The 136,470-nt window shown below is 54.2% G+C and overlaps 7 protein-coding genes and 1 long non-coding RNA gene across 15 annotated transcripts; 4 read left to right on the top strand and 4 right to left on the bottom strand.

Moving 5' to 3' along the window:
* Window positions 1–55,296: 55,296 nt before the first annotated feature.
* On the bottom strand, window positions 55,297–63,406 carry LOC130143879 (uncharacterized). Of its 2 annotated transcripts, XR_008819904.1 has the most exons (4): window positions 63,252–63,406; window positions 62,697–62,726; window positions 60,286–60,366; window positions 55,297–60,013 (listed from the first exon to the last, which is right to left on the bottom strand). It is a non-coding gene; the product is annotated as an uncharacterized LOC130143879 (long non-coding RNA). The 2 variants fall into 2 exon arrangements; XR_008819903.1 differs by having other exon boundaries at window positions 60,286–62,726.
* A 1,994-nt stretch (window positions 63,407–65,400) lies between these two features.
* Window positions 65,401–66,610, bottom strand: CRYBA4 (crystallin beta A4). Its single transcript, XM_056323698.1, has 5 exons — window positions 66,572–66,610; window positions 66,328–66,446; window positions 66,006–66,147; window positions 65,720–65,862; window positions 65,401–65,548 (listed from the first exon to the last, which is right to left on the bottom strand). The coding sequence occupies exons 1-5, from the start codon at window positions 66,608–66,610 to the stop codon at window positions 65,401–65,403; spliced, it is 591 nt and encodes a 196-aa protein (XP_056179673.1).
* A 5,046-nt stretch (window positions 66,611–71,656) lies between these two features.
* On the top strand, window positions 71,657–75,559 carry CRYBB1 (crystallin beta B1). The gene is made up of 5 exons (XM_056351052.1): window positions 71,657–71,810; window positions 72,726–72,844; window positions 74,578–74,717; window positions 74,793–74,985; window positions 75,267–75,559. Exons 1-5 carry the CDS (start codon window positions 71,670–71,672, stop codon window positions 75,445–75,447), a joined length of 774 nt encoding a protein of 257 aa, XP_056207027.1. The 5' UTR covers window positions 71,657–71,669; the 3' UTR covers window positions 75,448–75,559.
* Window positions 75,560–76,400: 841 nt separating this feature from the next.
* On the top strand, window positions 76,401–95,002 carry TPST2 (tyrosylprotein sulfotransferase 2). 3 transcript variants are annotated; one of them, XM_056345539.1, is made up of 7 exons: window positions 76,401–76,485; window positions 85,741–85,809; window positions 88,853–89,760; window positions 91,156–91,354; window positions 92,673–92,723; window positions 93,788–93,836; window positions 94,590–95,002. In XM_056345539.1, the coding sequence occupies exons 3-6, from the start codon at window positions 88,925–88,927 to the stop codon at window positions 93,815–93,817; spliced, it is 1,116 nt and encodes a 371-aa protein (XP_056201514.1). In that variant the 5' UTR covers window positions 76,401–76,485; window positions 85,741–85,809; window positions 88,853–88,924; the 3' UTR covers window positions 93,818–93,836; window positions 94,590–95,002. The 3 variants fall into 3 exon arrangements, with proteins under 3 accessions (XP_056201514.1, XP_056201700.1, XP_056201614.1); XM_056345725.1 differs by lacking the exon at window positions 76,401–76,485 and adding an exon at window positions 76,524–76,741; XM_056345639.1 differs by lacking the exon at window positions 76,401–76,485 and adding an exon at window positions 82,999–83,403.
* Window positions 95,003–95,077: 75 nt separating this feature from the next.
* On the top strand, window positions 95,078–103,971 carry TFIP11 (tuftelin interacting protein 11). The gene is made up of 12 exons (XM_056345180.1): window positions 95,078–95,559; window positions 95,928–96,081; window positions 96,751–96,907; window positions 97,412–97,539; window positions 98,041–98,193; window positions 98,992–99,501; window positions 100,119–100,225; window positions 100,469–100,637; window positions 100,838–101,081; window positions 101,743–101,885; window positions 102,159–102,324; window positions 103,524–103,971. The coding sequence occupies exons 1-12, from the start codon at window positions 95,231–95,233 to the stop codon at window positions 103,877–103,879; spliced, it is 2,616 nt and encodes an 871-aa protein (XP_056201155.1). The 5' UTR covers window positions 95,078–95,230; the 3' UTR covers window positions 103,880–103,971.
* Window positions 103,972–104,760: 789 nt separating this feature from the next.
* On the bottom strand, window positions 104,761–107,082 carry SRRD (SRR1 domain containing). Of its 3 annotated transcripts, XM_056346255.1 has the most exons (7): window positions 106,958–107,082; window positions 106,842–106,882; window positions 106,590–106,726; window positions 106,411–106,509; window positions 105,792–105,946; window positions 105,498–105,543; window positions 104,761–105,212 (listed from the first exon to the last, which is right to left on the bottom strand). In XM_056346255.1, exons 1-7 carry the CDS (start codon window positions 107,062–107,064, stop codon window positions 104,988–104,990), a joined length of 810 nt encoding a protein of 269 aa, XP_056202230.1. In that variant the 5' UTR covers window positions 107,065–107,082; the 3' UTR covers window positions 104,761–104,987. The 3 variants fall into 3 exon arrangements, with proteins under 3 accessions (XP_056202230.1, XP_056202048.1, XP_056202137.1); XM_056346073.1 differs by lacking the exon at window positions 106,411–106,509; XM_056346162.1 differs by lacking the exon at window positions 105,498–105,543 and having other exon boundaries at window positions 105,071–105,212.
* Window positions 107,083–107,110: 28 nt separating this feature from the next.
* On the top strand, window positions 107,111–122,490 carry HPS4 (HPS4 biogenesis of lysosomal organelles complex 3 subunit 2). Of its 2 annotated transcripts, XM_056345314.1 has the most exons (13): window positions 107,111–107,240; window positions 107,832–107,922; window positions 108,486–108,629; window positions 110,057–110,164; window positions 110,556–110,672; window positions 110,801–110,895; window positions 112,522–112,594; window positions 113,321–113,354; window positions 113,987–114,083; window positions 114,575–115,505; window positions 118,546–118,678; window positions 119,545–119,653; window positions 121,206–122,490. In XM_056345314.1, the coding sequence occupies exons 1-13, from the start codon at window positions 107,200–107,202 to the stop codon at window positions 121,375–121,377; spliced, it is 2,145 nt and encodes a 714-aa protein (XP_056201289.1). In that variant the 5' UTR covers window positions 107,111–107,199; the 3' UTR covers window positions 121,378–122,490. The 2 variants fall into 2 exon arrangements, with proteins under 2 accessions (XP_056201289.1, XP_056201376.1); XM_056345401.1 differs by lacking the exon at window positions 121,206–122,490 and having other exon boundaries at window positions 119,437–119,572.
* Window positions 122,491–125,889: 3,399 nt separating this feature from the next.
* Window positions 125,890–134,661, bottom strand: ASPHD2 (aspartate beta-hydroxylase domain containing 2). Of its 2 annotated transcripts, none has more exons than XM_056345951.1 (4): window positions 134,593–134,661; window positions 130,279–131,396; window positions 127,592–127,705; window positions 125,890–126,417 (listed from the first exon to the last, which is right to left on the bottom strand). In XM_056345951.1, the coding sequence occupies exons 2-4, from the start codon at window positions 131,162–131,164 to the stop codon at window positions 126,308–126,310; spliced, it is 1,110 nt and encodes a 369-aa protein (XP_056201926.1). In that variant the 5' UTR covers window positions 131,165–131,396; window positions 134,593–134,661; the 3' UTR covers window positions 125,890–126,307. The 2 variants fall into 2 exon arrangements, with proteins under 2 accessions (XP_056201926.1, XP_056201838.1); XM_056345863.1 differs by lacking the exon at window positions 134,593–134,661 and adding an exon at window positions 133,694–134,401.
* Window positions 134,662–136,470: the final 1,809 nt, after the last annotated feature.

Raw genomic sequence — 136,470 nt, 5'->3', positions numbered from 1 at the left:
GACTCAGTGAGTCCCCTCCTGTCCTGCCCTGGTTGCAGAAGGGTGACCCCAAAGCCCATGACACCCAGACCCACTCCTGGTAAAGCTCGAGCTGCTCCCTGACCCAGGCCAAGGTTGGGATGAGACACATCTTTAGGCTTAGGGGACTTATTTGAAGGCTTTTGATGAAATTGAAACATCTAGGGAGGGAAGGAGTCCAAGTTACCAGGACTGCATAGTGAAGTGTTGGCAAAGTGTAAGTACTACAGAATCCCTAAAGAATTACGAAGAATAGTACCAAGTATGAAGCATCAGGATAAGTAAAACTTTGAGTCCTTCTCCCTGGTCTGAGCACCCCTGAGTCACTGGGCATTGAATCACCATGGTAGGGAGAGCCTGTGCCCCCTACATGGTGGGGGTGCAACCGGCCAGCCCAAGGGTAGCACATGATGCACGTTTTTAAAATGGCCTCTAAATAAATGTGTGTCTTAAAAAAAATAACTCTAAAAACATATCTATCTGATAATCATTAAATTGGTTCCCAAGGAGCCGTTATGTTCTATGTAGTAGAAAATATGAATTTTAAAATAGATCCTAAATACTGCTTTTATACAATAGAGCGTTACAGCTCACAAAGAGCCGTCACAGTCTAGCGGGTGGATAATACACATCCTAAAAAATTGTCTCAATTCTTGCACACTTACAGAAGTGATAAATCTCGAAGCTCGGGAAGCCGCAGGCAGGCAGTCCCCTTTCCCAAGGCAGCAGCAGGGCAGGAGGCCAGCCCCGTCACCCCAAGCATCCTGCAGGATGGTGGCAATGTTCCCGCAGGGCTCCTGCGCCCAGTCCCATGGCCACAGAGGCAGCGCAGTGTGAGGGAGAGCAGCCAGAAACGCGTCCTGGTACCTGCAAATCCCTGCAGAGGTGTCACTGAGCTGCACAGTGACATGTATTCCTGCATGTACATATGCAAATTTTTGATTTACCTGGGTATTTTCCATATGAATTCGAATAACACCCTAAGAATTCATGGGCCAATATGGGAAGACTGTCCTTATGAGTTCGTCCTTACCCCAGCCTGTTGCCGCTTGTGTATGTGAACTTTCTGCCAAGGCAAACTTGCATGAGAGAAAAATGGCATTTTATTGAGCTCCACTTTTTTATTGTTTTGAGTACAGTAACAGTTCAGAACCGCCCAGAGAGGAGGAACCCCTATTACTGGGGCTGCCCCATGCATGAGCTCCCAGCACCCTGGGCCAAGTCCAGCTCTGCTAAGCACCGTTACCTTGTTCCATGCATTAAGAAGAAAACAAAACATGATGGGCAAAGTTTTTACTCAGCTTTTATTCAGCTCTGATCTCTGCATGACAAGGGAAGGGAGCTATTCTGTCGCTCCTGTTTAATATAACAGGAACCCAGAATAATTGTTCCTGGATTCTTCAGGCGGGATTCAGCTCCCATTAAAGTCAATAATTAGATTTTCATCATCAGTAATTGGAACGGCTGCCCAGCCAGCTGAGCTGCTCTCCTCTGTAAGCTGTGCACATGGCTGGGATGGTCTGGACTAGCTCAGCTGCTGCAGAAACAACAAGCACTGGGATTTTTTTTAAACATTCCCTGACTCTTACATGCAAAATTCCATAATAGTACAGAGGTGCTTTTCTTGCTAGCGTGGTGTGAGCGCATCAGAGGGCATCTCCACCAGCCCCAGAGGTGCCACCTCTTTCCCAAGCCAGCGGCAGGACACGGGACCATGCTGCACTGACCAGCTGTGGTCCATGGGATCAGTTTTAGATGGGATGGTGAGGGTCCTGCCAGTTGCCTGCTGCCCTGTGCATGCTCCCAGAGCAGCTCTCTGCACTCCCAGCTGCAGGCAGAGCTGTCATGAGGCCGGGGGGGGGGGCTGGGACAAGCTTGGTGGGTGCCACCTTCTGCAATGACCCGCCTTGGGCAGCGGTGGCCAAGGTCAGCCTTGGCAGTGTTGCGAGTCCTGTCTGGAAGGGTGGGAGGTGGCAGTGAGTCCTGCCGATGGCCCATCTGCGCAGGGAGGCGAGAAGGACTGGAGCTCATTTAGCCAGAAATTTCAATCAAATTAGTGACCTGGAGCTAGTTTTTGGTTTTACTAATGCAATTAGAGAATCTAATTGTATTAATCACAATCATATTATATTGCCAATCATTAAATTCCCTTTGACACAATTGTTTACACTTCCATTGCTTATTAATTAGTCTAACATCGTTAGTCACTTATGTAATGGTGAAATGACTCCTTGATAGCCCCTTGGTGTCGCTGGGCAGAAGCTGCTCGGGATGTGCAGCCCCTCCTGCAGCTGGCGGCCCCTGCTGCAGGGCAGGGTGGGGGTATAGGCAGGGGTACAGGCAGGGGCAGGGGATTTCGATGCTCCTGTCTTCAGCAGGTTTCACGGGAACCCAGAGCAGCAGAGCCAGCAGATGTGCCGTGCCCAGCCCTGCTCGTACAAGCACACCGGCCTGAGGGAGCCCCGGGGCTCAGGGCGCCTCTGGAGATCAGCTCCAGACCTGCCTGGCCCTTCCACTTGCCGCAATAACCAGGCGATAACAGGCAAAGCAGGACCAGGTACGGACACCTTTTCTGACAGAGGTTTGTCCTTCTTGTCCTCAGAAGCCTCACTGTCCTTAACACAAAGCCAAATCTTCCTTTCTTTCATGCAGGCTACTCACCTCCTCCCACAGGAGCCAGAAGGGTGACTTTCTTCTTCACTTGCCTTTTACCGGTCCAAAGCCCATCCTCTCCTCTCCCCTCAGACTTTCCTTTTGACCAAACAAAACCAGTTTCCTCTGGCCCTCCTTGCACCCCCCTCTAGCTCTTTAGGTTATTTCATGTGGCTCTGCTGAATTCCTCTGCACCAAACAATTTGTAAGCAAAGAAGACATAAATACAAATGGAGAGGAAACTCTTCTGAATGTGATGCTAATCAACAGAGGAATGGATTGGGAATGCGAAGGCAGCAGGCTGTCTGGGAATGGCCATGAAACAATAACATTTATAATTTCTTGAAGGAAAAAAGGAAGAAAAGCAAAGTGGAAAGAGTGCACTTTTAAGGAAGAGTAATTTCAGAGAATTAATAGGTATAGTATCCTTGGAAACAAAAATTACAGAAATACATAAAGAAGGCAGTTTCTGAAATACATTATTTTAACACACACAAACAATCCATCTCAAAATACAAGAATCACAAGATTCTTGGTGACTTCAAGTCCACAAAGAAAGCGTACAAAAAGCAAAGCTCAGACTGAACTGCTAGGGGTTAGGGGTAAAGACACAGCCCAGGTACACACGGCAAATGCCAAAAGGCTGAATCAGGGGATGGAGCTCATCTCCGGGAGCTGTGAGGGGTGAGCATCAGTCTGGGGAAAAACCAGAAAAGGGTTTATCCCCCTTTCAACAGAGATGGGAATCTGCAACAGGTGAAACTGCTCAGCTTGACTGCAATGCCTACAAAAACACTGTGGGGAAAAAAGTAACAGTGAGGAGATCAGAGGGAGATGGATGATGGTGGGGTGGGCAGGTAGGTCACTTTTTTTTTTTTTTTTCTTTTTCCCCTTTGTGTCCAAGATTGCCTTTGGATAGTAGTGCCAGACTGGCAATGTCACTTTATGATCAGCCAAGCTGCCCTCTCCTCCCAAGGCCTCCAGCTGATGAGTTCACTGTTTAAGGCAGGGGATTTGTCACTACTGATCCCTAAATGCAGGCTTTTGTGCTTTCTGCTCTTCAGTTTCATCCTGTCTCAGCTGCTCAGGTCAAAGACATCATCCAGGGATGACCCCACACCCCTTGCCTGCAGCAAGGGCAGCAGAGGGGTTGGTACAGGTAGCAGGCAGAGCCAGGCAGCTGCCTGCAAGGCAAGGGCCATCATGGGGCAAGTGCCAGCGGTCCAAGCACAGGGCACGGTCCTGGTGTGCATCAAGTGGCAGCAGGAGGAGGGGTGTGTGTCTCTCTTGGGAATTTGAGGAGGAGAGAGGCTTTTCCAGCACAAGTCCATCACTGGGTGAGGGGTGTTTAGCACAGTGGCTGCAGCACAGTTAATTGCTAATTGGATATAACGTTCCCTGTGATAAGCCCTGTCAAGTTGTATCACCACTGCTGAAGTGAATTCATCACTTCTGCGTTGCTCACAGAGTTGCTATTATTGTAATTATAATTACGTATTTCATATGCTCCTTCAGAATACCTCGCAGCTGCTAGCTAATTAGCCCCCGCATGCCCCTGCTCCTCCGCTTGGGCCACGCTCCCCTCAGCCTCCCCTGCCAGCCCTGTGCTTCCCAGTTTAGGGCGGGGGAAGCTCCCTGGGGTGCAGACATGATGGGAAGGGATAACTTGAAGCCCTCTGTTCCCATACTGGGACCCAGTCGCTCCACACAGCAGCAAAACAATTTAGGCGTTTGTCCCACGCTAAAGGCATGGGGCAGTGGGAGGTCAGCAAACGGCAAATAATTTCTCAGAAGAGTGAGTCCCTGCTTGCTCATCCCTGTGCACTAAACGCTGGGGGTCCCTGTTTGCAAAATGCTGTCGACAGCATGGTCTGGCGTGATCTGACCCTGCCCTGCGCTCCCCAGGTCTGCCCGACCCCGGCTCCTGCTCCGGCTGCCTTGGATCCCACTTGTGATTAGAAATTGCAATTCCAGACTGGGAACTTTTAATAACGGTGCACAGAGGAATGCCTGCGAGGCTAAATTGCTTAATTTGCATTGTCTTGGAATATTTTTGCATATCATAAAGATCCGTATTTTTGCTTTGCCCTTTTCCCCCCTTCCTCTCCTCCCCATCTTTTTCATTAGGAAATGGAAGTGCAAAGCCCCGCAGGTTAGAGTAATCACACACTGCACCTGAACGGAGGAAATTTGCCTAATCCTATGCCACTGCTGGATCTCTGGAGATGGCACAGGCCCTGTGAGTGGAGTCCATGACAGGTGACAGCTCGACTGCTGGGTGCTTCTGCAGCAGTCCCCCGCCTCGTCCCATGGGACCCCAGTGTCCTGCTGGTTCAGGACAGCAGGAGCTGGGTCCTGTTTGGGGAAACTGGGTGGCTTTTGCAGGATTTCCTGGCAGGTCAGCTCTGTTCAGAGAGATGTGCCTCCTTCGCTGTCAGCTAGCAAGGAGGAGCAGCCCCCTGCCCCAGCTGCTGGCACCATGCCTGGTCCCTTCCCACGCAGGGCTGCCATGACCCACACCTCCCTTCCCCGGGACCTGCTACAGTGCCAGGAGCGTGCACCCAAGGACACGCAGGGAATGCCACCACCCTCCCGCCCAGGCAACCTAGGGGAGGGTGGGAGGTGTGGGATGTCTCTGCAACATATCATTTTTCTAAGAACAGGTTCAGCTTTTTCAGACTAAAACAAATGTCTGTTAGTCTGCCTGTTGCTTAGCCTTCCTGTGCTCCCAGGCTGGAGTTACCAGCAGCAAAGGCGGCCAAACGCTGCTTACTATGCATCGGTAATGAGAGCGCAGGGTTGATGGATGCTTGCTGAGCCGTCCTTCCCCGAAACAGAGGCCACAGGGAAAACAGAGCAAAGTAGGAGGAAAATCTGCTGGAATCTAATTGTGGAGGCGGGGGAGATGCAAAGGGAGAGGCAAGGATTGATAGCTGTCTGGTCTGCTGCACCTTTGAGGAATCATTAACATCTGATTAATTAGTTAAGGTCGGCTTTGCAAATGTAAAGTGCTGTACAAGTGCAAAGTATAAATGGGATGATCCAAAGTAGCTGGCAATGGTACTCGAGGTAATGGGAGATACTTTAGAGGAGAGGCGGGGAAGAGGGAAGGAAGAAATGCCAGCTGAATGTGTAGCTGTGAACTAGACAAATGCTGCCGGAGCTCCGGGCTGGGCAGCACTGGGGGGGTCGGCAGGGACCTCGAAGGGGCTGTTACCAGCCACAGATACCGCGGAGTTCCATGGACCAAGGGCATAGCCCTGTGAGGGAGCCCAAGTGTGCTGGGCTGGCTTTCCCTGCTATGCCCTTAGTGCTGCTTTACTTAAAAGGCTGCTAATTATATCCTAGGGCAGTAATGATGCTGCCATTATTCCTGCAAAGTGATCTGATAAGCAGTTGGTGGTTGCAGCCTGTTTGGACTGAGGTTTGCATCCTCTGTGCGTCCTATGATCTCCCTCCTGCAGAACTAACCTGCAGCAGAGACTCCCTCCCCTGGGAGCTGGACCTCCAGTCTCGCTCAGCCCTCTTTAGTTCTGTCATCTGCTTTTTTAATTATCACTCCTGTATTAAAACAAGCTCTCTGAAGCCTCCATGCATCTGTCAGGAGTAAGCAGTGCCCACCCAACACCACTCATCGTCACTGCAGGTGCATGCAGGTTGTCAGCACCATTCCTCCAGCACAGTTCAGCTTCCTGCCCCTGCCTGTTCCCAGCACTGGGGGCTCGGGGACACCAGCAGGGGTGTGGGGGAGCACCCAGGTATCACTGCCTGTAGGTTTTCAGGGTGAGGTCAGCACCGATCGGGGTCCTGGCTGCTACAGGCGCAGTGTTTTCCAGGCAGGCAGCATCACTGCTGTGCTCACCCCGATCCTGCCCCCGTGGTTCTGCCAGCCTGCATTCGGGAAAGAGAGAATGACTGGAAAACCTTTTGCCAATTCCATAACCAACATCTATCCTATTAAATAGTTAATACACTTAGATGTATTTTAATAAACTCTATTTAATGGCCATACATTAATTGTCTGATTAATTCTAATAAATCTTTATTTGAGATGCTTAATTTAGAGTGTGACTGATTGTCCTGTCATGGATGGATTATATAATTGTTGTCTGGAATTAGATACTTTGGAAGATACTGGACAAAGGCAGAAATCTGGGAACTTCTCTGATAATTGAAAATCACACCAGCATGAAGAACGCTGCCTGCAGCGGGCAGGGCCAGGGTGCAAGGTGGCAGGAGGCAGCTGCTCTCCCTGCTGCCGCGGGGCAGGGGAGCTGGGAGGGATGAGTGTGTCCCATGGGATGCGGGGACTGGCCGGTCAGCCCCAGTCTCACTTCTGGGTCCTCGTGTCCTTTAGCAGAGGGACCCTCACCCAGCCTGGACCCTGGTCCTCATTAGCATCAGCTGTGTGGGGTCTGGGTAACAGAGCCCTGTGCAGCCATGCCTAGCATGGCAGCTGGGACCAAGGGGGGACACTGGCACCTGGGGTGCAAGGTGCTGTTTGTTTAAGTGTCTGCTGATAGCCCCAAGGACAGAGGTGCCTCCATCTGAAGGCCAGCAAAGGCTCCGGGCCAGATGGATTAGATACTAATTTACTTAAAACGGGAGGTGATATCATTTAGGAACCACTGGCTCTGTTATTGAATTTGCTGCTCATTCCCCAAGGAGCAGGGAGAGAAACAAAGGTCACCCGGTGTTTACACTTGGTGACATTTCTATGAATAGCTGTTAAAGACCAATTTTCTCTCTTGCTAGTGGTTGCAGAAATGCCAGCTGAGCTGTGTGAGGGAGATGCACCCAGCCCCTGGCTTCCTTGGGACTGACTGGGGTCAAGGAGGTCCCCAGGGACCCTAGACCCATGCCTAAGTGGGTCCCAGGCCACCACAGTGGCCAGTGCCAGATGCCACAGAGCACTGCGAGATTCACCACAGATACAGTGAGTGTGGGTGGTGGTAGTGGGGCTGTTGCCCAGAAAACCCCTCTGGCTAAACCTGCGGTAGCCGGGGGGGCTGCAGCAGTGCGGGACCCCGACCCCACTCCCTGCTGGGGCTGCAGCCGTGCCAGGCTCGGCACTGGGGGAAAGGGGCTTGAAACTGCAGCTGGTCCAAGACAGGACAGAGCTCAAAATCTCACTTCTCAGTACATATAAATCCCCAGTGCTCAGCTTGCCGATGTTTCACTTCAGCCATTTCAAAACATGTGGGTTCAGTGCTGACCTCTGTTTACATACTTTTGCTATAAATTAAGCAAATATCAATATGGACTATTTCAAGCAAAATCTGAAATGCTTTGTTTAATGTCAAAACACAAGTGCTTTGTGTTGATGTTTCACTGCTTGCAAGGCTCTTTTTGGGAAAAAAATTAAAAACTCGAAGCTAACTCCTTCCCGGGAGCATCGGAATCAAACTGTTTCTGAGAAGCTCAGTGAGAAACGACTGAATCTATTTGCTTTTGTGGCTGTTTTAGTTCTGGTGTCTTGCTCCCCAAACCCAGAGCCCAGCGCAGCCCCTGCCCTGTCCTGGTGGGACTGGCACCCTCTTTCGGGTTTGCCCAAAGCAAGGCACATGCAGGCTCATGACTAACGAAGCATTTTGCACCCTGGGGAGGCAGGAGGGGAACCCAATGCCCACCCTCTTCCTTTTTTTCCTTCTTCCTGCAAACTCTGAGTTTCCTTTTAGCATAAGCTCTGACTTTTCAGTTTATCACGGCCAAAGTGAATTTGTAATCATACAATTATCCTCCTGCTAAATTAATATATTAAAATGTTCAAACAATTGTTCCAGTAATTAAACAGACAGATATTAGAGAAAATGAAGGCATTTTAGTCCTGTTCTCTGGAATGTGCCGACCTTTCCCCTTTCTTAGCTGCTACTCAGACAGTGTAGAAATGATTGGATAATTGGATGGTTCATGTTCTTCTGAAATCATTGAAGCAAAAGAAAGACGGAATCACCCCAAAGTTTGTGCTGAGCTGTGCTGTGTGATTTTATTAATTAGATGCCACTTTTTTTGCCCTCCACCTATTGTTAAGATTTAGAAATTATCATCTACAAAAATTGTCAAGGTCACCCCTTAACCTTGGCAGTGCTCATGGGTGTGCGTCCCCTCTTAATTATAGCCTGTGCCATGCCAGGACGACCTGTGATGGTCGTCCTGGCATGACCGTATGTGAGCCAGGGGGGTGAGGGGGCAGTGGCACCACACACTGCCTTGCCACATCCATTCACCAGGCCACCTGCATGGCATCAGCATGGTGCCTGTGAGTGTGATGGCCATGGGAGCAAGTGGGGAACTCGGGCGGGGATGTTTGCAGCTGTGGGAGGGCACCGCTGCTTTCTTGCAGCATCACGCAGGCGTCCGTGGAGCTCCGGCCAAACAGCCTTGCTCTGAGCAACTGCAGATCTCTTAGCAAGACATCTGCTCTTGATTTGAGAACCTGAAGCGATGGGGAATCCAGCGCATTCCTAGCTGTGACATCTCTAGCTGGGCTAAACATCCCCTCGGTTTAAAACACATCTGCATCTCCCAGCTTCAGCTCCCACCAGTGCACATTGTGCCCTTTCCTATAGGGCAAAAGAGCCACCCGTGACAAGCCCAGCCCCATGGAGGGTCCCTGGCCAACAGAGTGCCCCCAGCCCCAGCAGCTGGGGTCTGGCAGTGCCACTGTCCCAGCCAGCTCGTCCCCACGCCCTGTGGCAGGGGCTGGCTGGGCTCGTGAGGCCAGCGGGATTTGGTGGCAGTGCTTCCAGGGGCAGGGCTGCCACAGACCATGCAGAGGTGCGAGAGGAGCCCTGCCGGGACCCCATGCCCCGCAGCTCCACAGGGATGCCCTCAGCCAGGTCAGGAAGCTGCTCTGAGGCATTCGGACAGAAGGAGGAAGGCACTGTTTCAAGGTGCAGGGCTGGAGGGAGGGTCCTGTGTCACTCCTTCCCCAGGGTGCCCACTCCAGTGACAGCACTGGGCTGGACCTCACCCTGTATGGGCATCACTGCCTGCCACGCTCCCTGCTCCCTGAGCCTGAAGCTAAACCAGCCTCAGGAGCCCACCAGGACCCTCGGCTGGATTGAGGGAGCAATGGTGGCAGGACAAGGATGTTGGGGGTGGCTGGGGGGCAGTGGGTGCTGCTCCATTCCACCCTGGCCTTACCCAGCGGGTCAGTGGGACCCCCGAGGAGGCCCTCACACCCAGCCTGGAGTGAAGGAGCCAGCCCAGAGGCTGCAGCCACACTCATGGGTGCTACAGAGCTGCAAGCGTGCGTAAAAGCCCAGCAGACTTATCAATATTCAGCAAATGGAGCTTGTGCTGGAAAAGCCAGTGCCTTCTGGAGGAGCTTGCACGTCAGGAGGGTCAAGTGGCTGCTTTGGTTTCCATTTATCAGTTTTCATTTTCAGGGCCTTACAGTTTGGACAAACTAGTATTAGCAGGGTTCATGGGGAAAGTATGCAATGCAGCATTCAGGAAATCATTCATCTCTCCCCACTGTCAGAGACCAGCTTACAGACAGGCATAAATAAAAGTTTTATTGTCTTGCACCATCGCAACACACCAAAGCTGAGGGGAAAAAATGCAACAGATAATTTATTCAGCAGATGTTATCCTTTCATTAGCTGCTCACAAGCCAGTGCTGACATTCGCCACTGATGGCACTCCCAAATAACACCCAATTCCTCCTCCAAACCGCCTCCAAGACAGGAACACGTTTGCTGCCCAGAGCCTGCACTGTGCTGGCCACTGCATCCCACGGAGAAGCGCAGAGTGCGGCCACACGCCTGCGGTGCTGGGCTCCGACAGCTGTGAGGAAGTGCTGCCTGCAAGCCACACCAGCCCCCTGCAGCTGCGGAGCCAGGGCCAGGGCTGGCCTGCCTTACTACTGCCTTAATTAACTGCAAACTCGTTCAAGCTTATTTCTGTTCTCTGACCAGACAACTTTTCTAACTCACAAACATAGCAAGAACTGTGAAATGCCGGTTGCAAACACGTGTTCCTGACTTTCCCATTGAATGTTGCCTCCAATGCATCTTCAGTAAATATTTGCCCTAATGTGAATTTTCCTTGTCTGTTTGCACCAGAGAAGCACAAGACGCTTCACTCTGCACACAGAGATGTGGCCGCTGGGTGCCTGCGGGGAGTGAGGGCGATCCCACGGGAAGGTGGCAGTGCTTGGTACTGGCACCCCAGCTGTGCAGCACAGCCCTGCTGGGTGTGTTGGCAGAGACACTGGCTCAGCCCTGCAGCCCCAGCCCCAGCATCCTCCCAGCCGTGGAGTCCTGAAAGGTTTTGAGCGGAGGCTGGTCACGGAGGCTGGTCACAGAGATGTCACTTGGCTCGGAGCTAGGGTGGGGATGGGGAGTCAGCACCAGCCCTGTGCCCTGGGCAGGGATGTCTCAGCTGTATGGGTAATCACCCTGTGAAGGTGGCAGCATCCCAGCCAAGATGTGCCGGCACATTCCAGTTAGGGGATGGAAGATCCTATTTCTGTGATGGAAAAACATCCTTCAGCCCAGCTGGACCAGAGCAACAGCTTGAGCCGGGCTGTGTATGAATCGTAACTGGGGACAAAACCATCACCCCTGAAGGATGGTCCTGTGGGTGGAGAAGGACATTGTTCCTGCATGCCCAGGCACAGGGCTCTGGAAAACATCTGCTGCCTTGAGAGACCCCCCTGCTCCCCTCGGCTCCTCCCACTCCCCCACCCTGAGCCCCTGCAAAGCCCCTGCAAACCCCCTTTGCAGAAGGGTCCCAGGCACGTCCCAGAAGTGCCCAGTGGAGGGGAAAAGGGACCTCAGAGCTGGCTTTGAACCGTCACAGGAATGCAGAAAAATAAATAAATAATTGTAAGCGCAATATTTCATTCGGGGGGGGCACTGAGCAGGTGGAAGAGAAAACAGACTATGGATGCCTTCTTATATGCCTTTTTAATGCACATGCACATGAACACACACACATACTCTGTCTATCTATTTATCTATCTATCTAATCATCCATCTGTCTACCTATCTACCTATATATCTATTTTTCCAGAATACTCTACTAATTTTTTATCACCTTTCTATTTTGTTCTGCTGTATTTTGACTGGCCCTATAAAGTTTAGAGAGGGAGTTGTGACCTTTTCCAATGTGCTGCAATTAATTTTTACTTCAGACTTATAATGAACTACTATTATCCATCACATGCAGATCACTGCCTTATACTAATAAATCATACCTCACTGTATCACCAGCTGCACTAAAGGTTAGACTACCCATCCCCTTCAGAGCATTCAGACACGCTTGCTATATTTTTTTAAGTGCAGGCAGCTTATTATCCATAACAGTGTGTGGAATTGGAGCAGAAAGGGTCCACTTGGAGCAGCTAGCCGGAGCACATCATGCTGTAAAGCTGTGCTTGGGAGTAATATACTTTTAGTGTATTTTTAATTGTGCCCCTTTTTTTCAAATGATAACTGCTAAGCTGAGACAAGTCGCTGTCCCAGGGACATCATAGTTACAACAAACAGAGCTGTGAAAGCTCCACAGGCAGTGTAGACCCTGCTGCCATGGGGCAGCACCCCCTGCCAGTTGGGGCTGGGGCTGGTGGTCCCAGGGCATTGCCCTCTGCTCACCTTCCCCTCCCTCCCTGTGGCAGCACCCATGGTAGATACCCACCCTGAGAGGGATGCTGCCCACCATGGAAGAAGCTGCCTGCCATGGTGCTCTGCAGGATCCTTCCCTCACCTGGGAGGATTTCTCCTGCCTCATGCAGTGTGGTGAACAGACTGAGACGCAAAGTCTCCAGTTCAAATGCAATGTGACACAACCTAATGGAGTAAATGCAGGTACAACAGGCACTTAAGGTGCTCATAAACTATGTATTGTTTCTTTTTGGATTGCACTGATGTTATTGCAGATACTGTATGAAGTCTGAAATAGGATCGCAGCAACTTCACTGCTCCCTTTCCCAGCTCCTTTTACTGAGGGGAAATTACTTGGCTGACATGCTGCATCCCCATCTTTTAAATGTATTTATTGTTCTATAACATTTCATACACTTCATATGCGTTCAGAAGAGCAATTCAATATACCTGCCAGAAATGAGAGACGCATCAAGCACGCAGAAGCAAGGGAAGGTAGTAGAAGCCCAGTGGAGCTGCAGTGCTCGGCGATACGGCAGCAGGGCTGAGCATGGACCAAGTTACAGCAGGACTGGGCACCCTGGCTTTGCAGGGACAAACCTTGCACCCTGACCAGATGGCTCGGTGCCCCACGCCCCGCCAGCTGCCCTCACCCCTTGCTGCTTCTGGCAGAGCTTCAGCAGAGCCTGCTCAGGGGTTGGGGGTCTCCTCTCCAGCACATCCCCTTGGCCCCATGTTCACAGCCTCATGCACAGAGCTTTGGGGGGTCACAGCAGCGCGACGAAGGGGATGCATGGTCCCCAGGCACAGCGGGATGGTGGGATGCAGGACCGCCTAAGCATGTTATTAATGACCTTAGTTACTAGTTAATAGTCCCTTTTTGCTCTGCAAGGTGCAGGGCCTAGCACTCAGCTCTGGTCTGCCCCCATTAAGATTCAGTGACAAGTACAGAAACAGCTTAAAGTATTGAAATAGAAATCGCTGGTCTAACAGGAGATTTAATGTTAAAATGTTTCAATAAAATAAACCCTTAAAAGCTCCCATTACTTCACAATTGCCCTGCAGATCCTTGTTAACTTTCTATATATAATACCAAGGAGCCTCACGGCCAGCAGCCGGAGTGCCAGGGACACTAATGAGAATATCAGGGATAAGAGGGAGCCGCGTGGCTGCACACATCGAGAGCTGCTGCTGCCAGCCAAAGCATGCAGCTCTTAGCAGCTCACTGGGCACGGTGGCACTGCTTTTCAGTCCCTGCGGGTGGGGATGGAGGGAACCAGCACAGCAAACCCTTCTCCCCACAACCCCATAGCTCTTTGCCAGCACCTCTCTCCAGAGCACTGAATCTCCCAGAGATGGAACAGTGGTAATGCTTTCAGGGCAGAGCCTGGGGTCTTCTTGTGGCTTAACCAGAGGAGAAAGATGCTCCAGCATGTCTGTGAGCAAAATCAGCCCCTCTCCAGCATCGGCATGGTAGTGGAGACACATGGCATTTGGGAAGGATCCCAAGGCTGCAGCCAGGCCAGGCAGAGTTGGTTCAGCAAGGCCTCCAGTTCTCCCTATTCGTTAGCATGCAAATGGGTTCGTTGTGTGCTGCCTCCTATTCCTGTCACCATCCTTGGCACCAGAGCCGAGAATGAGAGTTTTGGTTACTTATCTCATCTGCAAAGGCAGCAGTCAATGGCAAAACTCGGCATCACCACTCTGCTCCCATTGTCCTGTGGCCAGGCGGCTCCTCAGCACGAGACCCCCGCCAGAGGTGACAGGGGCTGCCAGCCCTGTGCTGTGCCAGATCCACATCCCAGCAAGGATGTGGCTTATCCCTCCTCTCCTGCAGCCACCATGCCCCAGGGAACCCAGGTAGCACTTGCCCATGGATTACTCGCACTGGGTCTGGGGCAGGAGCACCGTTGCAAAGAGCACATCACAAGGTTGCCCTGGCACAACCCCCGCGTGAGCATCACTAGGGCAGGACTGGCCAAGCTGGGCTGGGCTCTGCTGCCCTGCAAGCCCCAGGGAGCCCGGTCAGTGTCCAGGTGATGTGTGTGCATGTGTGCATGCGTGCGTGTGCGCATGTGTGCATTTTTTGGCACAAAGTACATGCCGTGCTCTTCTGTGAAGCTTAAAGTAGACATTGCCTTTAAACACTCTAAAGCGCACTGTTTAATTTGAATGAAATACACTAAATAGCATGGTGTCAGGTGTAATTACATGTTACCAGCAGTGTGCCAGAAGTAAGTTGCTAACACATTGGCATGGTTACTGTACACTTGGGTGAATTTCAAATACAGTTTTGTTAGTATTGGATCTAAGGGAAAGAAGCCAAGTCTGACTATTGAGGAAAACAAGTGGATGTGCTGTAGACTCATTATTCATCTCTGCTTCTGTAGCTCTTGGATCGAATAACACGCTCCTATTGCACTGTAACGGAGCCTGCTATCTCACCCGCTGCCTTCCCTTTCCAGCTCCCAGAGCCTCGCCAAAGGGCTGTGGGCATGGCCAGAGCAGCCAGCAGCAAACCGCCAGCGAGAAGTCCACGCTACCCTGGCTCAACAGCACTTTGCAATGAGCAGGGGGAAACCATCCCTGCGATGACCATCCCTGCCCTGACTTTGCTTCCTCCTGCCTACACCGCTGCTTTGGGTCTCCTCTCGTGCAGAAAACAAGCCGCAGGTGGGTATGGACCCATCACGCCAGGCACTGCAATCCTTAGGAGGGACCCAAGCACAACTCAAGGCTTGGGTGCAACCTCTTGGTGCTCAGATCCTGGGCCTCTGGCACTTTTTGCAAGGTCAAGTCATGAATCAGGAACTGGCAGAGACAGGACCACAGCCAGGAGCCCCCACCTTGCCATGAGCATCCTTCCATGACCATCCTGCCATGAGCATCCTCCCATGACCACCCTCTGCCAACTCTGCTACGCTGCGCCAGCCCTGAGGTTCCTGGTTCCCCTTCCCTAGGAAGCATCAGTGGGCAACAGCCCTTTGGAGCCGGGGGCTGTTGTTCAGCCGGCCATGCTGGGGCTGACATCTAGGGCTGCTATCGGGGACACTGAGGTGGAGGCAGTCTGCTTTGCCTGCCCATGGAACCCCTCTGGGCACAGGGCTGCAGCCAGCCCCAGCTCCAACAGGTGCCACGGTGCTGTCGGCTCCCGGCCGCTGCTCGCTGCGCAGACAAAGCTGCCATCTGGCTGGTTATGGGACTTACATTAAAATGGAGCTGTGGCTCCCTAAGTAAAATATTGATGAAGAAGGCCTGAAGCTAGGAATGAAGTAGCCTGACTGTATTTCCTTCCCATTTTTAATAGCTCACTGCTTCATGCCAAGAAGACTAAAGTGTGTTACTTGGCTCTGGATGAAAATGATTTCAATTGGGTAGCGAGCCTGTCATTTGCATCTTGAATAAATAGGTTCTAACAAGAAGAGATCTGTTTAATGGAGAGATTTGGGGAATTCAGACTGAATCCTCCCTGACTTAAGGTCCTGAGACAATAATTGGGACGAGCAGAATAAAGCCGAGAGCTCTTCATGGGACTAGACAGCATATGAGGGTTTAAGCAGAAATTGAACTGTACAACTCTGTCAGTGCATCTGGAATTGGAAATGGGATGGAAAAGACCTGGGAATTCGCGCTCCCTGCACAAATTGTATATTGTGTATAATAAGCTGGCCTGGCTTGTAATGAGTGTGGCTGGAAATTAAGAGACATCACTACACTTTGAGCAGCAAATTGCAGGCTTCCCCGTTACGGCAGAGGCACTGGCTTGGCTCCTGCTGCTGGGTTAGCTGTGCCCACAGCCATGCCACTCGTACCACTGGTAAGAGGCAGATCCAGGTGGGATCCTGACAGGAAGGCAGCACTTGCAGGGGGTCCATGTTGCCTTGGGAACACATGTCCCCCCACATGTCTGGGGATGGGGACCCTCCTGGGAGCAGCTCCAGCACTTCCCAGGGAGCATCCACTGTAGTAAGGCTGGCACCAGCAACCCCTGTGCCACCCCTGGACTTGTGGAGTCCCCAGATGATGGTGCTGATGAAGGGCAGGGGACAGGGTGCTGCTGCTGCTGCTGCTGCTCCTCCTCCTCCCTTGTTGTTGTGGACAAGATGCTCAAAGCAGAGTGAGAGCAAAAAGGAGAAACAGGCATAGCTGGAAATGGAGACCTTTGGCTCCGGGGTGACACTCAGGAGCCAGGCACATGCACTTCAGAAGAGCAGGAGCTCCCAGCACTGGTGCTTTGGTGTCCCAGAGCTGAGCAAGGCCGTGGCACGCAGACCTGTGCCAGCGGAGAGCCGGCTCTGCCGAGAGCCGAGCTGCATTACAGGACTACAGCTCCCACAAGGCACCATGTGAGCAAAGCCCTTTCGGAAGGCTTCCGTCTTTGGCTATAATGATTATAATGATAAGCCATCATCCCAAGCTATAATGGCTTGGGAGAACTGTACTTTTCAAATAATAGTGAAGACTTCTAAGAGCAAACTGATGCTATTTGCAAATAAAAAAGTAAAAAACTTCTGTTAGAAACCAGCAGGTACAGTAATTTTCAGTGGCTCTGAAACAAATGAAATATTTGCTCAGATTGTTGCAGGTTGATGAGGCAGGATGGGCATAAGTAGGACAAGGAGAGTCATGAGACTTTATTTTTTGAGCCTGTTTTAAAGCGGTGTGTATGGATGACGGACCTGTCGGAGCCAGAGCCTCCTGGCTGAGCACAGCTGGGTGCTACCATGGCTGTGCAGGGCTGGGTGCTGCTGCGGCTCCCAAGTGCTGCCATTCTCCACAGCTGACTGCGGCGGCGTGGAGAACAGCTCTGGAGATGTTACGCTCACCCTGTCAATGTGTACTTGGGGAGTCCTTAATCCACGGGTCGCTGACGTGATAAACAATAATGTCTCTTTTGGAGCTGTTACGACTTATCATGTTAATGGGCACTTAGGGAGTCTTTAATTGGTGATTTGTGCATGCACTGTCACAAAATTTTAAAACACATTTACCATCATTTCTGGGGTGTTTTAGAAGCACCAGTTCACTACGTTGAGAGATGAACAAGCAAACCCACCTAAAGTCACTCACCCCGCCTGCTCGCCTGCTGCTTCAGGCTCCATTTCACAGGGAAAGGGCTGTTGCTGCCTTTATAAAATAGATGAAGAATCAGGCCAGGAAGGTAGTGGCACCAAAAAGTTCTTCTTGGCAAGCCACTCCATACCTGCAATGCCCCGGCAGCAAGCCCCGTGAGTCCCTGGGGAAGGCTCACTTGCCGCGGGTTTGCCTGTCCGGCAGCAAGCTGGTTCTGCCAGGGATGCACCACCAGTCCCTCCGACGGGGTTTGTCTGCACGCCCCATGCACAGGCTGCAGGGACACCCACCAGTCAGTGCCCAGGGACCACAGGGTGCTCCTGAGCTCTTTGCTGGTGCGGTGAGCACGGGTGCTAGAAGCCGTAATTAACAGCACCTGCCCTTGCTGTCAAGTTCTTCTTCATTAGGAATAAAGCATGTGTCAATGCATAATTAAAATTCTGCATATTTTTAAAACAGTGCTTTCTAAATAGAGCTCCAGTCATCGGCAGCGATTAATCCAATCAGCCCAGTGCACTTGCTGTCTTCAGGTGAGTTCATCTCTCACTCTTCCCATCTCTATTTTTTCCCTAACTCTCCTCCCAGCCTTGCTGGTAACAGGAGTGGATTGAGCCAGAGGACTTTAACTGATGAAGTTACCATAGCAATGCTATTCGTCACTGCTTTGCCATTTCCAGCTCTGCCTACAGCAGATCATATTCTGCTTTCTGTTTATCCAAGGACCTGACTGTGAGCATTCCCAGCGCCGGGCCGCTGCCCAGACAGCCGCCAGCAGCCCATGAGCCCAGCAGAGCTGGGATGGGTGCTACCTCACTGGGGTACCAGCCACCGGCCCCCTAGGAGTGCCTTCCAGCACCCTCTAACCCTGCTCAGGAAAGCACAGGTTAACCCTGCAAGAAAAAGCAAAATCCAGAACAAAAGAATAATGCTAGATGCTGCTCAGTGCTTGCCACCAAACAGTGACAGCCCAAAGTTAATTACGATCCAGACTGGCTCTCCTTCGCAATGCTCTTCCCCTCATCACCCTTGGGGAGAGGTTGCAGTGGAAGATGCAGAAACCCAGCTCCCAGTGGTCAGAAGGAGGCCAGAAACTGTGCGACTGGCTACCACGTCCTCAGTAGATTCGGGAATGGGGCAGTGTGATCCTGCTCACCTGTAGAGTGTGCTCAAGGCAAGAGCCTGGCTGGGACCGCATCCCTGCCATCCCTGGCTGCCTGGTTCTTGGGCAGTGACCCTGCTGCAGTCCCTCTGGGAGCTGGCCCCGGAGACCTCCCTCTGTCCCCATTCCCTCCAGCAGGGTTGGGAGGGGGGGTCGGGAAAGCAGAGACCCCTCTCCAAGGTGTCCCTCACACATGTTGCTGCATTCGCCACGCAGAACAAGCGCCCAGCTGTATGAGATGAAAACAAACGTGGGGCTTCCAGGGGATGCTGAGCATTGGTTATTGTTCTGCCAGTGTAAGCTTGTTCGCATGAGCATCATCTGGCAGCTTGGGAGGGAAGGAGCATGATAGAGTCTGAAAAATTCATTGAAATGTTGGGTTCCAGCCAGGGAGAAAACATCGCTGAATGGCAACATAAAAGGAAATTGTCCCATAACATTCAGAGAGCACTTCAGTATTTGTCCTCTTTATTTTAAAGCATCGAGGATCTTTGGGAAACACTCTGGAATGGGACTTTTATAGATGGTCTAAATTAAACTTCACTTAATATTATAAGCAATAAATCCTCATTGTCAGGTTTTGTTTAGCGGGTATAAAAATGATTGGTAGGTGCTGTAGCTTTTTCCTGAGACTGGGAGATCAGTGTTTTTACTGTAGAGCTTTGTCCTCAGCGCGTGAGAAGGAGACATCTCCTCCCAGCCCCAGGTGCATACCAGTGCAACCCTGCAGGCAGCTGCCTGCTGCACAGGTCATCTCCCATGCTCCGCTCCTGTAAGAAGGCTCCCACATTTTGGGCACAGATGCCCGTTTTCAAGTGATTCCAGGAGCTGGAGCCTTGAGGAAGCCATCAGCTTCTCTGAGGAAGACCCCAGGCGAACTGCAGGCTTTGGAGGCTCTGAGGGGCCACAGGGCGCTTGTCGCTCGTATTAGAGGTGTTTAGCACATGGAGCAGCCCTGGCTGCTTCCTAGCCCAGGAGCTGGAAGTAGCAGGGAAATTACCTGGGCACCACAGACCAAGTGTACCCTGGTCTCTGTTTTTAGCTGGTGTGAGGCAAGTAAGGCAAATGAGAGCACTGAAATACAAAATACTTTTCCTTGCTTGAGCTTTCTGCAAACTGTGCTTTTACTGGAGTTAAGGAAATATATTAGGTCATTTTTTTTAATGTGTTTTTTAAAAAAAACTCTGACAGAATCTCTAGGTTTAGCCACCTGTCCCTTGAAGTCACCGGTCCAGAAAGCCTGACTCCTTTCGCACTAGGAGCGAGCTGGCTCCTGTGGCTGTGCGCGCTGGTGTGCGCTGCCGGGCTCTGCCAGGGGTGAGACCAAAGCGCAGGCAGCCCGTGCTGGGAAGTGCTGCCTGCCTGTGGCTGGCACCCAGGCGGGAGGAGGGATATGTTTTTTTTCTGGAGCCTGCACAGCAGCATCTGCCGGCAGCCCTTAAAATGATAAAAACCAATTTAGTGCCGTTTATGATGGAGAAATAAGAGAAATCATATAACAATTACTTACAGGAGATTTACCCCATTCTATATATTTAGGCTGAACATGGCATTTCCAGTGACGTCCCATCTGTGCTCCTGGGCCAAGCCACTGCATTGGGGATGCAATTTCAGAAGAGATCTTTAGGTGCAAATTGATTTTGCTATGAATATTTATGCAGCACACAAGGCTGCGTGTGTGCTAAAGGGGGGAAGAATGTGGGGCTTGGTGTGGGATGCCAGAGCAGCCGCCTACCCTCCTTTTGCCTGGAATAATAATTGGAATATTTATAATCTTCCCATGGATGAAACGCCTGCGGGGAGGGGGTATTCCTGGTGTGACTGGGCTGCCAGAGGCAGCCGGGGTGGGATGCCGGGCGGTGGCGGGGCTTGCCCTGCGGCTGATTTGGAATGCGCACAGCATCCCTGCACGGTGCAGTCCCCGGCAAGAAACCCAGGAAAGACAAGAAAAATGAAGGCAGGCGCAATCTCATTTTCTGAGGGCTGCAAGTCAGCCAGGAAATGGCTATTATTCCATCGACACTGTCGGTATTAAGTTATTTCCTTCACTAAATACGAGAATGTTCATGAATATCTATTGAGTTCCAGGTACTGGCATCTCCCAGCACTGCGGCTCACTGATTGTAGCTTTATATTCCTCCGACAACACACCTCAATCTCACATTGAAGTGAAAGACAATAGTATTTTAAATTGGTTAATAAATCTCTAGATTGATGCTCCTGGAAGGCCCAGGAACTTCATCTCTATTACACGAATAAAAGTGATAACATTTTAACCACTGAAGTGCTAGGAATTTGGGAAGCTCCTTCCCGATGCCCTTCAGGGCAGCCGCATCCCCGCTCCGGGAACACGTGTCAGGTGCAGCTGCCATGGGCTCTGCCTTTGCAGGGGAAAAGTGTTTGTTTTTTCAAGAAATTAATCCCATCCGGGCAGGACAAGGCGATGGTGCGGTCTTGGCTCCCTTTTCCTTGCTCCAGCCTCCACTTGGGCCCATATAAGGAGTGGAAAATTCCTTTTTAACACGTAAAATGGAAGCAGCTCAGCTCGCCCATGGCCCTGCTGGGAGCCTTATTTGGCTCTGGGGATCCCTCTGCACCCTGTCCCAGCCCCGCACCCTCCTTGCACCCTTCCCCAGCATGAGCAAGCAGGGTGCTGGAGGGAAAGATGCATTTACACTCAGCACCACCCCCAGCCTGGAGGGGGGTCCCCATCCAGCAGTGTCTCGCAGGTCCCATGCGTGCTGCCAGCTGCACGCGGCTGCAGTGCCCATGTATCTCAGGGGGGCCCTGGCTGGTTGCATCTCTGCCTGACCCCGCTGCTCCCCCACCCCAGCCCCACGCTCCCCCAGGGCTGCTTCATGCATCCCCCCGCCATGCCCCGGCCAGGGCTGAGCTGCGCCGGTGCTGCAGGTGAAATGTCAGTGGGCAATTTTCCGCTCCTCTCCTCCTTGAGATCTCCTTTTGTTTGTGTGTTGGGAAGTGGAGCATGATTCCTGCCTGCTCCTGGCACCAGCCTGCAGAGCTGGGGTGGGAAGTGCAGGATGTAGCCCCTCGCAGCGGTGCCAGTGCCAGGCTGTGCACAGCCCCGGTGAGCAGCATGACTGGCACTGCCCCGTACTCACAGTAGTGCCTGCGCTTGGCACCGCTGATGCCATTGCTAAATAGGATTTGGAAGAAATAGAGTCCTCTTACTTCTATGAATTCTTATAAATTATAGGGAGATGAGAATATTTTAATATAAACCAGAGTATTTCAAGTACAAAGAGCTGTTCTGAAAATGTATTGAATATTTTTTCACTGATGTTTAGTGTCTGTAAGATTCCTCGGGGAGTTTACAACAAGTGGAATACTTAAGGATATAGTGCCATAGGTTCTTTCAGTATTTTCTTTTCAAGGAAAGTAACCTCTGAATTATCTAGGAAGTACATGAACAACATGAAAGGAAGATTATGCACAGAAAGAAAAAAATATGCAGAGAATTCAATTATGCAAAAAAAGTGATGTGCTTTGCTTAATTCCCCAAACACATCCCCACACTGTAGCCAAGACAGCAGAACTCAATGCATGCAGACAAGGTTTCCAGGTCACCCTCCTTGGCTCTTTCTGATCATCTCTTGTTACCATTGCTTCTGTATTGTAGGGTGCTTTGCCAGCATTAGAATATCAGGGTTTGTTTATGTCTCTCTCCAGTTCTGTCCCAGGGTGGGGAACCCAGTGGGACCCAATTCTGGGGAGAATTGTGGTGCAAAATCCCACCATTTCTGGTGGGTCACAGCCCCCCAGATGGGAGGGGAGATGCTGGGGGTTCCCTGTCCAGTTACACCCTCCTTGTTTTCCACAGATACACACCTCCCATGGCCAGTTTTGCTTCTTAATGGCATTATTTACCATACAGACAAGTAACACTTGCTTTTCAGCCCTTAGTGCATCCATCCTCAGTTGTGTGCCCTCCCAGCACCCAAACAAGGGGCAATGCTGTGTGGTACAGCCGATCAGCCAGCTCCAGCTTTTGAACACCTGACTGAGCACTCTTCTTGGCCTTTGCATGAGGCACTGTGCATCCCTGGGGATGCTCAGACCTGTTATAGATGACGTTTAACTATTGCTGCTTTGCCTTCAGGTTTTCTTACCTCAGAAGTGCCCAAGAAGACTGTTGCAATGCTGCAGGCTGGGCGGGTTTGCATGGAGCATCACCTCCATGGGAGCCTGGACCCCCAAAGAGTTCTGGCAGCATACAGCTTGCCTGGCTCTGGGCATCCCAACCCCCATGGCCACATCCAGCCCTGTCAACCGCCTTCTTGCAACTGGGTCTGCTTGCAAAGGAAAAAAAAAATCAATATCTTTCTGCCCGAGCAACTTAGTGTGATTGCTGGCAGTGGTGATGGGGTGCTGGCTGGGAAGAGGGAGGCTCGGCTGAGGAGCATGGACAAGATGGGTGGGAAGCACTTGGGTGGGTGGAAAGCACCTAGGCTCTGGGAAGAGGTGATGGTTGACAGTTCTGTTCATTATTTCCACGTCCTTTGTCCTTTGTCCAGGCTTGCTGTGGGGTCCAGGGCCAGAGGCCAAAGGCAGGGGGAAGGCAAAGCTGAGCTTTACAAAAGCATCTGAGCACATTAAAAGCCCAATTCTTGTTGCTCTAAAGAAGAGAGAATGGGACAATTTAGGTGTCCAGCCCAAATGAACATTTCCTTTCAAATGAAAAGGAGCTTGCTCTGAACCTTTTCTATGCCTATCACATCACCCCTGCCTGCTCTCCCCATCCCCTCTTAACCCTTGGTGCCTGTGGGCACTGCATCCACCCATCAGCATGTTCACACCTCCATAAGGGCTTTCTCTGCCAGCTTCATCCTTCACATCTTCTGCCAGTGGAGGGACCCTGAGGAGCCTGGCGGGTCCCCACTGCCCCAGAGCAGGCTGAGCCCCTCTCTGACATTCCCTTCTCCCAGCCAGCATCCCTGTTTGTATATCTCCTGCTTGGCAGTGGCTTGGACTGCTTTTCTCTGGTTTTATTACTCTGCAGACACTGCCACTTGCAGCCCTGTTGTGGCACAGCCGCTGCTCTTCCAGCGCGGTGACCTGGCAGTGCTGCATGCTGCAGCTGGGGACATGCCGGCTGAGCATGGGGGTGCTGGGCAGCATCCCCCCTGGGCTGCAGGACTGTGGGGAGGCAGCTGCATTGCAGTTCTGCACTTGTTCCAGTGCTGGCTTAAAGAATTTTGCAACTGAAATGGCTTTCCAGCCCTGCCTCAGTTTTATTCTCATCCCCTTCTTTAGCAGAAGAAATAGCCTCAGGTCCGGAGCATCTTCAAGCCATGGGGTCCCTCCCCTGTGCTTCAGGCTCTCCTCTTGCACACACCGTGCAGCCAAATCAGGGTCCTTCGTCTTTTTCTTGTTGCCTGTGGCAATGTCATCAGGCAACCTGGCTGCTAATGAGCACGGGCGGTGTCACCCTCCAGGGCTGTGGCCTCACCGGTTGGGGGGTTCACAGGGAACAGGGCTGCATTTTGCCTCGTTTGCCCAAGCACCACGGTTTTGTCTCCACAGTGCCCTCCACAGCGGGGTAGCAGGGGGGAATGGAAAAGGAGGGTTCGCAGGTTCAGCATGCGCAGGGGAAGAGGCATTGGGAGCAGCACAGAGGAAGTTCAAAGGGGACATTTCAGTCCACTTTTAAATAAATCTCTTCTCTTTGTGCCTACAGCAGCAGCCTGCTGTGCCTGTGCAAGCGTAACTGCAATGTAACTGCCCCAAAGGAGGAGTGCTCCGGAAATGTGTGAATAAAAAATACTTGGAAAAGCAAAAGCGAAGCAAGAAAGCAGAGATTTGCTCGTGGTGGAGAGAGCCCTTTGCTCCACTGCCGCTCCGAAGGGCTGCACTGTGTCTCCCAGTGAGCGTCTGCTGTGCACTGCCCAGCCCTGCTGCTGCCTGCACAGGCAGCCCCCCTGGCAGGATCTCTGCCGTGGGCTTCCCGGCCTTCCTGAGGCTTCTCTGGGTCTGCGCATCGCACCCCCTGTGCCTTTTCCCTATCTCAGCATGCCCCATCTTTTTCTATTTAAAAAAGTGAAAAAAATAGTACTTCTCTACTGTTTCAGGGTAGCAAGAGAGAGCAATTTAATGATGCTGTGGCTCTTCAGAAAACTTCCCAGATGTCCTTGCACACGTTCAGATCAGTTTCTTGCAGGGTGGTTACCAGCTCTGCTGGGAGGCAGCACTGTGGGTGTCCCCTTTCTTGGGCAGAGCTGAACCCCCTCGCTGCTGCCCAGTGCTTGGCAAGCAAAGCTGTGTTTCCATCCCCAAAAAGCCGGGCAGGGCCGTGCCGGGCACAGGATGCAGGGTGCAAGGTGCAGGGTGCAGAGTGCGGGATGCGGGGTGCAGGGTGCAGGGTGCAGGGTGCAGGGCAGGCTCAGCCAGGAGGCTGCGAGACCGGTGAGATGCCAGGTAGCACAGCGGGATGCCAGGGGCACTGAGGGAGCTCACCACTCCTTTGCAAATTAACATTTGCCACTTCCATGGCAGAGTTGTGATAACACAGGGATGCTGTTTGTTTATTTATTTATTTATGGCCCCATTAGTTGATCCATTTGCATCGAGTCTTGGAAAAAAAAAAAAAAGTGTCTTCTCTGAATTGAATGACATGAATTATTTCGACCTAACTTACTAATTAAGACCTCATTAGCAGCCCAAATTTGTGATAGATCAGCAGTGGACTTGGCACAGTGGTTTAATTTAATGATTTCTTGCATTACTTTGTTAATCATCTTTAGTCTGATTTAATTTATGCCAATGTGACTATCCTAATTTCTAATTAAGGCATTGATGGCAGGGACACCACCACCGCCTAAGAATTTCAATCAAGGATGGTACAAAAGTGGCCCCTGCTTCTTATTTCTCGAGGGACGGTGGGTGGGCAGCTCCTCGCCTGCTCCCAGCCCGGCGCGTGCTGGTGCCTGCAGCCCCAGCTCGGATACCTCTGGCTCCGGCTGGGCTCTTTCCCGGTGTTCTCCAAGGCTGAGCGGATCCCAGAGGTCTGCAAAGCGCCAGTCCCTGCTGCACGGTGCTGCTGGGCCAGGATCGCTTGCTCAGGCGGGCGAGAAGCATTGGCACGGGATCGGCCATGGAAAATTAGAGAGTTTGGAGGAAAGAACATCTGCTAATGCAAAACATTTATGCTAGTCAATATAAATTTATTTAGTGCAATAAATGACATAATTGAATTTTTATTTCCTTAATATATTTTGCTAAAATAACTAATATTTTGAGTATCCCTAGCCTACAGATGTCTTTCATAGGAATGTATTTCCTGTAACATTACTCTTGTATAAAACTGACATTTAAACGGTTTAATAAATGAGCAGTTGTTTGACTTGTTTCAGTTTCAATACATTCTGGTATATTAATAAAATATATTTCAAAAGGAAGCTCGATAGACCATGCTATAAAAATTCGTGATTTATTAGAGATACATTCGCTATTAGTTGGGACAGATACTCAAAATGTCATTAAGGTTAAAATAATAATCAATCAAACTAATTAGACCCTATTTTTCATATGCAAATATAATTAAGCATACATTTCTCAATAACTTTAAAGAGAATTATTGAAGCTGCACAAAGTGTGCTGAGTCCTTACTTAAGCTAATGAAATGACAGCGTCTTCACTTGCATATGCAAACAAAATTGATCAGCCGCTCTGTGCTTTGCCTCATAACTCAGGGAGCGGCTAGTGGGGAGCGGGGGCTGGGGGGGTGGGGGCGGTGGGTGCAGGCTCTCAGGGACCTACGCAGCCCCTGGGACCCCCACCCCTCCCGCGGCCGGGGCCATCACCATCACCCAATTTGGGGTTTGGCCAGGGTTGGAGGATGCCTTTGCCCTGCCCCCGTGTCCCGGGCACCTTCCCAAGCACACCATCCAACCTGGTGCAGATACTGCACGCAGCTTTGCAGATAACACCACCATCTGCAGATACAGCTTACTGTTGTTTGCTGATGTTTTCCCTGGCAAATCATTCTGACTGTTTATTTCAAGGGAAAAATACCATTTTGCTATGAGAAGGGTTAATAAGAGATGTTTATTTATGAACTCAGCATATTACTGTTGCATAATTTGAATACAGTGCCTATGAGCTTTTTTTATTGCATGCTATAATTTCATTTTTAAAGCTTTCCCTATGCCATACTTTAAAAATGATATCGCAAACAAGAAATAAATTCTGTTTTGCAGCTGTGCTAACTATATTTACCCATGGGATACACTATTTTGTCCTTGACATAAATCCCTTGGGATTTCACTCAGAATTACTTTGGCACGCCACATTCACTACATCAGGGTATTGTACACCAAGTCTATCACGGGGACTCTGGCTGAGCCGCCGGATCGCTGCGAAGAGAAAGAGGCACTTGTTTAGCATATTACCATGAAAATCAGTCAACTCGCACATTAACGATTGTCAAGAAACCCAGGCGAGGGAAATAAGGGAAATAACTGTGGATTAAACCAGCGAGGATCCCCCAAGCAGAAGCAGGGGGGCACAGGGGGGCGATGCCCTCCCGCCCAGCGCAGTCCTTCTCCTGCTCATCTCATCACATGGCTGTTGTGCCCATCCCTGTGCACCCTCAAATGTCCCCGAGTCCCCTTCGCTCTGACAGGCAGGGGGGCTCGGTGTGGCTGTGCATGACATGCATTTGTTTCATTCTTTTTCTAGAATTTGCAACACCTCAAGGCTTTATCCGTATGCAAACAGGCAGGTAATGACCGTCTTGAAGACGTGCGAGTCCATCAGCAGCCCAGGTCCCTGCCCAGTGGGCAGATCTGCTCCCCCACAGCCCCAAGGTGGTTAAACCCTCTGGATAAGGATCTTGCTGTTAATTGGGGACCTCATTTTCTGCAGGTGTCAGGCTCCAGGACATCAGATTTAACGAAATTCAGTCTTCCCCACTCAACTGTACAGGCAGAAGCACTGGAGCTGCCATAAAACGGGGTTTGTGCCTTTTGCACATGGCGGGAACTGGTAGCAGATATGACACTGTCAGCATCTCTCGGGGGACGAGCATATTTTTGTCGATCATGTAGCATCAGGTTCTCATGTCACTGCATTACGGAGCTTGATGGCACTTAATACACCATGACAAGGTGTAACATCAGAAATGGAACACAAAATGAGATCAAACGGCATTGTGGTCCCCAGAGGGCCCGATCAAATCCAAGGTATGGAAATTTGAAGGAAAAAAAAAATGCAAACTCTCCCCCCACCACAGACACCTTTTGAATCCTATTATCCTGGGCAGCCCACAGCCAGGCTGGGCTCACGTGGGAAGGAGGACGTGGGGCCCCGTGAGGTGGCCATCTCACCCCATTCCGGCATGCCACAGGACCCACAGGCCTCCCTGGCCGCAGCCCTGCAGCAGGGAGCAGCTGCAGTGCCTGCCTGAGGGCACTGGGACAGGTTCCCCACAGAGCCAGGGCATCCTCAGCCCCATGCCCGCTCCCCTGGGCTTTCCTTGCCAGAGCAACGCCAGCACTTGCCACACAGTGAGAGCTGCTTGCCAGCCTCTCCGCTTCAATATCCAGGTGATTAAATCCCCCCACCCCATGCAGTAACATCACAGGGAGGGCAGAGCACCAGGGACCAAGGAGTATGGGGGCCAGGGGGAAGACAGGGTGTTGGGAGAGCACGTTGTGGGTTGAAGAGCTTCAGGGTGAGAGTCAGAAGAGACCCAGCAAATCCATGAAGCAGGAGGGGGGCAAGCAGAGGGTGGAGGGGACATATCCTGGAGCTGGGTGTCAAACCACTGCTGTGTCCCCTCCCAGGGCTGAGAAAGGTGACCCCCAGGACAAGGTCCCACCCTGGCTTTGCTGGGTGTCTGTAGGCAATGATTGACCTGAGTCAATCTGCACAGGGAAGGTGCTTCTTGGGAGGAGCCCCAATGGGCAGGTTCTGATCGTACCAGCAGGTTCCTTCAGGAGAATGGGTTAAGAAGCAAACGCTTTGGGGGGGCGGGAAACAAAGAACAACTTTTCACATATCTCAGCAATTTTGAAAAAAGGAAAGAAGCCATTTTTCAGCAAAGAAGAACTCTTTTCATTTGGAAAATGTTAACCAGATGTTCACAAAAAGTACGTCATGGAAAGAATGAATGAGATCCCTTGGTTGGGACTAACCCCACATCCCTGAGGAGCTGCTGGGCTGCTGGGCTGGGCTGCTTTTCACCAAAAACAAAGGCAGATGCATTTTGGAAGCCACAACTGGTGAAAGAGTTAACACCCAGCGCCCGATGGATGTGGTATGGACCACAGTGGGTGAAAAGTGTAATTGCAAACACGCTGCCAGTCCCAAAGAAAGGGTTTCCTTCATCCCGCCTGGCTCTCAGGCACCCGAGCCCATACTCAACCCTCTGCCGAGACTAATTTCATCAACGGTTTGTAGCACCAGATGCGTCTCCATAGAACCATAGAGCCAGAGAATCGTTTAGGTTGGAAAAGACCTTTGAGATCATCAAGTTCAACCATTAACCCCAGACTGCGAAGTCCACCACTAGACCATGTCCCTAAGTATTGCATCCACACATCTCTTAAACATTTCCAGGGATGGTGATTCCTTCCTGGGTTGAAAGCAGCCGCCTGCTGCTCTCAGTAGCTGCATCTCTCCCCTGTGCTCTAATTAAAGCTCCTGTCCAGCAGCTCCTGGTGACCCACTCCTGGCGCCCTGCACCTGGTGAGCACACCAGCTCACAAGCCATGCAGGCACCCTGGGATGCTTATGGGAGTGCCAGAGCTACTGAAATATCAGTAGCGATTCAGATGCAGAACCATTGAAGTTTGCAGAGTTTGAGGCAAACCAGTGATGCTATTTGCAGCCCAAAGCACCACATGCCTCATGGCACTGCCACAGCCACACTGTGTCCCCGTGTGATATGTGTCACTTTTCCCACTGGCCTAGGTGCCCCTCTCGCTGCTGCCACAGCCCCTGTTCCTGGCACAGGCACCGGCACATGGCTCCCACCTTGTCTGCTGCCACGCCAGAGCCAGCTGCCCTGTGCATGCCCAGTGCTGGCCTGTCCTGCACCCACCCAGGGGCAAGAGGGCTGCAGCCCATGTCCCCAAAGCCCTGGGGCTCATGGCTGTGTGCCCAGCTGGACTGCGGTGGGTGCTGGTGCTGGTCGATGTACCTAACCTGCTGCCCTTTTAACCCTTTTCCCTGCCCCTGAAGCTGGCGGGAGCTGCCAGACAAGGGTCCCAAGGTGGCAGCTCAGCAGGGGTCTTGCTGGAGCCCCACACCAGGGTGGAGACCCCGACTGCAGTTTGCCCAGCCAGCCCCAGGGCAGGGGCTAAGCTGACAGCCAAGGAGCTCTCATGGAAGATTAAGGGCAGGTGATGACTTTTTTTTCCTGCAAATGATAATTGCCACTGCAGACTGCTTGCATTAGGATGTACCCGCGCAGGTACGCACCCCCCAGAGCTGTGTGCCGCCCAGCAGCACCAGAGGCAGTTTGGGAGCGATGGCAGCAGTGCCAGAGTCGGGGCTGGGCTGGAGCTGGTTACTGTGAATTATGCAGCAAGCCCCAGAGCATCTGCGCTCTTACGCTCTTGTCTCTTGTATTATTTTTTTTAGTGGCAAAAACTAAATCCAATCAGAACAAAAGGCCAAGGCAGCATCTAAACAACAGCCAGCACTCTGCGAGGAGGGTTAATAACCATGTGCAGGGATCCTGACGCTGGTTAAATGAGGAGTTTGCAGCCTCTGGCTTCACCCAGGGCCATGAAGATCAGCAAATCACTAATAGGACTGAACCTCCACAAGCAGCTGAAGGGAGAAAACCTGCCAGAGGCTGCTCCTGTGCCGTGCCCCTGCCCGGCAGTGTCCTGGGTGATGGCCAGCCAGGTCCCCTAAACCCTGCTAGCCCCAAAGTGACAGCAGCACAGACCAGGAGGTGAAGTCGTGAATAAGTTGAGATACAAACCAGGCAGAGGGACTTTGCAACACCGCAAGGTTAATACTGCAACTAACAGACTTTGTCTATTCATTATGAATAATAATCATAGTTGGTTTTTCTTTGGATGCTTCAATCTGTTTGTCTCTCCACCTGTCCACGTTCACACTGTCTCTCTTCTGCTCCTTGGACTATCAGAGTTCATCACTCTTGCAGCAGAGCAGTGCCTTGCAGAGTGGTTCGTTAGCACAAATGGATTATGATGTTGCATCTGATGAATAGTATCTGTAGCAGCTGCCGAGGGTACAGCACAAACAGGAGCAATTAACACAGCTTCTGAATGAAATGATAACCTGGGACTGCCAAAGCGAAGCTGTCACCACGCCCCACAGTGAAGGTCCCTCCAGCCTGGCTCCTCCTCCAGGCTGCCAACCTGGTTGATGGAGCTCTCAGCCCAGTGCCCCCAGCCCCTGAGCCTGGGCACCTCCCAGCCACTTCTCCGCTGCCCCACGCTCTCCTTTCCCCTTTTCCCAAGGCCACCACTTGTCCGTGCATCCACGGAGGCTGAATTCAGGCTCTACAGCCTAGCAGCCCAACAGTCACCCTGGGGGTGCACGCAAGCAGGAGTGTGGCATCTGGGAGCATCTCACTCCTGGGACACACTGCAAGCCTGGTCAGGAATTAGCTGTCTTTAGGCAATCATCTGTTAACTACCAGACCAGGGGCACGGACACACCCCAGACAGAGAGGTACAGACCTCCCCATCCTCATGGCCAGCATCGCTGGTTCTGCTGCACTGCTGCTGGGCAGGGTCCGTTCCCAGCAGCCTCCGCCAACAACCCCAGAATCCTTCCAGGAGCATTTCTGGGGCGTGTTTGCAGAACCTTTAGTAGCAGCAAGCATCCTCCTATCTCCCCAGGGCAGGGGAGGACAGCAAGGTGGCCTGCGGACGTGCTAGACCTTTCAGCAGATGGCTGCAAGAGCTGTGATTCCTCCATACGAGGGTCTGGGAGAGATGCCTGTGAGATGAATGCCTGCTGGGGCGGGCTCTGACAATCATGTGTCTCCATTTCATCACTAATATACGTAATTAATAAACTTAATTACACGTAAAATTGCGGCAGCTGAAAAATGAGTGGAATTCTTTCTCCTTCAGCTTTGCACCAAGCCTTCGCTGAGGACAAGGGGTGCAAAGGCATTGCCGCTGCAGCTGGTCCCCCCTGCTCACCATCCAGTGACACCACCAGCAGCCCAGAGGCAAAGCCTGGCTGTACGAGAAGCCTGGCACCAGCTCCGCACCAGGAAGCGGTGGGAGCCATGCAGACAGCTGCACAGCAGAGCTTTTCCCTTCCTTTACACTATGTCCTGGGTTGGGAAACCCTCCCCAGAGCCTCCTTCGTCTTCAGTAAACCTCTCCCACAGGGCCCGTTTGCTTGGTCCTCAGCACTTGGGGCGGGCGTGGAGCTGCCTCGTGTCTCTGATTTAAACTGGGCAGGGACGTTTCTTTGTGTCTGTGATGTGCTGCTTGCTGCACAAAGTAATCAGTCTCTGTTTGCTGGAGGATTAAATGAGTCCACAATGCAGAACATCGCCCGGTGCAGATGGCACTGATCCCTGACACCCTGCGCTGATCCCTGGGGGCCTGGGAGAGGAGAGGGGTGTCTGTCCTGGGGAGGGATGGGTGCGCACAGGGACATCAGAGCTCACCCTTTGCAGGGCTGCAGTGCTGCTTAGCTTCCTCTGGGTGGGCTGTGGTGGAAAGGCGAGGGAGATGCATGGTTGTGTCCCTCGCACGGAGGTGAGCCGCCCCCACAGTGCAGCCGGGAGTGTTGGGATGCTGTCTGGAGGTCTTCATCAGCCACCATCTCCAGTTGCTTCATCCAGGGGAGAAAGGGTTAATGGCTCCCTCCATTGCCACAGTACTAAAGTTCATTACTTTTGCTAATTGCTTTGAAGTCAGTGATTCAGCAGCTAATGGAAAATGTATCTCTAGGTAATAGATTAATTGGCCACTGCTGACCAGTTTGCAACAGGGTGTCAGGTAAGGGGCCGCAGCCTCATGCCCAGCTGCCTGCACCGGGCCACCCAGCACCACCATCTGCAGCAAAACATGATTTTGCGGTGCCTGGCTGGTGCCACAGTGCCGCAGTAGGCTGGTCCCAACCGATGGGGCCGCAGGGAGCCACAGCGGATCCGGAGGCTGCACCCATGCGGGGGATGCTGCTGTGTGACTGCAGCCCGGAGCTCCTGTATCGGGCAGCTGGGCTTCATGAGACAGCAACATGGCCAGATGCTGCACTGGTGGCAGCTCAGGTAAAGGCTTTCACTCCTGCCTCATGGCAAATGCTTTCTTTTAATCTTCAAAGAATTAGCATGGGTGTGTGTAGAAATAATTTAAATGCAGGCCTATTAATGACACTGCCAGTGTCACCAGAGAAGCTTTACTTTCTCATGTGATGAATGTGGCCGTAAGTACTTTGCAACCATATGGTGATTATGTTTAATAAAGGACATTTTCTGTAATTAAACAATTTTATTAAGGCATTCTTAGCCCTTTAAGTTGAAAAATAGCTGAACAGAGGTGTGATAAGGTGCTCACATCTGTATTTGGTGAACAGATGGATGGGAAGCTCTCATCCTTGCGCCGAGCGGCCCGGTCGCAGAGCCAGGAGCTGCACGGTGCCTCAAGGTGCAGCCAGCAGCAGCAACATGGGCCATTTCATGTGCTGGATGCCAGGAAGCTCCAGCCACAGCAGGTTCTGCTCGCTGCCAGCACTGGGGCTCAGGACCTCACTGTACTCCCGGGGGGGGTGTGCTGCACTGCTCCCTTATTCTGGGGTGCGGTTACCAATGTGCGAGGGGACTGCCAGCAACCACCCTGTTTGCAGCCACAGCACCAGGGCTGTGCCACCAAGCACACCCAGGAACGCAGCTGTGGCAGGGCCACTGCCACACTGGCAGGCCCCTGCTCCCCTTCCCCAGTGCTGATTTGAATAATTCAGTGTGGCTGTATCTCGGGGGCACCGTTGTCTTCTGTGAAGGCAAATCAGCAGCCTGGACAGCCTGTTAAGAGGGTCCCAGCCTGCTGCCTTCTTCTGTAAATCAGGATTAATGAGACGGTGGAGGAAACTCAAAGCCCAGCACAGCTCTGCTGGCAGCTCGTGCCGCACCACATCCAGGTTCACAGGCAGTGGCTGCTTTCGTGTCCTTGGGCTGTGGTGGTGCCAGCAAGCAGTGTGACCATCACCAGCCCTCGCACTGTACCACCACTCCTTTCTGCTCCCCACCACAGCTGCAAGTTCTATGCTGCCATTAGCAGGGCTGTCCCACCATGCAGAGCCTGTGCCATCACGCCCTGGTGGTGCCGCACGGCCAGCAGTGCCCAGCACGTACCCCGGGGCTCAGCAGGGAGAACATGCTGTTGTGGTGCTGAGCAAGGCACCAGGGCTGGCCCGTGGCGGCAAGGCACCAGGGCTGGCCCGTGGCGGCGGAAAGCAGGGAGGAGCAGTGGTACGGGGTGAGGGCTGGTTACCGGCATGCTGCTGGCTGGACTGCCACAGCCCGAGGACATGAAGGCAGCTGCTGACATGGTGGCTGTGCACCATCGTCCCCGTGCAGTGGGCTTCAGCCCCACTGTTTTATGAGGAGGTTGTGCTGGGGCCCCTTAGCAATTACCCTGCCTTCACAAAGCCGTGCTCCTGCCAGGTCTGGCAGAGAGGTTCTCCTTTCTGCTGCACTTGCCCCCTGTCAGTGGCACTCAGCATCGCCTCAGCACCGAGACTGGCCCAGGAGCAGGACAGGGATGGAGAAAGGAGCCCTGCAGAGAACTGCCCTGTGCTGGCAAGCTGTGCCCTCGCACCGGAGGATGGTTTGACAAGTGGGGCTGGGAGGGATCCTGCAACTCAGGCATCACGTTTGGTGCATTTTTGCAGCTGTAGGCAGGCGCAGGGTTTGTGTTAGACCCCACCAGCTCTGGAGGAGTTGTGGGCACAGCCAGCTGCTTGTGCAAGCACTGACCAGAGGGGAGAGAGGCGTGACATTGCTGGTAATGTTTTTTTCTCCATCTGAATTTGTGCGGCCTGTCCTCTAATCATTTGTACGTTATCCATCATCCTCTGCCTCCCCATCCCCGCTGTCGCACAGCTCCAGGCAATCTATCTTACAGTTAAAAAATTGTCTCTCTTACACAGGGGCTTTCAAACAAGACAAATAGAAAGAATAAGATCTGGTATTGAGATGCTGTATACAGGGTGTGATACATAAAGCGGCGGGTAAAAGATCCCACCTGATTGTCAGGAGCAGATCTGCAGTGCTGTCAGCATGGCACAGCCCCTCTGAAGGGGGGTGAGCAGGATTTGGCCCCAGCTGAGCCTCAGCATCTCCTCTCCACCACAGCCCTGGGGGTCCAAGCAGCCTGGCCAGCCCCAGCACAGGCACTGCACAGCCAGACCAGCTGTTCCCGGTGGCTTTCCCAACACCTGAGGACAAAGTCTGGCAGCCTGGCTCAGCATCTGGTGCAGAGCTCTCCTGCACGATCTACCTGCGGTTCCCAGTCTGCTGGGACTGTCCCTATTGCTGTTGCTGCTGTTGTTATTCTGCCTGTGAAACCGTTCATATCTTGGGTATTTTGAACTTTGTTTTGGGTTGGTTGGTGCACACCATGTCGGGCAGGAGAGGCAGGGAGGGCAGGCAGCACTGCGAGCTGAGCCCACCGCAGCTGCTCCAGCAGTCGGATGGAAATGTGAACCCAGAGAACAGCTCCAACCTGCCAGTCAGGGTAAAAACTACATGTTTCTAGTACCAGCAGAGATATACCCCATCTGTGTTAAACTCTGTTCCTGCAGTGGCTAAGTGTTGCCTTGTTGGATTTCTCTTTTTTCTGTAATAAAGTTATTCTAATTCCTGTGCTTTTCCTCTTCACCAGGCAGAGCTATCCGGGGGTGGCTGATGCCATGGGGAGCAATGCCCTTGGTGAAGCAGTTGCACCAGTGCTCCCATGCGCAAAGCTGATGGCTGTCTGTGCAAAGGCCTGGCTGCGATTCGAGTAGTTATAGTGTTATTAAAAAGCTGATAAGACCATCATCACACCACAGAAGATAAGAGGGGTTCCTGCTGAGCACCCCGCCTCCCCCAAAGGTTTTCTGCTAAGACGCCTGCTTTTGAGACAGAATGGATAAATATATACTTAGAGCCTGTCAGTGCCTGCGCATGCTCAGAATAGCTGAAAAATCAGAACGAAACACTAAATGTTCCCCCTTCCAGCCTGGTTCCTGGGGGTGCGAGTGCCTGGGGAGCCTTGCTGGTGCCAGGCTGTGCAGGTGCTTCCCAAGCTGGCAGGGAGTGGGGGATGCTGCAGCTCTGCTGCGATGCAGAACCACTCTTTTTCCTTGCTCCTTAATGAGACAAAATAAATTTACGTGGTGCCAGATTCCATCCCCCCCCTTCCCTTCTCTTGCGCTAAAGCAAAGGCAGCTTTACGCTAGTTTAGACAACCTCCACTCCCGCCTGAGCCACGCAGCTCGCGAGCTGCCTGCATTTTTATGAGCTGACTTGTTATATGGGGTGGAAGTATGCAAAATATGTCAAGCCCAAGCAGAGATCTGAATTGAAATTACTCTAATTACTTGTAATAATTTTTGCATTCCAACATAAAACAATGTTAAAAAAAATCCATTACAATACTTAAAAGACAAATCATTTAGCGAGTCCCTTACTTTATTGCTTTATTAGACAATTTACTTTGCAACATTTTGAACATGCAATTGGGTGATCGCCCAGAGCTATTCCACTGTAAGCTGCATTACAGAGAGTTCATCCCTTGTCGTTAGTCAAAAAGTCCAACACCATCACTGTAGGACCAATGGCCTTGTCAAATTAGCCACCATCTCCGGTCCTTAGCCTGGCACCAAACTGGGAGAAAAGCTGGGTCCTCTCCTTCCTCTCTTTCCTTTCTTCATCTCTGAAATAAGCCTTCACCTCTAAAATAAGGCTCTCACCTTTGGAGAGAGTGGCTGGCAAGGAACACGGCCGCTGGAGCTGCCCAGCCCTTGGTGAGCTGCCAGTGCTGCACAGCGCCAGCGTGGGGAGCAGGGACGGACTCAGTTTATGGTAACTGGTGAGAATATCCCTGCGGGATTCATTGCAGCCCTCAGCTGGAAGCTGACGTGGGCACTGCCTGGAGCCCCAGCTGGGCAGCCGGCTGGAGAGCGGGCTGACGCTCACCAGTGGCCCAAAATTTTACTTTTTGTCAGTGGGAAACTTCTCTGAGCTGGTCATGCTGGCTATACAAGGAGCTTGCAAAATCTCCTAAGGATGTTAAAGCCGAAGGTGTCTCGTTATCCAGAATAGAGCAATGTTTTGGCAGCAAGAGAAACTACATAATGTCTCATTGCTGCAATGAAACTGTGTCCCCTCCAGTCATTAGTGTTTGGGAGTAACCCGGCCAGGGGGATGACTAATTTGGCTGCAAGCACCAGCTGATGGCCGTAGCTGGGTTTTAGTGCTTTTGGGTTAATGATGCCATAAGAACAAAGCACTGTCTGTTTTCTTTTTCTTCCTCCTTTTTTTTCTTTTTTTCTTCTCTTTTTAAATTTCTATGGCTGCACTGGGAAGGCTGTTAAGATTTCCAAAGCCCAGCTCTAATTCTCCTTCTCTCTCACAGTGCCCAAACTAGGCAGTTAAGTGCTCAGCTTTTCCGTGTTCCCGCAGGTACCAATGCTTACAAGTCCAGCACCCATCGCAGATCCAAGCCCTTACATTTGCATTTTTGAAAATATCTTCCATTTTGCACAGTACAATGTGTATCGCTGGGGCAAGGACACCCTCCTCCAGCCCAGGGCAATGCTGACAGTAGAAGCAGGAGGGAAGCAGCGGAGCAGTGACTCTTGGACCCATCTGACCAGAGCATGGGGAAAGGCTCGGACCTCCTCACGCTGCAAGGCAGAGCCATCCTTTGTCCAGCTGCCACTGCCTCTTCTGCACATGTGGGGTTTCACCTGCTTGGATGGGGCAGAAGGCGTTTAACCCAGACACACCTGGAAGCCCTTCCCCAGGTGAGTTCAGGCTCAGAGCAGCTCTAACTGCCCAAGCGCCCGGTGTGCAACAGACCCGCTGCAGGGACCGGCCCCTGAGGAGGGCAAAGCAGGGAGCAGTGGGGTTCAGTTTAAGGAGCCAGGCTTTGGAAACAGCCTCTCCTAAAATCTTATTAATTCTAAGTTTGCATTCTTGCTAAATATGAATTAATTAAAAATTCTAAATATTAACACAAAAGAAGATACAAATAAACACTAATCAGGAATGTCCATTCTCACTAGTATTTTGGAAAATTTAGCATAAACCATAAGTACAATGTGAAGAATTTACATAAACGTGAATTACATCATGCATCTCTTTACCCTCTATGTTCAGTTTCCTAATTTTTTGCAGTCACAACTTTTATCTTCTTGCTGTTCGATGCTGTTCTGATGGTTTCAGCATTTGGGTCCTCATTAATCTGCATTCTGCAGACAGGGCAATGCATGGCTGTGGCATGTGTGGCCTCCACACATCCCCCGGGGCTGGAGCTTCAGCAGCTCCATGGCTGCATCCTGGCCCCATCACATCTTGCTCCACATGCAATGATCTGCCTCAAGCTTGGCTGCTGTGGTTGTGAGACAGCACTGGATGGGACAGGACAGGACAAGATAAGGTGGGATGCCTTGCTGAACCTCACCTGGAGGCAGCCCAGCCAGCCTGGCTGATGAGTGGTTTCAGTAAGCCAAAATCAAGAAATGAGGCAATGTGGTGCAGGTGTGGAAGTGCCAGGGTTTGAATCTCTGCAGTAGGTCACCTATCAGCCTATTGCTCTTACAGAATCTGATCCTGGTAAGTCTGGGCTGCAGATATACTAACATTTTTTTGTAAAAGAACAATGAAAAAAGATAAGACGTTGCACAAACCGCATCAGCAAATTTATGGGAAATTCCACTTGAAGATGGGGTTTGGGATTCCTGGGGGGATTGGGAAACAAGAAGTGACTCAAAACAAGCCTCACTGGCAGGAAAAGCAAGACTGCTGCTGCTGTGGGGTGGCCTCAGCTCCCCACAGCACCATGGTCCTCAGACCACCACACGCACATCTCAAACCTCCTGGGAGCTCGAGCTGCTTCCCCCTTCCTGGGGGCAGATCAACAGTGTGATGCAGTCCCATGCACATGCTTTCACCCCATGCAAACAGAGAGGCCAGGAGATACAGACAGTACCCACAGAGCCTCAGGGCAGAATTAATCTCTATCCCAGCAAATCAACATGCATTTATGCCCATTTCTGTCTTATTCATGAAGCGTGCAGGATAGATGCTAATGACTGAATGGATGATTATGAACCATTCCTCTCATTTACACCGTGCGTGTCAGTTCAGAAAATCCAAGAGTGTTTGCTGGCTTTGCTGAGGAAGTCAGGCAGTAACCAAACCTGCCTACACTAGCCAAAGCAGGCAAGAACTTTCAAAAGGTCTCTTTGCTTTTGAGAAAAATCCTCCCTTGCAGTCACTCGGCCATGCAGTTTCTCCAGACAGAGCTTGCTGTGCTTTGGTATGCCTTTGCACAGAGCCTAGTGCATCAGGGAACCGGTCCCCTCCCAGGCCCTCAGCACTGGGATGGTAGAAACAGCCCACTGGGAACCTGCTTCCAGTCCCAGTGGTGGCTGGCAGCAGAGCGGTGTCACACCCAGCATAGTCAGGCAGCGATATAGCCTCCCGCACACCCCGGAGGAACCCAGGGTTTGCAGCTCCTGCATCCAGTCCTTGTTCCTCCACAGCCTCCCACTCTCCCCACCCCTGTGCTGCTGCTGGGAACCACTGACTAGGGACATGCTGGCCAGGGACCCCCAGGGATCCTCAGCCACAAGTAGGAGACCCCTGCTCCGTGCCCGCAGTGAGAACCATGGCTCAACACAGCTGCTTACACCACCGAGGAGCGTTCCAGCTTGCTGCCCATGTCTCAGCTCGTGTTTGTATAGCAAGGGAGCCGATGCATGCCAGCTGTCCCGCCAGTGACACGCTGTGGCTCTGCGCGTAGTGATGGAGCAGCTCGCTCCGGCTGCTGCTCTCAGCAAGCCACACCATGGCAAAAACCCCCTTGTGCCACGCCACTGGTGGGATTCACACCAAGAAAGGACTCATGTGTGAGGCAAACACCCACACTCACCATGGCACAGGGTCTGCGCCCAGAGCAGGCACTGGGCTGGCCCTTGGAGCTCACCTGCACCAGCAAGCCAAGCCCGGTCATCTCCCTGGCTCTGCTGGCTGGAGCAGCTGGTGCGGGTGGCAGGGAGGTGCAAGGTGTTTGCTGCTGGTGAGATCTGCCCCTGGACTTTGCATTCAAAGCCTTGGTGCAGGCAGCTGCCAAGCTGGAGATGCAGCCTCTGGATGCATGCAAAACTGCAGGCGAGGGTCTGTGTGCCAAAGCCAGGGCAGGACCACTGTGCACTGCAAGCCTGCCTGTACCCACATCCCTGGCGGCAGCATCCTCCCTGCGGGCTGGCACCCACCCTGCACCCCAGGAGCTGGTCCAGTGCAGGTGACCACAGCTGCCTCGCTGCAAGGTGCTGCGGTGGGGTGGCTGGGCAGGAAACCCTTACACCTTACACCCAGGGGGTGTTTGGCCCCATCACAGTGCGGTGCTGTGTAGACAGAGGCTGTCGTCAGGCCATGCTGCCGGTGATCACAAGGAAGGGAGCATTAAGCGCGTGTCAGCGGCAGCCAACCCGGCCCTTCATTTAGACAGATTAAGCAAGTTGCTTATTGCCTGTGACATAATTTAGATGAATGGTGTGGGTAATCCATCAGGCAGACCCCTGCGCAGGCCCTGCGAGCAGCCGGTGGGGATCCCATTACCTTACATGTGTTAACAGCCAAACTCCTTTGTATAAACAACAAAGTGGCTCTTCTGAAAAGGCCGATTTTCCCTCATTGTCTGGGAGAGGACCGGCGGGTCGGCAGTGATGGATGGCGGCTGGCAGGGCGGGATGCGGCCATGCCGCGGGTGAAGAGGGACACCGTGTGGGGATGCACTGATGCACCGCGCCGTGCCGTGCCGTACAGCCGCGCTGCCACACTGTGAAGCTGCATGGCTGCATGGCTGCATGGCTGCACACCGCATGCTGCACGCCTCACCCCGCACCATGGCACTGCCGGAGGCTGCAAGCTGCACCCCTATGCGCTGCACGGCTGCATCTCTGCACACCACATGTCACGTGCTGCGTGCAGCACACTGCAGCGCTGCGCTACCACATGCAGCACCTGGGGCCTCCCCATGGCCTGGCAGCTCTGCCATGCAGGAAGGGAATTATTTGCAAATATTGTGGCACATCTCTTCTACCCCTGACAGTCACCCCTAGATTTGCAGAGCAGAGAGCTGCTGCTCCCCCTGCTCACCAGGGAAGGGAGAGGCAACCTGGCTGGACCTTGTGGCCATTTGACAGGACCCCGGTGAGCCCCCGCTGACCACCCTGCACCCAGTGCCACAGCCTGCAGCAGCGGTGTTGCAGAAAACCAGGTGGTTTTCATAAGAAACAACTGTTGGTCCTGAGTGTCTCTGCTTGAGTCTGCCCCGCAGCAGAGGAAGCAGCGAGCACCAAGACCAAGGCAATAAGGCATGCAGGCACCATGGGAAAACACAAGCTGCAGTGTTGGGGGGATGCAACCGCAGGAGAAGCAGCAGCTTTCCCTCTCCCACCTCCTTGGGTGTTCGGTTTGGCAGCCCCATGGCTGGGGAGGCTCTGCGGGTTATGGCAGATTCTCCTCCTTCCTCTGGGCTATGCTCAGTGGCCCCACGGGTGCTGAGGTGTCCCCCGGGCTGCAGCCACCCTCCCACTGGGTGAGTTGGCTTAGCCCCCTGGCAACAATCAACACTAAAAATCTCATTAGGCTCTTATTAGAGGCACAGAAAAGAAGGAAAGCAGTTAGACCATCTTAAACATTGAGTATTAAGCAAAGCTTTCAATTAGTAAACCGTTTATTTCCTTTCCCCTTGGCAAGAGCCAAGGGAAGAGCTTTAAAACGGGAAAAAACAAAATCTTTCAGTCAGCACCGGAGATGGTGACACTGCACTTGGGGCATTAGCTGAGACTGGCTGGTGGTGCTGCTGCTGCTGTTGTTGGAGCTGACATCGCTTCCTTGGAGACAAAACAAGAAAAACACACACAAAGGGGATAAAAACAGCAAAAAGAGAAACTGCTGCTTTGGTGTGTGACACCCAGCCCTGCTTGCTGCCTCGGCGGGCACAGAGGGAGCAGCACAGGAGGCAGCGCCTGCAGGGAGAGGAACACAGGTACAAGGGAGGTGGCAGGGGACAAGTCACAGTCAGGGGAGCCTTTGAACTTGTCCCCAAGAGCCAGAGGTGCTGGTGGGGCATCCCTGGGCACCCTGCTCCCCAGCATCCTCCTGGACCAGCATCCCTGCTCAAACCACCCCACTTCCAGGAGCTGAGGTCTCTGTGGCGTCTTGGGGCAACATAATCACTGTGCCAGAGACCTGAAGAGGAGGATTCCCCGTACCGAGCCCTCATCCCCTGGCACAGCCAGCAGAAACAGAACAAAGTGCTGGAGCACAGCCGGCAGCCGAGCCACCAAAGGTCTCAATCAGGAGAGTGCCTGCCTTACCCCGGCCTTAAAACCAACCACCAAAGTCGTTCTTTGCTCATCGCTCCCCACCAGGAACATTATCCCTTAATTGCTGCATTTATTCAGACTTATTCTGTATATCTAACAATAATGAGTATATTAGATATGTAATTATTACTGTCATAAACGTAATAGTGACAAAACAATAATTGAAATAGTGTCTATGAGGATAATTCACCATTGCAATTAATACTGCCCTGCTTAGTTAATATGTCACAGTTTAAAATAAATGCTGTCATTACTCCATTACTAATACCGTGTTATAATAATTATTGCGGCAATAATTAAGTGTCTATAGTGATCATGGATTGCCATAGATCGGAATAAAAATCAGTGTAAATAACGCAGGAGAAATAGCCACCAGAGGAAGAGGTGAGTTTTATCAGAGAGCTTGATGTGGGGATGCTCTTTGTCTGCACCGGCACGATGAAATTCATGAGCAGCAGCTCTGCTCACTGACCCCTGCCCACCCTGGCATGTCAGCCACCTCACCGTGTTGCTCCGGCAAGCCGGGTGCAGCCTGGCGCCTGCCAGCATCATCCCAGGAAAGCATCAGCCATCCGAAGCTAACACCAAGCCTTGCTGACTCCCCCCAGTCTATGCAGGACAGGGGTCCCTCTCCTCAGAGGGCTGACCCACAGCGAGATCGCTACCTTCTCCCTGCTGTCGCCAAAGCATCTGGGATGAGCCCACCTCCCCAGGGAAATGCCACCCAAGCAGCAGCTCTTGTGCAGAGGAGGGTCCTGCACTGTGGTGGAGCGTGTGAGTAAGCCTCTTTGCAAAAGACAGGAGGATAAAAGACCACCAGCAACAGCAATAAAGGGCAGATAGCCTGAGCGCTGGCTAGCAGGAGCGTGGAGCAGATTTCCCTGAGCATTTCCCTGCTGCAGCACCGACACTTGTGCACCCAAGGTGCCCATGGGCAGCAACAAGCCTCTGCGGGGATGTCCTGTCCCTTGGGAAGAGCTGGGTGAGACTGGGTTAGCCGCCAGCTTGGCAGGTTGCTCCCAACACCTGCAAGGAGGCTTTAAAGCACCTGGTGCTACCAGAAGCATCAGTTGCTCCACTTTGACTTTTTCAGGAGGGAAACTTTCTCACTGCAAACTCTCCTGGCCGGTTTGCAGCAGGGCAGTGTTTCTGCAGCCCCACTTTCCCCCCGCGCCTTTGTCATGTGCATTTTCTACCCAATGCAGGTACTTCACGATAACTCAACTTTACTGGAGTTCAACTCAATTTTCTCAGATTAAATAAAATTTTGAAGTGTCACTCACTAGCAAACTATCAGTTGGAAGGTGGTTGATTTTTCTAACCCTATCTCTGGTCCAATTACAATTTTTAATCTATATGTAGATAATGGTGAGCAAAACCCCTGTAGAAATGTCAGGACTGAGGAGGTTATTAGCTTAGTTTTAATTACTGTCTATCATTCTTAGAAAACCACAGTAACCTGATAAATTAGGTGACAGCTCTGGTTGTAGGAGTTTAGGTGGGCTTTAAAGGCGGGTGATCTTTTTAACCAGAGGTATTTGGGGGTGGGCTGTGCTTCCAGGCTGGCAGCATTAACATTAACAGATTTTTCTGGGTCCTCCCCATCTGCAGAGCCAGCACCCGTCCTTCTGCAGCACCCTCCCCACTTGCAGCACCCAGCCCTAACGGCCAGGAAATCCACCACATCCTCCGCTTGGAAGAGGTTGGCAAGATGGCTTATTTGTTCAAACCATCCTTTAAGGGGAGTTTTGTTTCTAAATGAGCAGGGGACAGCACCCAGAGCTCCCCTCATTGACAAACAGTGTGTCCATCGCTTTTAAGGAGACAAGCTGCCATTTCGCTCCCCTGAAAAGCACATAATATGACAGGTGAAATGTCAGAAATGAGACTAAAGGCTTGGGGAAAACATTCTTCAGCTGGGAAGTATTCCCGCTAGGAATGTTAAACCGTAGATTAAAGGTAAATATCTCTAAAAGGCTGGAACGCAGCTCACTTCATCAGCCGCGGCCCCTGACGTGCACACACAGACACACATCGCCGCGCGTGTGCACACGGGGCCATTCGGAACTGGACTCAGCACCCACTCCTTGCAGCTCTGGAGCTGGGGAGACAGGCCCTGGCTGACGGCAGGGCAGCGGCTGGGGAAGGGGCATCAGCATCTGCCTCCCTGCTGAAGGCAGGGGCAGGTTTTGAGCAGGAGTGGGCTGATCTCCCACCCCGTGGCCAGCATCCCAGAGGGTTTCCCAAACCCTGATCTCCGAAGATGCTGCTGGGCACACCGCCCAGCTGGGAGAGGGGCTGGGGCCGGGCTGCTGGCGATGCTGCAGGAGGGTGGGGGGATGCTGCAGCCATGGTGATGGCTCCCGTCCCCGTGCAGGGGCTCTGTGGGCTCTCAGGTCTGCGGGGATCGCCCTGCGTGACAGGGCTGTATCCATCAGCCAATAAACAGTTCATTGCACTGAAAGAATTATCTTTGCTGGCATTAAGGTCGGCTGTAACACAGACATTATTACTAGCGGGAGGCATATAAGTAGAGCCTGTGGCAGATAGCAGCCTGTAACTCTTTATTATTTATACTGAAGCTCCTGGGAGGCGGAGGCGTGGGTCCCCAGAGCCCGCAGGAGTGGCTGCATTCGCACCGTGCTCCATGGGGACACCCGGGGATGGGGCACGGGGAGTGGAGAGCCACAGTGCCAGGTCTCTGTGGCGTGTACTCCTGGCAGTGGGGTCCTGACCAGGTCTGTGCGCTGCCCAGAGCGCGGCTTTAGCCCTTAATAGCGTGACAGCAAATAAAACCTGGAAGACATTTGGGGATGCGGTGAGTTTTTCCCCTCTGGCACAGTGTTTCGGCTGTGTGCTCCGTGTCGGTTCTGCTCGCCACGGCTTGCCGCTCACGGTGCTGCCAGTGCTGCTGTGCAGTGAAAAACATCAGTGGCAAAGCACCCTGCTGGCAGCTCGGGCAGCCGGCGCAGGCAGCTCGGCTTGTGCTCAGTGAGCCGAGAGCCCTTCAGGACTCCACTAGCTGCATCCTTCATGGCATCAAGCTCAATTTTTCTCTAAATAAAACTCCAAGGAACATGTGCACGCTTACCTGCAGCACGCTGCCCAGGCTTCGGCAGCTCCTGCCAAGCCCCAGGGCGATGTTAAATGCCCATGCAGGTCAGAAAACCACTGCCTTCCCAGCCACCTGACATTGTCACGGAAATCCTGACACCCTTCCACACTTTCCAAAATTAAAATGTGCCTCCACTATAAGTTGTTATCAAAAATAGAAGCATTTTATCTATCTTTAGTACAGAACACAGATTGCGCGGAGACATTCAATTTGGAGTCAATTTAAATTTCAATTGTCTGTGAAATCTAAATCAATAGGCTATAGTTCAATGGCGCTTTAATAAAACAGGACATAACAGAGAAATCATTAGGGATTACATATGATAAGAGATTGAAAACAGTGTCTGTGTAATGGTGGAGGAGCCATTAGAGAATTACCTCAAGCATTTGCAAGTAAACCAACAACCTCCTTCTCCTCCTGAGACTAACAAGAAGACTTAATTGTGCTGCAGCAGCTAAAAATACATCTCTGTCAGCCCTTGGATTGGTAGACAATTTACAGGGACATAAAACTATCAGGGTGCTCCGTGGCTCCTCGGCGCGCATCGGCCAGTCTGCTCCCCAGCCACCTCTGGTCCCCTGCTGCTGGCCGCACTCCGGGAGCTGCTCTGCATGGGGGTGCCGCAGATCTGCAGCTCCCCGTCAAGTCCTCAGCACTGTAATCACCATCCCAAATCAACAGGAGGGTAACAGAGGATCTGGGCAGCTCTGGACACACAGCCAGGGAAATACCCTAAATTTAGAGGTGGTAGCTACCTGCAGTGATATATTACTTCAGGCTAAACATCCCCCTGATTTATGTGGATGGTGCGACATGCAGCAGCTCCCAAACAGCATTATTTAACTTTTATTTGCATTTAATAATAATTCACTTTTCCTTAGCTTGTTGCAAATTATCACAATCAGACTGAAGATGAGATTGGATTTCATCAGCATTGGTTTCCCACTCCTAGATGAGAGACTCATCTGCATAGAAATGGTGTTCTTGGGGTGAGAGGGGAAGATGGTGATAACTCATCTGCTCTGTGAGCAGCGCTGGCCCTGACCCAGCTGTGCCAGGTCTCCTGGCAAGGTGCAGGAGCCAGGTACGGGGTGGGTGGGTGACCCTCAGGGGGACACTGGCTGAGGGGTGACACTCAGGGGAACATCGGCTGAGGGGTGACACTCAGGGGGACATCAGCCGAGGGGCTGGCAAGGGAGAAAGAGCTAATGCTAAGCTCAGAGGAAGGGGCATGCCACAGCTGTGCTGATCCCAGCTGCTGTACAGGAAGTGGAAAGGAAGAGAGGAGATTAGGTTAGGTTAGATTTAGATTAGATTAGATTAGATTAGATTAGATTAGATTAGATTAGATTAGATTGCACTGCATTGCATTGCACAGTGCTGCATGGCACTGCATTGCATGGCATTGCATAGCACAGCGCCACATTGCACAGCACAGCACCACACTGCATTGCACAGCGCTGCACTGCATTGCACAGTGCTGCATTGCACAGCATCGTGCAGCATCCCATGAAGTTGCACACACCGTGCAGGCAGCTGGAGGTGAGACTGGCCCCTCACCAGGCCAGAGAATCGTGTCCCTGCTGCTGGCAGCGGTGTGCTCCAGTGCTGGTCCCTGGGCCACTGCTCTGCTTGCTCGCTGGGGCCAAGCAATGACCCCATCAGCAATGAAACTAAAAGAAATTTTGATTGCTGCAAATCCCATTTGCACTGATCTAGGTGGGAATCAAGGCAACAGAAGGCACTGACATAATCGTGAGAGTTTTACAAGGTTGTCAGAAAAACTTCAACAACCAAACTCAAGGTGTCAGCGGCCACCTCAGGGCTTGACACAGCCAGGGCAGGGAGGCTTGTGCGTGCATGTGTGCATGGGCAGATGGACGGAGGTGTTCGCTAGACAGAAATGTAACACGAAAGTGCAAAGACTGAACTGAAACAGTGATCTCTGTCCCTCCTGGGTGGTGCAGAGCATCTGCATGGCCCCGATGCTGCATGGGGAGGCACCGAGCTGCTGCCCGAGCCACTGCTGGGAGGCAGAAAGCTCTGCAGGGCCAGGGAAGGGCTGGTTTTGCCTATTTTATACCAGCATGATAGGGGAAAATAATCTAAACCCAAGATTAATAATTTCAATAACAAACCAAGTGAAGTTAAGGGCATTTGAAAAATGTTTTTACAACCTTTGGTTAACCTGCAGTAACAGCTGTTTGAGTGCGTATAAATAAGACTATTCTGTGGAGGAGACAGGAAAAATTGGTTTTATTTTAAAGGACACTGTTTGGCTCCCGCGGTGCAGTGGCATCTGAGGAAATATTGTGTAGCAGCGACTGCGCGTCATGTTTAATACTCAGAAATGCAGCCATGGAGAGCAATACATTTGCTGGCTTCTGACAGCTGGAAAGCTGGGGTGTATTTTAAAAGCAGCTTCTCTCTCAGAAGGAAAATTTTGAGAGGGATGCAGATGAAAAAAGCCCTGCAAAATAGCCAGGATGCTTTCTAGCTGTGAGGCACCTGGCCAGGGAGCCAAGGGCCATGGTTTGGGGGCCTCCTGGGGCACGGAGGAGGCTTGGCGGGGGCTTCCTGGCTCTGCCTTACTGGCAGTGCTGCAGCCATGCGCCCAGTGCATCCCTCCCACCCGCGCCTTGGCTGGGGACCGAGGTGCCCTGGGTGCTGCCACCCACCCTCCAGACACTGCAAGGACAGGGGCTGCCACCCGCCACGGCCCTGGGAAATACATCCCCTGGAATAATGGCTGTAAAATACAAATAATCCCCATTGCCCCTTTTGTTAGAAAAAATCATGGCCTGGCTTGGAACCAGAGACATTCTTTTCTCCATCTGAAAATAAAAGTGTCATGCTGCTTGCCACTTCAAACCCTGCCAGAAAGGACTCAGGAGTCCACTAAAGACTGAGACTTTAAGCCTCGCCATTAAGAATTACAAGAGATCCGCTGGGCAGCGTGGAAATACAAGAAATACTACAATGCCAGTGCTAAAACCTAATGAGAAATGGAACAAGCTGAGACAGAAGCTTAACAAGAAATACTGGACAAGTCCCCCAAGAAAAACTACAGGCAGCAGTGGAGAGGAGCTGCCAGCCGGCTCTGCAGCCGTATTGATCAGGGCCAGAGAAATAAGAGGAGGTCTTTGGAAAGTAGATAAACAGGGAGATATACAGCGGGAGAGGTCCAGAACTGATGAAAACAGGAGAAAATGCAGTTTAAATCAAAGGGCAAATACACAGAAAGAGAAAAGGTAATAGGATTTGTGTTTATGGCTAAAGAGGAGAGTTGTGGGGAGGTGATCAGACACAGTGGTAATTGAAAAGAAATGGAAAATGGAGCTCAGTATAAATATTTTCTTGGGAGAAAGTGGGCTGAAAACTCGAAATAAGCCATTATCAATATCAGTTCTAGCCTGAATCTGGGAAGAATATGCAGGTAGGTGGGAGGGAGCAGGGGGGGTGGGCAAGGGATGGGGAGGGAAGTTAAGGGGTTAGGGTGCAGAACAGCTTCTGCCTGCCCCAGGCAGCCCATCTCCAAGCTGTGCTGGGGGTCAGGTGAGGAAGGCTGAGCATCTCCATTCCTCACCTGCTCAAAAGCTGGTGGCAATGTCCCCTAGCCCCTCCTGCCTGCCCTGCAGCGAAGCAGTGCTGCTGTGGCTCCGGGGCCTCCTCCACAGGGAGTGGGGCTGTGATGAGCTCCTGGGGCAGGGATGGCATGGGGCTGGGATGGTATGGGGCAGGCATGGTGTGGGGCAGAGCTGCAGGATCTTCTGCCCACACTGAGGCAGAAGACAGGCATGCAGCATGGTCCGCAACCCCTCTGTCTGTGCAGGGGGACACTGCTGGCTCTGGGAACAGCATGGCATTAACACCGAAGTCACGGGGGTCCAAGACTCAGGATCAAGTGGAGGGTCCCTGTCCCTCACAGCCTCAGAGCAAGGGGTCTGGGACGTGCAGTATGGCTGTGCGGGGCCGGGGGACCATAGGGCTGCTGGCTGCTGCCTGCTTCCACCTCCCAGACTCCAATGCCATAAAGCAGGGAACCGACACACAAATTCTCTGCCTCCTGCCTACTAAATCTCATCTGTCTCTGACTTGCTGCAAGGCGCACTCACCAGCATGCAGAAAATATGCATTTGGTGTGGGAATTTGCAGCCACCTTGCTCATTCCATTAGCACCAGGCAGGGGTGGGAGGCTCCCGTGCCAGGGGGCTGGGGGGCATGGGGCCAGGGGCTCAGACTCCCACATATACACCCTGCAGACCCGGGGCCTTTCCCAGGTGAGGGTGGGAGCAGCCAGCTCTGCCCGCTGTTCGGGGGGATGAGCCCCACTGCGTGGTGGGGAGCTGCAGCTGGATCTCTGCATCCCACCCAGCTGCAGTGGGGCTGGATGCATGCATGGGGCCCCAGGCCCCGGGTGGGCTGAGGATCAGAGGGGGTCCGGGTGATGTGGAGTCCATGGCATCCCACCGGGTGCAGCCCACCTACCCCTCTCACAGAGAGGGGGGGGTTGAGGGTGGCTTCGCAGCCCCAGCCAGAGGTCTGTTTACAGGGAGAGAAGCATCCCCCCAGGCCCCTCGCAGCTCTCCAGTCGCTCCCACGGTTGCCATGGCAACGAGGAGGAAGGTTCCCCTCCGCCTCCCGTGATGCTCGGCGCCAGCATCGCTCCGCATGGCCATGGCCGCGCTGCCGGGCCACCCCTGAAATATTAATCAGAGCTAATTGCCAGGAAGCCACCCCCATCCTCCATGCCAAGCCTGGCAGCTGCCAGCACAGCATCGTCCCCAGCCCCCAGTTTGCCCTCCATGGCACCGTGCTGTCCCTGGCGATGTAGGCAGTGCTGGTGTCCCCAAACCTGGGCCGGACCAGGGCCAACTGCCCCTGCAGCCGCACAGCATTATCAGGCTGGTCCCCTCGCTCCTCCTAAATGCTGCCAAACCTCCTCACACCACCCTGTTGGAAAGCCAATATATTTCCCACATCTAAAAGAAGCAATTAAATGGAAAGGTCGTTCTTATTTATTCTTTTGTTACTCAAGCCCTGAGCTTTCAAATAGTCAAATCAAGTCTTGGAAGAGTTTAATGAAGGATGGGGGCTGGAGGCAGGGGCTTGGCGGGGAGTGGCGCAGGGCTGCTCCAGGGCTGGGCAGATGCTATGGAGATGCTTCCCAGGGTGAGGGGAGGGTGGGAGCCAGCAGCCCAACAGCTTTCCCCAGCCAGGAGATTAGTGGCTGCTGCTGCCAAGAAAGAAACTCGTGTTTTATCAGGAGGCAGATTTGGGAAAAGCAAAGAGGAGGCAGCGGGTGGGCCCCCAGGAAAACAGCACATTAGTTCAAACAGCTGGTTCCGTTGCAAAGGCAACCTCAAAGAGCGCCGGGGCTGCCCCGGTGATGGCACTGCGGGGTGCAGCATTGGCACAGCAGCCCATGGGCACCAGCAGCCGCAATCCCGGGCAGGAATGGGGCAGCAGCGCCGCAGCTGCAGCCTGATGCATTACCCGTGCAAGAATGCAATATTCGCAGGGGAAGAATTTTTTTTAATAGGACCCCATGGAGACATCAGAGCAATTTTCAAGGAGGTTTGAAGCCACTGGGAAGCTTATTAGATCCGTTCTGCAGAGTTAATTTGATGTTGGTAATCAGTGAGCAAGTTAAGCAGTTAAGGAGGTGGTGGCTGCTGAATGGTTTGGATGTTTAGCCTGCTTGTAAGCAGTGGTTACTAATGAGCGGTTCATGAATATGAATGAGAGATGATTACAGTGTGGAAAGGGCAGTCAGCAAACCATAAACTTAATTTTAATCTTTTTATTATCAAAGTCACATTATTAATAATAGACTTTACCTTAAGACCAAGCTTCGTCAGCCAATTACTGTGCTCCCTTGCATTCCCCAGCAGCACTCAGCACCAGGCGCTGTGGGGGCCTGAGGATGGGACCCACCATGCTGTGACGTGCCCATCACTGGAGCATCTGGTCTCTTCCATCAGTGCAGGCCAGACCACATGTGACCCTCACCCACCTCCCTCCTCGGGGCTGATGCTTGTAGAACGGTACAAGGAGCCAAGCGCTGAGCCCACCCTGTCCCTCTCCTCCCTCAGGAGAACAGCAGCCCTGTCCCGCCAGCCACAAGCACCCTGGTCACTGTCACCCCAGGGGTGGCACATCGCATTTGAACACAGTCCCTCACTCCCTGTTAAAGGATGGTCCTATTGTCTCTGTGTCTAATTAATTATAATTATTTTCTTATGGCACTATCAATACGGGCTGCTCATGTAATGAGGCAGCAGTTCCTGTGTGAAATGCTGAAGCAAGGAATGTAGAACATGTTAAAAAATATTAATCTACAAATGAAAATGATTTTAATTGGATTCTGCCTTTGGGGTCGGGTCACTGTTACATTTTCAATCAGAGTTGTCCAGTCAGCAAAGCGGCTGCACAGCCTTTTCAAATGGAAACGGCGAGTGGCTTGCAGAGGTTAATAGGAATGCTGGAAAATAAATAGGTTATTGATTGATAATAACAATAAGCTGACTCCAGTCCTACCTTGGTGACCTTCCCTCACCCAACTTAGAGAAAACTCAGTTAGCATCTAATTATGGATCGCCTTACAATCCCATGTATTAATGAGAGCACGCAGCAGCGCAGGCTAGGAAGCTGCTCTCAGCAGAGGGGAGAGCCCGACCACGGCCGGCCGGAGCAGCCACCACCACCCCTGAAGGCACCATGCCCCGGGGAGCCAGTGCAGGGGACCCCACAGCATGGCAGACCAAGCCTGTACGCTAGAAATTGCCCTGAGCCCTTTTTCAGCCCTCCCCACTGCACCACAGGCACTGAGGCCACTGGGGCCACCTGTATCTGGTGGGAACTGGGTTTTTGTCTAGTGAGCTTCTCACTCAGGAGTAGCCGGGCTGTTCTATTACCAGCACTGATCACCCAGCTGGGTGACCAAGAGGCTTTGCCTTTATAAAGCATCCCCGTTTGCCAGGAAGGCAAGTCCCCACGAGGTGCAGCGGGGCAGCGCACTTTGCTCCAGGCAGGACTTAAATATCTGTCCTGGTGCCCAACCATGTTGCAGCCACTTCCTCGTTCTGCAAAGGTGGAAGAAGAAAGGATGGCGGCTTTGCACACACAGAAGTTTGTAACTTATATTTTAATTGCTTCAAGATGTGCCAGGATCTCCTGTCTTAAGCTTCGGCTTTACTCATTATTCCACACATGGCTTTTGACTCTGCTGCAAGGTATGAAATAGTCATAACCATCTGGGAAACAAGTGGATTCCAGCCTGTCGGCATGGCTTTCGTGGCTCTTCCTTGCCTGGAGGCGAGCGTCCACGCTGGCCGCCAAGGACAGCCAGGCACCTGCTTAAACCCTCCCCACAGGAGGATGCTGCTGCTGCCCGCACATCGCTGCCTGCACGGTGCTGCCTGCACAGTGGAGTGATGACTGCAGCTGGTAACAGTTTTCATGCACTGGCTCTTCCCTGCTTTCCCCTGGTTTCCAGGGGTATTTCAGTGCAGACCCTCCAGGACAGCAGGCAGGGTGATGCAGCAGTGCCAGGCACAGTCCTGGTGGTCCCCGGCTCCTGGCAGCCGTGGGTCTCTGCAGGGTTCGCTCCCAAACGGGGCCTGGCAATGCAGGAGGCTGAGCATTAGCTGATGCAGATGTGTTTCCCCAGCTGGCACCACCACAGCCCTGGGTGTAAATGCCATTAAAAGACACCCGAAAAGTTCCTGAAACATCTTTCAATCTGTACTACCCATCTTTTTATCATTTTCAGAATATTAACTCGGTGGAGCATTAGTTGTGGAAATGAGAAGTAGCCAGAAATAAATTAAACCAGGAAAGAAGCTCAGTTTGGGACTTCATGATTTTAATTAGTATTACTTCCACCTTCCTAATGAGGTTAGGTCAAGAGGCTGCATGTGCAGCCGCATTTCAACCCACACTGCAACACTCGGGCAGAGCAGAGTCCCCCTGCGGTGGCCCTGTGAAGGGCTGGGGACAGCAGAAGATGATGCTTCCCAGGATCGAGCTCCCGGACTTGGGGAGAACCCTCAGGGAGGGTCAGTGTGGTGGGTGTGCTGCAGGGTTACAGCCCTGGCATGGCCACTGCCTCCAGCGCCTGTGGGTGGGCACAGCTCCATTTGCCACCTGGGGCGAAGGAAGCAAAAGGAAAAACTGAAATATTTTTTTTCCAGGTTATTTTTGCAGATCTGGGAACAGAGACGCTAAACCTCCCCACGCAGTGCAGTGCAGGCAGGACTCAGGCAGAGCTGCCGGCCTGGGGATGTTTCACAGCTCCTGAGCAACACCCACCCGCAGTGAGCATCCTGGGACCCCCTGGGCTCTCTGTGCACCCACCCAGTGACTGGTGCCAGCGCAGCCAAAGCCAGGCAGCGTGAGAGCAAGGGCAAGGGGGAGAGCTGGGAGCAGGGACACCTGGCCAGGCGGCCCCTCTACCCCCCACCCCAGCAGCTTCCTGCACTCCCCAGGCTCCAGGCACGGCTGGGTGCTGCTGGTGCTGGTCACCAGGCTGGCATGCTGCCCACCTTCCCAGGCCCCTCGGCAGCTCCGTGGCCAGCTCTGGGGGCACTGGGGAAAGCCGGTGGTGCTCAGGGCTTTCACAGTCCCACCGGCAAAGCCCTGCCCGCAGGGACCCTCCCTGGCTCCCTGCCTGCGGTGGCAGAGGCACCCGCGCCGCTCGCAGCCACTCACACAAATGCCACATATCAATTTCACAGAATCGCTTCGCAATTTGATGCAAATGAACAACATTCCTCGTGCTCGTACACATTTTCTGTCAACATGTGTTTGAGAGACTTGCTGTGACATGTCAAAATGCTGCTTACAGGGAGGAAAATAAACACGGCGGTTTGGCTGCTGCCCTCCACTGCCGGGAATGGCCAGGCACAGGCCAGAGCTGAGCCCCCTCCCCACGGCAGCCGATGGGTCTCCAGCCTCCCTCCCAGGAGAGGGCCAGGCAAGCATCCCCGCTCTGTATGACCGTTGTGCCTTGAGCTGGAGCTGCCACCCCGTCCACAACACCTCCTCCAGAACTGCGGTGTCCCCGGGCTTTACTCCGGGCAGCGCAGGATGCGGCTGCCACTCTGCCAGCTCCTGCCTGCTTGGGGGAGGTCTGGGCTGACCCTGACCCTGCCGGGAACAAGGCAGGGACATGCACAGACCCTGGCACTGCTGCTCATGCTGCTGTTGCTGCAGACATGGGTTTGTACCCCCCAACCTCGCTCCCATGCCCCCCACCTTGCTGAGCTGTGCACAGATCTGCGGGAGCTGCTGGTGGCTGCGGGGAGGCTGGGGTGCTGGCCATTCACCCCTTCCCCGGGGGGCTTGGGGTGCTCTGCAGCACCCAGGCATCCATGGCACATCTCCGGCCGGGGCTGCCCTGGGGAGTGTGGGGCCAGACCGGTCCCTCTGCCCTCGCTTCTGCCACTGGCTTCCAGGGCAGGGTGCAGGCAGGGTGTGGGCAGGGTACAGGCAGAGCTGTGGGCAGGGTGCAGGCAGGGCTGCAGGCAGGGCTTTCCTGGAGCACGAGCTCCACCTGCCGCACCCTCCCGGGCCGGGCCAGGCCAGCATCGGCGGGTGCCTGGTGCCCCACGGGCCGGGCCGGCAGCACCCTGCACCACGGACCACCCCCCGCGCCCCCAAGATGTGTCCCCACACTGGGCACGAGCCCCGCCGCTCACCCCAGCCCCGCGCTGCCTGCGGCCGCCCTCCCCCACCCCCGCCGCATCCTCTGCTGCCTGCGCTGCCTGCACTGGGTGATGTCACTTCTCGGCTCCAGGACAGTGCCCGGAGGGTGGGGGTGTCACATCCCTCCTGCACCCTCCCGCGGTGCCCTGTCCTGCCCCTTCTTCCCACCGGGCACCCAGGGACCATGGCATTTCGGCCCCCTCCTGCCCTGACACCCCGTTGGGTGGCCCTGGCTGCCGTGCAGGGTGCTGACATGGCAGTGGTGAGAACTGCCTGGCCCCCACGTGCCCCACGCTGTGCCCCATGGCATGGGAGCTGGGTCACCCCCAGACCATCCTTGCCCGGCTCCCCCAGGCCCCCACACCCCACAAAGACACCAGACTGCGGGGTGGTTGCACACTTGCCATGTTCACAGCAGACATTACAGGCAGTAGGGACATCCTCAGGACTGTGGGGACCCACAGGACTTCCACTCACACCACAGAGGCAGCCCCAGGATCCCCTCCCCCAGAGCATCCTTGCCCCACACTGGTCCTCAGCCCCACCGCGGCCATGCCTGCTCCCACCGTGCTGGGCATGAGGCGGCAGCGGGGTCCTGCAGAGCAGGGGCAGCCCCGGCCACCTTGGGCTGGTGTGCCCTGGGCAGGATGGTGCCCCCAGAGCCAGGCATCACCCCCAGACCTCTACACCCCACATTGCTGCTGAGGTGGCCTGGCCTCACATCTGTCATCGCTGCAGCTGGTAAAGGGGGAGCTGCATATCATGCCCCGCTTGTGCTACTGCCTCCCCTCTTCAGACAGCCCTGGGGGCACCAGCAAAGGGGGACAGACAGACCGACAGACTGACTCCTCTCCCAGCCAAGGGAAATGGGGAGTAGGGGCAGGGAACCCCGAGGTGCTGGGGGAGAGCAAAGGAGCAACCTGGATGTTCCATGAAGCCTTTCTTGCCCCCCAGCCCCTCCCTGTTCAGAAGTGGTCATCTGCAGGGGGGCGCAGCCGCCCCGCAGGCACTGGTGGCCTGCCCCCACCGAGGAGGCTGTGGGCAGCACTTGCTACCTATGCGGCTCGCATTTGCCCAACGCATCCTCTGGGCCATCTGGGTGACTAGTGGTCCCATTGTTCCCCTCGGTCACTTGCCTGGGGAGGTCCCACTGGGCACAGGGCTGGCTGGGGGGCTGCTCTGGAGCTAGAAGAGGGATCTGTGGGGGCAGAGAGGGCAGTCCCTTGCAATGGGTGGTGGGCTCTGGGAACCCCAGCCCAGTGTTCGTGGCACTCCTGACCTGTCCAGGAGCCCTAGACCTGCCTGCTCTGTGCCCAACCCAGCTGGTCCTCCTGCTCACTTTTCCCCCAGCCCACAGCAGAGCCCTACCTTCCCTTTCAATTAAACACAGGAGCACCAGCCCAAAAATCCCCCCTGGCCCCAGCCGTGCCAGGAAAGGGAGGCACATGGTTAGTGGGTTAAGGTGGAGGTCGGCAGCCGTGGAGCTGGGTAGGGAGGGGAGCCCCGGCAGCGCAAGAGCCCCCAGCTGAAGGGCCAGGCTGTGGGCAGTGCAGAGCAGGGATGCCAAGGGCAGGTGGGCAGCATCACGGGATGAACCTGGCTGCCCCAGGGACCCTGCTCTGGCTCTGACTTCCAACAGCAGGCAGGAGAGCTGCTGTCGGGTGAGACTGAAGTGGGCCAGCGCCTATGGGTTATCTGGGAAGGTCCTCATCATGGGATTAGTGAGCACAGCCAAAGCCAAAAGAGAGCAGCCAGAGATGGATGCTGTCCGGATCTATACACACCCCAGACAGAGCTGCCCTCATGAGCCTTGGTTGAGGCAGCCCCCCACAAGCCGCCCCACAGCCATGTCCCCCCAGCAGCCATGGTTTGGGAGTCCTCATGAGCCAGCCCCTTCCCGGCCAGCAGCACAGGGCTACCACCCTCTGCTGGCACGCAGAGCTTGGTTCTGTCCCACTGGTACAGCCAGCACTTCATGCTGAGGGTGTCTCAGCACAGATCGCTAGCCTGCATGCCAAACCCATACAGATGGGCCAGATCCTGAAGCCTTAACTCTGGCAGAATCCCTGTAGAGGCAGGGGATGTTCATCCGACTAACAGATGGACAGAAAGCAAAGCACAGGCTGCACCCCCATGACAGCCTTACAGCCCCCTGGCCCTGCCAGGCAGCCAGCAGCAGAGCCACCCTCCACCACCCGCTGCCCGCTCCTGCCCACTGGGCTCGTGGCCGAGCCAGGGGGACCCTGCAAGTACCAACCCAGCGGTTAGACGCAGCCCTCGGTGCCGTGCAGTTAGTCAGGACCACGCTGCTGGCAATGGCTTCCACATGCATCAAAGTCACAAGAAAAACTGTGGAGAGACAAAGGGAGTGAAGAGAGGAGCCCGGGAGCACCCTGCAGCCACCCTGGCACCCATGTGCCAATGTGGGGAGCAGCATGAAACCATTCCCCATGACAGATGAACTGGGGCCCCAGCAGAGCGCAGAGCTTGGGTTCTGCTGGGGCTCATGGCAATAACATCACTCTTTGGCTGAATCTTTCTGCAAACTGGGTTTGCTGGACCTTTACAGCCATTACCAGTTGCTATTAACATTTTTCCACATTGTCTTATTTCTGTTCCAGCCTCTTTTCCTCATTTAGCCACAGGAAATTTCCTGGAAAACAGAAGGCCAATTAGGGAAATTTTCAAAGCTCCCCAGCCTGAGTATCTTCCCTCCCATTGCACCGAATGGGAGACAAAGATGCTCAGCAGCACTGAGATTCGGGTTGCTGCAGGCTGATAACCAAGAGTCCAGAAGGAGGCCACTGTTCATTTATCATGGCAAATAGTGTCCGAGAGTTAAAATGCAAAGAGTATTTGTTAGTAGCAATAGAGAAATAAGTCAGGAACAATTAGTACAGGTTAGTAACAGAAGCATGGCACAATCGGTCTGACTTAGAGGACATACATACTGGAAGAGAAATGAAGAGAAAAGCAGCAACGGTTAGTTTGTTTAATTCAGTTCAGGAATGTGTTAGTAACAGAGATCTACTGGCTTAAAAAGGAACTGAAAAGCTTCTGCTGATAAAACCGTTTTAGGCTCCTAGTCAGCAACAGACTCCACAGGCAGACCCGAGCACGGCGTGCGGGGAGAAACCCTCTCCTCATGCCAGCAAGGGCAGCAGCGCGGGGCAGGGGCTGCCAGCCGCCTCCTGCCTGCTGTAGGGGCTCATGCTGCCTGGCCCTGCCTGCGCAGCCTGTCACCAACGCAGCAACGCCCGGCACTTATAAGCGTACTTACCCAGCTTTTCCGTTCCCCTTTAAAGGCTGTCGGCGGTTAGTGCGAGGTGAGACAAGGCCGGTTAGTAGGGCATGCGCTGGAGCCAGTTAGTGAGTTAGTCCATTTGCCAGGGGCTTGGGCAGCCCCCGGCAGCCCTGGCAGAGGGGGTGGCAAGGGTCCCGGAGGGTTAGTAGGTTAATATCGGAGCACAGCAGCAGCATGCAGAGCCAGTCCCGGTTAGCGCCCCGCCGGTGGAGGAGCACTTTACCAGGGTAGGGTCTGTGTGGCTCCTGGGGACGAAGCAGGGCTCTGGCTCAGGACAGTGAGAGGTGTTCCTGGGCTTTGTCACCAAACTGAGATTTGGGAAGGTGTTAGCGGAGGGTTTAGCCTGCAGTAATGTAAGGCTTTCTGAATTAAATGCTTTGCAGGGACCTGCCCCTATCATCCATGCTGGTGAGGTACAAAACGCCCAAGCAGCGTGTGCCCACACACAACATGTGTTTCCCACCCCTGGTACTGGTGAAAATGAGAGATGGGCTGCACAGAGGAGACAATCCTGGCAGCGCCAGACTGTGACTCAGCATTGCAAGGCTCTGGGGTAAGGGCACAAAAGGAGCCGGCAGAAGCAGAGAGGGAAGGGGTGAAAACATTACTGGAGTGCCAGGGGCAAGGCTACAGGCAGCTCTGCAAGAGCAGGGCTTCTGCAGAGACAGTGACAGCTGCTCTGGGTCTCCACCAAGCTCCCACTGCCCATGGAGGGAGGAGGAGGTCCAGCAGGGAAAACCATGACACGAAGCAGAAGAAGGGTGCCCAATAGGTTATCCCCTCCCCATCAGAAGCTGCCCCTCCACGGGGCTGCCTGCAGGAGCAGGCCGCTGACCGGTGCCAACTGCTGAGGGGTGGCAGGAGCAGTAGCTCTGAACCCTGCCCCAGCACCGAGGGCACCCTTTGCCCCATGTTCCTCTGGGTCACCTCCTGCTGCAGCACTAGCTCCCTCCATTCCGCATGAGGATAATTTTCCATTGTGCACTTCAGGGGGCTGTGTCTGCCCTCAGCCCCCAGCCCACTGCCCACCCAGCCTTCCCACCTGCTCGGGGGACGCTTGCTGGAGGGGGCTGCGAGGGAAGGCAATGGTCACACCTGCTTATGGGGCCACTGGGAGCCCCACATGGCCCTGCAGAGGCCTCCGGAGGAGGATGCACTGCCCGTGTCCCTCCCCATGCTCTACAAACCAGATGTTTTCTCAAAGCAGAGTAGAGGCAGGATCCTGCCAGGACATGACGCTGGCAGTGCAGGGCACTTCCAGAGTAGAAAGCACCAGGACTTTGCTGACAGAAGGACAGGCAGGATCAGTGGGAAGAACTGGGGTCCCTTTGGGCTCTGGCCATCCTGCCTCCTTGAGCTGGCACAGCTCCACTCCCATCCCCTTCTCCTTCCTCCTACATTGCATTCGGTGCAGGTGATGGGTCTCATCTTGCCCAGACCCTGCCCAATGCCAGGGAGGGCACATGGGGAGGCCCATGCACTGGGTCTGGCTGGGATGGAGCAGCAGGAGGGAAGGAGACCTCAGGACCTTGTAGAAAAAATGTGCACACATGCAAACCCATGTCCTCAGGTGTCACCACCGCCGTCTCTTCAGCCATGTCCCCTGCAGTGGCCAGGCTCATGGCTCCAGCCCATGGCAGCTGGCACCGGGTTGCTCTGCTGGGGCTGGCCCGGCTCTGGCATCCATGTGTGGGCAGCGATGGAGGCTCCCCAAGCTCTGGCTCCCTGAGCTCTGGCTCCCCTCCAGGCATGGCCAGTCTGACCAGGCAGGAGCTGGGGCTGTGCCCCTGGGGCTGGTGGCACTGGGGAGCAGAGATGTTATAAGACCCTGGGCAGCATGGCAGCCACCCCTTCCCCACCACTGGGCATGCATGGGGGATGCATCATCTCATGCAGGTGGCCCTGGGGATGGTGTGAGCCCACAGACCTGGCTGGAGCCTGGGGAGAGCCCACAAGGGGATGGGACCCTGGGAAGGAAAGTTGGCTCCCAGCTGCCCAGGGCCCTCCCAGGTCATGAGGAGTGGGGAGAGCATGGGGCTTGCACCACCTGTGTCACTCTCCCTGGGGGTCCTACCTGTGGTCACCAGCTATGTGAGTGCCGTGCAATGTCCCCCCGTCCTGTCTGGTTGCTCCACCGTGGAGGCTGCGCAGGGGACTGTGTGTGAACAGACCTCAGGTCAGTCATTAGCAGCTGCAAAAGAAAGCAACCAACGCAGCAAGGGAGAGCAACACGGTACCGTCATCCCCAGGCAGAGCTGAGCTGAGCCAAGCGGAGCCAAGGGGGGATGCATCGTGCTGCTGGGAGCCTGGCAGGAGGGCCGGGCAGGGCCGGGCAGGCAGGAACACAGGCAGAACCTCCCTTGGCTCCCCTGCCGTTCCTGCAGCTCCCCATTCCTGCAGGATTAAATCCCTGAGGCAGGATCCTCTGCTCTGAACCCCAGCACTGCTGGCACCATTCCTGGTGCTCACAGGGTGGCTGGGTGCTGCCCAAAGCTGGGGGCAAAGGGCCAGATCCTGCAAGACAGAGATGTAAGACCTCTGCTGGGGAGATGCTGTACCAGCACCCAGCCTGCCCTGCACAGCTTCCCCCTCCCACACGCTGGGCTGCCCTGGGGAGCAGGGACTGGCCCAGTCATCCTCCCAGCTCAGGCAAACTAACACCCCTCTCCTGGCACCGCCTCAGGGCAGCACGGCAATGCCCAGCTGACTCCTGCACTAGATGAACACCCTGCTCCACAAGCACCCCCCCAAAGCCAGCACTGCCCCTTGGTACCCAGGTGCTCACAGCAGCTCCTGCAGCTTGCAGGCAGATGGTGCTGGGTTCTGCTGCAGGCAGCAGTGGGGCAGAGGCAGGCAGGTTGGAAGTGAGGGAGCTCCAGCCCATGCTCCCCATGGGGGACCTGCACTCACCCCCACTATGTGCATCTGCTCAGCTGCCCACTGCTTGCTCAGGGACACCCAGTCCCCAAAGAAATACCACCTCTCCCTCCTGTGCCTGTCCCCATGCAGAGCAGGAGGGAGCCAGACCCACCAGCAGGAACAGAGTAGGAGGCACCGGGAAGAACCACACCAAGAATGGTGACAATGCCCCAAACTGTCCCTGCCTGCTCTGCAGGGACTGCCTGCCTCTGCTTCTGCCACTGCCACTGCCACGGGGATGTGGGCACACGCGGCTGGCACCATCAGCCAGCCTGCGCTGCCTGCCTTCCTCCAGCCCTGCCCGCGTGGAACAGCCAAGGCTGGTCCTGGGGGAACTGGGCCGAGATGACTCTGCAGTTCAGCTGCGGAGCTGCTGTTGCTTCTCACGGTTCATTGTTGCCGCAAGTTGCAGGCGCTGCCTGCAGGATAGTCCCTCTCATGAGGACAGCACGTCCAGGCAGCATTTGCAAACCAGCTGCTGTGGGGCAGCTGGGTGGGGTCTGGGCAGCGGCAGGCACCAGAGATGCCATCCAGCATCTGGCAAATGGACTCCCCTGCCTGGATCTGAGCGGGAAGCGCCCATGGTGGGGCAGGAGGGACGTGTCTGCATGGGGTGACTGCTGCAGGATGGCCTCTCTCACCCAACAATGAAGTACATCCCAGGAGAAGGGTGGGGGGAGAAAAACAATTTTGTGTGGGCAGCACATAACCAAACACTAATCTTGTGCATGGCAAGCAGTGATTACCAGCTGCGAGCTCGACTGCCGCTGCCACACAGGGCTGGTGGCACATAATTTGTCCCTGGGGCTGAGCGCCCAGGAGCACTTGAGTTAAACAGGGGCTAGAAAAACCTTTGAGCAAGGAGGAAGGAGAGGAGCACGAGTTCCACTGCAGGCAGGAGCAGGGAGGCAAGGGCAGCAGGCAGGCTGCCCATGCACAGCAGGCACACCACTGCTGCGAGTGCCCATGTGCTCCCGCTGTGCCACAGGCACGGTGCGGTGCTGGCTGCTCTACTTACTGCCCATGCCCGGAGAGGTGATCTCTGAGAGGTGTCGTCTGGGCACCCCAGATCCCCCAGCTCCTGGCAGGGTGGCCAATGTGCCCCTGTCCTCAGCACTGCCCACCCTCGCTGCCAGCCCGGGCTCTGGGGCTGCCTCCCTTTGTCTGCAGCTCTCAGGGCTGGGCAGCCTGGGCAGCCCTGGGAGAAGGAGGCGGTGAGAAAGGCTCCCTGCAAACCCAGAAACAACTGAAAACCTGATTATTTCTGGGCTCCTCCTGGCTCCCTGGGGCAGGATGTACTCACACACACAAAAGGCGATGAGACAATGAGGGAGAGAAAATGGCTCCCCAAAAGCAGCCCGGATAGCATCTGTCAGGTTTGCTCTTTGCAGGGGGAAGGGCTGTGCTGAAGCGCCCTGGGGGGGTGCTGGCCCCAGCCTCTTCTCTAACCCCCTACCTATCACCAGCTTTAGGAGAAAATGGTGGTTTCAAGACAAAGAAGTAAACCAGCATTTTTGGCTACATTTCCTTCCAGGAGCATTGAAAATCAGGCAAGAATCCATTTACCTGTCTCGAGCCCTATTCTTGATGAGGTTTCTGGAAAAAAAAAAAAAAAAAAAAAGGAAAAAACAAAAAGGAAAAAAAATACAAACAAGCGGTGCATCAGTTAATATTGACTGTGGTACCGGGGATGCAGACGGTGCGCAGAGGAAGCCAGGCCCCCCGGGGCTGCCCAGGGCGAGCATCGCCCCTAACAAAGGGAGTGGGGCCCGGGCTGCCCCAGCCTGGTGTCCCCCGGGAGAAGCTGGTGGCTCCAACCCATCTTGAGCAGGGGAATTATTTATAATCAGGGAATAAGAATATATGCGGTGGCGCTTTTTTAATTTTCTTTTTCGAGACGGAGCGGCCAGAGCAGAAGCGCCTGCCGCTCCGCAGCCTCCCGGGAGGGATGCCCGCAGGACCCGGGGCAGCATCTCTCCCTGCTCCTGGCTGTGCATCACGCCCGGAGGTGGGGGGCGGCCCCCGGGGCTCCGCCTGACGCCCCCAAACCCCACCAGCGCCCGGAAAGGAGCCGCACTTCCATCTGGAAAACAGCAGCGAGAAAGATAAGCGCGGCTTTACCTGACCCACAGGGGAAGGCTGGGCTCGGGGACCGCCGGGCTCCGCACGCTCCTGGCCGCCGCGCAGCTCCTTTGTGCTGGAGCTTTCCAGAGAGCATCCCTGAGAAAGGGATTGCCATGCAAACTCCTCCTCCTCGCAGCCCCCGCCGGGCCCTACCTACGGCGCAGGAGAATGCTGCAACTCCCATTAAATTTTAATGCTGGAAATGCGGCCGAGCCACCTGCCCCCCCCTCCCGCCGCCCCCCACCGCTCCTGCTGCGGCAGACCCGGGGACACCCACCTCCCTGCAGCCGGGCCCCCCCGCAAAGGCCACCGTGTCGTCGTCCCCCACGCCAAGCCACCGGCCTGCCGTGCTGGCACGGGCGCACCCCCACGGCCATCTGGGGGGGCGTGGGCACCCCACACCCACGGGGGTGGCACAGGGATGAGGGGTGGGGGACACGGGGCAGGGGCGCTGGGCAGGCCACCCGGGGACACGGTGTGCAGGATCCGGCCGTGGTGGAGGGAAGGATGGCAGACAGGCCAGCCCAGCCTGGGGACACGGTGGGGGGCAGACCCCCACCCCGGGGGCCGGGGGGCTGGGGCTCTGCAGCTGCTGGGCTCTTGCATTGTTCTCCAGGTCGTCACCAGATCCCCGGGGACCCACTGGTCCAGCCGCCAGCTGCCTGCCATGCCTGGCTGTGTGCTGGCCCTGCTCCCGGCACCCCGCAACCCACACCCCGCCTGGGGCTGGGCAGGGGGGGCTGGCCAGGATAGGGGTCCCCACCAGATGTGGCCATGGAGGGGCTGGGGAGCTCCACTGCTCCAGGGCTTGCTGACTGGTGACCCCGGATGGGTTTGCCTTGGGGTGGCAGGAGGGTTTCACTCAGCCCATCCCAAAACTTTTTGTTTCTTCTTTTACTCTGCATTTTTAATTGTGATTTCCTGCAGAGAGAACCCTTCCTGGGCAGCATTGTCTCCGATGGTGATTCTTCTGCTGCAGAGGTCAGGAATGGGACATTTTCATCACATCAAACCTTTTCTCCAGAGCTTTTCTGAAATGAGAGATTTTTGCCAAACCAGCCTTTTCCCTGTCACATTTTCAGCTTCAGTTAATGGCCACTTTCTCATGAGCTGAAGAAGATGGTTTATCGGCAGCCCCCGACTGCTTCTTGCTGCCCCAGGTTTCCTGCAGTGACAGCCCAGGTCCAGGCAGGGAGGAGGAGGCCCTGCCCGTGCCCGCTGCGCTGCTGGGGCAGACAGAGCCACGAGCCTGTGGTGCCACCTCGCTGCTCCAGGGCCACCACGCAGCTTGGCCTGGTCCCCTGCACCGCTGGAGAGAGGAGCTTGCCTGCCTCTGCCCTGGGCTGCCCGCTTTGCCCCAGGCAGGGGAGATGCTGCGAGGCTGGCAGGTGCTGCAAGCTGGTGTGGGTGCAGGAGTGTGTGCATGGTTGTGCATGAGTGCAGGGGCATGCATGGGTGCAGGAATGGGTGCAGCTGCAGCTTGCTGGATCCTGCAGCTCCTTCCAACTCACGAGCAAGGCTGAGGCTCAGCAGTTGCCACACAGTGTTCTGCTCAGCCTTGCTGCAGCTGCTGCGTAGCCCCCGGCTGGTACTGGCAGAGCAGGTGGAGTCTGTGGGGCGGTGGGGATGTGTGGGTCTGGCAGAGCCCCTGAGCCGGCAGTCAGGCTGGTGCAGGGACAGGACAGACACGGTCCTCACAGGCGGGATGTGCAGCGCTGTACAAGGGCTGCACTGCTGCTGCTGTTGCTGGCTCAGGACCCAGCTCCTCACCCCTGCACTGGGCCTGACCACCGTGCACTGGCCCCCAGCCCCACAGCTCCTCCGAGGCTGGCCAGGGGGGCAAGGACAGGCTTTGCAGCTCTGTATGTGAGCTGGGCAGGGGCTTCATCTGCCTCTGACAGGGACATGTGGATGCCTGTGCTGGCTGCAGGGGCAGAAAAGGACAGTCGTTCTCCCCCACCCCATCCTTGCCCCTGCAGAGCCTCCACTCTGCTCCCGGCCACACACTCCCACGGCACCCCCTCCCCAACTGCCAGCGTGCCATCTTGGACAACTGAGCCTTTATTGAGCTTTGCCCCCGCCGCCCCGCGGGAGAGACGGTGCCCAGGGCATGTGGCTGGCGGCATGGTGGCTCCGGCACCGGCGGTCACTGCTGGACCCTGCGGATGGACTGGACCTGGCCCGTCTGTGCGTGGGAGCCCCACTCCCGCACATGCTTGTACTCGCCCGCATGGCTGTCACTCTCGAGGAGGTACTGGAAGCCCCGGTACCCTGGGTACTGCGAGCAGACCCACCTGTGACAGAGCAGAGAGCAACGGTGGCTCAGGGCTGGCAGCACCATGAAGCACCTTGCACTGCAGGTGCTGGGCAGCAGGTAGGGTGCCCGCAGCTGCCAGAGCATCCTCAGCTCTGGTGTGTGCCCCCAGTGCTGGGTCCTGGCAGAGCACAACCCCCGGGGTACTCACGCGCCGGAACGGACAAGGAAGGAGCCCACGGCGCTACTGCCCCAGCCCAGGGCAGGCAGCGAGGGGCAGTCATCACTCAGCTCCCCCCGCTTGCCCTGGAAGTTCTCTTGCTCGAAGAGCATCAGCCTGCTGCGCCCATGGTCCTGCCACCAAGAGGAGCATGGTGTTGGCATGGCTGCCCTGCCCAGCCCCCTGGCTGGCAGCTGATGGTGGGTTCTGGGCACCAGCCCAGCAGTGGGCTCCGGGGGCTGGCCCTACGGTGGGGAGCCGGGGCAGGGGCACTCACAGCGCAGGCAATGGGGCGGAAGGAGCACATCCTCTCCACATGGTAGGCGTTGCTGCCGCTCCATGCCTCCCAGCATGGGTACTCGCCGCGCTCCAGCACAAACTGCTGCCCTTGGAAGCCACAGTGCTCGAAGCCCGCCCACCTGCCGGGGTGGGAAAGGGGGGTGAGACCTGCACCCTGTGGGGATGGAGCCATTGCCCAGAGGAGGCAGCCCCATGGCTCAGGTGGCAAAAGGCACTGGAGAACTCCACCCTCCAACCCCCCTGCCTCCATGGAGTCCCACAGCACCATGGGGTGGCAGTACCCTGTGACCCTCACTCACGCGCCGCTCTCGATCTTGCAGGAGCCGACAGTGCTGAAGCCATGCTCTGGGGTGCTGTAGCAGTCAGCGGTGAATTCATGCTTCTTGCCCTGGAAGAAAGCCTCATCCCACACCACAATCTGGGGAGGATGGAGGGAGTCAGTGGGCTTCATGGGGGCAGGGACCCCAAGTAGATGCTGCAGCCCCATGCCCAGGCATTCGCAGGGCTCAGGCTGCATCGCTGGTCTTCCCCAGGTTCCCATACCTTCCAGAGACCGGAGGATTTCCTGCAGCGATGGGTCATGCTGGCTCTGCCAGGGCACAGGGGAACGGGACCATTAAAGCCTGCCCCAGAGCTGGTACACTGCTGGCCCCCATGAGCCTGGCCTCACCACTGCAGCCTGGCCAGACCCACCAGCCCTGCTCCAGGGCTTGGCCCTTCCCTGGGATCCCATGTCCTGGGACCAGGCTTTGGGCCATGCTTTGCACAGACAGTCAGGCAGATGGAGGCAGGAGGCTGCAGGTAGCCAGACCCTGCTCTGTGGGGCTCATTCCAGCCTCTGCCTGGATGAAAATGCCCTCAGGAGCCCACGCACGTCCCTTCGCTGGTGGCATGGGAGGCAGTGATGGGGTTGCTTCATACTGGAGCAGGCAAAGAGCAGGGGCTGAGGCTCTCCCTGCCCACCTGGGGCTGCTGTCTGGGCCACGTGGAGCAGCGGGTGTCTGGCAGGACAGCCTGACAGCACCTCAGTGGGGAGAGCACGCTGCTGCCCGTGCATGGCACTGCCCATGGCTGCTAATGCCCAGGGAGAGTCCTCCTCCTGCAGGCAGATCCCCGAGGCAAAGCCCCTGTGCAGGCAGCCCTGTGCGGGTCCCCAGGTGTGCTCACCATGCACAGGCAGGGCCAGCACTGGAGCTGCAGCCAGGGCAGCACTGAGCCAGGAGTGCTGCAGATGTGGCCGCATGCCCACACTGAGCAGCAGCACCCCGCCACGCTGCCACGGCCAGCGGTGCCCTCCAATCCCCCCGCCACCGTTCCCTGACGCATGTGACGGCAGAGCAGTGCCATGGCCCATCCCCAGTGGCTGCCCTTGTCTCATGCCCTGGCTGCAGGACCCCGCAGCCCTGGCCGGGTCGTGCCTGTGAAGCAAGGTCCAGCCCCAGCTCTCGGATCCTCCTCCACACGTCCCCACATCTGCTCCACTCCCAGGACCCAGCCATGCCGGGCAGGGGCAGCTGCTGCCAGGCTCCCGTGCTTACCTGGGGTGAGGCACTGGTGCCCGGGGAGGTGACATGTCCAGCAGCCCTCCAGCTGGGTTTTTATAGCCTCCAGATAGAGACAGAGCCCAGGAGAGCATTACTGAAACCCCTAACTCAGCACATGGCAGGGAGGAGGGACCGGGCAGAACAAAGGCGATGCTGCAGGGAAGCTGATGAGCCGGGACACCACAGCTCCTGCTCCCCTGGCCCACCAGGCACAGGTTCTGACCCCCAGCCCTGCAGCTCCAGAGCCGGGGCATCGACCCCGGGGTCTGCCAGCCCTCCTGCCAAGTGCCCTGCCCCAGCTTGGGACTGGGCTGGGACTGTGCCCCCCAGCTTTGGCAGAGCTCCTCCTGCCCACAGGCAGCACTGCTTGCCCTGTGCCTTGGCTGGGTGTGCTGGGAGGTTTTGTCACCTACATTTCTGGGAAGTAGGAGGAAAGACCTGTCTCTACTTGTGGCAGTGCATGCTTCTCCTGCTAGGGCAGAGCAGCTCTCCCTGAAAGTCAGAATTGCTCTTTTTCAGGTTGAGCATACAGCAACCACGGAGCATCATTGTAACAAGCAGGGAACAGGCATGCAGGAAAGGAAGGGGCAAGCTTGCAAAGGCATGAGAGGGACTAAAGATGCAGATCAAGACTTAGGGAGTGCTGCAGCAGGCTCCTGCCTCTCTGTGCAGGGACCTGAAAAGAGCCCGCTGCATCCACAGTTTGGGTACCTAAACACCATCAAGCTTTGCTCATGGTGACCCCCCCGCCAAATTGTTCTGGGGTTGTGCTGGGAGCGTGCAGGCTCCGAGGGCTGAGCACCTTGCAGAGGCACCCACACAGCCTGCCCCTTGGAGCAGGGAACACTGAGGCAGAAGCAAAAGGAGGCTGTTGGGCTGAGTGGCAAAACCCACGTTCCGAGGTAGTGCTGTGTTTTGGGACAGGATTTGCCAGGAAACTGCTGGGTGGCTGAGCTGAAGCATCCTCCTTCACACAGCTGCAGCCCTGGCAGCTCTGGGCACCATGGGGAAGGCAGAGCAAGTGAACACAGCAGCTGGGAGGAGGGTGGTCACATGCAACGGGCTGCTCCTGGCTGCAGTGGGGCTGCGTTGGCTGTCCCTGACACCTGCAGCCCCCAGCAAATGTGTGCTTGGCACAAGTTGTCCCCAGCCTCTCACCATGGCCTGAGCTAAAGTCAGCTTGCTGCTGGCCACCAGCATGGTGACGACAGCTCACTTGCTCTCCGTGATGTGCCCCATCACTGGGACATGGTTCTGTAGAGCCTGGGTTGCAGCTGGGTGCACTCACAGTGATGCTCAGTGCAGGGGATGCAGCAGCGAGAGCTCCACATGCAGCAGAACAAACCCCTCACGCCTGTGCCTGCCAGGGCTGAGCTGTGTCAGCTCCAGCCATCTGCACCAGGGGTGAGGCTTGGGCAACCCTTGCTGTGTTTGAACTGTGCATCCCATGTGCCCGTCCATGCTAGGGCAGGGCGGTGCAGCGAGGGGCTGGCACAGAACAGGCCGGTGCAGCAAGGGGCTTTCCAGAGCACCTGCAGCCAGCAGCAGGGATGCTCAGTGGGGAGAGCAGGGATTTTGTGTCCAGGGACTCCAGAACCACCAAGAACAGATCCCAGCTGTCAGCCTTTGCACAGCACGGACTCTGGGAAAATCAAAGTAATGACCAAAGCAGCGCAGAGCAGCCATCAGGAGTAGAGCTCAGTGCCTCCAAGCACGGTTTTCCAGTGGCCAGTTCCAAGGGTGCTGGGAGCTGGGAGGGAAAGCAGAGCAAGATCAGGGCAGCAGAAGCTGGGAGTGGGTGAGACCCGCTGATTAATGCCCAGGAGCCACAGGTGAGGCACAGCAGTTAAAAAACCTACCCTGGCTCTGAGAGGAAGAGAATGCAGATTAAAATAGAAATCTGTCTAACAAACATGAAAATGAATGCAAATTGAAAGCCATGAATCATAAAAAGCTGCCCAGCATCAAGGTGAGAGACCAGACTGCCAGGAGTGCCCAGGGGAAATGGGGCAGCAGCACCTGTGCCCGGCCATGCCTGCAGGCACAGCCCATCCCTCTGTAAAACCATGGGAAAAGAAGAAGGGATCAATAAATGCTTTTTCTTCGGGATTTTGGCAATAGTCCAGGGGGTGCAGCTGAATCCCACTGCTGCTGGTTGACACTTCACTCTGGAGAGGAATAAAAGATGACGGCAAAACTGAGGGCTCTGAGCTTTCTGAACATGCACCCTTGGGTGATTTACTGCTGCCAGTGATGAAAAGCCAGACCAGGAGCGCTGCTGCTGGGTGTTGTGGGAGGCTGGGGGTATTGGAAAGGACCAGGAGGAAGCAAGTGTGCAGGTATTTACATGACCAACAGGATCACAGCAGGCAAACGGGGAGACCCACTGACCAGAGGCTTGGTGGGAGTCAAGGGAAGGTTCCCCCAAGGTGCCTGTTGGTGCAGAGAGCGGCCATGTGGTGCAGGAGACGTGGCACTGTGGGTTGAGCTGCCCTGGGGACTGGTTACCCAGTGTACCCCTGGCCAGCCACCGTGCAGCCCCCCCGCCGTCAGTCAGACACAGCACTGGTGCACCCAAATCCCACCTGCGATTTGGTACCGTGCAGTGTGGTGATGGCAAAAGTAGGGATGGTATAGAATGAGCTCAGCACAGGATAACTGGGCTAAAAACTAGCTAATGCCCGTGCCAGTGGATGCAGTGAGTGGGGATATCCTCAATAAAGAACACCATTTTCAGGGACTGGGGTGGTCGGGAAAGTGTCAGCTTTGATTACACAGCATTTGGGAAAACCCAGCTCCTGAAGCATTTGAAAACACTTAAGTATTGCATCGTGGCATTTTCAGTGCATCACACTCAGGTGTTTGTGGGCACAGAGTGATGTTTAAAGCAAGAGATCAAGTGTTTAGAGGGAGAAATGAGCACGGTGCAGCTATAAGGCTGGGCACCACGAAGCCATGGCGCTGCTGGTGCACCCTCCCTGGATGCAGCAGCACTGCAGCTGAGTGCCCGTGCAGGTCCGGTGGCAGGGGCGGTGGGCAGGGGACGGTGGCGTGCCGGCACCGGCTGGGCCGTGGGAGGGCTATATATGCCCTGCCAGGGCGGCCGCACGCGGGGCAGCGGGTGCTGCCGCACGCTGCAAAGTGGCACGGTCAGGTCTTCTGTTGTGCCGCAGGCACAAAGGAAAGTGCTGGGTTCAGCGGCTGGGCACGGGGCCGGGGAGAGGCTTCCAGCTCGCCCAGCGCTTTGCAGGATGTGATGACTGGGCGGCCGCGCAGACACTGATGAGCTGGCAGTTCCTTTGTGCGCCCGCCTGGGGGTCTGCCCTTGCCAGGCTATAAAGTGGGGGCCTCGCTGCACCCCGAAACACAAGCCCGCTCACTCCAACAAGAAGCAGCAGCTGCCCAGGTAAGAGGACAAAGTCCCCGGGCACCGGGCTGCAGCCGGACCCGAGGTGGGGAGAGGGAAACGCAGGGTCTCAGCTATGGCCACCGCTGTGGTCACCATGTCTGGGAGAGTCCCGGTGCTCAGCATCCCACCACCCTTCGCTCCCCCAGCAGCTGCTGGTGACACCTGCGGAGCTACCAGCAGAATGCCTGCTGGAGGGCCTCAGCAAACCAGGGCTGTCCCCTTCCCACCCCCTCACACGCTGCCCCGGTGCCCAGCCAGGCTCCCAGGCATACCCTGTGCGGGATGGCCCCAGCACCCAGGGCAGCATCAGGCCCCAGCCTCGCCAGGGAGAGCAGGGAGCCACCAGGCACTGGGGCTCAGGGCTGCTTTGGGCACCCCTGCAGTGGTAGGATCATGCTCAGGGCTCTCCTGACCACAGAAGGAGAGTGTGGATACCTGAGACCTCCCACAGTCCTCCTGGTGAAGGCAGGACCCCCTGCCTGTGTCTGCCAGAGAACTCCCCCTTGCAGCTCCTCTCCCAGCCCCAGCCACCCACCCCATTGCTGAGCCCCCCCATCCTGATGCAACCATCCCCGAAGCAGGGCAAGAGCTGGGGTGGGGGGTGGGTGCCCACATCCATGCCTCCCCTCTAACCTGCTGCTGCCAACTCTGCCTGGTGCCCTGTTCCAGACTTGAGCCCAACACCACGATGTCTGAGACCACAAAACCCGCTGCTCCTGGCCAGGCTGCGGAGGAGAAGGAGAAGGCAGCCCCTGCGCCAACTCCATCCCTCGACCCTGCTCCCATCACAAACAGCAAGGGCGAGGAGCCCTCCACAGAAGCCTTCAGGGTAAGCCCTGCTGCTCCCCACACACAGGGACACGGTCCGGGGCTGAGAGATGGTGGCAGCATCCCTGGGGCGGTCAGCAGGAGGAGATCGCAGGCATCCCAGGGGGAAGGACCCCTGCTCCGAGAGCAGGAGGGGAGCGCAGATGATGCTGTCCCTCCTTGCTCTGTCCCTCCCAGGGGCACAGGCTCATCTGGCACAGGGTTCAAGCAGCTGCCTGTGGGGCTGCTGCAGGAGGGATGCTCCAGGTGCCCCTTGGCTGGGATGGCTTGTTGGGGACCGCAGGCTTTGGAAATGCTCTGCCTTGGGTCATGGCGTCAGGGCTGGGTGCTGTCACCTGCTCCCTCCAGTCACGGGTGGGTGTCCTGTAGTGCTGCGGGGGGGTGGGGGGGTGGAGGAGGAGGCTGTGAGTGACAGGGCCAGCACTGAAACACGGCAGTGACACCAGGGCACTGTGTCACCAAGGTGCTGCGCTGGGGCTGGGGACAAGGGGCAAATGATGTGAGGGCCCCAGTGACACTTTGCACATGCCAGGCAGCCAAGGCCACAGCGCGGATGCAGCTCTTGGAAAAGCACCTCTTTCCCAGCCCAGCTGGGACCCGACGTGGGCACCGGCACAGGGAGACATGGCTTTGCAGCAGCAAAACCTAGCACAGGATGAGGCTATCTCTGAGCAGGGATGTCTGTCAGGAGGGGATCTTCCTGTGCTCAGCTCATGTTGAACGGGGCTGCTCAAGCAAAGCGCAGCTCGGCTTGCCTGGGCACCAGCCCTGAAAACCTGCAGGAAGCCTTGGAGATTCAAGGTGGTTGCATGGGGCAGTGGGCTTGTGTGTGCAGGGTCCGTGCAGAGACACACAGCGCTGCCTTGCCCTCCCCGAGCATGCCTGTGCCTGTCCAACCCTTCCCCTCTGCTCCCAGATCATCGTCTTTGAGCAGGAGAACTTCCAGGGCAGGCAGATGGAGTTCACCACTGAGTGCATGAACCTGGGGGACCGTGGCTTCGACCGGGTGCGCAGTGTCATCGTCACCTCTGGACCGTAAGTGACCCCAGCCACGAAGGGACCATGTCCCTGGGGATGCCCCGGGGAGGTGGAGATGTGGTCCTGGGGAGCAGCCCTGGGCGCAGTGTGACATGCAGGGTATTTCCCTGCAGCCCAGGCAGGGTACGGAGCAGAACCAGCACAGGAACAGAGCTGGGGACCCCGGGTCTCCTTCAAGGAGGGCAGGATGATGTGGGCAGGTGGGAAGGATGCCAGGGTCATTTGTAAAGCCAAGGGCACTAGAGGCAAAGCTGAAAGCCAAGGAAATGTGTCCATCAGATCTGCTACCTGAAGCTGCCCATGAAATGCAGGAGACCTATAGATTTTAGAGAAGCCAGGGTGAAACAAGGCACGTGCCTTGGACCAGGCTGGTGGCCAGGACCACCGTGGAGACAAAACTGGAGCGGGCAGGGGAAGGCAGGCAGGCGGCCCCACACGCCTGCCTGCACCCCAGCAGCTGAGCAGTGATGAAAGGGCTGGGAAGCTCTGAAAGCCATGGGAACAGTCGACACAGGCAGGGACAAAAATGATCACCAAACCAGATAACAGAGCAGACAGATGATCTTTATGTTGAAAGAGCATCTGCCCGTGGCTGCACCCGGCTGGAAATGCCGTGCCTGGGAAGGCAGCCTGGCAGCAGCGGGACAGCCAGGGGGTCTGAGTGCTGCCGGGGGTGGGGGTGTGTGGGGATGGTGTGCATGGGAAACAGCTTGCCCTGACAGCAGCGCTGAGGGACTGGGCAGGGTGACCTGTGGTCACCTTGAATGACACCATTGTAGCACCAGTGATAACTTTTTATTAGGAACCCAGAATATCCAGCTCTTACTGAAATGAAAGAGGATGGAGCAGCCTCAAAGGAGCTTGGGTGGGATGCCTGGGAAGCTGCACTAGATACAGAAAGGGTGAAACTTGGAGAAGAGGGTACATGTGTCATTGGGGTCCTCAATTCTCAGAGTGTTCTTGAGAGTCACTGCTGAGACTCTGTGCCCAAAAATGTATGTAGAGGAAGATAAAATCAGTGAAGCTGAGCCTTAGAAGTCAGTGTAAGGTGACGCTGTCTATGGCGCTAGAACACATCTCCTGCCATCAGGAAAATACCTGTGGGCATCGGCAGAAACAGCCCCGTGTTGCATAGAAACGTGAAACAGCAAGTGCAGGGCTGTTCTGCTCCCAAGGGCTTTTGGAGCCCAGAGCCTGTGACATTCATAGCACAGCAACACCTTCGTGGCATTTCTGAAGAGGTGACATTGCAGCTGAATAAGCCCTGAGTGCCCGCATCCTGGTAGTGGGATGAATGCCAGCTCTGGCTGACGCTGGTGCAGTGAAGCATGCAAGCGTGCCAGGATCCGACAGCCAGGGCAGCCCTGGCTCAGGCTTGGTGGTGCAAGAGGGAAAACAGTCAAAGCTGCCTTGGGGTCCTGCCGCTCCCTGGGCTGAGAAAGGGGAGCACTGCGAGCACACTGGTGTCTGCTGCAGGCCTTGAATGCATGCACCAGCAAGCACTGAGCTGAGAGCCTGCTGGCTCGCTGCTTCACATCAGCCACCGGCTCTGCACATACCACAGTGTCTAGGCTGGGGGAAAGATGGGAGCAGGATGGTGGGACCAGTCCTCACACCCGCAGCCTTTCTGGGTGCTGAGAGCCCAGGTCTGGAACCCTGCAGGCTGGCTGAGCAGGAATGGAGCTCTGGGTGGTGTCTGACCCACTGTCTTGTCCTACCCCTCTCCCCAGCTGGGTGGCCTATGAGCAGGCCAACATGCGCGGAGAGATGTTCATCCTGGAGAAGGGCGAGTACCCTCGCTGGGACACCTGGTCTAGCAGCTACCGGAGTGACTGCTTCATGTCCATGCGTCCCATCAAAATGGTGAGTGGTCCAGGATTGGAAGGCACCCAGCAGGGTCTGGCCAGGGCCGGATCTGTGCTGCTCGATGTCTCCCTGCAGCAAGCTCCAGGGCTTTGGCCGTGCAACCCAGCACCTTCCCTCTGTCTTCCCCAGGAGGCTGAGGACCACAAAATCTCCCTGTACGAGTCTGCTGACTTCAAGGGCAACAAGATGGAAATCCAGGAGGACGATGTGCCCAGCCTTTGGGCTTACGGCTTCTGCGACCGTGTGGGCAGCGTGCAGGTGCCCAGTGGAACGTAAGCCGGGCTGCAGCAGGGGCTGCCTCCTGCCAGGCTCCCTGTCCTCCCCTGTGCCCCAGCTTGCTGCCTGCTGGTCCTGAGCACCCACAGGGGGCTCTCGGGTGCCCAGAAAGTGCCACATGGCTGTTTTTGGTGGCATAGCCTGTCACCCAGGGGTTCGCGCCCAGCACACGGGAGGCAGGGGGGCTCTGCTGGCTTCTCAAGAGCGTGCCGGCCATGTCACTGCTGCCTGTAGTGGCCGACCCCACTCAGGTGCCCTCTGTTTGCTTTCCCTGCAGCTGGGTGGGGTACCAATATCCTGGCTACAGAGGCTACCAGTACCTCTTTGAGACTGGAGACTTCCGACACTGGAACGAGTGGTCTGCCTTCCAACCCCAGATCCAGTCCATCCGCCGCATCCGGGACATGCAGTGGGACCAGAAGGGCACCTTCGTCACCCCCGACGCGCCCTCCGACTGAGCGTGCCGCCTGCTAGCTACGAGTCCTGGGCCCCGTGGGGCACCCCCGCCTCCCCTCGCACTCGCCTGCTCAGCACTTTCCTTGTACATTGCACATTCCCTGGATGTACTCTACCTTGTGAGGCAAATTAAAAAAACCCAGAAGACTAGAGCTGCTGGGGAGTCCGTGGTGCATGAGCTGGCGCTGCTCTCCTGCCCCGCGCCAGCCCTGCGCTGGAAGCCGGGTGGGACGTGGAGGGTGATTTTCCCAGGGGAACCACACTCGGGCAGGAATCCCCTCAACACTGGGGCTGCAGCGGGGGGGATCCTGGTGAAAGGAGGAGCATGCATGGGACAGCGGGTGGTGGGAGGCTCCTCCAGCCCCTGTGGGGCCTCTCCCGGCTGCGGGGGCTCAGGGCATCCCAGGAGTGGTTGCACCATGGGGGGGGCTCCCTGCTCCCTCTGTGCCTGCGGGGTGGTGGTGGCGCAGGGGGCCTTGCCAGTGGGTACATGCCACGAGGCAGGTGTGTGAGCCACACGCAGCGGCATCCACCTAAGCGGTAAATAATTAACAGCACTAATTGCAGTCAATCCGTGACCAAGTCACTCACAGCGAGGTTTATTTTTTTTCCCCCTCGGACGCTGTCCCTCCCCACCACCCTCTCCCATCCCCGTTCCCTCCCGGTGAGGCGTCCTCAGTGGCGTTCTCCCGCTCTCCCAATTCGCTCCCACTTCGCTAATTTACGATCGCGCTGATTGCAGCGCCGGCAGCGCTGCCGCGCCCCGTGCCCGCAGCACGCCGCGGCTCGCCGGGGCGGGGGTGACCGCTGCCGGCGCGGGTACCGTGGCGGTGGTGCGGGGCTCCGCGGCCACGGCGGTGTCGCGCGTGTCCCGGGCACTCGCGTGTCGGGTGCCCCCCCCTCCAGTGTCACCCGCCGGCGGCGGCGCGCATGCGCAGTGGGGCGGTGCGCGGCGCGGGGATCCCGGCCCCTCGTGCGCGTGACGTCGCCGCGTCTCGCGCCGCTCCGGGCCGGCGGCGGCGGCGGCGGCGGCGGCCCCGGTAAGTGAAGGGAGGGGGTGAATCGGCACGGCACGGCACCGCACGGGCTGCATGTGTCGCCTGCGCCGCCCGCCCCCGGCACGGTTTCCCCCCTCCCGCTGCCCGCCGCGGCGCCGGCCGGCAGGTGACAGCGGCGGGTCTGCACGGCGGGCGCTGCTCGGTGGCACCGCGGGCAGCGCTGGGTGCTCGGCGGGTGGCCGCTGCAAGGTGGCCGCTGCAAGGTGCGCGGCGAGCGGTGCACGGTGCAGAGCGGACGGTGCGTGGAGCAGGGTGGGATGCTGGGTGCACGGGCGATGCGGGGTGCTGGGCGCACGGTGCGTGGACGGTAGCGCAGGGTGCCTGGTGCACAGCACGCAGTGCAGGGTGCTCAGAGTAGGGTGTGCCATGTACCTTTCTTTCCCCCTCGTTAGTGCCTTCTGGCACACTCCCCTCGCCCCAGGGCCCCCCCGTGCCCGTGGGAGCCCAGACCAGGCCGTGCTCTCCGTTACCCTTGCGGCGGGGAGCGTGGGGAACACGGGGAGCGTGGGGAGCAGGCTCAGGCGCGCTGCCCACAGGAGGCACCCACGGGCCAGGGCTGTCTGGCCATCCCCGCACCCAGGGCTGAGCCGCGCCGTCGGGGCAGCAGAGCGGGGCTGCCCTCTGCTGCTGGGGCGAGCGTGCCTGCCGGTGGCACGGTGGCCTGGCCAAGCAGTGCTCGGTGACAGGCTGTGCCTGCGGGTCTCGGGCAGCCTTGGCCTCAACCTCGGGCACGAAGGGGTTTTGCAGCAGCTGAGGTCTGAGCAGCTGCAGCTTCTGCTGGGCGGCCGCGGGGTGCGGGCCCCTTGGCAGGGGGCTGCAGACATGCTCCTGAGTGGCTGCGTTGGTGCCTCGCACACACTCCTGGCTGTGCCAGTGTATCACTGGGCTGTTGCCCTGCGGTGCTGCATGTCAGGGATGTGAGATCCATGCCGTTCAAATTCCCTGGGACTCGTGGCCAGGTCACAGTCCCTGGTGCTGCTGTCAGCGTGTTGCCACTGCCAGCAGTGTGAGCTGGGCCACAGTCTTCCACAGGGAGGGTATGGGTTGCATTGTGCGGGCCTTTGTCCTGTCCCTCGCTGTGTGTGTTTCCATGCTCAGGCTCTGTCCAAAAAATATCTCACAGCTTGAAACCCCTTCACGTGTCTTCCTCTGCGAGTCAGAGCCCAGCCCCACCAGCTGCTTGTACTTAACGTATGGGCGGCGAGTCCCCCCTCTGCACAGCTGTGCTGTTCCCTCATGCTCGGGTACCGAGCAAGGGTGAGTGGAGAGGATAAAATGATTTGTGCTAACAGGTTTCCAAATTTGACGTTGCTTTTCTGGGAATACTGCAGCGCGCTCGTGGGGAGCTTGTCAAGTGCCGACGCAGGTTCAAACATTTCCTCCAAGCAGGGTTTTGTAATAGCGTGCCTGACTGCAGCTTGGGCTTGGTGGCCGCCTGCATGTGGCACCTGGCAGGAACAGACGTGCTGTGCTGTCCGCAGAGAGAGCCAAGACTCTGCAGGGTGCTCACACAGGGGAGGCAGCCCCTCAAATAGGGGGGCGATTTCCAGCGCTGACCTTTGTAACCACCTCGTGATCTGTGCGTGAACCTGTGGCAGGGGACTTTGGAAGGGGCTGGTGGATCTTGCTGGTGCACCGACGAACACCCCCCCAGCAGCCTGGTGTTCTGGTCCAGAGCACTGAGCTTTCTCCATCGCTGCAAGTTGCATCTGTGGCTGTATGTGTGCTGGGGGAGCAGCGCTGCTCTCCAGGGGAGCAGCGGCTGGCTGCTGCCTGCAGCTCTGCGTTTCCCTGAAGGCCGGAGCGTCGCTGCTAGGACCCGACCATGAGAGCCAGTTTCCATGCCTTAACATTTGATGGCATGTCACCTGAGGCAAGGCAGCCACCACCGTGCTTCAAGTTCCCGTGCAGAGCTGAAAGCCCCTCACCTGGGGCAAGCAGCACCGTGTCCACGGCAGCCGCTGAGCCACGCACCATGCTGCATGGGTCCTTCCTGGCATTATCCAGAGCCAGTGCTGCAGCTGGTGTCGAGGAGCATTGCTGCAGGGGGATACGGGCAGGATTGTGCCCTGCACACTGGTGCTGGTGACATGTCCCAGGCTGGGGGTGCAGAGGTGGGAGCTGCTGTTGGGTTCTTTCCAGGGTGTGGTTTGCTGGTGGGCTCAGCAGAAGGATGGGCACACTTGTGTCACTGCCCTTCTCTGCCTGTAGGTTTTAAAAACTGTATTAGTAATTTCTGTTGCTATTTTAAGAAAATACTTCCAAAGGCAGTTTGCATTACAGATAAGCTGATCCTTCAGGGGATGTGCGGGGTGGCAGGAGCGCTATAAAATGCAGTGACTGTCAAGAACATTTTTGGAGAGAGAAAACAAACACCCAGCAAGTGGTTTTATTTGGCACCTTATAGATGCATCTTCTGATGACTCTGTGATGCATTTAGGAAGCCTCAGCCTCGTGCCTCAACAGAGCATGTTTCACTTTGGATTTTGCAGGCAATGAGCGTGCGGGCCAGTGGGAGAAGCTTGCTGTGTTCTTGTGTGCCTGCTTTGTTTTGTACTGTTTTGTAAGCCTTTAGTCTGCACATTTCTCCTAAACCCCTGCATGCCTCCCCTATTGCAGGGATTCTCTTCAAAGAAGGTGAGGTGAACAATGGTTTTTCCTAAAGGTGAACGATTTTTTGGGGGGTTTTGCCCCCCTTTTCATCCCGTCTGTTCTTTTCTGCTGGCCTCGAAGTGCAGATGCAGGCAGGAGCACGGGCTGGCAATGCTGCCTGGGGCTGGCCTTGCCCCTCCGAGCTGTGCAGCGTGCAGAGCAGCCACCCCAAGTCCCCTCGCAGGGTCTGCAAACACAAACCACTGATAGCAGCAGAGGGTTGCTCAATCCACAGCACCCTGAGGTTAAGCAAGCGGCAAGCGGCTGGTTCCCATCGCACGTTCCCAGTCGCGTGAGCCCAAATCGAGACTGGGGAGTCCACGAGTGGCTGTGGCCTCGAGGTGCTTCTCCATTGAGAAATAGCAACCGGCTTGTCGGAGCCACTGCCATCTGCAGACTGCTGTAGTGGGGCAGGGAGAAGCAGCTGGGATTTTTCCAGTGCTCGCGTTCCTGCTTGGTGCTGGGGGTGGATCTTGTGGCATGAGCAACCATTTCTGGCAGCGTCTGTGCCTGGACACGCTGAAGGGGGGTGGGAGAGCACAGGGACGGGTGTCATGCAGGGGAAGGACAGCATGCAGAGGCAGCCCTCGGTGGCCCAGCATTTGCGCATGCGAATGGCAGCAGAGGACCCAGGGCTCACAGCTGGGCTTCTGAGGACAGGAACCGAGCCACAAAGCACTTGTGTGCTGTCTGGGGTAATTTGTCTTACGGGTCAGCCACGCCATGCACAGAGCAGCACGTCTCAGAAGGACCCAGTTCCTTTTCTTCCATCCACAGTTTCACAAGAAGGACTCCTGCTCCAGGGCTTGGTGGGAGGCCATTGCACGTCCTTGCTGGGGGCTGTGCAGGCACACGGGCTTTGTGCCATATCAAGTGGGAGGCCACGTACTCACTCACACATTGCTGAAGTCGGTGCCGGGCAGCACTCTCTGTCCTTCCCAAAATTACTGGCTTTGTGAAAATGCCAAACGCTTGCTCTTGTGGCAGCTGGTGTGCTGAGCCCGGCTGGGCTGCGATGTAGATGTGGGGGCTGGTCTGTGCTCAGGACCATGTACCCGCAGGGCTGCACAGCTCCGGGAGCTGCAGGAAACAGGGCAGGGACGAGCAGCGAGGGGCTGCAGGGAGGTAGGGTACAGCAGCATTCCTTCCCCACCTCACCGCCCAGGGGGTGTGCAGTGTGCCTCTCTGTGTTACCCTCTCCTCAGTCAGTACCTTTAGCTCTGGGGATGCCTGGTGTTGCTGCATGGGGAAATAAAATATTTTGATTTTTTTTCTTAAGCAAATTTGAGGTTTTGGGGTTTCTCTTGCAGAAACAACCTTTTATTTGCAAATCCTAATCTTTGTGTCTGCAAGAATGGAGCTTGTTGAGACTTACGGTTTGACATGTGGATTCAGAAAATATTTTTTTGAAGACACTTAGGGTTTTTTTCTAGCAGTTCCTCTGACTTCTTTTTCTCCCTGTTGTATGGTGGGCTGTGACCACCCACGTTCACGCGGGGAATCTTTGTTCAGATTTGCGAGGGAAGAGTCGTGTTTGCAGCAGTGAGCTCCCCCTGTGCCCCTCTCCAGGGGGTTCTCTAGGACCTACCCTGGGCCAGGGGTGGGAGTTGGAGGGACCCAGTCGGTCGGAGGCAGGGGGAGAAGCAGGGGGACAGCTCCATGCTTCCTGAGACCCGTGTTGGCCAGCTCTGGGCTGGGGGAGCGGGACCACGGGGCCAATGGTCAGGGCGCCGCAAGAGGAGCAAGCATGGGAGTGTTCGTCTGTCTGTCACCGTGTGTGCCGTGGCACCTGCGCTGGCTTTGCCTTTGTCCCCCTGTGGCAGCGACTGCAGAGTAATTAAGAAAACTTAAAGCTCTGTGAATTGGAGCTGTGGGTTGATTAAAAGTCAGAAGCGTCCCTCTGAAATGCAGAGCTCCAGTTCCATTTCAGCGCAAGCGCTTTCATAGTGAAGACCAAACTGATCTGATAGGTGGCCCCATCCATCGCTGGGGGGTCACAGACATACCTTCTGCTCTGGCCCAGGGCAGCAGGGGTGTCCTCCCTTCCCTGCCTGTACCCCCTCGCTTGGCTTGGTCCTTCCAATGGCAGCTGTGCTTCCTGTCTGCTCCTTGAGCCAAGGAGGGGACATGGCGAGGCCCTTCCCTCCTGGCTTTGCTGGAGCTTTGCTGGGCTGTGGTGGGTATGGTGGCTTGTGCCAGGTTGCTGGGGTGGGTGCCTCCATCACTGCCTTCTGCCAGCAGCTTTCACTTCAGGTGTTTCATAATTAATAAGCCAGTTTGAGACAAAGTCTGTTGCCTTATGGAGAGGTTGGCAGAAGGGGATGCTGTGGGTTTCATTGCCGGACAATAAAATGCCATTGCTGTGCTTGGAATGAGAGGTGGGCAGAGTGAAGATGGTGTAAATTGGTGGGATTTTTATTATTTCAGGGACATTGTAGTATTAAGTAGGATAATAAAATGTTTTTCTAATCATAAGAGCCTTGAGGCAATAAACAAACAGTACGTTTGTGCTGTGAAATGTCTGTTGATTCTTTGTTGATGTGATTTAGAGTCTGTTAAAGCAGGCTGGCGCACTCAGTATGCATCCCTGGCCAGGCTCTCCAGGGATGGTGTGCGGGGATGCTTGGCTGGGATTGCACTGTGTGGCTCAGGTCTTCTACCTTGCAGGCTTTTCTGAGCAAGAAAGGCTGTATTTAAGGCTGGTGTGCACTGCCTTAATCCTTGGAGCATCAGATTCTGCTCATTTATTTTTCTAAATACTCAGCAGTGAGAATAAATTCCCCCATCTCCTCCTAGAGAAGGGCTTTATGCTTTGGGAGGCAAATGGTCTTTTGTGAAACCCCCTCGCCCCTGCAGGTCCGAGCCAGTGACCTCTAGGCTGCAGGAATGCAGTAGTTGTGGTCGTGCTGAGGACTGGGAGCTGCACCATGGTGGTGGGTTGTGCCACCAGACCCTCATGTCCAGCTGCTGGGGTGGCTTCAGCATCTGAGCAGAGCTGCTGGAGCCACGGCGAGCCCCTTCTGCAGTGGAAGGTGAAGAGGGAATGTTCGGGAACCAGCATCCTTGCAGGGACTCTGGCCTGGCGCATGGCGTTGGGAGTGCCTAACTGAAAGGAAATGGGGCAGGAGGTACAAGTGTGGCAGTGCTGGCGTGCCCTGCAGCTGTTGTGGAGTTGAGCAGAGCGGCTGGTGCTAAGATGCAAGCATAAACACCCTCCTTGTGATTTGGGTGCTAAGATGTGTGCTTAAGCACTCATTCTTGAAGTCTTTTGACTCTTTCTTCCAAGTTTACTTGGGATGATGTTGGTGGTACAAATGCAAACCATGGTGCTGTTTGTTCTATTTGAGAATTTTCAAAGGGACGCATAACCCTGAAGTGCGCTAAAATCCATGTATTTTTACTGGGATTGGCTTCGGATTCCTGTAGATGTGCCTGGGTTTGTGGCCTGCAGTGAATCTTTAGCTTTCATAAGCAAAAACCATTCTGCTGTCGATGTTGCTCTTTTTGCCAGTTGGTGGCCTGAAAACAACTTCTTTTTTGAGTGCTGTGAGTGCCAGACAGCTTAATTTCAGGCACATAAAAGTGGTCTCTTCTCTCATGGCCTGGAGCCTCAGGCTGTTGCTCACCTCCAGCAGAGGTTTGTACAAAGCTCCTGTTCTGCTGCGAGTGGTTGTAGTATCGATTGGGGTGGGCAGCAAACTGCACTGTAGGTTGGACCCCGCTCCCACGGGCTGGCCGTCCCCAGGGGGATGGATCCTTTCTGTGCTGGGACAGGCATGAGCTGTGGGTTGTGCAACGGGGCTGACGCTGCGTTTGGATGAACCTCGGCCGTCCCCTTGGCAGCCTCTGTGGGCACGCAGCAGCAAGCAGAGATCAGTGCTTGCTCTGTGCTTGCTGCTTTCCAGGGCTGCTCATCGCTCTCTTGGTGAATGCTTTAAAATGTGTTGATCAGCTTTCACTCAGGCTGATTTGAAACTGAGATGGAGAAACACCCTGTGCGTCTGCGTGCCAGCAGCCCATCCCTTCCCGCTTCTTGCTGTCAGCCCCTGCCAGCTCTTCCCGGCTTTCTTCTCCTGGGGCTTGTTGACCCCTCTCCTGTTTGCGGCTGCCTCCTCAGGACGTGAACATCTCTATCCGGCTAAGGGAGATGCCTTGGAGTCATCGGGTGTTTTGAAACACACATTTGAAGTTGCTACCAGGAGAGACTGGGGGAAGCACGCCTGCCTTCAGCGGTGACAGTGCTTCTGGGTGGGTAGTTTGTCTGTGCTCAGGTTGGGACAGCAGCAGTCACCGTCAGGTGAGCTGTGTTTATTTTTGTGTTGCATGCTGTGTGTGAATTAACTGGAGACTATCAATTAAGTAATTAAATTTTGCTGATTTGTAAAGATGTGAGCTAGATATATAAGGGTGTTTCTTGCTAACCAAAGCTTCTGCTGCTGTTCCACCACAAAGACGTCTAGCAGTTCCTCATCCTTTTATTAAGCACCAATGATGTGAGCTAAAATTTTCCAAGCCACACCTATGTCTTTTGGGGACGCTGCAATTAATAGCAATCATTTCTGGGAATGGTTTAAAGAAAAATGCAAGTTTTGGTCATAGGGAGCTTCTCGTAGAAACTCAGTTTGTTGTTTGTTTATAACAGTTTGCTGCTTTAAAAAATGGACTTGAGACATTGCTTCATCACTACAGATGGGGCACGGCTCGCTCGCGCTGGCGGTCCTGGCTGCACCAACACCGCCAGCCGGTGCGCAGAGCTGCTCTCTGGCAGCAGTGGTGGTTTACCCGTTTCACAACAGCAGGTGAAGGAGGACGTGGAGGCTGCAGTTGGTTCATGCTCACTCGGTGCTCAGTCAGCTGCGGTGTTTGCCCGGCCGGCTGTGCAGCCGCGCAGTGGCATGCCGCACAGCATCAGGAAGGAAGTCTGCAAGCGTGTGTGTGTGGCTGTGTGCACGGGCAAGAGCTGGAGCCGTTTCCGGAGCAGGGTGGCTCGGGGCTGGGCTGTTAAACCACTGCTGCTCTATGCACCGGCTCATTCGTAGCACTGCAGAAGCATATCCAGGGATGCAGCTGCTGCTCCGCGGACCTGCAGCCTTGTCCAGACCTGAAATCCTGTGGTTGATGGGGGCCAGGCAAGGGTTGAGCGGCAAGCATTGCAGGGAAGGAAGGCAATGCATGCACTGCAGATAAGCTCTTGCAAAGTTCATGCTGGGTGGAGTTTCCCTCTGGTTTCTAATTAGTGCTGAAGTGGAGGGGCTGTGTGACGTTTGATGGCAGCTGGGCAGGAGAGGAGGAGACTTGCGGGTGGCTGGAATAACAATTAATGTCCATACTTGAAATGTTCTCAAAAACATCCTCCAAGGCCAGGGCACTGTCGTGCATCAAGGGGGGACTGACTGTAAGAAGGGCCCAGCTGCAGCAGCCCCACGACAGGCCTGTGGTCCCATGCACACGCTGTGACCCTCGGAGCATAGTGCCATCTGCCTGCCCATTGGGTCCTGGCTGCTCAGGGTGCTCCGCTGCAGCAGAGCTTCCTGGACAGCAGCTTTGCTTGGAAACCCGCAGCCCTGCTGGGACAGGTCCCCTCTGCCGCTGCCCTTCTTTGCTTGGAGGAGGGTGTCCTGCAGGGACACGGCTGCTGCACCGCCAGCGGGATGCAGGCAGGACCCCAGCACTGGCGGACTGTCACCAGGGTGCTCTGTGCTTGCAGGACAGCTTCAGCTAAGGCGGTGTGGGCAGCTGCTGGGCTCCCCAGGATGGGTGCAGTCCTTGTGGGTGCAGGCATCGTGTCCTTGTGGAAAACCTGGTGTCCAGGCCAATGGCCAATGAGGGGGTGTTTGTTCCCTACCTGAAGGGTAGCTGTGAGCGGCTGGTGATGTTTCCTCCGTGGGTGGTGAGGCTGGAGAGAGCTTTGTTCCTTGGGCTGGAGCTGGGGAGCTCTTGGCAGCGTGGGCAGCTGCTAGCACTGAGGCTGGCGTCCTCCTGACCTCACCTGGAGGTATAAGCGTGACCTGCCAGGCCTGGGGAGTCCTCTGGGCCCCGTCTCCTTTTCCTGTTACTGGTCTGGGGATTCTGACTATAGTCTGATTTTTCCTGATTTCAACGTTTGTACCAAAGCCTGTGGCAGGCGAGTCTGGAGCCTGGAGCTGCTTCCTTTGGGACCGGCTGTTGTGCCGGTCGCTTGTGTGTGATGGAAGTGTGCCATGTTCGGCCTGTCTGTCCATGTCCCCCCCTCCCCTGAGTTTTAAACATCCCAGCTGCTCTTGTCCCTCTGAGGCTTCTCTCTTCCAGGAGACTTCATTTCCTAAAAGAGCAGCTGCCTCCCCGCTTCCCTTAGTGTCGCCTTCTGGCTCAGCCCTGTGAACGCTGGTGCCTCGGGGTGGGTGGCCAGGTCCCAGGCGTGCCGTGACCATGAGCTGGGACCCCGGCTCCAGTGGACCACCTTTTCCCGGGGCTCAGAGGGAGGTTGTGGGCAGGAGTGTCTGTGGGAGGGGAAGGTGCCCAGGAGGAGAGCATCGCTCATCACCGTGTGCACAGATGTGTGTGGTAAATAAACAAATCAACATTGTGGCTTTTCTTCCCCATTAGGTATTTTCGCCGCCAACTGTGTTTCAGCATGAAGCTTGGCTAGCAGCAAAATGAACTTAACGGGGGAAGGTAAGCATGTACGGATGGCATGTGCCAGAGCAGTTGATTCCTCTGTGATGCTGGGTGCAAGCTGGTGAATATTTCATATGTCTGTCCACACCACCACTGATGCTCTGTTAATATTATATTGCCTTTGCAAGCTAACGAGAAACGGTTTAAGCCTTGTTTATACTAATCTCTGATCAGCATGCAAAATAAGGAAGACTTTCTGCCTGTAGACATCTGTCACTGCTCTGCTGTCACTTCCCTGTCAGCTCCCATCCTCCCCCTGGCTGTCTGCTCTGGCCCTGATGGCCGTCAGGAACAGAGTCCCCGGTGGTGGGTCACAGCCCAGCCCTGTCCTGCAGTGTCCAAGCTGCACTTGGGGGCTTCAGCTCAGGCTTGTCTGCTGGCACTTTGATTTCAACTCCCTGTCACCAGCTGCAGTGTTTTTTCAGTCCCTGCCATGATGTGCCAGAGAAGCCCCTGAGAGCTCTCTTAATTCCTGCTGGAGTGGAAAGCTCTAAGAGCCAGCTTGGGCATCTGAAGGACTAGAAGGTTGTTTCTGATCAGACAGCTGTGCTGCCTAATTATGCCGTGATATTTTCCACCAGAATATTTGCTGTGGAGGAAATTATCCATCCCTATTCTAGCACAGACCAATAAGCCCCATAAATTTGGGGAAATTCTTGGTGGAGGATTGCACAAAAGAGTTGAAAGTAAGCCAGAATGATTTGCAGTTGCTCAACAGACTGCTGCTGAGCATGCTCACGGATGCTTGTTCAGCCTGCCTGGGTACACTGGGGTAATCCCAACAGAGAAGTCTGTTCTGCTTCAGCCTTCCCAGTGCCCGTGGCTGCCATGCAAGAGGCAGAGCAGGGCTGTTCTGCTGGCAGGAGCAGTGGTGTGCTGCAGCAGCAGGGAGAGTCCAGAGCACAGCAGGAGGGAGAACAGTGCTTCCCAACAGCAGCCATTGGCACCTGCCTCTCTACCTTTCCCACTGCCCCACAGCAGCGAGAGCTCCCCTGGCTGGTGGTGTTGCATGGGCAGTGGTGGGGGCTGTGTGTCTGCCCTGGCCAGGCAGGCAGGATCCCCAGGGATACGGCACTTTGTCCCGCCGGGTTCTGCCGGAGCAGGGCTGGTACCCCAGGCTCCCAGCCAGCCTCCCGCTTCACACAGCAAAATGAGTGAGTCCCTTTGTTCACCTCCCGCGGTGATCGGACCAGAGATGCTGGGAGCATCTCAGTGGGAAATGCTCACTGTAAGCTGTTTTTTTGCAAAGAACAGAGCACTTCTGTGCTCCCAGCCTCCTTTTTAAACTGCAGATCTTTCCTGCTAATTAGCCTGTCTTGGTCTGCATAGCCGTAATTATTCCAGTTGGCCTTAAATCCTGACTGCTCCAACTACCATGCACTGAAATGGGTCTTGCAGCATTTGCAATCATTTTTAGGGTGAGCATTTGAATATATTTACATGACTGAAACAGATCAAGGTAGCAGGAAGGAGCAAACAAGCGCTTGTCTTTTTATTGGGTCTGATTCTTGGGCTTGGTGCTGCAAAAATGCTAGCACTGTTTGTTGTTCCCTCTGATTTATGCCTAAACAAATAAACGAGCATTTGACTTTTTGACTTTTATATAGTAGATGGGCATGCATTTGAAACTGTTTAACCTTGGTATGTTAACCAAGCAATTGGCCAGGTTGGTGCTAACAAGCCACAAAAATAGTTTTGGTGGTGATGTTACTTTGCTGCCGGGGTGGGAAAACACATAGCTGGGCAGGCAGGGAGGCACTGCCTCTCCATGTCTTGGTAATCTGGTGGCATGAGCAGAAGTGGATAAAAGCAGAGCGGGTGGATGGTGAGCAGCTGAGTGCTTCACCAGTCCGTTTAGGTGGAGGGGGATGTCAGGGACTGGAAGGGGAACAGAGCGAGTCCTGGAGCACCCGGCCAGTGCTGGGGCAGCCTGTGCTGGCAGGCAGGGCAGGGGCAGGGAGGCTGCCTGGCTCCAGGGTGGCTCTCCTGCCTGCTCCCTGCCACAGCCGGGCTTTGCACCAGCCGCTGCTAAGTGTGCTCTTTGATGGAAAGAGTTGAAAGGAGAAAAAGGTTTTTCTGAAGCAGTTCTTTGGACTGTCAGCAAAACAAAATGCATGGACGTCCCGTTCCTTCCACTCTATTCAGCTCCCACCCCAGCCACATAATCACAAAGAACTTGAAATCCCCGGGTGAGCCCAGGGGAGGATTGCAAAACCTGCGCTCACAAATGGAGCAGGGGTGGGGGGAGGGTGTGGGAGGCAGTGCCAGTGTTCCTAGGAGTCCCTCCTGGGTAGGCAGCAGAGCAGGGACTTGCAGAAACTGCAGGCTTCCTGCTGGGTATTTTACCAAGATGCAGAAAACCCCCAAAAATCTTAATGCTGGATGAAGTCTTCCAAGGATTTTTATGTAAGGTCAGTCTCTGGAGGAAGGGCGTTTAACACTGACTTTGTGTATTGCTGTTAGCCTTCAAATGGTTTAATTCCTCAAAGTGTTTAGTTCTAAAGGATAACTGCCTCTCCTGACTTGGACACTTAAAATTTGCATGTGATTCTTTTGGTTTTCTCTTATTTTAGCTTTCCCCGCTCCCCTGTGACAGCACATTGAAACTAAAGAAAATATAGGAAGGAGACAGGTGGCTGAGAGAAGCAAGAAGACAGTGGTGTGCTTTGGAAGGAAGGAGAACTGCAGGGAGGATTTGGGCTTCATTTGGGATGGAATCTCTGAAGATTTTTTTAGGACTGACTGGGTACCCATGGCTCCTCCTCTCCGAAACATTCCTGGAGGTTTGCTCCAGCTGTAAACCTGTGTTTCTGGGTACACAAACAGTCCAGAAGTAATATCTTTGGGTGTGCTTTGAGACAGACTTTAATTACTTCCTGGGTAGAACGTACCTAGCCTGGAAGTTGATAAGCGAAAGAGATGATGAAAGCTTGGAATGGTGTCAGCGTCCTGAAGGAGCCAGGCTGGATGCTGAGGTGACGTAGGGGCTGGGCTGGATTGTGGATCCTGCTCCTCTGACTGTGCTGTGTTTCTTCTGCAGATGCCTGTTGGGTTGAACGTTTGGTAGCTGAAAGCTGAAGTGTGGTCACCAGCCTGTGTGGAGGAAAGCAGGATGCGGGTCACCATGAGGAGGGTGCTGCTGGTGGTGGGCTCGGTGGTCGCCCTGATGGTGACTCTGCACCTCGGCCAGCAGGTCCTGGAGTGCCAGCAGGTCCTGAGCGAGAGGAGGCACAGGCTGATGAGACCTGAGAACGAGGAGCTGATCATGATGGACTCCAACCATGTTGAGTACCGTTACAGCAAGGAGATGCCCCTGATATTCATTGGCGGGGTCCCACGGAGCGGCACGACGCTGATGAGGGCCATGCTGGATGCCCACCCTGAGGTACGCTGTGGAGAGGAGACCCGCATCATCCCTCGGGTGCTGGCCATGCGGCAGGCCTGGTCCAAATCAGGGCGAGAGAAGATGCGCCTGGACGAAGCAGGGGTGACAGACCAAGTTTTGGATGCCGCTATGCAGGCCTTTATACTGGAAGTGATCGCCAAGCATGGTGAGCCAGCCAGGTACTTGTGTAACAAGGACCCCTTCACGCTGAAGTCCTCTGTTTACCTGTCCAGGCTGTTCCCCAATTCCAAATTCCTCCTGATGGTTCGAGACGGCCGGGCTTCAGTCCATTCCATGATCACACGGAAAGTGACAATCGCAGGCTTCGACCTGAACAGCTACCGAGACTGCCTGACCAAGTGGAACAAAGCCATCGAGGTGATGTACTCCCAGTGCTTGGAGATCGGGCGGTCCCGGTGCCTGCCCGTTTACTACGAGCAGCTCGTGCTGCACCCTGAGCAGTCCATGCATGCCATCATGAAGTTCCTGGACATCTCCTGGAGCGACACGGTGCTGCACCACGAGGAGCTGATAGGGAAGCCTGGCGGGGTGTCGCTTTCCAAGTGAGTGTCTTGGCTCCTGTCTCAGCTTTTCAAGGAGCATTTTCATTACGTGAAGCAGGTCAAGGCTAAAACTGGGGGCAAAGATGCTTTGGTTGTATTTATGCATACTTTTCAGGGACAGATGTGGCAGCCCATCCAGTTTTACTGCCGTAGGTTTTGTGTTTCTGAGTAAAAGATAGCTTTAATACTTGCAATCTGTTGTACCCAACAGAGCAGCTTGTCAAGAGAGAACTTTAGGACCAGGTGACTGTTTTATTAATCTCTCTTGGTCTCTTAATTTGAAAAGACCCTCTTGCTCTGAAACATGAGCTCCTTAATGTCTCTTTTCTTCACCCGTCCTCAAATACCTCCTTACCGCAATTAGTTTTGCTGCTAATGAATGGCTTTCAGTGGTGAGCAGCAATTCTTGCCAAGTTTGGTGCTGGTATTGCAGAATAAAAGAAATACCTGCTCCATGGAGACACACCCCAGCACTCCCTCCTTGCTGGCTGGCCGTCTCAGCGTGCCAGGGGGTGCTTGCTTTTTCCCAGTTTCTTCTCTTTTAATGCTTTTCTTCTCTAAATGGAGGGTTAAGTCAAACTTGGCAAAATTTTAATCGGTCGTGTAAGGGAATCATACAAGCAGTCTTCATATAAATTGCCTGTGATGAGGGCAGCAAGGAGCCGCTGTGGGATGTGCAGCTGCTCTGTTTCTCTGGGAAGGCAGTGGGTGTGCAACAGGGCTCCGCTTGCCTCTGCCCTCAGACACTCTCCTGCAGGAGGCGGTGCGGCATTGCCTATACCTTGGCAGTCGGTGACAGGGACACTCTCACAAGGCTCAGGATCGCAGCCCCTGTTGTACTTCATCCCTCTTAAGACACCGCATTGCCTTTGCTGCGTGAGGTGTGGTTTCCTTTGGCTGGAGTCGAGCAGGCGGCTGCTCGCCCCAGGCCAGCGTCCTGCTGGGCACAGGGTGCAGAGGGGTGGCAGTATCTGCGAGGGGCTCGCTCCTTGCAGTTTGGAGGGCAGGGAGCACAGCTGGCAGGGAGCATGGTTATCCTGTAATAAGCAGAGGGGTCCCGGTAACACCCATACCCCAGTACAGTTTGGATCCCCCCCGAACAGGAGGACCCAGCCTGTGGGACTGTGGAAACTCCTGCCAAGATCCACTCCCCCCACAGCAGGGCTGTGAGTGGGAAGCAGCTGTGCCAGGGCTGCCCCACACCGACTGCCCCAGGCATACCCAGCAGGCTGTGAGTGTTTGTGCTGCATGCATGTCTTGGTCATTGGAAGCAAAATGTTGAGGTGGCAGTGAAGCTAGCTGTGGGCTGTTCTTTCTGAGCTTAGCACATGTGTAAAATACAACTTTAGTGTCTTGTTTCGTTTGTGGTTTTTTTTTCTTTATTATTTTTCCCAGGATAGAAAGATCAACAGACCAGGTTATCAAGCCGGTGAACATGGAGGCATTATCTAAATGGATCGGGCACATCCCAGGGGATGTGCTGCAGGACATGGCCCACATTGCACCGATGCTTGCCAGGCTTGGCTATGACCCCTACGCCAACCCACCCAACTACGGCCACCCCGACCCCTTAGTTGTCAACAACACGCACAGAGTGAGTGTTGCTGCCGTCTGCCTGCGGTGCTGCCATGGGGAGGGAGTGCTGACGTGGGGCTCTGGGTCTTTGCACCCTCAGAGCCCTCTGGAGCGGAGCAGGCTGCTGAACTGAATCTGAAAAGAGCAGGGGAAAAACAAACGCTCTTTTCCTTTTGGGAAGACTGGGAATGACAGGCATGCAGCTACACTGAAATGATTTCAAAACAGATGTGTGCCATAGATTGAGCCTGGCGTGGCTCAAACTGATGATGTTCCCTATAATTTTGTGGTGGTGTTAGTCTCTTGCTGTTGTGGCAGATACTGACCTGTCCCTCCCTGATCCAGCTCCACTGTCGAACCCAGGCGTGGCAGTCACTGGTGTGTACTGATGTTACCTGGGTGCATAGCTGTAGGCACTGTACCTGCTGGTCTGGCCCCAGCAAGACTCGCAGATTGCACTGTCTGTAGCTCAGCAGTCACTCCTGCAGACCTGTGAGGAACAAGTGGAGGCTCATAATGCATTTGGACAAAACCAGCAGATATTTTTTTTTTTAGAATATTGAGTCGTCCTTGGAGCAGAACTAGAAGGAAGAAGCTGCAGAGCCACAGACAGCAGTTCCTAAACAGGGAGTTTCTCATGTTTTGGGGCAGACCCGGCTCCTGTCTAGCCTGAGTCCGGACTCTGCAGCTCCCCCAGCTTTCCACGTGCTCCCCATGATGGTGCCCTTGGATGAGGCATTCTTGTCACACTGGTGGGAGCAGGGGAACATCTGTGGGTGAGACTGGTCCCTGTGGTACTATTTATAGAGTGTGAGTAGGCAGGCAAGTAGCAGCACTGACCTGGAAGGTCAGAAGAGGTTCCCTGGAGCTGCTCTGTACTCTGAGTGCTCTGGTCTCTTATAGCTCCTGCTCACTCTCTGCTTGCTGAGAGCTGTTCTAGGACACAGGTGATTTGGGTGAACATCTGCCCTGGGGAGGGTTAGTGTCATTTTGGGTCTCTGATGTGGATCTTTAAGTACTTGGGATGAATTTGGAAAACTGTCATGGTAAAGACCAAAATACTCTCCCCTCGCAGTCTAAGGGGGGAACCAGAGAACTGCTTGTGTCAGTTCCCTGCCCCAGCAGGATGCTGCTCCCTGACTTTGCTTACAGTCAGGAAGGAGGAAGCCTCCCGCTTTTGCCCCAGTACAGCACCACAATGTAGATCAAACCCCTATCAGGGTGTTTCAGCTGGTTCAGGTATACTGGAACATAGGACACAGTTCATGAGGCGGACTTGCCGGTGTTCATAGAGCCACTACCCCAGAAGGGTCACTCCAGTTTTCTCTTTTCCATAGGTTTTAAAGGGGGATTATAAAACGCCAGCCAATTTGAAAGGTCATCTGCAGGTAAGAATCTGATGTCCTTTTAAGGGCTTTGCCCTGTTTGGTTAATCCTGGGTGCCTGGTCCCTTGCTCCCTCTTAAGGGCATTTGCAGGCTGGGCAGCCACCTGTGGGAAATGTCCCCGCTCTCTTGCCTCAGTCCTTGGGGACGATGTGCCTGTCCTTCCTGCTGTCCACTGCTGCCACCTGCCACGCTTCCGTTGGTGTCCTGTGTGTCCTGTGCTCCTCAGACCCTGCTCATTCACCTCTGCCACCTCCTTCCTGGTCTGCTTGTGTGTATGGTTTTGTGCTGGGGAGTTCTGTGTTCACTCATCAGGAACTTGTGCTCTTCACTGTCTTACTTCAAGACACTTTCTACCTTGCTCTCTGTTTCAAAACTCTTAATTACCGTGGGTCTTGCCTTGGGGAAGGGTGGCTTGCCTGATTTACAGGTTACAGATAGGTCTCCTAGTTCTTGTAGTTGGGTGATTGTGTTCAGGTGTCAAAAATACAGTATGGGACTCCCTCCCTAAAGAACAGTGCTTCAAAACAATTCATTACCATCTTTTGTAATGCAGAGATGTCCAACAGCCATTGTACATACAAATTAAAAAAAAAAAAAAAAAAAAAAAAGGATTCATGACTCTCCAGAAGGTGCCACCTGCACAGTATGGAGATACAGTAGATTGGTGTTGATGTCTCCATTGAAGGTGCCAGGTTTTGCCTGCTCAACATGTGGACTCCTAAGGGAAGCAGGGGATTGAGCCCAGTGTTGGGCGAGAAGATGCAGAGCCCAGTCCCAGACTGAGGAAGCGGGGCTGCTGGTGAAGCGAGCGTGCAGTGGCTTCACTGTGAGAGGTGTTGCTGGTGATTCCCAGATGGCTGCCCAGGGTGGTTTGTGTTGCGTGAATGGTAGTGAAGCAAGAGACTGTGGTCTTGTGGCAGCACCTCCTGGCTGCTGGTTCTCTGCCCTTGTGCTGCTTTCTGTCTCCTAGACATTTCCTTTTCTTGCTGCTGGGAACACAGCGGGAATGTTTTGAGTTGCAGATGGTGGCTTAAAGCTGACCCTTCTGTTTCTGGGTTATTCTAGGTGACTCAGAACACATCATCTTCTCACTAGGAAAATTAATGATTTCCAGGTAAGACCTTGTACTTCATTTTGGGGCTCGGGCAAATCTGCCTGCATTGCTCCAGGGTTAGCATTTTGCTTGCGTAATTTCTTGTGCCTGTGGATTAGCTGGGCTGCTCCAGGCGTGCTCATTATGCGAATGATCTTCTTCACGGTTACTTTAGGTTTCTAGAACAATACTGTTACGTGAGACGATTTGTCAGAAATTCTTTTTCTGAGCTCTGGAAACAGGCTTACTTCAGCAAAATCCAAATTGGCCACTTGGGAGAGTTATTGCTGACTGTCCCCACGGGGAGCATTGAAATGGGATGCGGGAATGTGTAGATGAGCTGAGCTGCTCCCCAGCTGTCTCCTAGGATGTGCCATGGACTGGAAGGGAAGATAAAGCAGTCGCATCTGCTGTCAGTTTGGGAAAACAAAGCTGCTATCTGGGGTTTCTGCTCCAGATATAACTGTTGATATGTTGGATGTTTTTCAGTCTCTCTTTCCAGCCAACCTCTATGCTAAAACATAAAGTCATTTTTCTTTCTAAAAATGACATTTTAAAAACTATTTTCTATGTAAAAGCACTATATTGTGCTAAAAAAAATAATCAGAAGCACTGTGTGAGAAGGGGAGTTGTGCGCCTATCATCCTAGAGCTGGGACTTACTTTCTTTCTAACCATTTTTTTTGTATCACGGCTGCTTTAAAACTGTTAGTTGAGCATCTGCTGCGCTGGCGTGACCGGATCCTGCTCCTGAGTCTGTGTTTCTCTCTTCCAGAATGCTGCAAATGGCCTTTTGTTGTCCAACAAAGAAGAGTTTGCAACGGCACCAGTGGAAATCGGTTATCCAAGCATATTGCTTGCTAATACTATTGCCAAAATGACTGCTATACGAGGAATGTATTTGCATTTATTTGCAAAGGCCAAACACTTTACACGTCTGATACTCTGGTACCCACTGTCTGCCTTTCCCCAGCGCTCCGTGGTGAAAGCATCTGTGGAAATTCGTACTTGACAGGGGTGTCGGCGTACCTCGGGAGGAGATTTCGTGGCTGGAGGACTCGTTAAATCGCGTGTCAATGTCTCGTAATGCTGTTCTCTAATCCAGGGGTCAGAAATAGGTGTCCTGGCCTTGTAGAGCCTTTGTCGTGCGAGTGAAACACCCCGCCCCGCCCCCCCCCCCCCCCCCCCCCCCCTTCACTGTGATGACTTACAGAGGCTATTGCAGAGTTAATATATGAGCCCACCCACCCGTCCCGCCTCCTTCCTTTGTTGCACACCATTAAAGTGTTGTTTTAATAGCTCGGGCTCTGCTCTGCCCTGCCTCCCTGCTGCCTGCGCCGGTGCAGGCCGCCCGCCGCCAGACCACAGAGGAGCCGCTGGGCGGGAGGCCCCGGCGTGGCCGCTCTGCCCAGCTCTATGGTTGTGGGCGTGGCTGGGGCGGTGCGTCACCGGAAGGAGATTGTTGCGTTCCGGGCGGTAGCGGTGCAGTTGGAGCCGGTTGGAGGGGAGGAGCGGAGCGGCGCCGGAGCGGGTGGGCCCGCAGGCGCCATGTCGATGTCGCACCTGTATGGCACGGACGGGGAGGATGGCGTGGAGATGGAGAACTTCGAGGTGTCGGACTGGGACTTGCAGAACGAGTTCAACCCGCACCGGCAGCGCCACCGGCAGAGCAAGGAGGAGGCCACCTACGGCGTGTGGGCCGAGCGCGACTCGGACGAGGAGCGGCCCAGCTTCGGCGGCAAGCGGTACGGGCCGGGGACGGGGGGAAAGGGGCCCCCGAGCCGAGCTGAGCCGTCTCCTCCCGCCCGTCTGGCGGCCCCCGGCTGTGCCCCACTCGGAGGGGCTCCAAGGCTCGGGTGGCTGCCCCGTTTCGGGGGGCGCTTCAGGCTCTAAACACCCATCAGAACGGCCCGGCTGGGGGGACTTTGCATGTGCGAGCGTGTCGCTGCTACTCGGGGGAAGGAGTGATTTGTTTCCTCGCAAAAACTGCTCGTCAGGTTTTAATATTTCATTTTAAGGGAGGGGTCTAAGGCACAGTAGTCCCCAGGCTTGTGTAGAGACGTGTACCGGTCCACTGGAACAGAATTCACTCACAGGTCTTGTTTTGGCGTAGCTCCAGGGATTACTCGGCACCAGTGAACTTCATCCGCGCCGGGCTGAAAAAGTCAGCTGCTGAGGATTTGTCAGAGGAAGACTCTGATGAAGATGAAAAGCCCGTTAAGCAGGAAGAAATCCCTAAAGAGTTTGTGCCGAAGAAGTTAAAAACCGTGAGTTATCCAGGAAGTTTTGAATTCTGCGTGAGGTATTTATGAAACTTAGGCGGTAGTCAAAGGAGCACTAAAGAAAAGGAGATATCGTTAAAACCAGAGAACAAGATGTGACAGCATGCTGTTAAAAGGAGATATTTTCTCGGTCTTCTGTAGCTTTGTGTTGTATCACAGGGTGTCCTCGGGAAACATCTATCGTTTTAGGCCCTTTTATCTTCCTTAATGTTCCCTTTGGTCAACTGAGGTTGAAATAAAAGAATGGGAGTGATTTACTGCCTTTCAATTACTTTTTTTTTTTTAAATCTCACAGCACAGTGTGACAAATCTAGGAGTGCTATAGATTAAAAATCAAAGCCTTATTTTTGGTTACCAAAGACAGAAAGAATTGGGAATCAGCTTCAACTGAAGTTGGTGGTAGAGCCTAATAACTGTCAGGTTGTCAGTTTGAGCTTGTCAGGACTTTGCTTTTCCATCTAAGGAATTCCAGGAAACTCCTTAGGTGTCAGGCATCTGACATGGATGGACAAGTCGTGGTGCAGTGAGCTGTGTAGTGTGGTGACAACTGAATTGCTTCTGGGAAGAACTTTCCTTTTGAGTGAAATTACACAGAGCTTGGTTATTATGATGCCTTAAGGTTGTGGGTTTCTTTTTTTTTGTTTGTTTTAACAGGGTGGTAATTTCAAGCCTAGTCAGAAAGGCTTTGTAGGGGGGACAAAATCTTTTATGGATTTTGGCAGCTGGGAGAGACACACGAAGGGAATTGGACAGAAGCTTCTCCAGAAGATGGGTTACGTTCCTGGAAGAGGTCTTGGGAAGAATGCTCAAGGTACTGAGTGTGTGTTTGGTTTTTATTGTTAACTAGTAATTTGGAGAAGAGATTGGGTTCTTCAAAGAACTGCCGTCTCCAGGTGGCTTATAACTTTGTTCTTAAGATTCAGTTGTGTTTTAATTACCATAGGCCAGTTTTATTGGTCTTTTTATTGGCTATTGTTATTTTGCAAGAATAAAACAGAAGTAAGGGAGATAAATTCCAAAGGTAGTTAGCTTACAGAAAAAGAGATACTATTTTATGTGATGGAATGAAAAAAAAAAAGCAGGGAAATGCAGTTGTGAGTAATGCTCTGCGTTTTTTCTCTTTGGTGTGTTGGAATTAAGTAATTTTATGGCCACTAAGGAATTACTGAAGTGGTAGAAGATACTCTAGTGATAGAGGCAAAATATTGGGCTGGATGTTTGTGCTGATTTGTTAACTTAGAGTACTGTAGAAAAAGCATTTGCTGCTCTCTCTTGGTAAAAAAACCTGCTCCTGATGTAACTACCATCCTCTTAGGTATTATCAACCCAATTGAGGCCAAACAAAGAAAAGGCAAAGGAGCTGTGGGGGCATATGGCTCTGAAAGAACCAGCCAGTCTTTGCAGGATTTTCCTGTTGTGGACTCGGAAGAAGAAGCTGAGGAGGTATTTGTATGATTCTTGGTATATCCATTTCCCTGTTGTGTTGTGCATACAAAATTCAGTTCTAGTATTAGCTTGTGTGTCAGAGGAAACTGTTTGGCCTTATTTTAGATAAGAAGCTAAAGACATAGTACATTAATGTCATTTAGACATACTCTTCTTGTCATCATAGTGTTCTTTGTTGTTTCTGGCTAACTTTATACCAGTAGTCTTACTAGAACTCCATCTTCAAAGAGTCCCTCCAGTAGTCTTTGTATTTTGTTTAAATTAAAAAAAATATAACAATACCAGAAACATATGCTAGTATTGTGGATAGGGTGATTGACTGGATCATGGCATCTGAGCTGGTTTGTCATAGTACTTTACCACTTTCCCATCTATTTTGCTGTACAGCATTCCTCATTGATCCGATGGTTATTTTCCTGTGGGAAATAAGAGTGAAATTTGGGGCATGACAAAGAGCAGCAAGCACAACTTTTTTTTTTTCTTATTATTATTATTTAGGAATTTCAAAAAGAGCTCAGTCAGTGGCGGAAGGATCCTAATGGAGGCAAGAAAAAGCCCAAATACAGCTATAAGACAGTAGAAGAACTGAAAGCCAAGGGTAGGATCAGCAAGCAGCTTTCTGCCCCTCAGAAGGAGCTGTCTCAAGTCAAGGTAAGGTTGATAACCCAAGAGATGGCATCTCTGGGAAAAGTTTGTCCACTTGGCTTATTCCGAGTGCTTTGTAGCTGTCAGTAACCTCATAAAAATCAAGGCCTCAGACTCATCACTGAATCGTGTAATAGACCACTGTGTCACCTAGGACATTTGATCTGTTTTGAAGCAAGTTCTTTAGCCTCAGAAAATGCAAATTAGCTAAAACACATGTTGTTTTGGTGTTTTTTTAATTGAAGATAAGTTTAATTGTTTCACATCTGTTATAGATAAAATGCTCATCCACTTCTGAAAGCACAGTTGTCTTTGTTGGGATTGTACAACTAAACAGATAATTTGAACCATCTTCTACCTAAAAGGGACAGTAAAGGATTTGTCTTGTAGGCAGCTGTTAATTTCAGAGGAATAATTTTATTGTGTGGTTTAAAACAGTATCAAAGTACCTAAGAGTTCCATGCAGTAATGAATAGTATGCTACTTGCATCTTCACTGCTTGTAGAATTACTCAGCAAAATAGTAAAACTGAGATCAGAAGAGGAGACTCTTCCTGTTCTAACTCCAAATTGTTTCCTCTTCATTCTAACTCTTCATGTCTGGAGTAGACCTCTTTTTAGAGGCAATCCCCAGCTGCCTCATGCAGAATACCAGTGTGTATTAGTAGCCTCCTGGAGTAATTAAGATACTTAGAAATCTCCAGTTTTCAGTTTGGAGTCAGGGATTTTATTTCCTCCTTTTCCAAATACTAGATGCAGATGTTTTGGGGTTTCTTGAGACATGTTTGTTCTTGTTTCTTGGAAGGTTATAGACATGACGGGTCGGGAACAAAAGGTTTATTACAGCTACAGTCAAATTAGCCACAAGCACAACATCCCAGATGACAGCCCACAGCAGCCACTGGGCAAAGACTCCAAGCCCCAGGGTTTTGCCTTGCCAGAGCTGGAGCACAACTTGCAGCTTCTCATTGACATCACAGAGCAGGAGATCATCCAAAACGACCGGCAGCTGCAGTATGAGAGAGACATGGTTGTCAACCTGACCCATGAGATACAGAAGATGTCTGAAGTTCTCTCACACGAGGAGACTGCAATTGGCAATCTCAGCAAGGTGCTGGAGATGGTGGAAGAGTGTGAGAGACGGATGCAGCCCAGCTGTGAAAATCCCTTGACCTTGGATGAGTGTGCGAAGATTTTCGAGACACTTCAAGATAAATACTATGAAGAGTACAGAATGTCTGATAGGGTAGACCTGGCAGTAGCAATAGTCTATCCTCTGATGAAAGATTACTTCAAGAACTGGGATCCCCTCAAGGTGTGTATTTGATTTATCTGCAGTTCTTACTTGATGGCTTGAGTAGTCTTTATTATTTTGACTCCTCCCCCTACTCCCTGTCCCAGATTTCTGAACAGTATGGAGAGAAGAAAAAAAACCACAAACACAAACCCAAACCCCACTCTGGACCCAGTCTCAGACTTTTCTGTGCCTGAAGGCTACTGTTCTGCAAAGCAGCTAACAATTTAGCTGCTTGTAAGGTTAAAATCAACCCCTTTTGTGGGTGTTGGGAAGAAGAAGTAGATGAAAGCAAAGTCTCTAGTTCTTGGTTTTTAGCAAAAGCAGGAGACTGTCAGGTAGTCAGATATGTGCTGCCATTCTTAATGCTTTGTAGGCTGTGATAGGTAGAATCTGAATTCTCTCTGTACACCTGAAAAAACTCAGGCTATCTTCTTCTCCCCCTGGAGGTACGTTAAGTCCATAAAGTGGGATTTTCCTTTTGTGGGACTTCACTAATCATGGCTGCAAGCTCCTGGCTTGCCTTTTGAATGGGTGAGAAGGCTGGCTGTAGCAGAGTGCCATCAGCCTGCTCTCTGTAGATACCAGCTGAAATTAATGAAAAAGGATAAAGGCTGTTCATGCCTTATCGTTTCCAGGACTGTACATATGGCACAGAAATCATAGCCAAGTGGAAGAACCTCTTGGAAAATGATCAGCTGTTATCACACAGTGGGCAGGACCTGTCAACGGATGCTTTTCACAGGTAAAGAACAAATGAGTTGTACTTCATGCAGCATCTTCAAGTGCTGCTTCCTCAGGGATGGAAAAGAACAGGTACAAGCATGCTTTCCAGATGATTCTCCCGATGTGTCTGTTAAAATCCAGCTGTCAGCTATATAAAAAGAAGCAGCTTTTAAGTAAGAGTTGCCGTTTAGTTTATTTAGGCCTGGGGCTATAGCTTTAAGCTTAACTTTGATTTATTCTTTTTTTGTTTGGTTTTTTACAGACTGATGTGGGAAATTTGGATGCCATATGTCAGAAATATAGTAGCACGGTGGCAACCGAGGAACTGTGGATCCATGGTGGATTTCTTGGATAGCTGGGTAAATGTTGTTCCTGTCTGGATACTGGATAACATTCTGGATCAGCTCATCTTCCCCAAGCTACAGAAGGAGGTAAGACGAGAGGGCTGCATTAGAATGAAGCTGTGCTCTGCATCAGTATTTGAATTTCAGTCAACTAGAACTTCTGAAATACCAGTTTGCTGCCTCTGCTGATGTGTATAGGAGTCTGGGGGGTTGCGTTATGCCTCTTTTTGCATCTGGCAAGACTTTAATGGATGGACTTAGCTTAATCTTTTCTGTTTTACCTCAAGGTCGAAAACTGGAATCCTTTGACAGACACAGTCCCAATCCATTCGTGGATCCATCCCTGGCTTCCCCTGATGCAGGCACGGTTAGAGCCGCTGTATTCTCCCATCCGAAACAAGCTGGCGAATGCTCTGCAGAAGTGGCATCCCAGTGATTCCTCTGCCAAACTGATCCTTCAGCCCTGGAAAGATGTGTTCACACCTGGGTCATGGGAGGCTTTTATGGTCAAAAACATTGTGCCTAAACTAGGTGAGATGAGCCAGACGGCGCTAAATTTCTGAAATCTGCTGGTTGCCACCTTCCCCCTTAAACCTGGAAAAGATACATGTTAGTATGGTTGCCAGTGTTACTTGAAAGAACATTACTAGTAAGTTCAGAGCAAGCTTGCATCTTCTTTTCTGCTGCTAGTACTGTGCATTTTTTTTCTGTGGCAGGCATTTTAGAAAATATGGGGAAGTGCTCTGATTATTCTCAGTGTTTTCTCTCATTTCTCTAAATCATCAGATTCCTCTGTTGTTCAGCTGACAGGAATATCTGATAGCTGTCAGGTAGTACCAGGTTACAAAATATCTCTGTCTTACTCCCCGTTTTATTTGGTCTATGCTAACGCTTTCACAGTGAGATTTTGTAATTCACCATTCAGCCATGCAAACTGGCTAAAAAGCTCTAGTCTAAAAATCAGTTGAATGTTTAAGTTTCTCAGTTCTGGTGGCAAATTGTAATCACTGGAAATGGAAGTGTGCTGTTTTGGTGGCAGGTATCAACCAAACAGTTTAAAGATCCTAAATGTCCCTTAGGGTAATGACGTGATACAGGTGCTCCTCAAATCATGTGTGTTCCTAGTGAAATAGGTCATGGCACTGATAAAACTGTGAGTTGTTTTTTCTAACTCTTTTCCCCCTTTTCCCAGGGATGTGTTTGAACGAACTCATCATAAACCCTCACCAGCAGCACATGGATGCCTTCTACTGGGTGATTGACTGGGAGGGGATGATTTCTGTCTCCAGCCTTGTTGGGCTGCTGGAGAAACACTTCTTTCCAAAGTGGCTGCAGGTGAGAAAGCATGAAGGCTGAGTAAACAGGCTTGTGAACACTGTGAAGTGTTTTAGTCACTCCTGTCTAGAAGTAGCTGCCCCAGCACTGAAATTCTTCAGCTGCCAAATGGGGTGATTTCCACTCATAGCTCCATATACCTCAACAATTTTCTAAGACTGTCACAGTCCTTTCTTTTACTGGAAGCTCAGTAATAATAATCTTAAATGGTAATCAGGACTCTCCTCCATAAATGTACCTATTCTGCATTTGATCTGTCATGTTGTTTTGCAGGTGCTGTGCTCTTGGCTTAGTAACAGCCCCAATTACGAAGAGATTACAAAATGGTACTTGGGTTGGAAGTCCATGTTCTCAGACCAAGTGTTAGCACATCCATCGATCAAAGACAAATTTAATGAAGCTCTCGATATCATGAACCGGGCTGTCTCTTCCAGTGTTGGTAGGTGACTTATGGCGATGCTGTATGCCACCACAGTAAGCACAGCCAATGTTTGTTCTTGTGAGACTGTTTAGGCATGGCCCTGCTGATCAGCATTGTAAAGCTCCCCTGAGCAGTGAAATTCTTGCTCTGTCCTTCAGTAACACCTGTAAGGTGCTACTTAATAATTGTGCTTCACTGAAGCAGAAGCAGATTTTTGGTGAGTGGCTGGCTGTGCTGTTAAGCAACTGATTCTCTGTCAGCCTTGCCTGATTACAGTGCATTTTATGTCAGTCAGTGAGAGACCATCATTTAAGGATGTTGACTTCCAAAGCTATAATTTGTTAGTTTTTTCCCCTTTATGGTGAGATACTGGTTCTTCTCTTTGGCTTTAGAGCAGTGAAGTTTCCTTCCACGTGACTTTCCCCATGGCCTAGAACAGATTGTTAGTAATTTGCTGGGAGTTAAACTGTATAAAAAGAGAAGGCCATGCGTGGGGGAGCAGCACCCAGAATTTGCCCGGCCCTCCAGGACTGAGAGCTCCTCTCCTGCATTCCTCTTGCCTGTTTGCTGTATAGTGTGATGGAGAATCTGCATCAGAAGCATGGAGGATTCCTTGAGGCCCGTTTCAAGTGTTAAGTTTATTTCTGTGGTAAAATGATACAACTATAGGCAAGCATTGCACAAAGAGGAATTCACCTGTTGAGAAATTCCTGGCATGATAGTCACGCAGCCAGAAAGTGAACTGGGGGCTGGTAGTGAAAGTGCTCCTGATGCAATTCTGCTTCCTGCAGTATGGTACTGCTCCATCCCGAGCCTGATTTTGCAACAGTCACTCTCTGTAACCCAGCAGTGCCACATGCAGGCCACAGGCAAGGTTTTGACTTTGAGGAGTGTTTTGTGGTTTGTTGTTGCTGTTCTTTTTGTCATTCACGTTTTCCCTTTGCCAGTAGCAGTGCAGCATCCTCCTGTGCTGTGCATGCTCAGATAGAATTTGGGACTGTATCAAACTCTCTTGCTTCTGCTGCAGTTCTCAAATTCGCCTAATTAGTCTGTGCTGTATTAGCAGTAACAATACAAAATTTAGTGAATTTGAATGTGTATAGGAGGATGCAGAGCATTATTGATTTACTTTGTGTCCCGGACTGGAGTTTACTCATAGATCTTGCACTAGGAACGGACTGGGACCATGTTTTCACGTGTTTTGTCTCTCCAAACAGGTGGGTACATGCAGCCAGGTGCTCGAGAGAACATTGCCTACCTTACCCACACAGAGCGGAGGAAAGACTTTCAGTATGAAGCCATGCAGGAGCGTCGGGAGGCTGAGAACATGGCCCAGCGCGGCATTGGCATGGCTGCCAGCTCCGTGCCCATGAATTTTAAGGACCTAATTCAGACAAAAGCAGAGGAGCACAACATTGTTTTCATGCCTGTGATCGGAAAGCGGCACGAAGGGAAACAGCTGTATACATTTGGACGAATTGTCATTTATATTGACAGAGGTGTGGTGTTTGTACAAGGAGAAAAGACTTGGGTGCCAACATCTCTTCAGAGTCTCATTGACATGGCAAAGTGAGGCCCCTGCTTTGAACTGTGAAGACCATCTTAGTAACATGTTCAGTGTAACTCTTAGAATAAAGAAGTTACGAATTTTTAAATATAGTAAAACCGTAACTATATGCCAGGATTATTTTTTTTTCTTAGTTCAGGCACTGTCAAGAGATGAAATGACACATGGAAGTCAGTGCTAAGGGAGAAACAAGAAGTTCTGACACTTGTGTAATTGCCACCTGTGAGAGAGGTTTATCAGCAGGTTAGAAGGGACCATGAGAGGAGAATCTCTGTGCCAACGGGAGATGAATGAGGGCTGGTGTAGCTGAGTCCTGAAGGGCTCCAGTGACAGAGATGTCACAGCTCCTTTTCTGCTGCACTGCTCTGGCGGCAAGTTACTGTCCCGACAACTTCTCTCTTACAGTGGGCTCATCTCTGTGGCCTGCAGCCAGGACCTATCCTGCCTCTCTGCAGGTGTGTTGGTGGCTCCTTCAGCCTGGTGCTTGCCTGCAGGCCATCAGCTGCTCCAGGTGCCCCTCTGCCCTGTCAACACAGAGCTGGAAGGGAGGTAATTTTTTCCAGCAAATACACAGAATGAGTGCTGGCAAGACCACAGCACTTCGGGGTACAGAGGTAAGGAAGGGAAACAGGATTATTTTTTTTCCCCCTAGAGATGACCTTATTCCTTACAGAAAAAAGTGCTGATTTCAGTAGCACTGAGCAGCTGGAGGCCCTTGCCTATGAGAAAGCTTTTATAAGTCTGCATTTGCAACTAGACGCTAATACTACAACCCCCTCTCCAATAAGTTCTCCTTCCTGATGCTTCAGAACGTGTGTAGTATATGCAAAGGCCTTGAATTGTTCGTAAAAGGGAGGGGATGGAAAGAGCAATTGTTACACAGTATGCATGGTGTAAAAGGCAGGGTTTAGTGAGTCATAAGTCAAAGCACAACTTTACCTTTTATTAAATAATTCAGGTACAAAAATGTCCCATCACACTCAGTGTTGGAGTGCTGCCACTTTTGGCAGAGCATGGTGACACTGTCAGTGATTGAGCTTCGTCATGGCTGTGCAGAAGCTGCCACAGGAAAAGGTGCAGCCACAAGGTTCCCCCCCGGCACTGCAGAGCACTGTCAGGACTCTGTGGCAGCGGGACTGTGCCGGTCAGTTCTGTCCTCCTTTCTGATGATCTCCAAGTCATCACAGTCTTGGTACATTGGCTCCTCCATGAACTCCCAGACCTCAGGGGAGAGTTCCTTCAGTTTTTGCAAGGGAAACCAGTGGATGGAGGTGTCATTAAAGGTGTCCAGGTACCGAGGGTGAGTGGGGAGTGCCACTTCCTCTGTCCCTTTCAAGACCTGAAAAGCATTTGCAGGAAAAGTTACATGACGATGTGGAACCACTCTGCAAATTTCAGTTAGAGTCTGTGAAGAATGAGGATGGTATTTTAACCTCAACACCTGCATGCAGTGTGTTCTGCAGATAATGTAGAAAGATCCTAAAGCAATTCCATTTTTATACTGCAGCAACCAGGAAAAAAGGTTTTAAAAACAACCACCCTCTTTGCAATTGCTATTAATTTCCTTTCTCATTAAAAGGTGCTTTGTCAACAGAAAGCTAATGTTAAAAAAAACTACTCATACCTTTGCTATGTAAGAATAATCTCTCTCCAATATTCTTGACAACAATCTAGAATAACATAAGGTAATCAGCATTAGACACAATGTTCCTGTGACTTCAGACAACTTTTCTGCACAAGTGTGTGGGACAGAAAAGGTAGGAGATGGTTGATGACTGCAAACGGGATAGCAAGTTGAAAATGAGCGAAACATGGGTATTATTGTCAGAAGCAATAAAGAAGCAGGAGTGAAAGAAGGGAGGAGAGGGAAAACACTGCTGGAGGCACCAGAACCTTTCCCTGGGGAGGCTGCACGCACCGTTCCTCAATCCCTTTGAAGCTGTTCCCGATGATGACCATTTTGGCCAGTGCCCCTGCAGACCAGTTCCTCCACAGGAGGTTGTTGTACAAGGCTTTCCCGCAGTGCACCATGTAAAACAGCGTGGCCGATCCCTCAACGTCGTGTTTCCCCTCCTGCGTGTAAACCAACTCTTCCTGTTACAGCTGGGCCCCGGCAGGCAGGCAGCAAAGGCCGGACGGTTCATCCCAGTCCTGAGAGCCCTGCAGGGTAGCTCAAGGCAGGGATGGGGGTCCAGCCCCAGGAGCCCCAGTGGGGACGGCGGTCCAGGCCTTGGGGTGGCTGGGATCAGGGTCCAGGTCTGGGGGGGGGGTGGCTCAGGCAGGATGAGGGTCCAGCCCCAGAAGCCCCAGTGGGGATGGGGGGTCCAGCCCCAGAACCCCAACAGGTGGCTTGGGTGGGGATTTGGGTCTGGCCCTGGGAGACCCTGGGGGTGGGGGGGTCCAGCTCCAGAACCCCGGTGAGTGGGTCGGGGGGGATGGGGGATCCAGCCCTGGTGGGGGTGGCTCAGGTGGGGATGGGGGTCCAGCCCCGGGAGCCCCCCGTGGGGATGGGGGTCCATCCCCGGCGCCCCCCTCACCTCGTTCTCCGGGAGGAGCCGCAGCCCCAGCTCCCGCAGCGCGTCCGCCTCCTGGGCGGAGAAGGCGGGATCGAACAGCGCGCACCGGCCGGGCGGCACCTGCGGGGGAGCGGCGGGGATGGGCCCGGCGGACCCCGACCCGCGCCCCCCGCCCCCGGAGCTCACCCCCCGGAGCTCACCCCCAGCTCCTCCAGCAGCAGCAGCAGGAAGGCCAGCTGGTGCCGGGCGGCGGGGCAGACGCTGAAGCGGCCCAGGCCGTAGCAGACGCAGTGGGCGGGCGGCTCCGCGCTGCTGCCCAACGGGGCCCGCACGGCTCCTGCGGGCACGGAGACTAGCGTCGGCGGGGCGGCGGCCCCCTCCTCCAGCCCCCACCCCCGCCCCGGCCCCCTCCTCCGGCCCCCTCCCCCTCCCTCCCGGCCCTCCGCACTCACCGGCGCTCGCTTCCCAGAACCCGGAGCTCAGCAGATCGTCCCTGCGGGGAGAGCGCAGCGTCAGCGGGGCCCGGCGCCTGCGGCTGGGGGCACAGGGGCCGGGGCCGGGCACTCACCGCGCCTCCCGCAGCCTCCGTAGCACCGCGCCGGCCCCCGCCGCCTCCCCGCCCGCCCGGCGCCGCCGCCCGCCCGCGGCCCGCCACCCGCCCGGCGCCGCCGCCATGTCCCGCCCGGCCGCCGTAGCGCGGTCACGGGAGCGGCGCCTCCCGGAAGCGGCGGGAGGGCCGGGCCGCTCAGCCCCGGCGCCGGCGGGACAGCCCCTCTCTCGGCCCGGCCCGCCGCCGGCAGCCCGACACCCATGGCCTGGCCCGCTGCACCGGAGCCCGGCCCGGCGCCATGGTGAGCCCCTTCCCCTGGGCCTGCGGCACGCGTGGCGGGCACCGGCCGCGGGTTTGTCCCTTCGGTTTCGTAGGGAGGTGCTTCATGTGGGCCAGGAGCGGGCCCGGGGCTCCCCGGGCTCGGCCGCAGGAGCGCGGAGGGGCGGGCCGGGCCGGGCCAGGCCGCCCTGCGGCCCCGGTGCCTGTGGGCCGGGCAGCGGCTTGTGCCCTCCGCCCGTGCTCCTTGCAGCCTGGCCTGTGCAGTCGGCGACTGGGTGAAAAGCAGCAGATTGTGGGAGCTGTTTGGGCTGTACGTGGTTGATGCTTAATGACGATTAATCCATGTGCTCAGGATGGGGTCTCACAAGGCTGCCTCTCCTTCCGCCTCTCTCAGCTGCAGAGTTATAGAAGGGATCTTCAACCCACAAAAGTGGGCAGACTTCATAGTGTGGGACCCTTTTGGGTCTGAACTCAGTGTGACTCTGTGACAACAATGTCTCCCTTCATTTGCAATAACCCTTTTATTCCTCCACCTGAAATAATAGAAAGGAGAGGGAGAAATGTAACAGTTTTCAAATATACGGTCGTTTCTGCTAATGCTTTGCTTTTTTAGGTGGAATTATTTTTTCCTTTATGATGGCTCAAAGGTTAAGGAAGAAGGAGATCCTACAAGTGCTGGGATTTGTTATTTTTATCCTCCTCAGGTAATGTCTGCTTTTATTTCAGTGCTTGTAAGGAAGTGTCTGTCCTGCTAGTCAGTGCTCATAATTTTAGTTCAGGAATAGCCGGGCTTTCAGGCGGAGCTTTGGATTAATTCCTATTTAGTATTCACAAAAGTTTTAAGGAAACTTATGCAGCTAGAACCAGGTGGAGCAGAGTGGTGCTCCCCCAGGCTTGGTGCACAGAAGTCCTCGGGCTTCCGAGGCTGGTCATGGTAGAGCCGTGCTCTGCTCCCTCACTGTGGATTCTGACTGGTGGAGTAGTCCAGCAGAGTCCAAGTCTGTTCTGGTGATATGAATAATCATGCACGAGGGATAGAAGTTCCCCTAAACAAGCTCTAGGCCCTTGTGCTGCCTGAAAAAAAAAAAGTCCAATTATTTTTTCCCCAGAAATTTGCCTGTGCTACTACATTTGATTTATAATTGTATTAAACTTATAATTAATTTTTATTTATATCTGAATACTGTAGTGATTTTTTTTCCCGCCAAGTCCAGGATTTCTTTTTCCAAGGAAAACAAAAGTCTTTTTTCCCTGCCTTCCTCGACAGACTCTCCCCGACCAGCAGGAACTGCTATGCGGACAGATTGCCGGAGTGGTGCACTGCATGACTGAGATTTCTGGAGTTCCTCCAAGTCTCATTCGCCTGAGAAAGCTCAAATTTGCAGTTGTAGTGGAAGGAGACTATCTGTGGGTGAGTTCAAGAGATCTGGAGGCAGTCACAGAGTGAAAACAGTGAGAGTCTGAACTACCGTATCAAAAAAGACTGCTTCCCCTCCCCGCCCCGGGTATGGGCTGCACACAGATAGACCTGGGGAGAGCTGGGGTGGGAACCTGCAATGCACAACTTTTCGTTGCAAGGTAACTTAGATTTATTTTTTTTACCACAGCCTACAACTGTGTGTCGCGGCAGTCACTTCAGCTGTTCTGTAAAAAGCTTCACATACCTCATCTGTGTGTTCACACCCAATGTGTTTTTTTAAGATGTGCCTGGCAGTGGCTGTAAAATGTTGAGCTCTACATCGTTACATGTGTCCTTGGGTTACTGGTAGTGACTGGAAACAAGATACCATGTGCTGCAGTTTATAATAAGGACTCGATCTCCCTGTTTGATAGTCTGATTGTTCCTTCCTTCTAACCCTCGGTATTTCCTGCAGACTCTGTCAGTGTTAGCAGACATTTAGTATATAAAGAGCAGCCTGTGGCAGAGTCATGAGAAAAATGCCCCAAACTGTCCCCTGGAAATTGGGCTGAGACCCATCAGACCAGAGGAGGGCCACGAAGATGGTCAGAGGGCTGGAGCCCCTTGCCTATGGATACAGGCTGAGCTGGGGTTGTTCAGCCTGGAGAAGAGGCAGCTCTGGGGAGACCTTACAGTGGCCTTTCAATACTTAAAGGGGGATTGTAAGAACGATGTGAACAGACTGTTTAGTAGAGCCTGTAGTGATAGGACAAGGAGTTTTAAACTGAAAGAGGGTAGATTTAGATTAGATATCAGGAAGAAATGCTGTGAGGCTGACGAGGCGCTGGCACAAGTTGCCCAGAGAAGCTGTGGATGCCCTGTCCCTGGAAGTGTTCAAGGCCAGGCTGGACGGAACTCTGAGCAAACAGGTCTAGTAGAAGGGGGGTTGGAACAACAAGATCTGTAAGGTCCCTTCCAGCCCAAACCATTCGGTGATTCTATGAATTGGCAGTGCTGTTCAGGCTCACTGGGCGCTCTCTGAGATGGAAAGCCTGATGCTTCTGTTTCTCTCAAAAACTAAATTAAGTATCTTCAGTGCTATAAATAACAAGTTAATTTGAATGTTTTTAAGTACTTAGTTTCAGGAAAGCATTCTTAGCTGTTAGAGCACTGAGCTAGGTCATCTAACGTGGGAAGGGAGCACATCTAAAACGCTGGGTTTCCAATATTGTTTATTTATCCTGTCTGCACCAGGATTCTTTTGTGGGTATTTTTGAATTTCCTTTTCATCTGACTTGTGAATCTGGGGGATGTTTGCCTGCTACAGAACTGCTTGTATGCCTTTGATACTCATTTGAAAGCGATTGAGAGTTGTTCTCACCTGCTGTACCTGGGTTTTGTCAGTAAACATTCTTCATTCCTGGCTTTCTGTATTGAAGGTTCTGGGCTGTGCTGTTGAGCTTCCTGATGTCAGCTGTAGACGGTTTCTGGAGCAGCTGATCAGCCTCTTCACCTTCTACAATGGACCTGTGCACCATGCATATGTGGTAATTAAAGACCAGCAGCCATGATGTTTCTGCCTAGGAAGAGATCTTAAAATACTTCCCGTATTGGCCAAGCTCTACCCAGGCACATATGTGCTGGCGTGTTCCTTTATGTTGTCTTCCTGCTAGCAAGGATCAGAACAAGCTCATACATGAAAGAATTGGGACCTGGAAAAGTGTACAGGCCCATCCTCCTGTTGCACCGTGGTAGTGGGGGTATCTACTAAAAGTTTCCTAAATGTTCAGTTTGAAGCACTTTCAGTATCATCTTCCTCCTCATCCTCCCCAGATTCGTCACTTATAGGTACTCTCTCAGGTTGATGGTGCCAGTCTAACATCCTGAATGCATTAAGGCCTGTGCAGTGACAGCTCTGTGGATTTTTGTTGTCTGCAGGCATTTTCTCAGGAGGAACTGAGCAGGCAGTGGGACAGATACATTGAACATATCCAAAAAAACACCAGTGACCTCCACAAGATTTTCAATTCTCTCTGGAATCTGGACAAAACCAAGGTAAACATCTGTCCTCTATAGTGTCTGGCTCTCGAGCTGCCTTAATGCCAATGGTTTTGTGTTTATTTGCTGCTTTGAGCATTTCCCAGGATTCTCTGTCCTAACTTCTTGTGGTTCTCCCTGTCTAGGTGGACCCCCTACTTTTACTGAAAGCAGCTCTCATCTTGCAAACTTGCCAGCGGTCTCCCCATGTCTTGGCAGGCTGTATTCTCTACAAAGGCTTGTAAGTAACCAGATGTTACCTAAAGGTTTAACCCGCACGTTAAATCTGCGCCTTCTCAGGGTTGTGATCCCGGAGTGCAGCCGGGGAGCGGAGCAAGGACCTAGCTGTACACACAGGGCTGCTCTGTGTTATTGGTGGGAACATTAATGCTTCAGGCAAAGTAATCCCTGTTGTCTGGTGTGTTTCACAGAGGATGAGAGGTTACTTGCAGTTATTAGTGAGAGAAATGGAAACATGAAGAAATTTAAGGTTTGGGGTTTAGTAGTAATCTGCTGTCTTTGATGTTCAGCAGGACATGAACTTTGGCTTTTTAGGTGGAAGTCACCAAGAAAAAGTTGTGCGAATATGATTCTTTCCCATTAGTATTCTTTTTGCAGTCTTACAAATACAGTGGATGCATGTGCTGTATGTATGTATTTGTGACCAACTTGATGGCCCGGGACCACTGTCTATACTGATAGAAAGTATGCAGAAGAACAAGCCAGAATTTCCCATGAGAAATGCTGGCTTCTTTCAGCTGGAGATTAATCATAGCTGAAGATGCTGCAGATGTGGCACTGAACAACATCAAGGAAAGCCTCAGAGGTGGCCTTGAAAGACAGGCGGTGTGGGATTCTGAGAATTTCTTGGCAATAGCATTCAAATGCCGTTTTTCTTCAGCATAAACTGTTCCTGTAACACCGTTTACGAGTACTGGAAATATGCCACAATGTGTGCATCCTTCCAGGTCTGACAGAGGCAAGTCAGGCATTTTTAAGGGAATGATCTCATACTTACAAGCAGGATGCTGAGCGTGAGTCATTGCAGCACCTTAAAGCTGGCAGCATGTTGCAGTGGAAGTGGACATCTAACTTGAAAACGGAGTCTTCTGCATCTAGCCATCACTGATGTCTGTGTCTTGTATCACTGGTCTGTCTAATGGAGATTTTTGTTCACCAAGTGTCATCAGAGTTCTCTGAAGTCAAGTCTTGCTAACAACACTGCAAAGGGCTTTGTGCTTGGTTAAACTTCTTTAGAGTCGTTTGGAGAACCTCCAGAATGTGGATCTCAATGAGACGTAAATGGAAAGACCAAGAATACTTTTGGAAGTCCTGTACAAGGGGCCTGTGTTGCAGTAGTTTGAGTGCTAGTCTTTCCAAACCTTCTCCACTGTCCACGGCTCTTGGAGTGGCAGGAAGCCTGTATAGATTGATCTGTCTTAGGTTTTGACTTAGCAAAACCAGACTTATTGGCCCAAAGTAAATGCCAGCAAGCAGCTTTCCTAAGTTTAGAGTGGAACTACCCAAAGAAAAAAAAAAAAGATTCCTGATGGTCACTCAATGTTCATTCCCCTTGTGCAGCAATGTGTTAGCTCCAGCCCATGTCTGGGGATGGTCCTTCAACCCTTGCAGAGTATCTGGTGGGACCGGGAGAGGTGGGTGCCATGGAACCTTGGGGACTGCCAAGGATCACCCAGCTGTGACGTGGGGCCCTGCAGCACTGTTGGTTTTGCTCAGTACAGCAGAAATGTCCTGTGAGCGTTACGGCTGACTCTGCCTGTCCTGATGCACTGAGTGCCAGGAGTCTATGGCTGAGCTTCAGGAAATGGATGTTCTGCTCCTGGATGATTTTGCTTTGTCCTTTTAGGATTGTGAGCACCCAGCTGCCACCTCCTCTCACTGCCAAAGTTCTCCTTCAAGGCAATGAGTCTTCAGGCCAGGTATGTTGCTAAACATGTTCCCTGCATGCAGATACCCACTTGTAAGAGCAGTGTGGGAGCTCTTGTCATGTAGATCTTACGTGTCCATTACTGGGAAGGACAAATATTGATGCTGATGCTAAAAGCTTTTATTAGTTATGCCTGAGTAAGGTTTCAAGACTTCTGCACTAGGAATTTGCTTTTTTTTTTTTTATTCTTTAAGTTACTGAATTCATGAGTTCTCATCTGTGTCATGTTTTGATTAACTTTTTACCCAAGTTTAGGTATTTAGTGCTAAACATATAAAATCTATGTCTGACAGTGACAAATCAGTTTTCGTTTGCATTAAAACCTGTCAAAAGTAATTATTTATGTGGTTCAAAAAAGCCATCAAGATCCAGATATGAAGAAGAAGGCCTCTGCTCTTAATCTGGTTGAGCAAACCAAGTTTTTGTGCCCTGAGCAGGCAGTAATGGCAAATTGTGGTATTTGTCCTTGCTTTCAGGTGTGTATTTGTCCTTACTTTCAGCTGTATTTTGGTTCTTGGGACATCCCTCTACCTCGAGGGCTACCTAAGGAACAAATCACTGCCCAGCATAGTAAACCAGTCACAGCATTTGCTGAAGGGGATGGTCTGGGGCCTGCAGTAGTTACAGGGAGGCTGAGGAGGCTGGAAGAGACGTCCTGGTGGCACTGATGACCAGTGTCAAGTCATGCCACAGAGCTGATTCTTGGCTTTTCTTTCAGAGTGAGCCTGGAGGTGAGGAGCAGCGGGAGCCTGGTGAGCATCCAGCTGCAGAGTACTGATTGCCAAGCGCACAGCAGCATATGGGCGACCCTCTGGGGCTGCATTCTCTGCAGTGAGAGCACGAGCTGATTCTCTGGGATTCACGTCAAAGCTCTTGCTGGATGCAGGAGTATATCCCTGAGGGTGTTGCTGCTACTAGTCAGCATGTGCCAGTGGGTGTCGTGTAATCAGAACTAGTTCCTTCCTTTGGCTAAGCAAAGGAATTTGCTCTTTTGGGTTTAATTGTCAGTTCTGCAGATTCCCAACACGCCTGCTTTAATTCCAGTTACCCATGTGCCTATTTGGCCACTGATGGAGCCCTGAAAACAGATGGCTGATGCTTACAGTCCAGATCTTCAGTCACTGTTTCTGAGCATCAGTTTATAGATACTCTGCCAGGATGGTTAATAAAAAAAACACCAAGGGAAATTTTAACTGTCGGGCATTAAGCGATGAAGAGGGGGGGAAAATGCTGCCTAGTCAGACGTGATCAGTTTGTGGTGACCCAAGATATAGAATGATAGCTGCCTTCATCTCCTGCGGAAGCCTTTGGGCTGATAGGTTTGGCTTCTGTTCTTTATGCTGGGCATGTTAATTTAGTCCTCGAACCTCCATTGCTTTTGCAGATTCTCCATTGCCGCAGGGTGTCCGTATCATCCCAGTATTCCTAACAGAAGGTGAAGTCTCAGTGCTCCGAGACTTTCCAGTGGAGTGGATGACTAGGTAGGAAATCAATCTGACACACAGAGAGGCTTTTGCAGCAAAGGAGCTAACATGTGACCCTGTGTCCTCACTAGCCATTGTCACTGTTTTCTCTGATACTAACTCAAACTCTGTCATCTGACTGTTAAAGCTGCCTGAGGTCTTTCGGAGCGGACAGAATTTGTGGTGTCCGTGTCTCTGTTGTGAAGCAGCATGAAGCGGAACTGTTTCCCAAGACCAAGTGTGATCTGTTGTTTATTAGCTCACAGTGCTGCTTAAAGCCTATGTGCTTTGTGAGTAAGGGAGTGACATTCCCAGGAGTCTGCAGTGTAAGAGGCCCATGCTTTTCACCTCTGTTAGACCTTAGCCCATCCTTTTCCCAGGTGGATGCTTTTTGTAGCAGAGAATAGATCAGCTATTGAACACTGTAGGAGGTGGTAATGTTACTAGATAGGTAATAACTCCAAACAGATCCTACTCAGTAGTTTAATCAACTTGTCATCTCCTGCTAGGTCGTCTGTGTCCTCAGCAAGCCCTAGAGGAGAGAAGAATGCTCTCTGCTCTCAGGCAGTTTCGGAGTCAACAGGAGTTCATGAAAACCAAAACATGAATAATATCTCTGTGCAGGAGTCCCCTGAGCAAGCTTCAAGCACAGCTGCACCAGAAGATGCTGTGCAATCAGGCAGCCTTGCTAACACCGGTCCTTTGAAGGGCTTCTCTGAAACGGAAACTAGTACAAAGAATTCTCCAACTGCAAAACCGAGCAGATCAGACAACAAAACCTCAGAGCTCAGTAAAAAAGCAGCCTTCCCATCAGAGATAGGCACAAAGCAGCTGCTGAGCCCTTCCACACTCCATACTGCTGAATATGCTCAAACTACAGGTCCATATCTGGAAGGCTTTTCCTTTCCAAACCCTTATGCCTGGGAACAGGAGAGTCAGAACATGGGGAAATCCCTTGTGAACTCTGACGTTGAGCAAAGCAGTTTCCAAAGTTATCGTGCAGCCAGTGGCAGTACGGCTGTTTGCTCTCCTGCCCAAGAGTTGAGCAGAAGGAAATCAGGTAAACAAGACAAACAAGGAACTATGAGCCAAAATAGTGTCTCTGGAGAAAGCAGCGGTGCAGCTGGTGGCAATGTGTGGGGTTTGGATTGTCCAGCTGCTGCTGTGCAATCAGAGCTCCAAAGCAGAAGTCAGCTGCCAGCTGTAGAGGTTCAAGAGAGTCTGCCCGGTGACCCAGCAGAGAACGTCCACTGTCCCAGAAGCAAGGAGAGTGACTGGCCACTTCAGGTAGACAGTCGAGGAGCCCACATCGGTGTGGAGTCAGGCGAACAGTGCAAACCAGTTAAGATGAGCTTGTATGTTCACTGCCTTAAGGGGCTTGTGCTCTCCCTGCTAGCTGAAGATGACCTCCGAGAGGACCAGAGCTCCATTGAAGATGTGGTAAGTGGGAAAGCTCTTCCGCTCACTGCTGCTTGCCTGGTGGTGGGGGCAGGGGTTACAACTGAAGAGCGAGCATTGGATTGCGCTCCCCATCTCATTCCTTACCTGCTCTCTGTTGTGCAAGGCAAAGCCATTTGTCTTAGGGTTCGTTGCCACAACCAAAGCTACCTGGGAGGTTGTTCACAAACGTCAGGGAGCGAGTCTGAGAGGTGAGAGCATTGTCTCTCAGGCGACTCCTGTTGCCTGTTGTCTGTCGGTTTCCGCGCTGGAGCAGGATGTGTAGGTGTGACTGTCAGACAGCCCCGCAGGCTGCCAAAGGCCTGTGCTGGATCTGGGTTTTGTTGGGAAACTGTCAGTTTTGTAGTGCTTTTTGGAAAGCAAGGTTTGTTCTCTGTTTAACCTCCACTTCACATGTCACAGCTTCTCACTCTGGAAGCACCAGAGAGACGTGTCTGGCATCGAGTCCCCAGAGCGTTTCCTCTCTTCAAGAAAGTCTGGCTGGCTGAGTCCACAGCCTGCTCTCCCTGGCACTGCTCTCCGGGGGGGCAGAGCGAAGGCTGCCGCTTGGGCACTGCAAATAGGTGCTGTACCAGAGCAATTCCAAATTACTCTGCTGTGGGATTTGCTTCGGTGCACAGGCTTCCCTGCCAAGCGGTGAGGTGCAGCTAATGGGGCTGCGGGGGAAGGAGGTGCCAGCCCCTGGCATTTCCCGGTGAAGCATTAGTCTGCAGAGCTGTTGCCTGGCCTCTGCCTCCCTAGCAGGAGCTGAGTCAAAGCTGCAGAGGCCTGTTTGATATGCCAGTTGCCATAGGAACAACCTAATTTCTTTAACCGACAGACTGGAAGGTGGAGGAAAGCTCAGACTAAGGGCTCCCAGCATTAGCAGAGCCTCAAGGTTACTCCGTTTCCTTCTGAGCTGTGGGACTCGGGGGCTGTGCCTGCGATCCCACCCCCTGTAAGCAGTGCGATGCCACCTCCGCACAGCATGGGAGGACTGCTGTCTCTAGGAAGGGTTGGCAAAATCAGCAGAGGCCAGGAGGTGCAGCCGTGGCCTTTTGCATCAGACATGGCATGTTGCTCTACCCCCTTTCTGCTCCTTTTGAACAGGCATCTGCACAACATCTCCTGCTCTACCACATCTTCTCTGGTGAGGGGGAAAGGGGGAGATACAGGGAGGTAGGAACTGGCGCTCTTGAGAGATGGAGGTTGTCTTTATTGCACAGGTACCCCCAGCTTTTCAGGGTTGCCTCCAGTTGTGGCTCCAGTCTGGCAGCACAGTGCTCAGAGGCGGTGTGATCCCCGACAGCCTCTGCTCTGCTTCATGTCTGACCTGCCATGAGAAGGAGCATCTGAAGGATGTAGCTAGCATGTGAAACGCCTTGTTTGGAGGGTTAGCTCTGCTAGTGACACATTGCATTGCGTGTCCTCCCCTCATCAGATGCCTAAGCAAGACCCACAGTGGACCCAGCCTGGCTCAGTTTGTCATTCAGTTCGTTATGTCTCAAGATCAACTGCCTGACACCGTTGTAATGCATTTTGGTCGGTTTTCCTTTACGTATTGCTCCAGGGCTGACAAAGTCCTGTTTCATTCAGGTTCCTCTTTTCCCCAACACGTTGCTTCCGTCTTGCATACTCCTGCTTTGGCAAATCTTAGCAAAACTGTACTTCCACACATCTTGGGTTTTGGATTCTTCTGACTACACTCTCACTCTGTGTACAGGTGTTTGTTATCTCTTAGGGGAGATGCACTGCATGTCTCATCATCCCAGGAGGAAGAGTGTTGTTTGAGGAGGTAGAGCTGGTCTCTGCTGCTGGCATCATGGTGGATTTGAGGCGTAACCTCAGCTTGTCTCTTCCTTTGTTTATCTGTAGATTAAAAATGACCCTCAGCTCTCAGGGATGTCAAAGCCGAGTTGTAATTAATGTTTGTTGAATGCTTTGAGGCCCCTGAATGACACCAAAGAAGGGTAAAATATGCTACTTGTGCAGCTGAGAACAGCAGGCAGTACCGATCATCCCTCTGGGAGGGTGGTTTCCAATACAGGCGTTCCCTGCAGAGCAGGCGGCTTTCAGGCTGACTTCCTGCTGCTCTTTAGGTCTTAGCCCTTCATTTCGCTGCACAGAAAAGAAAACCTGTTCCATGACCAGGGGGATCAAGGGTAGGCCAGGTGCTGTCGTCCTGCTGAATAGTGGCTTGATCCTCTCCGTGGCAGAGGGAAGCACATGGGCAGGCTGGAGGATCATGGAGTTAATCTTTCCGGCACTGCTGGAGAGCCCCTCAGCCCTGCCTGCTGCCTGGGGGCCTCACACGGCCAAGGCAGCTGGGCTACTGAAAGTCCAGTCAGGAAAGCAACTTGGCTTTCATGTTAGTACATTGTTACGTGAATCCATTGCTCTGTGCCAGGCCTGTTGTTACCTCACAGGTGAGGCTGTTTTCTTGGCTTTGGTTTTTTTTCCTTCTGGTGGTAGCCCAGTGCCTGCAGTCTGTGGCCAGCCAGAAGCTCGGAGCGGAGGCTGGGTGCCTGTTAGAAGATTTACTCATATGTTGAGAGCGTGCTGCAGGAAACACTGCAGGCAATTAAATCCAGCCCAAGCATGTAAAGCTGCGTCCTGTGTTGTACTGTCTGTCTGGTGTAGTAAAGGCTGGTAAGCAAAGGAATATCCCTTGCTAGCAGCTGAAAGTAATGGCCAGGATGTGAAAATGAGTCCTGGAGAACAAAGTTTGATGGTAAATTAGTGGAGTCTTATGTTTTCCTGTAATTAATAGCATCAGTTGGTTTAATGGCTTATTTTCAGGTTGGAGTACCCTTTTCTGAGTCCCTGTCTCACTGACTTGTAAGTTATGAGGCTCATCTGCTTTCTTCCATGCCCAAGTTTCCCAGCCGTTCCTGGTGGGGGCCTGGTCAGCAGCAGCAGTATGTGGAAGGGTCCAGTCTCCCTGTCATCAACATTGGTCACCCAAGCTCCCTCTGGTACCTCCTTGGAAATCTAGATGAAGTCAGGCTTCTGCTGTAACACTTGTTTTTTGCCCTCTCTGCAGTACCACAGCAGTCTGGCTTCTCTAAACGGCCTTGAGGTTCATCTGAGGGAGACTCTGCCCAAAGACTCCTTGTCCCCAGCCAAGACAACCTACAGCTTCACTCACTATGACTGCGTTCAGAACGTACTCACAGGTAAGCCTTCATCTCCTAGAGCAGCAGCTGCTTTGGAGGAGGGAGTAAGGAGGAGAGCAGGGTTTATGGTAACCTTTTCTCATGCTTCAGACAACTTCTTAGAATCATTGCTTGCTATAACTCTTACAAAATAGCCTGGATATGAGGCCCTATTGAGGAAGCTTTATCTTTTGTGAGTTTATAATCTGCTGAAGGCTTGTTGATCACTTTATTTGGATGAGAGCCCAGAGGCTTCTGGGAGATGGAGCAGCTGCCACTGGCACTTTGCTTGAAATGATGTTGCTTTGGGTTCTGTGAAGGACTAAGTAGGACTCGACATCCTCTTCAAATCCATTGTCCTTCCCCCAACTCCATTCATCCCTGGTGTGATGCCTTTTGTCCTGCTGTACAGCAGTGTTTGTCAGTCCTTTCTGGCTATGAGAAGCAGGAACAGGGAACAGGCAGTAGCCAGCAGTTCAGTGACTGCTGCCCTGGATTGGTGACTAGACCATCAACGTGTAGAAAGTCCCGTACACTATTTCTCCAGTTGCATTCTAATGTTTCCCTTTTTCTGGCAGTGTCATAGGCAGCGTCCTGGCTCCCTCCAGCTCAGAAGTAGTGCTTTAGGGAAAGAGAGAAACCCCAACGATTCTGGGTAACCCAGGCCTTGGGCCTTCTTGTCCCCCCCCTCTGAAGTGTGTACACCAGGCGCAAGTCACTGACTAATTGCATTGAGGTCACATTGGGATTTAGGTTGTCACCCAGTCTCTCTTCTGCAGATAGCCAGGATCTGTGGGAGAGGTCCGCAGCCTTTTCCTGCTCAGTAAATGGGGGCACGCTCCTCTACAGAGTGGGCTTTTAACATGCTCCTTGCTCCCGTTCTGCAGCCAACCTGCCCCAAACACCTGGCCCTCTGGATCGGCACTTCCTGAGAGCTGCTGCACTGATCCACTCCAACTTCAACCAGCTTCCGACTGCTTCAGAAGTGATAATCAGGTAAAGTGTGCTTGTAACTCCCTCCTCTTCCAGGCCCAGGAGTACTGGGTGGCACACAGAATAGGCAGAAGGGGGGAATGCCTTTTCTGAGGCTGGCTGAGGTTCAGCATGCATTATAATCACACCGGTGTCTCTTGCCAAGGGTCAGTCATGTTGCCTTATTCCCTGAAGTTTCCTCTTTAGATGCGGGCTACTTAATATTCTGCCTGTAGTGTGATCTGGATGTTGAGAGGCAAGAATGGCACTGTGGCGAGTGGACTGGAGGCCCAGCTGAGTTGTGCCATGGGTTTGGATTAAGATACAATGTTAGAGTATTGCCAGTTCTGGCACCATAAGGTTCTAAGATGCAGTTTTAAATATAGCTGTTCCTAATAAATTTGTGTCTCGGCTGGGAGCCAAAGGCGCCCAGAATTGGCAACCTAGATTTTGTTTTCTTGCACGGCTTGTTGGGTTGGAAACACACTGTAATGTGTGTGACAAACTCAATTGTAATGCGCCAGGCGAGATGGTCTTATCACAGTCAGAGCCCTTCCACACAGCCGCAGCTAAAGCTGATCTCGTGCTACAGCACTCGCCCCGTTCCTGTAGCTGATCTCAGAGAGGATGGTTGTGTTGTGAGCGTGCAGAGATTCTGTTTGCCTGGCTGCGCTTGTTTGTCCAAAACATGTTGAAATAAAGATGCTTCTGGGAATTACACTGTTACACTTCTCTGACACAGCTTGCCAAAGGAATGTGAATCATACACTTCAATGCTGGAGAACTCCTTGTTTAGCCTTAGTTTGACTGGCTCCTTAAATCCTGTACTGGCTAAGCTGGCATATTCTCTGGTGCCCCAAAAAAAGCAACTCCGTGTGTGAATCAGACTGAGTAACAAGATGACTAAAACTGCTTTCTTTTATGGAGGGTTGTCACAGAAGGGTGTCAGCAAACATATCAATTGCTGCTTTCCTCCATCAAGGAGGAGTACAGACTCCTTTGCTTTGCTCCCTGCCAGCCCTCTTGCAGGTAAATACTGAGTGATTTTAATCAACAACTTGAGCTTTCCTGGGTACAGTATCTGACTGTCATCTAAGCTTCATCATGTGTGACTGAATGACCTCATATGGTTCCTGTTGCAAGGGTGCTGTGCTGGGATTTGCTTATGGACAGCAGCAGTGAGCTAGTTTCCTCCAGGAAAGAAGGGGTATTGGACGCAAGGAGCATTTAACTACTGGCTCTTGATGTACAGGGCTAGTGTGCCAGCAAGGGAAATAATCACAGGATGGCCACATGCATGGGTGTTAATGCTGCTGAGTAGGTCCCAGAGCATGCGACATATGACACTTTCTCTTTTAGGAAGGCAGGTCTGGTTCCCTGTGGCCCTCTGGTGATACACTGCAGGGTTTTGCTGCCCATTTTAGTTCTATGTTCCTTTGCTCTGCTGAGAGAAAAGTCCCTCTCAACAGCTGGGAGTCCAGTGCCGTAAGCATCCCAACAGCCAGTCTGGCGAGTTGAAGTGGATCTTGCACAAAGCTATAAATCCTGACCACTGCCTTCTCTCCTGCCCTGCTAGGAATGCCTCCACAGCTGTGTATGCCTGCCGGAACCCCGTCCAGGAAACCTACTTCCAGCAGCTGGGTGCTCCACTCCGCAACTCAGGTGTTCCCAACCCTCACGACAGTGCATTCACCTTGCCAAGCAAAGCCAAGCAAAAGCTGCTGAAGCATGGAGTGAACCTGCTTTGAACTGATACACTGAGGCAACATGTCTCAGCCCGTGCTAAAAGTTAGTTCATCTTCAGTTATTAAAATCTCAAAGCCTTTTGTTCCATAGGAGGCACAAGGCTCTGTGCTATGTCTGTAGTGTCTCCAGCCTGCCTTGCTCTGAGCAAGGGGAACACTTACTGCCTTGCTCCTGCAGCACATTTTGTGCTAGTGCAGGGTACTATTGATGTTAGCACTTACCAAAGACTGAAGATGGAAAGTAGCTGTGCTGGGGTACTTGGTTTACATTGACTCTAGGACTATTCATAGTGCTCTGCTGCCATGGGCAGAGACTCCTGGAGTGCCTTGACCTAAAGTAGAACCTCTTGCTCTAAGCTACACAGACACCAGGCTACTGGGCAGTACTGGCTGTCAGAGATGTCACTCAGACACTGCAGGTGCGTGGAGTTCTGTGCCTACACTTGCCCTGGTCAGACTTGGGCTTTATTTATATTTCTTAATCTATAGAAATGATCCCCGCCACAATGTAACGCCTTACCTTGACTAACAGAGCCTGCATGTTCTCAGACTAACTGGAATAGAACAAGTGCTGCAAATCTCACAATCCTCCTACAGGCGTTGTCAGGAGGTTTTTATACTGTAGCTGAATCTGGAAGATCCTTGTACAGCACCATGCAGCCTTCCTTGCTGACCCCCAACGTAGCTGTAACCTGCTGGCCTCTCCCGGGGGCCGTGCTGGCGGTGGTACGAATGCACTACACCTGCCTGCCCCTCGGCCTTCTGCTTCCTCCCCTCCCTCCTGTTGCAGTTGCAGGATCTTGTTTCACCTTCTTGTTCTTGCTGCTCAATTTGTCTACTCTCTGGTGACAGAAAAGGCAAGTGGGAGCCCTTAAGCTAATGGGACCAAAGAGGTTTTGTAGCTCCTCAGCAACTGTTCTCTTTCTGCTCAGACAGCGTGTCCTGTGTCAGCAGCTGGCTGGGGGGGAACTGCTGGTGACGGCTGCTTAGACCTGCGTGATGGATGCCTCTGTCTGACTGTGCTGTATGTTTCAAAGCCTGCTGCTGTTACCTACACGCACATCACTGTGACCATGAAAATAAAAGGGAGTCTCCAAGACTCGTCCAAGTACTATGTGTCAGCGGCCAGTCCCACTTACTGCTTGGTCGTCATGTTTGTGATTCCTGGTGTGAAGGTTTGGGGTTGGGTGACCTGTTACCCCTGGTTAGCCCTGTGCCAAGGGCAAGTTCCTGCACTGGTGGGGTTGAACAGGCAGTGCCTGTTGCCTGGATCACTCCTGCAAAAAGTGGCTCCTTGTCAGGGTCTTAGAAGGTTGCTAAAGGTAGATGCGTTACTGGCTTAACTGTGAAATGGTGAGAAGGCTTGCGTCAGTGTTAGCAGGGCAACCTCAGGAGCTGGACACAGTAAAGTCACCATCGTTGCAGCTTCTCATTCCACTCTGGCAACAGACAATTCCCAAGGTAGCTCTGCCATTGCAGGGCTCCTCTGCAGACCTTGGCTGGGAAATCCAGTGGACTCCAGAGGAAGAGCCAGCTGCTTGCTCAGAGGGTGGCTGGGCATGGATTGCCATCTGGCTTCCAACTCTGGCAGCCGAGGAGGTGTTGCAGCAGCAGGAGAGCTGTGTGGCACGGTTCCCTGCCACTGCTGTCCTCTGGGGGACTATTGCAGTGAAACTGTTCTGCACTAACTTACTGTCAGCATTGCCTGTGGCTAATGGCAGTGTGGATGTGAAAGCTCATTGGAAAGCCCGAGCTGTGGCCGTGCAGGAGACCTCCTGCCTTGGTGACACCCATGCGGGAGCCAGCACGGAGCAAGGTGCTGCTTCCCTGAGGTACGGACAAGCTGCTCTGGTTCTGGAGTGCAGCACAGAGAGGCATCGTGTTGGTGAGGGATGAGGTGGTGGGAGAAGGTGGGAGGAAAGACAGCTCCAGCCCTCCTGTGATGTTCTGGGCTCTGCTGTGATGCTAAGCCAAGAGGCACCCCCTGTTAGACGCTGCTCTGTCTGTCTCCTCTCTGCACGCCCGGCAGCCCTGATCCAGGTTCTCTCTGCGATGCTCGGGTGGCAAGGAAGCTGCGAGGCAGCTCCAGACGCTCGGCTTCCCCGAGGGAGATCCTGCTGTCTCCTAGCTGGGTGTTTGGGGAAGTTGTCTGTTCTATCAGGAAACATGAAGAAGTTGAAGGAAAAGCCTGAGAGGGACAGGAGGGAGTTTTGGCACAGCAGCAAGGCACAAAATAGATGCTTTTGCCTGCTGTCGTCAGGAATCTTCCACCACAATCTGCTGTGCCATCTGTCGGCAGTGGAACAGCTGGGGCAGCTTCATTCCCTTTTGCTTCTTGAACTGCATCTGGCCGCCAAGACCTATTTCTGTCCTTTGATCGTTAAGAGGAAAGTTGTCTTGGGGTAGGACAGCAAAGAGCTCCAGGCCCTCGACGTAATGGTTGCATTGCAGAGAGGATATTTAAAAATCGGTCATTTCAAGTATAACAAGATGAGCAGCTGCTGCGCTGGCTGTGTCCTGCCTGAGCGTGTGGGAGTGCTGCTAATGAGGGCTGGGGACCTCGCGTGGAGCGACTTCTTGCATTGCCAGGCTGGCTCCATGCTCGCGGTGATGCTGGGCACTGGCTTTCAGGCAGTTGGGCAGGAACTGAGTGGCAGCCCAGCACCCTCCACCCTGGAGCTGCTCCTGCTGAAGCTGCCTGCTGCCTTTGATGCATCAGTGCAGGCAGCTGGAAGCATTTTCCGAAATGGTTGCTTTGAAGACTCTCCAGCAGGCTGGTGGCCCTGCTGCGGAGCCTGGAGAGTGTGCTGAGCTGAGCTGAGCTGAGCTGGGGGGCAGGTGGGGCTGCAGCTCTTTATGTTGCTGACTGGTGTCTCTGCTGCCCTGGGCACAGGCTGTGTGTGCTGCCCGGCTCTCGGTGCGGGGCGAAGGAGATGGGAGATGCAGGGAGATGCAGAGCAGACACTCCCTGTGCTCCTTGGCACCCTGGGCTCTGAGGGAAATCCGGGCCAGGGAGGCTGTAACTGCTCAGGACAGAAGTGCCAGGGGGACAAGTGTTTTAAAGCACTACCCTCCCTCACTGTATCACTCGCAAACCCAGCCCGGGCTCATGCCCTCCTCCCACCCTGGAGCTCCTGCTTTTCCATTGCATTTCTCCACACCAGCAGCCGGGTGAGCTGCTTGGGCCCAGCTGGGGTAAGCAGGACCTGAGCCCTCAGCGTTTTGCTTGACCCTGGATGAGTTACACAGCAGCCAGAGCCTGTTCTGTTTTCAGCACAACTGTTTATTGATAATCTTTGCTTATCCACTGTATGAATGTTACCAAACCGTAAGACAGTTACCAAGCCAGCCTGCTTCCTCAGGGTCTGGTTCCAGGTAGTCAATGTGTGTAGAAATCATGCACTTCAGGTATTCTGTAACAAGACAGGTGTAAAAAATATCTCGGATGTATTTGAAATCTCTGCCTTATCTTGCAATGTAATCACTGAAAAATCTGTAAAGAAATCGTAGGGGAACAGGGCTGCGTTCCCTCCTGGGCAGGGCACGGAGGCAAGCGGTCCCCAGAGCCGTGCCGAGGCCACTGAGCCCAGTGCAGCCACTTCCCAACCAGAGGCGTGAGGACAGCAGTGAGCATCCATGACATGCTGTGCTTCACGTGTAGCATGTTATAAACTGTAAGGTAGCTCTGTACCCCTGAAAACCCCGAACAAACCCTGGATGTCGGGCAACTTCAGGCAAAGTGTGTTGGTTACAGATGGGCAAGACTCCCAGGGGGTGGAGGGGCTTGTTCCTTGGGCTGCAGAATTAAACACCCCCTGCCTTTGGAAACCTTTTCTTTGCTCTCAGGTCTGTGAGCTGCCTCTCTCTAAACTTGTCCTGGCTCCAGGAAAGAAGATGGAGCAGCAGAAGAAAGCGCGACCTCCTTTCTTCCCTTTGTCTATGGACAAACAAAAGCCCTGCTCTGCATTCCCAAACAGCATCCCTGCCCCTGCAGAGGCTTCCCAGCTTCAGCTGTGAAAACTGAGGGTTGCAGATAAAGTAAGCAGGGGATTCAGGCAATTGATAACACTCTTGGTCAGATTAAAGAGCAGGGCTCGATGTGTGTTGTCCCCTCAACAGGGTGTACATCAGGGCGCTCCTGGGCTTGCTGCCTTGCTGGGGCTGGGGCACCTGCAGCCGGGTGTGCAGCCAGCAAGCTCTTCTCCTGCCTGTGTGGTAAAAAGGTTTCTCAAGGCGTGAGGGTTGGGGAGCCATGTGCGGGGTCCCTGCTGGCATGCGAGGGAGGAAGCAGGAGCCCCTGCAAGAGCTCTCTGCAGGCAGAGCGTTGCCCTGCTTGTGCTGCCCTGCCTGCAACCCCAATTGCCCCAGCCTGAGAGCCCTTGCCCGGGGTGTGCCTTGTGCCCACTGCAGCCCTCAGCATCCGTCTGTCCATCCATCCAGGGACTGCAACTGGGACAGGGGAAGGCTGAGCACAGTGCTGGGCTGTTTGGCTGGTTTGCTGTTTTGTTTTGTGTGTGTGTGTGTGTGTGTGTGTGTGTATTGTTCTTTTGATGACCACAAGAAGTTTTACATTATTACATTCAAACAAACACCCTTGGTTTTGTTACTCTACTTCTGAACACCGCAAAACACAGTAGCAACATAACACGTACGAGAGTGGTGCTGCAGCTAACCACGGAAGGAAGGCAATGCGCTGTCATGTTGGAAAATAATCCCTGAAGCCAACGATGAGAGGAGAGAGATGGGCGTTGATACACGTTGCAGTTTCCATTTACAAGAGCCCCTGGGGATGGAGGACCCCGAGGCCACGTGCTGGAAGGAGGCTTCCTGTGCCGCAGGTGTCCATGTGCGGTGCTGGACCCATAGCAGAGCTGAGCTGGCACGGCCGCCCGCCCGCCGGCTGCCCTCGATCCCACAACACCAGGCAGCGCCGTCATCGTCCTGGGGCAAAGATGAAGTCAAGGGCTTGGCGCTCTGCAGCGGCGACGTTGGGGTGCCACAGGTCCACCATGAAGACCACGCGGGGACCCTCCTCCGGGGGACCTGGGTGGGATGCAAGCACTGGGTGAAGCTGTGCTCCCTGCTCCCATGGGAGAGGCCAGCGCTTGCCTTGGTACACGGTGACGGGCTCCCGGGACGCTGCTGCCTGTACCCCGGGCAGAGTGTGTGCCCAGCGGCAGGGCCAGCCTGCAGCGGGGAGGTGCCTAGCCAGTGCAATCCCGTACTGAACTGCTGCATACTGGGAGCTCAGTGCTTCCAGCAGCCGGCATGGGGCAGGGTCCTCCCTGCCAGGGCTCTGGGGCTGCTCGGGGTGATCAGACCCAAAGGTCTCCCATCACAGGGCAGCAGGCACGATTCTAAGCTTGTCCTCCTTGCAGCTGCACCTCAGAGTTGTGCAGGCAGCTGCTGCTGTGCTATTCCAGCCTTCCCGGCCCCGCAGCTCTGCACTGAGCTGTGCTTCCCAATCCCACAGCAGGGTTGATGTGGGAGCAACAGCTTTTGTTCTCCCACTCTCTTCACACAGTCCCTTACGTAAAACAGCTTGGCTTGATGCTTTTATGCCATCAGCGACTAATGCCGGTTAATCTGGGAGAGCTGAAGTGGAACAGCCTCCATCAGTGATGGAGAGAGGCAACAAAACAGGCCGGTGTGAAGCTTTTCTCCCTACACAGGAGACAAAGGCACCACTGGCACGTCAGCACTGAGCTGCTGCCTCAACGGGGCCACTGCAGCCGGCAGCTCTGCTGCGAGCCAGGGTGAGAGGATGCCGAGGCTGTCGGTGTTGGAGCCTGAGCTGCCCTGCAAAGCTCCGGGGGATGAGGGAAGCCTTTCCATGCTGGCTGCCACAGCAGGGAGAGGATCACCGGGCCCGGGCCAGGCTGGCAGTGCTGCGGCAGCGCTGCGGGACTGCATGCAAGTCAGGACAGAAGCGAGTCCCAGGACAGGCTGAGGAGGGGGGTCCACCACCCCGAAGCAGCAGGGAGCATGCGTGATGGGCGAGCCCCACCATGCCAGGAATGGAGCTACCACCCTCCCTGGAGCAAGACAAGGGCACTCTAACCCCCACAGGATGGAGGTGCCTCCAACCCCACAGACACCTTGGCAGCAGAAGGGACTGGGTGCAGTCGCCCTGGCCATCCACCCCTCCCCACCCCCCAGCACTGGTGTCAGTGTGAGATGGGACTGCAAGGCCCCGCAAGCTGCACGTTGTGCTTACCTTCATGGAACGCCGTGTGCAGGAAGGAGTCATCGAAGAGCAGGCAGCGGCCCTCAGCCCAGCACTGAGGCTCGCCCCCCACCACCAGCTCGCAATTGCTGGGTGTCTTCAGACCTTCAGGCACAAAGAGAGAGGACAGGGAGGGTCAGGTGGTGCTGTGCTCCCTGTGATGAGGGAGCAGCCCTGAAGTGCAACTGGTGAGCTCCACACTGCTGAGGGGTTGCTTCCCTCCAGAGAGCAGCAGCAGGTGCTGTGCTGAACTCAGTGCATGGCAGAGTCCGGGGTTCAAAACAGGCACGAAGCTGGTGCTGCATTTGCAAGCTGAACCTTTAGCCTGATGCAGCTCAGCCCCTGCCCTCTCCCTCCTGCCCTTTTTGCCCCCAGTTGCTTGCTGTACCCCAATGAGCTCAGCATTGTGAGCGCTCTCTTTTGTATCTGGAACAGCTGTCAAGTCCCCAGAGCCCACAAACACCAGGTGCACGCAGGAAGCCAGTTTCCTGGTGCTTTTTCTAGCTTCAGGACCAAAGGCAGACCCTGCCACCTCCCTCCTCCAGCTCTGCTGCAATTACCCTGCCCACTGCAGGGCTGGGGTAGGAGGAAATGCTGCACTGAGACCTGAGAAATGGGCTCTATTCCTGGCTCTGCCACAAGATCCCCATTTGACCTTGCATCGCTCAGCATCTGCCTTGTCACTTGCTTCCCCACCTGAGATACTGCCATGTGGTGACCCACCAGGCAGCTGCAAGGACAGAAATTCAGGGGTGTCACAAAACCCTCATAGGGAAGAGGCCACACGAAGGACAATCCTAGAAATAAAATGGGTCTTTTTCTAAAATACTAGCGTAAGCCAGACCAGTTTGAGGAGGGTTGATTCCATCACACCTGCATCAGGAATGTCACCCTCCGCAGTGCTGGGGACCGCTGGAGCTGGTGCAGAGTCAACCTGCCCCGAGGATGCAGCCGTGGCGGAGAAAGGGGTCAGGGCTCACGTGGCTTGCCAACAGTAACGATGCAGCAAATGAGCAGGAATGGATCTCAGAGTGATGCCAAAACCAAGCGAGTGCAGCAGGGACCCTCATCTGCCCAGGAGAGCTGGGAGTGCAAAAAACCGATCTGCTTTTCTAATAGACATTTCAAAGCCTACAAAACCCAAAGCCATTTCCCTGCACAACAGCCTCAGCTGGAGATGCTCCAGCTGGAAAGGGGGAGCTGAGCAGCTGGGGGAGGTGGGGAGCCTGCAGCCTCTCCATCACACCCACACCCCAGGGGACACTGCCCTTGGAGGGGCAGAGCTGGTGCCTGTGCTTGGGCCCACATGTTCAGCAGAGCAGTACCAGGGCTGGAGAAAATCCTACAGTGACTTGGCTACGCTGATTGCTGTCCTGGCTTTGCAGAGCAAACCAGCTTGAAAGGGCAGGTTGTCTCTTAAACACATCCATGCCCTGGGCAAAGCAAGAGCTGAGTCCCCAGCACTGAGGTGGGGGTGAGCACAGGTCGGTGTGCCCCAGGCACAGTGCTGTGTCCCGGCTGGAGAACCAGCAGCCACTGAGCAGATGGAGCTGGAAAACATGGAAGGACAAGGGAATGAATGACCTGCATTGCTCGTCTCCCCAGGGCATGTGTGCTCCAACTGGAGGGCTGGCCCCAGCTCTGCTGCCAGGACAGGCTGGCCTGGACCTCACCTCACTGGCCCCCTCCCAGGAACCACTCAGCCTCTTGCAAGTAGACTGCACCTTCCCAGTGACCCAGACAGAGGGGAGAGCCAGTGGCAGGGCAGCGGGCTGCCTCCTGGCACCAGCAAGGGCATGTCCCAGCTCCCGAGTAGCTCCCCAGGCCTGGAGAACTCCTTGGATCAGCTCTGACGACTGATTCCCATTCTAAATAAATGGCCAGTCACTGCCTGAGTGTGTTTACCCAAGAAGAGTTGGCTGAACAAGCGTGTTCAGTGTTTGCCAGCAGGGCCCGTGCAGTGCCTCCCCCAGCACGATCTGCGCTGCTTCCAGCGCAGCAGAGCCCTGACCATCTGTGCCGCGTGGGCTCTCCCCAGCCCAGGCCCGCAGGGCGGGCAGCTCTGCGCTGCCAGCCCAGCGCTCAACCCACCGGAGGGGATACCCCAGGACCCCCACCCCTGATTTGCAGCAAAGCAGCATCTCTGCTCACATCTGCCAGTGTCACGCGCAGAGCCCTGGAATCCCACGAGAGGGGGGAGCTGCTGGAGGCGCAGCAGTGAGAGACGCCTGGGTCCCTGGAGCAGCACCCCAGGCTGCCCTGGGTCCTGTGATGGGAGGTGGGGCTGCCTGCAGAGCAGGGGTCATCTGGAGACCCCTGCACAGTATCAGCTCCATATCTCACACCAGCAAGAGCCTATGCCTCCAGGCTGGCGGGGGGAGGAGGCAAAATGCTGTTGCTGCTGAGCTGGGGACGCTGGGGAGATTGGACACCCAGGGGGACTGAGCGCCATCCTCTTCTGGGGAGGCTGCTGCTGCCAAAGCCCCAAAACTTCCCTCAGGCCAAAGCAGAAGAGGCACCTGAGCCACTCCTGGGGCTGCAGTTAGTGGCTGAACTTGGAGAGCACGGGGTGCCAGAGGCATTTTTAGGGCTCCCGCACCCAGGCATGGCTGCAGCCCCCCCACAGCACCCGTGGCAGGGACACCCAGTGAGGCTGAACCACACCGCTGGGCACTTACCTAGATGGCAGCGGATGCGGATGTTGGTGGGCCCGTAGTGCTCGGCGATGACGGTGCCCGGGCTCAGCACAGAGATGCACGCGTTCCCAAAGACGTTGTTGCCAATGCAGGTGCGAAGGCTCCCGAGTAAGCGGTACGTCCGTGGGCATCTCCTGCAGTTCCTGGGCACACACATGCCCTGGTTCACCAGGTAGAAGGTGAACCACTCCCCACTGGGCGTGCTGTTCATTTTCCATCCTTGCGGGAGGCTGCAGTTTGAGAAAGCTTTGTAGAGGGTCTCAAACTCACACAGAATGGTCTGGAAGTTGCGCTCCAACAACTCCACGTCATGCTTTTGAGCGTCCCGGGAGAAATAGGGCATGGTTGGCAAGTCTGGCAAGAAGAAGACTTCTGGTTTCTGGATGGATGGCCGGCTGTTGAGGTAGCGGCCCTGCTCGCGGATGCCTTTGTGGATCCTGCCCATGCCAGACCAGGAGTAGCGCTTGGCGTACTCCTGCAGGTTGTGGTAGAGTTTCTGGTTGAGCCCGTCATGGTGCGTGCAGCGCACGCACTCAGGCGAGTGGCAGTAGACAAACCCATTCTGCACACCATTGACCTCAGCACTCTGCATCAGGGCGTTGACGGTGGCATAGGCGCGGGGCTGCTCCCGCCCCACGTGGTAGCAGTACCACACAAAGAGGACGAGGAGGCAGGCAACAGCAGCGAGGGCAGTGGCATCACAGTCCCGGAAAGACTGGATGCCAGTGGCGATGAAATCCCGGAGTCCGTCCAGAGACCAGCTCCAGTCCACCAGCCACTCCAAAGACATGGTGGTGCAGCGGGTGATGGGTGCACGCAGGGGGGCCCAGCAGTCAGTCCTTGTGGTCCTCAGAGGCACCCACACCATGCAGCTGGGCCAGGGCGCTGGGGGAAAGGGCTGCCATGGGGAAGCGGAGCTGTGGCTCTCCCCTGCACGCCCAGGAGCTCTGCATTGGCAGCAGCAGCCAGCAGCTCCAGGGGAGGTGGGTGGCCAGGCTGCCCGGGGGTCCCAGTGTAGCGGGTCAGCAGAGACGTGCCTGGAGGGTCCCCACTGGTGCTCCTGGGGCCATCATCCTGAAAGTCAGCACTGGAGGGAGGCTCTGGAGAAAGAAACCCGGAGGCATTAGGGGGTAGACTGTTTCCCCTTGAGGTCCCTGCCGGAGCTCAGCGCACAGGGTGCAGCTGCGGCTGTGTGCCATGGCCACGTGGGGCACCAGCTCCTCGTGGGGGGATGATGGATGAGGAGTCCTCCTATCTGCCCAGGAGCCCAACACCATCCCATGCTGAGAAAAGCCCCCACCCCCCAACAACGTCTTCCACAAATACCCAAATGGAAGTTAAGGGGGGAGAGACAGGGCCCTCAGCTCCCACTGCCCCACACTGATCTTCCCTCCTGCTCTCCCCTCCATTTCTCTCCTCCATTGCTGCCTTATCATGACTGAAATCTGGCTGATAGACAGCGGGGCAAAGCTGGGAATAGACACTTAACAGCCCTATCTTGCAGCACATCACTTTATCCCCTCGATCTAAATGCTCTGAAACGACTCTCCCTGCAGAGACTGAGCTGAGAGCCCCGAGCCCGCCAGCTCTGCCCCTGCACTCAGCCAGCCTGGCGAGGGCACTGGCCAGCCTGGCGAGGGCACGGCAGTGATGGTGGCAGGTCGTGGTTCTCTTGTTTGATTTCACCAACCAGAGTTCACCAGCTCACAGGTTACCACAGCTGAACGGCTCCCAGCACTACTGCAACGCCCCGCACACCCGGCCTGAAAAGCAGAGCCTGTCCTCCCTCCCCCGGCAGGGGACAAGTCTGCTACACAACCAGCTGCTGTCTGTCCCTTCTTCAGTGGTGTCAGGGCAGCTCTGTCCTGCCCCACCATCACAGCTGTTGGGAAAGCAGCTTGACAAAAAGAGAAGATGCTCCAACTCCCCACAACCACGAGTGATGTTCGCTCACCCCAAACTCCATCCCTGGGCAGCTTTGAGCAAAAGGCAGTGGGACCAGAGGGGCAGGCAAGGCAACAGGTGAGAAACGGAGGGGATACACAAACCAGGTTGGAAAGCACACCCAGAGTGACCTCAGCCTACAGCACGCTGCCAGCACTGAAGGAAAGCCTTGTAATTACTGATGTGTGGCTGAACCAGCGCGTCCGTGGGTCAAGTCTCCACACGAAGCAGGTGCTTAGGCTGGGCACGTGTGGGGGGTCACAGCCCGACCCGGAGCACTGGAAGCAAAGAGAGGCATACAGGCTCTCACTGGGATCATCTGTGCTACTGCTGTGCCCAGACTGCACCTCCTGGATAAGTCAATCGGTGCACAGCCCTGGGCAGGGCAGGGGGATGCAGGCTGGCAGGAGCTGCAGGGCAAATAGCTCTCCACCTGGGAGGAGTGAAATCAGGATGATACAGGTAAGGGGAAGGGAGATGGCATGGGAGCTCCTCTGTAAGAGCATTGACTTGAAGGAGTAGGATGGGTTTATTAGCCAGGGAAGCCATCCAAACCCTTCCTGGCCCTCCCTGCCAAGGTCCTGTAGCCTGTTAATGAATGTGCATTTCCCTATTGATGGCAATAGTGATGCGCTGCAGCTGGCGGAGCTTTGGCTGGGACCTGACCCTGCAGCTGGGGACTGTGTGCAGTGCTGGGGACACAGGCTTTAGGCAGTTTTACATCCTGGGGAGGGACAGCCACACAGCCAGCCTCCCTCCTACTTCCTTGTAGCACATCGCCTGCATGCCCTGTCCCGGGAACTGCAATCCACGTGGCATGTCACAGCCTCCTGGGAATTTTAAGATAACTTTCCTCCAGCCCCACCAGCTGGCACTCCTCCAGACACACCAACTTCTCCAGCCCAGTCCTCAGCTCCCGGGGTGCAGCCACAGAGCCGGTCCCAAGGGTGCTCCCTGAGGTCGGCACAAGCCCCCCACCCTCCTCCACCGTGCTGGAGTGTGCCAGGGAAGGCAGGGAGAGCCCTGGCACGATCTGTATTCAGGGTGGCTCTCACCCTGACAGGCAAACAGGGAGCTGCCTCAGCGCAGCAGCCAGGCTTGTTGAGAAGTCAGCTGGCAAAGCAAGGGCATGGGGGGGGCTGAGCTGGGGGGTCTGACAGACTCGGGGTCCTCCAGCCAGAGTTGCTTACACCCCTGCAAGGGTGGTGCAGCACAAACAGGGCCCCACTGCTGCCCTGGGGCTGCTGTCAACACCTCAAAGTGGGAAAATAAGGGGGAAACCGTTAGAGCAGTAGGAGATCAAAGCCCCTGCGCCCACGTGCAGCCTGCCTGGCCCCAGAGCTCGCAGCCAGGGAGCCTTCGGGCTGCTGAGCCCTGGGCTGCACGGGAACGCTTCGGGGGTCCAGCCCAGCAGCTGCCTCCTGCGCCCCGATGCAAACCTACCCAAACCCACCTTCCACTGGCGTTGTGCCGGCGGCAGCAGAGCAGGGCCCAAACACCGGCACCGCGCCTGATGGACACTGTGCGGCTGGGACCTGCTGCTGGCCCGGTCGGTGCCGTCACCCTTCCAGCCTGGCTGTGCGGAGCACTGTGGGCCTGCACCCCCGGCCCGAAATCCAAGAAAAGGCTCGTCAGCTGATAACAAACAACAGAGCCAGTCCAGAAGAGTGGAAATCAATTCCACATTGCACTGAAGTTGTGCAGGACGTGGAGGCGAGCACCGTGCCAGGCAGCAGCGGTGTTACATAATGAAGGCAGAGAGGCTTCGATGCAGCAGAAAGTTGCATCTTGGTGGCTCCGCGGTGGCCCCGGCATCTCCTGGAGGCGGTGGGTTTTGCTCAGCCCGGCCGGGATCCCCAGGCCGTGGGCCCCGCGGTGACGAGGACGCGTGGCGGGGCTGTCATCTGCACGGCACAGGCGGCGGCGCCTTCGGGATGGGTGTGAGGAACCTCCTTTGGATGCCGGAGCGCCGGGGTGAGGCAGGTGCCGGCTGCTACTACGGGGCTGGAGCACGGCCAGGCAGCCGCGGGTGCTCGCTTCGCCCTTTCCTCTGCCGTGCCACCCCGGCGGTGTCACCCGGTGTGATGGTGTCACCCGGCGTGATGGTGTCACCCGGCGTGGCGGCATCAGCTAGGCTGTCACCGCTGTAGCTGCATCACCCGGGGTGGCAGCGCTGCCCACCGGGCCGGTGTCACGTCACCCAGCGTGGCGCTGGCACCCGCCACCGCGGTGTCACCCGGCGGGGCCGTGTCGCCCGGCCGGGCGGGGCCCCGGACTGCGCCCCCCCCCCCCCCGAGGGCACCGCTCCCGCCCGCGCCCCCCTGCGCCGCGCCGCGCTGCGGCGGTACCGACCTGCTGCCCGCGCCGGGCCGTGCGGGGCCGCCGCTCCGCTCCGCTCCGCTCCGCTCCGCTCCGCTCCGCTCCGCTCCGCTCGCCGCCGCCGCGGACCACAACTCCCAGCAGCCCGGGCAGGAGGGGCCGCACCGCCCCCGCCGGGACCGCGCCGGGGCGGCAGCCTGCGGGCCCCGGGCGAAGCACCGCCCGCCCGCCCGCCTCCGCGCCCGCCCCTCGCCGCGGCCTCGGGGCGGTGCGCCGCGCCCCCGCAACCGCGCAGCCGGGCGGGGCGGGGCCGGAGCAACGGGGTTGCGGCACCCGGGTGGGGGTCCTGGGGCCGGAGCCGCTGGGAGGGTGAGGTGCTGGTCCCCTCGGGGAGCATCCATCCCGGCTGCGGCTACCCCGGGGTGCGGGGACGCGGGGACACGGGCACCTGAGGCTGCAGCAGCTGGGATGCAGGGGGTGCAGAGGCACCGGGGTGGGGAATGGGGGTGCAGGAGGACACGCAGGGAAAACGGGCTCCAAGGATACAGGCACTGGGGGCTGCACCCGTCAGGATGCGGAGGATGCTGGCCCCGGGACTGCTGTCCCAGGGGTGGATGCAAGAAAGGATGCAGGCGCCCAGGAGACAGGATGCTGGCTGGCTCCAGGGACACAGACTATTAAGGATGTAGCAGTTGGGATGAGCAGTATGCTGGGTCCAGGCACCCAGGGATGGAGGGACTGCAGGGATACAGGCATCTGGGGATGCAGCACCCAGGATGCAGAGGTTGCTGGTCCTCAAGGATGCACACATCTGGTATGCAGGGGACAGGAGCACCCAGGGAGGCAATGCCCAAGATGCAGGCAGCCAGGGGATGCCTCAACAAGGATGTGAGGGTGTGCTGCAGCACCTGGGATGGAGGGAAGCTGTTCCCAGGATGCAGGAGACGCTGGCCTGGGGGCACCTGGGATGCAGCACCATGGATGCAGATGCCTGGGGAGGCAGCCCCAGGGGATGTGGGCATTCCCAGGGGGTGGCAGAAGTGTGTGAGCCCCCCTCTACACTCACAGCCAATTCCTGCCACTCAAGTTAGGAGGGTCCCTCCACTAGTAAATGACAACCTGTCTGCTGGCATCTCCTGTTCCCATTCCCACTCTTCCAAGGTGCTTCCTCATTCAGCTGTGGGTTCTGTCGGGGCTGAGGCTCCCAGGCCATGGCAGCTTCAGCTCCTGGGAGTTGCCTTTGAGAGCCCGCAGGCAGCGGGCACAGGAGCTGCAGAGCCCCAGCAGCCCAAAGCCATGTCTAACAGCAGCAGTTCAGCACTTGGAGCAGATGGACTGGAAGTGCAGCCTCCCCACACACACCTGGCGCCAGCCAGTCCCACCAGCCAAAGGGGTTGGCAAAACGTTCCCTTTTTAAGCTGACCTTGCGCCCAGGGTTTGGCCCTATGGAAAAGAGGAGACCAGCTTTGCAGATTGGTCAAAGAGGAAGTAGTATTTTTTGGGTGTCCCTTAACAACTTTTAAGTGCTGGTGGAGAAACAGTTTGTTACGAGCCTCTCTGCTTCCTGCTTGCTTGCTTTTTTCCTCCCCACTCCATTTCCCATTCACCTAAGTGAATACTGCCAAATCCAGGGTCCCCAGGAGCACCAGTGGTCCAGCCCTCCCTCCACCTTTCCCCCTAGTGCCAGATGAGCTGCTGGGCTGAGCTGAGCGCAGGCAGAGCCCGGGTGCAGGCAGAGCCCTGGCAGCGCTGTCCTGCCCTGTGGCAGAGTGCCATGTGGAGCTGCATGGGACGTGTGTCGATGTGGGAGAAGCCCTGCCTGGTTTCACAGGTTTTGCCATCCGGTGCCTGCATGCTGCAGGTAGCCAGCCTATGGCTGCAGGTAGCTACCCATCACAGCTTGGGCTGGGT

The sequence above is a fragment of the Falco biarmicus genome, chromosome 1 (assembly GCF_023638135.1).
Source record: "Falco biarmicus isolate bFalBia1 chromosome 1, bFalBia1.pri, whole genome shotgun sequence".
In the NCBI taxonomy this organism is placed as follows: domain Eukaryota; kingdom Metazoa; phylum Chordata; class Aves; order Falconiformes; family Falconidae; genus Falco; species Falco biarmicus.
This window is presented reverse-complemented; position numbering and strand designations above follow the sequence as displayed.

Coding starts and splice junctions, on each gene's coding strand:
- SRRD (XM_056346255.1), bottom strand. CDS start 107,064: ATGGCGGCGGCGCCGGGCGGGTGGCGGGCCGCGGGCGGGCGGCGGCGC. Junction 106,727..106,841: donor GTTCTGGGAAGCGAGCGCCG/GTGAGTGCGGAG, acceptor CCGTGCCCGCAG/GAGCCGTGCGGGCCCCGTTG. Junction 105,213..105,497: donor ATTATTCTTACATAGCAAAG/GTATGAGTAGTT, acceptor AATGCTTTTCAG/GTCTTGAAAGGGACAGAGGA.
- CRYBB1 (XM_056351052.1), top strand. CDS start 71,670: ATGTCTGAGACCACAAAACCCGCTGCTCCTGGCCAGGCTGCGGAGGAG. Junction 74,718..74,792: donor TCCCATCAAAATGGTGAGTG/GTCCAGGATTGG, acceptor CCCTGCAGCAAG/CTCCAGGGCTTTGGCCGTGC. Junction 74,986..75,266: donor GTGCAGGTGCCCAGTGGAAC/GTAAGCCGGGCT, acceptor CTTTCCCTGCAG/CTGGGTGGGGTACCAATATC.
- TPST2 (XM_056345539.1), top strand. CDS start 88,925: ATGCGGGTCACCATGAGGAGGGTGCTGCTGGTGGTGGGCTCGGTGGTC. Junction 89,761..91,155: donor GGCGGGGTGTCGCTTTCCAA/GTGAGTGTCTTG, acceptor TATTTTTCCCAG/GATAGAAAGATCAACAGACC. Junction 92,724..93,787: donor ATTTGAAAGGTCATCTGCAG/GTAAGAATCTGA, acceptor GGGTTATTCTAG/GTGACTCAGAACACATCATC.
- CRYBA4 (XM_056323698.1), bottom strand. CDS start 66,610: ATGACCCATCGCTGCAGGAAATCCTCCGGTCTCTGGAAG. Junction 66,148..66,327: donor TGCAAGATCGAGAGCGGCGC/GTGAGTGAGGGT, acceptor CCACCCCGGCAG/GTGGGCGGGCTTCGAGCACT. Junction 65,863..66,005: donor TCCGCCCCATTGCCTGCGCT/GTGAGTGCCCCT, acceptor TCTTGGTGGCAG/GACCATGGGCGCAGCAGGCT.
- HPS4 (XM_056345314.1), top strand. CDS start 107,200: ATGGCCTGGCCCGCTGCACCGGAGCCCGGCCCGGCGCCATG. Junction 108,630..110,056: donor TGGAAGGAGACTATCTGTGG/GTGAGTTCAAGA, acceptor TCTGTATTGAAG/GTTCTGGGCTGTGCTGTTGA. Junction 114,084..114,574: donor CCAGTGGAGTGGATGACTAG/GTAGGAAATCAA, acceptor ATCTCCTGCTAG/GTCGTCTGTGTCCTCAGCAA.
- TFIP11 (XM_056345180.1), top strand. CDS start 95,231: ATGGTTGTGGGCGTGGCTGGGGCGGTGCGTCACCGGAAGGAGATTGTT. Junction 95,560..95,927: donor CCCAGCTTCGGCGGCAAGCG/GTACGGGCCGGG, acceptor GTTTTGGCGTAG/CTCCAGGGATTACTCGGCAC. Junction 101,886..102,158: donor TCTTTCCAAAGTGGCTGCAG/GTGAGAAAGCAT, acceptor GTTGTTTTGCAG/GTGCTGTGCTCTTGGCTTAG.
- ASPHD2 (XM_056345951.1), bottom strand. CDS start 131,164: ATGGTGTGGGTGCCTCTGAGGACCACAAGGACTGACTGCTGGGCCCCC. Junction 127,706..130,278: donor CCGCATCCGCTGCCATCTAG/GTAAGTGCCCAG, acceptor TTGTGCCTGAAG/GTCTGAAGACACCCAGCAAT. Junction 126,418..127,591: donor GCACACGGCGTTCCATGAAG/GTAAGCACAACG, acceptor CATCCCACCCAG/GTCCCCCGGAGGAGGGTCCC.